The sequence below is a fragment of the Mobula hypostoma genome, chromosome 19 (assembly GCF_963921235.1).
Source record: "Mobula hypostoma chromosome 19, sMobHyp1.1, whole genome shotgun sequence".
Classification (NCBI taxonomy): Eukaryota; Metazoa; Chordata; class Chondrichthyes; order Myliobatiformes; family Myliobatidae; genus Mobula; species Mobula hypostoma.
Genome location: NC_086115.1, coordinates 7,164,963 through 7,309,141, shown reverse-complemented (window position 1 = coordinate 7,309,141; position 144,179 = coordinate 7,164,963). Strand labels below are relative to the sequence as shown.

Here is a 144,179-nt window from a genome sequence, read left to right as displayed (position 1 = left end):
AAGAGGCACAGCCTCAGGACAGAGGGGCACCCTTTCAAAACAGAGATGCAGAGGAATTTCTTTAGCAAAAGGGTGGTGGATTTGTGGAATTTGTTGCCACATGCAGCTGTGGAGGCCAGGTTGTTGGGTGTATTTAAGGCAGAGATTGATAGGTTCTTGATTGGACATGGCATCAAAAGTTACAGGGAGAAGGCTGGGAACTGGGGTTGAAGAGGAGAAGGAGAAAGGATTAGCCATGATTGAATGGTGGAGCAGAGTCGACGGGCCAGATGGCCTAATTCTGCTCCTACGTCTTATGGTCTTGTGGTCTTATGGAAACATGCATTGAAAGGAGTCATTTGCTTCGAGGATGTGCTGGGTAGCAGCCTGCAGAGTTCCCACACTTCCAATGCCAACATAGCACGCCCACAATGTACTAACCCTGACTCATACATCTTCAGATTGAGGGAGGAGACCAGAGGAGATCTATGTGGTCAAGGGAAGAACATACAAATTCCTTACAGACAACGGCAGGAACCTGACCTTATCGCTGGTAACCGCTACACCACCGTGCCACTCCCTACACTACCCTAGGCTACTTCTCAATGACGTGGCAGACAGTCAGGGTGACCGTTGCAGGGTAGTGACCACAGCTGAGCCACACACAGTAAAACAAAGAGCACCTTTGTCTTGCAACCGCAAAGGAGTGCTGGCAGTTGACTTTGCGGATGGAACACACTGTGGGCACTGCTGTTTGAGAGAATGAATGTTTAGAGCTGGCTGATGGATTTACGATCAAGCAGGCTTCTTTGTCAGAATCAAAGTTGAGTTTATCCTTATATGAGGCGTAAATGTAAGCAGGCTTTTCCCGCTGAGCTTGTGCGAGATTGAAATAGAGCTCGTGGGTTATGGATTAAAAGGTGAAATGTTTAAGGGGAACATGAGGGTGAATTTTATCACTCAAAGGGTGGTGAGAGTCTGGAACGAGCTGCCAGTGGAAATGATGGGTGTGGGTTTGATTTCAACATTTCAGAGAGGTTTGGATAGGTACATGGATGGGAGGGGTATGGTCCAGATGCAGGTTGATGAGACTAGGCAGAATAACAGTTCAGCATGAACTGGATGGGCTGAAGGGCCTTTTTCTATGACTCTATACCCATTAGTGAACGTACACACAGGTGCCATGAGAAACTTAACTGCCACAGCATCAGACGTGTGGTGTTGAGCTTCTTAAGGACAATTGGCATTTCACTCACCACATGGAGAGCATTCCACCACACTCCGGACTTCTACCCTGCAGATGGTGCAAAGGCCCTGAGCCCTCAGTCACCCACTGCTGGGAATGCTGCCTCTGGCCTGCATGGGTAGCCACACGATGTCTGTGAGTCTGACAGGCTGAGCCCGAGGACTGGCGGCCTCGCTGTGTACGTGAGGGGTTAAGTGGGCGTGCTTGTTTTGTTCTGTCGTTGCTGCTTCTTGTGTCGCTTGGCTGAACATTGTGGGCCTGCTAGGCCGGCGCCGGAATGTGTGACGGTACTAGCGGGCTGCCCCCGGCACATCTTTGGGTGTGTCGGTTGTTGCCGCAAACAACACATTTCACTGTGTGTTTCCGTGCTGGTGTGATGAATGGATCAGAATGGGAAACTGGTCCAGCTGAGCTGCCCCCAGGATGTTGAAGATGGATGACTCAGCCGAGGACAACACGGATCGGTGGATGTTGTGTGCTTGGATTTTCAGACGGCCTTTGATGGCCACACATGAGAGTGCTGAACAAGTTTAAGAGCCCAGGACATTACTGGAAATCCACCAGCATGGAGAGAGCATTGGCTGATTGGCAGGAGGCAAAGAGTGGGAATAAAGTGATCCTTTTCTGGTTGGCTGCTGGTGACTAGTGACTGGTGGTGTTGCACAGGGGTCTGTGTTAGGACCAACACACACAAAATGCCGGAGAAACTCAGCAAGCCAGGCAGGATCGATGGAAAAAGTACAGTCGATGTTTCGGGCTGAAGGGCTCTGCCAAGGGTTTCGGCCTGAAACATCGACTGTACTCTTTTCCATAGATGCTGCCTGGCCTGCTGAGTTCCTCCAGCGTTTTGTGTGTGTTTCTTGGATGTCTAGCATCTACAGATTTTCTCTTGTTTGTGTTGGGACCACTTCTTTTTACGTTGTATGTCACTGATATGGATGATGAAATTGATGGATTTGTGGTCAAGTTTGCGGACGGTACGAAGATAGTGTTGCCTGGTAGTGTTGAGGAAGCAGAGAGGCTGCAGAAGGACTGGGACAGATTAGGAGAAAGAGCAAAGAGGTGGCGGATGGAACACAGTGTTGGGAAGTGTACGGTCCATAAGCTTCAGTAGAAGGAATAAAAGCATAGTCTATTTTCCAAACAAGGAGAGAACAAATCCAAGTTTCAAAGGGTTTTGGGAGTCCTCATGCAGGATTTCCTAAAGGTTAATTGCAGGTTGAGTCAGTGATGAGGAAGACAAATGTGATGTTGGCATTCATTTCAAGAGGACTAGAATATAAAAGCAAGGATGTAATTTTGAGGCTTTATAAGGGACTAGTGAGGATTCACTTGGAGTATTGTGAGCAGTTTCAGTCCCCTTATTAAAGAAAGGATGTGCTGAGATTCACAAGAATGATTCCAGGAATGAAAGGGTTATCGTCTGTGCAGTGATTGAAGGCTCTGGGCCTGTACTCACTGGAATTTAGAAGAAAGAGGGGGAATCTCATTGAACCCAATCGAATGCTGAAAGGCCTAGATGTGAAGAGGATGTTTCCTTTGGTGGGGAGTCGAGCGCCAGAGGGCACATCCATTCATTTAGCACAAAGATGAGGAGGAATTACTTTAGCTGTTCGTTGATGGTGAATCTGTGGAATTCGTTGCCACAGGTGGCTGTGGAGATCAGGTCACTGGGTGCATTTAAGGCAGAGGCTGACAGGTTCTTGATTAGTCAGGGTGTGAAAGGTTATGGGGAGAAGATAGGAGAATGGGGTTAAGTGGGAACTGAGTCAGCCATGATGAAATGGAGGAGAAGACTCAATGGGCCGAATGGCCTAATTCTGTTTCTATGTTTTATGATCTTCTGGTCTAAATAGATTTAAAGAAATGGTCTTGAAAGCGGGAAGTCATAGAGTCACAGAGTTGTAAAGCACTACAGCAGAGAAACAGGACCTTCAGCCCATCTAGTGCATGCCAAACTGTTATTCTGCACAGTTCCATTGACATGCATCTGGACCATAGCCCTCCATACCTCTCCCATTCATGTACTTATCCAAATTTCTCTTAAATATCAAAATCAACCTGTATCCACTCATTCCAGGCTCCCACCACCGTCTGAGTGAAGACGATCCCCATGATCCTCTTAAACCTTTCACCTTTCACTCTTAACCCATGACCTCTGCTTTTAGTCTCACCCAACCTCAGTGGAAAAAACCTGCTTGCCTTTACCCTATCTATACCCCTCATAATTTTGTACACCTCTATCAAACCTCCTCTCATTCTCCTGCGATCCTGGAAAAAATTCGGAACTCAGTCCTTAGTACTTTGCTACTGAATTACTGCTACTTACTTACTACCATTGTGCCATTGGCATTTAGGAGGGCACTGAAGGTCCTCCATCTCTCGCAATGTTCAGGGCTTTCTTCACTGTGTCAGTAGCTTCCTCTTGGTTTTCACTACCGTCAGTCACACAAGTCCCAAGTGGAGACTCAGGAATACTGTCACACTCAGATGTAGAAGGATTCTTCATTGCTGTTTCCGTTACAGCTTTGTTTTACCAGTCACGGTTGTTAGCCCTGAGCTGAACCCCTGAACCTGGAGGACCAGTGGATCACTCTTGGCCTGGCCTCTACCCTTTGACCTGTCTGGGTGATCCTAACAAGAGCCAAAGCATAAAGCTCTGATTCCAGCCAAGATAGCTCCCTGGGTCAGTGAGACTCACAAGCTTCCAAACCACGACAAGGTTGTGGTCCTCTTGGAGGCTGCTATTGAATTGTGTGGGTAGAGATCTTGACTCCATCTTTTTGGAGATGGCTATTGGTAAATTAGTAAATTGCTACTGAGCTACAGTGAAAAATTTGCCTTGCATTCCATTTATACAAATCAATTAATTACAACAGTGCACTGTGGTAGTGCAGTATAAAACAATAAAAGAATGCAGAATAAAGCGTAGCAGCTACAGAGAAAGTGCAGTGCACGTAAACGATAAGGAGTAGGTCATAATGAGGTAGATTGTGAGGCCAAGAGTCTATCTTATCATACTAGGGAACCATTGAACGGTCTTATAACAGTGGGATAGAAGCTGACCTTCAGCCCAGTGGCTTTTGTATCTTCTGCCTGATGGGATGGGGTGGCAGGAGAAGGGGAGAGAATGTCTGGGCAGGGCGGTTGAAGTCTTTGATTATGCTGGCTGCTGCAATGAGGCACTGAGAAGTTCAGGCAGAGCCATTGGAGGGGGGCTGGTTTTCTGTGATGCGCTGAGCTGCATTCACAACTCTCCGTTGTTGCCACGCCAAACCATGATGCATCTGGATGGCAGACACAAAATGCTGGAGGAACTCAGCCAGTCAGGCCGTGTTTCTGGAGGGGAATAGACTGCCTGCTCCAGTGTTCTGTGCGTTGCTGAAGATATCCACCATCTGCAGAATCTCTTGGACAGGATGCATTAATGTGCGTTGATAAAAATTGGTGGGGGTCAAAGAGGTGTGCCAAAGTTCGTCAGCCTCCTGAGGAAGTAGTGCTGATGAGTTTTCTTGGCTATTGGTTGGACCAGGACAGGATGTTCACTCCTAGGAAGTTGAAGCTGTCAACTCTCTTGACCTCAGCATCACTGGAGCATTTGCACTGACCTCACCCCAGTCTATTACTAGCTCTTTTCATTTGCTGATTTTGAGAAAAGTTGTGGTCATGATGTCATATCACTAGGCTCTCTATCTCCTTGTTTTTAGAAAAGCCGAGAATATCATCACCATCTTCTTAAAGGCAATTACGTATGGCCAGTATGTGCTCACTGGTGAATGAAAAGCTTTGATTGATGTTTACTCTTGAGAGCGCAGAGTTTGTATGTTCCTGTCAGGATTAAAGGCAAAGTGAATAGGAAAAAGGAACCTTGGTTCTCAAGGGATATTGCAACTCTGATAAAGAAGAAGAGGGAGTTGTATGACATGTATAGGAAACAGGGAGTAAATAAGGTGCTTGAGGAGTATAAGAAGTGCAAGAAAATACTTAAGAAAGAAATCAGGAGGGCTAAAAGAAGACATGAGGTTGCCTGGGCAGTCAAAGTGAAGGATAATCCAAGGAGCTTTTACAGGTATATTAAGAGCAAAAGGATTATAAGGGATAAAATTGGTCCTCTTGAAGATCAGAGTGGTCGGCTATGTGCGGAACCAAAAGAAATGGGGGAGATCTTAAACAGGTTTTTTGCGAATGTATTTACTAAGGAAACTGGCATGAAGTCTATGGAATTAAGGGAAACAAGTAGTGAGATCATGGAAACTGTACAGATCGAAAAGGAGGAGGTGCTTGCTGTCTTGAGGAAAATTAAAGTGGATAAATCCCTGGGACCTGACAGGGTGTTCCCTCGCACCTTGAAGGAGACTACTGTTGAAATTGCAGGGGCCCTGGCAGGAATATTTAAAATGTCGCTGTCTACGGGTGAGGTGCCGGAGGATTAGAGAGTGGCTCATGTTGTTCCGTTGTTTGAAAAAGGATCAAAAAGTAATCCGGGAAATTATAGGCTGGTAAGTTTAATGTCGTTAGTAGGTAAGTTATTGGAGGGAGTACTAAGAGACAGAATCTACAAGCATTTGGATAGACAGGGACTTATTAGGGAGAGTCAACGTGGCTTTGTGCGTGGTAGGTCATGTTTGACCAATCTATTGGAGTTTTTCGAGGAGGTTACCAGGAAAGTGGATGAAGGGAAGGCAGTGGATATTGTCTACATGGACTTCAGTAAGGCCTTTGACAAGGTCCCACATGGGAGGTTAGTTAGGAAAATTCAGTCGCTAGGTATACATGGAGAGATGGTAAATTGGATTAGACATTGGCTCAATGGACGAAGCCAAAGAGTGGTAGTAGAGAATTGCTTCTCCGAGTGGAGGCCTGTGACTAGTGGTGTGCCACAGGGATCAGTGCTGGGTCCATAGTTATTTGTCATCTATATCAATGATCTGGATGATAATGTGGTAAATTGGATCAGTAAATTTGCTGATGATACAAAGATTGGAGGTGTAATAGACAGTGAGGAAGGTTTTCAGAGCCTGCAGAGGGACTTGGACCAGCTGGAAAAATGGGCTGAAAAATGGCAGATGGAGTCTAATACAGACAAGTGTGAGGTATTGCACGTTGGAAGGACAAACCAAGATAGAACATACAGGGTTAATGGTAAGGCACTGAGGAGTGCAGTGGAACAGAGGGATCTGGGAATACAGATACAAAATTCCCTAAAAAGTGGCGTCACAGGTAGATAGGGTGGTAAAGAGAGCTTTTGGTACATTGGCCTTTATTAATCAAAGTATTGAGTATAAGAGCTGGAATGTTATGATGAGGTTGTATAAGGCATTGGTGAGGCTGAATCTGGAGTATTGTGTTCAGTTTTGGTCACCAAATTACAGGAAGGATATAAATAAGGTTGAAAGAGTGCAGAGAAGGTTTACAAGGTTGTTGCCGGGACTTGAGAAACTGAGTTACAGAGAAAGGTTGAATAGGTTAGGACTTTATTCCCTGGAGCGTAGAAGAATGAGGGGAGATTTGATAGAGGTATATAAAATTATGATGGGTATAGATAGAGTGAATGCAAGCAAGCTTTTTCCACTGAGGCAAGGGGAGAGAAAAACCAGAGGACATGGGTTAAGGGTGAAGGGGGAAAAGTTTAAAGGGAACATTAGGGGGGGCTTCTTCACACAGAGAGTGGTGGGAGTGTGGAATGAGCTGCCAGATGAGGTGGTAAATGCGGGTTCTTTTTTAACATTTAAGAATAAATTGGATGGATACATGGATGGGAGGTGTATGGAGGGATATGGTCCGTGTGCAGGTCAGTGGGACTAGGCAGAAAATGGTTCGGCACAGTCAAGAAGGGCCAAAAGGCTTGTTTCTGTGCTGTAGTTTTTCTATGGTTTCTATATATAATTTATACAGTACATTCACTTTTACAGACCTGCACACTTTACCTGTGTATACACATGATGAAAGAAAGGGAGACATCTGGTATCTTCCATGAGATCTTTGCAACTAATGACTTTCAGCCTGTAGTCACTGTTGTAATGTGAAAAATGCAGGAGCCAATTTACTGCAAAAGATGTTCTTCGATCAGCAGAATGGTGATGAACAGTGCTTTCTGTTGGGTAATTGATACAGCAGGGATCCCTACACACCTCTCTCACCTGTCGGTGGCCACTTCATTAGGTATTTCCTATACACTGTACGCTCATGGTCTTTGCTGCAGTAGCTCAATCCACTTCAAGGTTCAACATGGTGTGTGCTCAGAGAAGCTCTTCTGCCCACCTCTGTTGTAACGTGAGGTTACTTCAGTTACTGTCTCCTTCCTGACAGCTTGACCCTCCCCCGCCGACCTCGCTCCATTAACAAGGAAATTTTCACCCTGTTTATTCACTTCCATGGATGCTGCCTGACCTACTGAGTTCCTCCAGCACTTTTTGGGTATAATTCATGCACTGACTAATCAAGAATCTATCATCCTCCGCCTTAAATATCTCAGTGACCTGAGATACCATGAGAAGTGTTATTTTGCATGCCATCCATCTGTTTCAAAACAATGTACAATAGAAGGAAAAGCAATAACAAAATACAGCAGGTAGTGTTACAGTTACGGAGAGATCACAGTGCCGCAGACAATGATGAGAGAGATTGAAAGGTTAGCAGTTCACCTTTAGTATACAAGAATTCCATTCGAGAGTCTTATAACAGTGGGTTAGAAGCTGAATTTGAGCCTGATGCTGTGCATTTTTAAGTTTTTGCATCTTCAGTCCAATGGTTGGGGTGGTGGGCAGGAGAAGAGAGAATGATGGGTGGGAAGGGTCTTTGACTACACTGCAGCTCTCTCAGGCAGCGGGAAGTGTAGACAATGGCGAGGAAGCCAGTTTAATTACGTCCTAAATCTGACATCTCATCCGTGGATTTGTCCTGCAGTGTGACAAATTATTACTGCACTGTGGTATTAAGCAAGATTTTTGTCTTCAAATAATTCCCGCAATCGGACTTAAACCCATGCCCATCTGACTCAGAAACAAGTTACATCTGTCAGCTGCCTCGTAAACTTAATGTGTGTAAACTAAATGTTGTTTCCTGGAACAGAGGGGGCAAGGGTTGTGGGCAGAAAGCTGAAAGAGAGCTCTGAATTCTGATGAAAAGCTGAGCAGCTGGAGGAACACAGCAGCAGCATCTGTAGACATACCGTCACTTTATCAATTCCCTCCTCTACCTAACAGAGTGGCCACTGGCTGGTCCTCGCCTTCTGCTGCTGTAGCCCATCCACTTCAATATTCGCTATGTCATACATTCAGAGATACTCTTCCGCACACCACTGCTGTAACATGTGGTTATCTGAGTTACTGTCAGCTTGAACCTGTCTGGCCTTTCTCCTCTGACCTCTCTCATTAACAAGACTTTTTCGCCCACAGAACTGCCACTCACTAGATGTCTTTTTTTTGCACCATTCTCTATAAACTTTGTGCATGAAAATACCAGGAGATCAGCAGTTTCTGACATACCCAAACCATCTTGTCTGGCACCAACAATCATTCCACAGTCAAAGTCACATCGATCACATTTCTTCCCGGAACCTCTTGACCATGTCCGCATGCTTTTATGCACTGAGTTGCTGCCATATGACTGGCTGATTAGATAGTTGTATTAAAGAGCAGGTGTACAGGTGTACCTAATAAAGTGGCCACTAAGTGTAAATAGTCGACGTTTCAGGTCAAGACTCTTCATGTGGGCTGAAGGAGGAGAGGGGGAGATACTATAAAGCAGTGACGGACAAGAGCCGGGGAGTGGTAGGTGGATCCAGCCGAGGAGGGGCTCCTTGGCAGAAGGAGTCAGGCTGGAGGTGATCAGAGGAGGTGGCAGAGGAATCTGATAGCAAATGAGGGAGGGGAGCATTTAATTAAAGGAGATGGGGGGGGCAGGCTGATGAGAATGAGGGATGGGGGAGGGGACTCAGTGGGAGTGTGTGTGTGTGGGTGTGTGGCTGGGTGATGGTGGGTGATGGGTAGATGGAATAGGTGGTAGAGGGGAAGGAGACTGAAGATGAGGAGGGTCAGGATTAGGAAAGAATGTGTGTGTGTGTGTGTGTGTGTGTCTGTGTGTGTGTGTGTGTCTGAGAGAAGGGAAGGCCTGGGTGGATCAGAAGGACAGAGGGAGAGTGGGGAATGGTCAGCCATGGTGATATTGAATGGTGGAGACAGCTGGACAAACTGAACGCTCCTCCTGCTCCTATTGTCTCTGGTTCTACGTTTTAAAGTGGTGAGGCAGAGATTCTCATAACCTTGATGTGGAAATAGAATTAAGAGCAATAATAAATCAGCCTTGATGGAATGCCAGAGAGAACTTGATGGGCTGAATGGCCTAATTCTGCTCCTATGTCTTGTGGCCTAGACGAACACTCTAATTGCTAAGGCTATAGACAACTTGCAGGTAAATGGGATTAACAGACACGACTATGCAATAAATAACGTGGAGGTGGTAGGCAGAAGGCTTTTCCTTTGCATTGTATCTCTGTCTGACAACAAACACACAGACTGCAGTGTTGTACACTAATTCAGTTTATACCCCTGGAGACACACACTTGACACATATCCACTTAAAAGGACATGTGCTATAAAAAACCTTTGATTTTTTTTTCACCTAAAGGGTTAAAATAAAAGAACACCCAATTTAAAAATGAAGTAGTGGGGAATAAAGAACAAAGTTATTTGCAGCGATTTTTGCAGACTGAATAATAGATTTGGGAATAGGTTACGAGCAGAGGTGACTGAATCAGACAGGATAATAGACTCAAGATCCAATTAGGTGCATTGCTGGAAAGAGGGGCATTGAGCATCGGAGAAGACAAAATGATTAAGTTAAGGCTTTGCTTAAATTGTCAGTCTCGGTTTTATTTTAACGATGGGTACATCTCAAACTGGCCAACTCTCCACAGGAAATAAATTCAGCTTCTTTGTGAAGGGATCTTGTTATTTGTGTGAACAATATACAGAGCAAATTTCACACCGCTCTACATTCCTGAGATGTGGTTATGGAGGATAAAGTATATTCGGAAGTACAATCATTTGTAGAAGTGATTGCAGGATTTAGACCATAAGACATAGGAACAGAATTAGGCCATTTGGCCCATCGATCTGCTGTGCCATTCCATCATGCAATAAATAACGTGGAGATGGCTGATTTATTATCCCTTTCAGCCCCATTCTCCTGCGTTCTCCCCATAAACTTTGATGCCCTTTCAAGATCCTATCGACCTCCACTTTAAATATACCCAATGATCTGGCCTCCAGAGCCAGCTGTGGTAATTTTTTAGATTGAGGACACTCAGTCCTCATTTATTGTCATTTAGTAATGCATGCATTAACAAATGATACAACGTTCCTCCAGTATGGTATCACAGAAACACAAGACAGACCAAGACTAAAACTGACAAAACCCACATAATTATAACATATAGTTACAACAGTGCAAAGCAATACCGTAATTTGATAAAGAATGGACCATGGGCATGGTAAAAAAAAAGTCTCTAAGTCCCAATAGCCCCATCATCTCACGCAGATGGTAGAAGGAAGAAAAACTCTCCCTGCCGTGAACCTCCAGCACCGCAAACTTGCCGATGCAGCACCCTGGAAGCACCTGACCACAGCCGACTCTGAGTCCGTCCGAAAACTTTGAGCCTCCGACCAGTCCTCCGACACCGAGCACCGAGCACCATCTCTGCCGAGCGCTTCGACCCCGGCCCCGGCCGCCAAGCAACAGGCAAAGCCAAGGATTCGGGGCCTACCCCTCCGGAGATTCTGGATTGCACAGTAGCAGCGGCAGCGAAACAGGCATTTCAGAAGTTTCTCCAGATGTTCCTCCATGCTTCTCACGTCCGTCTCCATCAAATCAGGATTGTGCATGGCACCCTCCTTGACAGGTTACAGATATTTATTCCGGAGTGGCCGCTGCGCGCTGCGTCATGCCGCCATCTTCCCTCCTGGTTAATTCCAATTAATTCCACAGATTTACCACCCTCTGGGAAAAGCAGTTCCTCTTCATCTCCACCCTACATCTACTCCCACGAGTCATGAGGCTATGTCCCCAAGTTCTAGTCTCACCTACCAGTGGAAACAACTTTCCTGCCTCTATCTTATCTATCCCTTTCATAATTTTATATGTTTCTACAAGATCTCCTCTCATTCAGCTGAATTCCAGAGGGTCTTCCTTCCATTTTGCAGCTGATCCCCCTGGTCCTAGCCTCCCTCACTATAGGAAACATTCTCTCCATGTCCACTCTATCTGTAGACCTTTTACAGCATGGACACAGCCCGTTCCACCATTGGATATCCTCCATAAGGATCTCCTTCCGTCCTATTCATCTTATCAATACTTTTCGCTCCAAGATCCCTTCTATACCTATCTTAGTCCCTTCAAGGCATCTGTTTTATTCCTCTCAGGCCATTCTCCATGGAGGGAGGTTGAGAAGTCTAAACATTCTCTAAGAAGACTGTTTATAGGCTTTGACAAATAGTATAGCTGCATTCAAATAACTTACTTACAAGGCAGCACTATTGAATTGACTTTATTTCTTACATTCCTCACATTCATGAGGAGTAAAAATCCTTATGTTATGTCTCCATCTAAATCATTGTAATTTATAATAATTTATAACAAATAGAACAGTAATGTAACATCGAAACACACTCAAATCAGCGTGAGTTAAACAGTCTGATGGCCTTATGATTTTGAGCTGGCAACTCATTACATGTACAACCGAGTGTTACAGAGCCACTGTATTCCTAGAAAGCTGCCTGCACCACAGTTTTGCATAATACAAACCCTTATTTCCCACTGCATCCCGTGTTATGTGTGCAGGTATGCTCTGACTGGAAGCTTCTCTTTCAACAGGAATATTCTGGAAGCAAAGGAATTCTGATTATAATGCAGGCAGAAGAGAACGGGTTGTTGGTTCAATAACTAGAAATGGATGTTCCGTGCCTATTCTGGTTGTGGAACAATCTACGTTCCGTGCCTATTCTGGTATCTGTCCCCCACTTTTCCTTCGCTACATCGACGACTGCATTGGCGCTGCTTCCTGCACGCATGCAGAACTCGTTGACTTTATTAACTTTGCCTCCAACTTTCACTCTGCCCTCAAGTTTACCTGGTCCATTTCCGACACCTCCCTCCCCTTTCTAGATCTTTCTGTCTCTGTCTCTGGAGACAGCTTATCCACTGATGTCTACTATAAGCCTACTGACTCTCACAGCTATCTGGACTATTCCTCTTCTCACCCTGTCTCTTGCAAAAACGCCATCCCCTTCTCGCAATTCCTCTGTCTCCGCCGCATCTGCTCTCAGGATTCATTCTAGGACAAGGGAGATGTCTTGTTTTTTTAAAGAAAGGGGCTTCCCTTCCTCCACTATCAACTCTGCCCTTAAACGCATCTCCCCCATTTCACGTACATCTGCTCTCACTCCATCCTCCCACCACCCCACTAGGAATAGGGTTCCCCTGGTCCTCACCTACCACCCCACCAGCCTCCGGGTCCAACATATTATTCTCCGTAACTTCCGCCACCTCCAACGGGATCCCACCGCTAAGCACATCTTTCCCTCCCCCCCTCTCTGCATTCCGCAGGGATTGCTCCCTACGCAACTCCCTTGTCCATTCGTCCCCCCCATCTGTGAGTTGACTGGGGTGATATACTGCGTCTGGTGCTCCCGATGTGGCCTTTTATATATTGGCGAGACCCGACGCAGACTGGGAGACTGCTTTGCTGAACATCTACGCTCTGTCCGCCAGAGAAAGCAGGATCTCCCAGTGGCCACACATTTTAATTCCATATCCCATTCCCATTCTGACATGTCTATCCACGGCCTCCTCTACTGTAAAGATGAAGCCACACTCAGGTTGGAGGAACAACACCTTATATTCCGTCTGGGTAGCCTCCAACCTGATGGCATGAACATCGACTTCTCTAACTTCCGCTAAGGCCCCACCTCCCCCTCGTACTCCATCTGTTACTTATTTTTATGCACACATTCTTTCTCTCACTCTCCTTTTTCTCCCTCTGTCCCTCTGAATATACCTCTTGCCCATCCTCTGGGTCCCCCCCCCCTTGTCTTTCTTCCTGGACCTCCTGTCCCATGATCCTCTCGTATCCCTTTTGCCAATCACCTGTCCAGATCTTGGCTCCATCCCTCCCCCTTCTGTCTTCTCCTATCATTTTGGATCTCCCCCTCCCCCTCCAACTTTCAAATCCCTTACTCACTCTTCCTTCAGTTAGTCCTGACGAAGGGTCTCGGCCTGAAACGTCGACTGTACCTCTTCCTACAGATGCTGCCCGGCCTGCTGCGTTCACCAGCAACTTTGATGTGTGTTGCATGGATGTTACATTGTTTTTTTAAGTAAGCACCATTGCAGTATCAAGAGAAGAGGTCGCCTTGTCAGTTTCCAAAGCAAATCTTTTAAGTGGTGCAATCCTCCTCCCCACTGTGAACTGGCAGCTTGCGTTTGTTCTTGGTAAATTAGATCAGTTTTCTGTACACATTTTGTGTTTATTTATATTTTTCACATAAATTCTATAATAGTGAACTCTTGTTCGGCATCTCAGTCTGTTGGCAGTGATTTGTTAGTTACCCAGATTAATTTCTTCTGTTTACTCACTGGCCTCGGCCTCTTCTGAAAATTCAGTACATTCTGTGAGAATGCTTCCCGTTTCCTGCTTTAACAATGCAGCCGTGGTGTTTGAGAGCTTGGTGTCTTAGCCTGGTCACAGAATATGAGACTGCAGTCCTTCCCCACAAAGGGTTTGCAGCATCTGTATTGAACTTCAGTGTGTCCCTCAGCTCGTACTCCTGCACCTATCAATGTGCCATCCAAAGTTCACAAAATTTATTTTTAAAGTACATATACACCATATACAACCCAAAGGCCCACTTTCTTGCAGGCATTCATAGTAAATACAGAGAAACACAAAAGATTCAATGAAAAACTACACACAACAGAGATAGGCAAACAACCAGTGTGCAAAAGACAACAAACTGTGCAAATACAAAGAAAGGGTAAGAATATTAAATAAGTAAGCGATGAATATAGAGAGTGTTGGTGCGTGGCCAAGTGGTTAAGGCGTTCGTCTAGTGATCTGAAGGTTGCCAGTTCGAGTCTTGGCTGGGACAGCGTGTTGTGTCCTTGAGCAAGGCACTTAACCACACATTGCTCTGCGATGACACTGGTGCCAAGCTGTATGGGTCCTGATGCCCTTCCCTTGGACAACATCGGAGTCGTGGAGAGGGGAGACTTGCAGCATGGGCAACTGCTGGTCTTCCATACGACCTTGCCCAGGCCTGTGCCCTGGAAACCTTCCAAGACCCAAATCCATGGTCTCACGAGACTAACGGATGCCTATAAAAAATAAAGAATGTAGAGAACATGAGTTTTGGAGTCCTTAAAGGTGACTTCATAGATTGTGGAATCGTTTCAGTGTTGGGATGAGTGAAGTTATCCAATCTGTTTCAAGAGCCTGGTGATCAAGGAGTAATAACTGTTCCTGAACCTGGTGGTGTGGGAATTGAGGCTCCTGTACCTCCTTCCTGATGGCAGCAGTGAGGAGAGAGCAGAGAACAGCGGGCACGTCCTGGATGGTGGGGGGGGGGGTGTCCCTTGCTGATAGATACTGCTTTCCTGTGACAGCAATCCATATAGATAGGGATGGCTTTACCCATGATGGACCGGGCCATATCCAAAACTGGTTTTAGGTCTTTTCTTTCAAGGGCATTGGTATTTCCTTAACAGGCCACTATACTCTCCACCCACATATAGAAGTCTATAGAAGTTTGTCAGAATTTCAGATGATGTGCCAAATCTGCATGGACTTCTAAGAAAGGAGAGGCTCTGTTATGCCTTATTTGTAATGGCAATTAACTGCCGGACCCAGGACAGATCCTCTGAAATTATATCACGGAGGAATTTAAGGTTGCTGACCCTCTCCACGTCTAATCCTCTGATGAGGACCGGCTCATGGACCTCCAGTTCCCTTCTCCTGTATTCAATAATTAGCTGTGGTTTTCCTGACATTGACAGCGAGGTTGCTGTTGTGGCACCACTCAACCAGCTCTTCAATCGTCCTTCCCACATGCTGATTCATCACCGCCTTTGATTTGTCCCACAACAGTGGTGTTAACTGTACTCAGCTTCACTGTAACAGGTATGGAGTGAGTAGAGCAGGGAGCTAAGCACACAGCCTTGTGGTGAACCTGCAATCTATTGAAGGACTCAGGGGATTGCAGAGCTGTGAACGCAGTCCGGTCCCCTCCCTCCCGTCCGCACCTCTCACTGCCTCAGGAAAGCAGGCAGTGTAGTTAAAGGTCCCACCCACCCTGCATAGTAGAGGCATGGAAGGTTACAGAGAGAAGACAGGAGAATGGGGATTGAGAGGGAAAATAAATCAGCCATGATCAAATGGTGGAGCAGTCAATGGGCCGAATGTTCTAGTTCTGCTGCTGGGTTTTATGGTCTCAACCGATGGACGCACTGAGGTAGAGGCAACAGACAAAATATACGTTATACAAGGCAGTGAAGAGAGAGAGAGAGAGGAAAGACTGTTGCTGAGGTAGGGTTAGGATTGTGCAGGTCGGTTCAAGAGCCTGAAGGTTGTAGGAAAGAAGCTGTTCCCGAGTTTGGTGGTGTGGGACTTCAGGCTTCTGTACCTCATGCCTGACTGCAGCGGTGAGAAGGTGGCCTGGAATGGTGTGAAACAGGGACACCTCTTTTTCCCTTATTAGGGAGAGAGAGAGAGCCCACGGTATGTCGAATTATCGGGTGAACGAGTAGTTTGTGGGGTACTGCACGTCTGTGTCTTTATTGATGCTTTGCTGCACACTTGAGTGCTTGGTGGGGGCGCTGATGCTTTTTTGCTGGTGGGGGAGGGGGGTCATTACTTTGTTGCTGCTTATATGTGGGAGGGGGAGCTGGGGGGGGCTTTGGGGTTCTAACATTTAACTGTCATTCATTCTTTAGGGCACTCCTCTGTTTTCATGGATTTTTGTGAAGAAGAAATTCAGGATGTATATTGTATACATTTCTCTAACATTAAATGTACCCATTGAAACCTTGTGGGTTCAATGTCCATTTAGAAATTGGGGAAGAAGCTATTTCTGAATTGTTGAGTGTATGCCTCCTTCCCGTTGGTAACAATGTGAACAGGGCATGACCCGGGTGAAGGGGGTCCTTAATGATCGACGCCACCTTTATGAGGGAGTGCTCCTTGAAGGTGCAGAGGCTAGTGCCCATGTTGGAGCCGATGATCAATACTAGGGTAAATTGGAAAGATATCAGTCCAGTTTTGCCAATTGAGACACACAGTTCAGTCGGACCATAACAAGAAACAAAATTCCATTTGCAGCCAGGCTCCAGTGGGATGAATCCTGCAGAAATAGTCATCGCCTGCTACACGCAAGACAGAACGGTGTTATAATTATGCAGCTGTGATGTGTTGGAGGTTCCCTTTTCACCTTTTACAGCAGCTTGTACCGGAACCAATGGCTCTGCCTCTGAGAATCGCAGCTGTTGTGTTGCTGGCTGCCAACTTAATTCTTAAAAAAATGCCTGCCGCATCCTAAAGTACTTCCTCTTGAGAAAACAGTCATGCGGCCTCAGATCTGACCACACCTTGTACTGTTCTAGAAAGGCAAATACAAGCAGGGGCTAACCTGCTGTTTGGAACGTTCAAAAGGTGTAGTTAGTCAAATTAACATTGTTACTGCGAGGCTTTGGATCAAATTCCACTCACCCAGGGCTGGCCACTCCCAAGGAAGGTGATTATTGTTTGAGATAGAGACTGATTAACGCAGAGGTCGGGCTGTTTGCTGAGTGACGAACTTTGCTCATGTTACAGACTCCGGGTTACCGCCCACCATGGTGAACTGTCTCATTGGTTGTTGCCTGCAGTGCTGGGCTCAGATTTCAGATTCATTTATTTATCACTGAAATGAGTGGCTGGCGTTAACAAACAGCACAACCTGTCGGGGCAGCTTGCAAGTGTCAGCATACATTCACCCTGTGCACCTTGGTGCGGGTGATGTGCCGAGCTGTGTTCACAGCCCCTGCGGTTCCCTGTGATCACGGGCAGAGCAGTTCCCACGTCAAACCGTGCTGCATCTGGACAGGACACTTTCTGTGGTGCATCAGTGAGGCACAGTACAACAAATACTGTACTACCTTGCAACAGCATCACAGACAGAGCTCAGAACATTAATTATACATCAAATTATACCAGACAGTGAAAAAAAACAACCGTGCAAACGTAAGATTTTACTGTGAAAAGTTAAGGCACAATTGAAGACACTGTATATTTTATATGAATAGATTTTATATTGGGCACGCACTTTGGTACTAGAAATAAATGTGCAGACTATTTTGGACGGGGCCAATGAACTTAACCTGTTCTTTAACAGATTTGACAGTGTGGCCCCTGCCCATCCCCCACATGAGTCATCTGTTGTCGGCCCCCAACCAACACATATTCCACTCTCCCCTCCTACCCTTCCTCACAGTCCCCCACCCTTCTCTCATGACTATACCCCTTCCCCACACGAAACCACCACGGTGGGCTTCACAGCTAAACAGGTGAGAAGACAGCTGAAACGTCTCAACCCAAGCAAGGCTGCAGGACCGGATGGTGTCAGTACCAGGGTGCTCAAAGCCTGTGCCCCTCAGCTATGTGGAGTACTTCGTCATGTCTTCAACCTGAGCCTGAGGCTCCGGAGGGTTCCTGTATTGTGGAAGACGTCCTTCCTCGTCCCTGTGCTGAAGACGCCGTGCCCCAGCGGCCTCAATGAATACAGACTGGTGGCATTGACCTCCCACATCATGAAGACCCTGGAGAGACTTGTTCTGGAGCTGCTCCGGCCTATGGTCAGGCCACACTTAGATCCCCTCCAGTTCGCCTCCCAGCCCCAACTAGGAGTTGAGGATGCCATCGTCTACCTGCTGAACCGTGTCTACGCCCACCTGGACAAGCCAGCGAGCACTGTGAGGGTAATGTTTTTTGACTTCTCCAGTGTGTTCAACACCATCCGCCCTGCTCTGCTGGGGGAGAAGCTGACAGCGATGCAGGTGGATGCTTTCCTGGTGTCATGGATTCTTGATTACCTGACTGGCAGACCACAGTACGTGTGCTTGCAACACTGTGTGTCCAACAGAGTGATCAGCAGCACTGGGGCTCCACAGGGGACTGTCTTGTCTCCTTTTCTCTTCACCATTTATACCTCGGACTTCAACTACTGCACAGAGTCTTGTCATCTTCAGAAGTTTTCTGATGACTCTGCCATAGTTGGATGCATCGGCAAGGGAGATGAGGCTGAGTACAGGGCTACGGTAGGAAACTTCGTCACATGGTGTGAGCAGAATTATCTGCAGCTTAATGTGAAAAAGACTAAGGAGCTGGTGGTAGACCTGAGGAGATCTAAGGTACTGGTGACCCCTGTTTCCATCCAGGGGGTCAGGGTGGACATGGTGGAGGATTACAAATACCTGGGGATACGAATTGACAATAAACTGGACTGGTCAAAGAACACTGAGGCTGTCTACAAGAAGGGTCAGAGCCGTCTCTATTTCCTGAGGAGACTGAGGTCCTTTAACATCTGCCGGACGATGCTGAGGATGTTCTATGAGTCTGTGGTGGCCAGTGCTATCATGTTTGCTGTTGTGTGCTGGGGCAGCAGGCTGAGGATAGCAGACACCAACAGAATCAACAAACTCACTCGTAAGGCCAGTGATGTTGTGGGGATGGAACTGGACTCTCTGACGGTGGTGTCTGAAAAGAGGATGCTGTCCAAGTTGCATGCCATCTTGGACAATGTCTCCCATCCACTACATAATGTACTGGTTGGGCACAGGAGTACATTCAGCCAGAGAATCATTCCACCAAGATGCAACACAGAGCGTCATAGGAAGTCATTCCTGCCTGTGACCATCAAAATTTACAACTCCTCCCTTGGAGGGTCAGACACCCTGAGCCAATAGGCTGGTCCTGGACTTATTTCCTGGCATAATTTACATATTACTATTTAACTATTTATGGTTTTATTACTATTTAATATTTATGGTGCAACTGTAACGAAAACCAGTTTCCCCCGGAATCAATAAAGTATGACTATGACTATGTTCTAAATGGGGAGAAAATCCAGGAATCTGAGATGCAGAGGGACTTGGGAGTCCTTGTGTAGAACACCCTGAAGGTTAACTTGCAGGTTGAGTCGGTGGTGAGGAAGGCAAATGCTATGTCAGAATCAGAATCAGAATCAGAATCAGGCATGTGACGTGAAATTTGTTAACTTAGCAGCAGCAGCTCAATGCAATACATAATCTAGCAGAGAGAGAGAAAAAAATAATAATAAATAAAATAAAAAATAATAATAAACAAGTAAATCAATTACAAGTATTGAATAGATTTTTTTAAATGTGCAAAAACAGAAATACTGTATATTAAAAAAAGTGAGGTAGTGTCCAAAGCTTCAATGTCCATTTAGAAATCGGATGGCAGAGGGGAAGAAGCTGTTCCTGAATCACTGAGTGTGTGCCTTCTGGCTTCTGTACCTCCTACCTGATGGTAACAGTGAGAAAAGGGCATGTCCTGGGTCCTTAATAATGGATGCTGCCTTTCTGAGACACCACTCCCCAAAGATGTCCTGGGTACTTTGTAGGGTAGTGCCCAAGATGGAGCTGACTAGATTTACAATCTTCTGCAGCTTCTTCTGGTCCTATGCAGTAGCCCCTCCATACCAGACAGTGATGCAGCCTGTCAGAATGCTCTCTACGGTACAACTGTAGAAGTTTTTGGGTGTATTTGTTGATATGCCAAATCTCTTCAAACTCCTAATAAAGTATAGCCGCTGTCTTATCGTCTTTATGACTGCATCAATATGTTGGGACCAGGTTAGATCCTCAGAGATCTTGACACCCAGGAACTTGAAGCTGCTCACTCTCTCCACTTCTGATCCCTCTATGAGGATTGGTATGTGTTCCTTCATCTTACCCTTCCTGAAGTCCACAATCAGCTCTTTCGTGTTACTGACGTTGAGTGCCAGGTTGTTGCTGTGGCACCACTCCACTAGTTGGCATATCTCACTCCTGAATGTCCTCTCATCACCACCTGAGATTCTACCAACAATGGTTGTATCGTCAGCAAATTTATAGATGGTATTTGAGCTATGCCTAGCCACACAGTCATGTGTATATAGAGAGTAGAGCAGTGCGATAAGCACACCTCATTTCAGCATTCGTTTCAAGAGGTCTAGAATACAAGAGCAAGGATGTGATGCTGAGGCTTTATAAGGCACTGGTGAGGCCTCACCTTGAGTATCGTGAACAGTTTTGGGCCCCTCATCTTAGAATAGATGTGCTGGCTTTGGAGAGGGTCCACAGGAGATTCATAAGAATGTTTCCCATGGTGGGAGAGTCTAGGACAAGAGGGCACAGCCTCAGGATAGAGGGATGCCCTTTCAAAACAGAAATGTGGAGAAAATTCTTTAGCCAAAGGGTGGTGAAACTGTGGAATTTGTTGCCACATGCAGCGTGGAGGCCAGGTCGTTGGGCATGTTTAAGGCAGAGATTGATAGGTTCTTGATTGGACATGGAATCAAAGGTTACAGGGAGAAGGCCGGGAACTGGGGTTGAGGAGGAGATTGAAAAAAAGGATCAGCCATGATTGAATGGTGGAGTGGAGTCGATGGGCCAAATGGCCTAATTCTGCCCCTATGTCTTATGGTCTTATGGTCTAATATATGAAATAAGAAATAAAAGAAAGATACACCACCATGCCTGGTCTAAGCTGTGTAAAAGTGCTCTTTCTGGCATGGTGGGACGGGGGAAACAACACTGCTCAGATGTAATTATGGTAAAGTTTTGTTTTTGACTGTCACTGACTATCAGAATCAGGATTATCATCGCTGACATGTGATGTGGAATTCGCTGTTTTGCGGCAGGGTTTGTAATTCTCTGTAGGGTTTTTAGGGTAGGTAATTCCAAATTCAAAGTCAAAGACAAGTTTACGCACAAGCACATGTGTGCACAGGTGAAGTGAAATCCTTACTTGCAGCAGCATTGCAGGGGAACTTCAAACACTTTAAAAAAATTATGATAAGTTACAGTAAGAAATACACATATAAATAATGCAAAACAGAGAGCAGAAATCTGATGGTGGAGGGGAAGAAGCTACGTATTCCTAAAACATTGAGGCTATTGAGCTCCCTCCTTGGTGGTGGTATTGAGAAGAGCACATGTTTTGGATGGTGGGGGTGTTTAATGATGAGGCACCGCCTTTTCAAGAGGCCCTCAGTGGTGGGGAGGCTGGAGGATGGTAGTGTATATGGCTGCATCTTCATTCGCCTGTGACACTATTCAGAATGAAAATGCCTTTCAGTTAGTGCAGTCTGACGCCCCAGAAGCCGAGGTGTGTTCACAATCACGATTCATCCCCTCAATCCTCAACTCAGATCCAGAGAAATGTGTAACAACAGGAATTTCACAATCACGATTCATCCCCTCAATCCTCAACTCAGATCCAGAGAAATGTGTAACAACAGGAATTTCACAATCACGATTCATCCCCTCAATCCTCAACTCAGATCCAGAGAAATGTGTAACAACAGGAATTTCACAATCACGATTCATCCCCTCAATCCTCAACTCAGATCCAGAGAAATGTGTAACAACAGGAATTTCACAATCACAGATTTGACCCAGGAGGGAACGAAACAGCCACACAAAAACCATTCTCAGTTTGGAGATTTATTTACCAATTCCACACTGTACGAGGAGAGAGCACCTAGCGGATGGAAATTTAATTTCTCTCAACAAGGATTTCTGATACTTAATATTGTCCAAATATTTTAAGAGTGATCCCATGAGAATGAATAAAATGCCCCCCTGTAACAACACCATGAGCTCATGCTATCCACTTGCTGTGGAGTGGTGAGAGGGCAGGAGATTATTTACAGACATGGAGTCATAGAGCACTACAGCATAGAACTAGGCCCTTTGGCTCATCTAACTCACATTAGTCCCATTGACCCACAACCAGACCACAGCCCTCTACAACCACAGATCCATGTACTATCCAAGCTTCTCTTAAATTTTACAACCAAACCAACGTCCCCCATTTCTACCGGCAGCTCATTCCAAACTCTGATTGGAGAAGACTCCCTCAGGTTCCCCTCAAATACTTCACCTTTCACCCTTAACCTGTGACCTCTAATCTCAACCACCTTGAGTGGGAAAAGCCTGCTTGCTTTAACTCCATCTATACCCCTTATAATTTTGTATACATCAATCAAATCTCCCCTCAATCTCCTACACCCCAAGCAAGACAGTCCTAACCGAGAACACAGAACCGTACAGCACAGGAACAGGTCCTGTGGGCCTTGGTTCTTCGTGCTGAATCAGCTAAAAAGTAAATTTAAACAAAACACAAAAACTAATCCCTCCTATCTACACAATGCCCACATTCCTCCATTTTCCTCATATTCATTGGCCTGTCTAACTGTCCCCTAAAAGCTTCCAATGTATTTGTTTCTACTCCCATACCAGACAATAGATTGCTGGCATCCATCACTCTCTGAGTAAAAAACTTAACCTATTCAACCTCTTTCTATGAATCAGGTCCTCAGGTCTTGGCAACAACCTTGCAAACTTTCTCTGTGCTCTTTCAACCTGTTTGATATATTTCCTGTAGGTAGGTGAGCAGAACTGCACACAGTAGTGTGAAGTAGCTTGGACTTCCCTTCTGCGATCTCCAGCTGGAAGTTTGTAATTCTCTGTAGTGCTTTTGGAGCAGGTAATTCCAAGTTCAAAGTCAAAGGCAAGTTTATTGTTGTATCCACAGGTGAAGTGAAAACCTTGCTTGCAGCAGGTTCGCAGGGGAAATAGCATTAGATAAGCAGCAATCGCAAGAAAAACTACATTAAATGTACATTAAATTTTATATGAAAACATAGAACAAAAAAAACTCCTACTTTAGTGCAAAGTGGCACATGTGGTTGTACTGTTGCTATACTGAGGAGTTTTGTGGGTTGGTTCCAGAACCAAATGGTTGCAGGGAAGTATGATTCCTGATGAGGGGTCTCAGCCTAAGACATCGACATTTTATTCCCCTCCATGGATGCTGTCTGACCTGCTGAGTTCCACCAGCTTTTTATGTGTTTCTCTGCTTGAAGGGAAGTAGCTGTTCTTGAGGTTGATGGTGTGAGATTTCAGGTTCCCTGCCTCCAGCTTGATGGTGGGAGACAGCGTGGCCTGGATGGCGGGAGACAGCATGGCCTGGATGGCGGGAGACAGCGTGGCCCGGATGGCCGGAGACAGCGTAGCCCGGATGGTGGGAGACAGCGTGGCCCGGATGGTGGGAGACAGCGTGGCCCGGATGGCGGGAGACAGCGTGGCCCGGATGGCCGGAGACAGCGTGGCCCGGATGGCGGGAGACAGCGTAGCCCGGATGGTGGGAGACAGCGTGGCTCGGATGGTGGGAGACAGTGTGGCCCGGATGGCCGGAGACAGCGTAGCCCGGATGGTGGGAGACAGCGTAGCCTGGATGGCGGGAGACAGCGTGGCCCGGATGGTGGGAGACAGTGTGGCCCGGATGGTGGGAGACAGTGTGGCCCGGATGGTGGGAGACAGCGTGGCCCGGATGGCGGGAGACAGCGTGGCCCGGATGGTGGGAGACAGCGTGGCCCGGATGGCGGGAGACAGCGTGGCCCGGATGGCCGGAGACAGCGTGGCCCGGATGGTGGGAGACAGCGTGGCCCGGATGGCGGGAGACAGCGTGGCCCGAATGGCCGGAGACAGTGTGGCCCGGATGGTGGGAGACAGCGTGGCCCGGATGGCGGGAGACAGCGTGGCCCGGATGGCCGGAGACAGCGTGGCCCGGATGGCGGGAGACAGCGTGGCCCGGATGGCGGGAGACAGCGTGGCCCGGATGGCGGGAGACAGCGTGGCTCGGATGGTGGGAGACAGCGTGGCCCGGATGGCGGGAGACAGCGTGGCCCGGATGGTGGGAGACAGCGTGGCCCGGATGGTGGGAGACAGCGTGGCTCGGATGGTGGGAGACAGCGTGGCCCGGATGGCGGGAGACAGCGTGGCCCGGATGGCGGGAGACAGCGTGGCCCGGATGGCGGGAGACAGCGTGGCCCGGATGGCGGGAGACAGCGTAGCCCGGATGGTGGGAGACAGCGTGGCCCGGATGGTGGGAGACAGCGTAGCCTGGATGGTGGGAGACAGTGTGGCCTGGATGGTGTGGGGGTCCTTGGTGATGGAAGCTGTCTTCTTGAAGCAGCACCTCCTGTAAGAATTACCAAGTCCACGTGAGTATCAGTGTGCTTGTGCGTGAGGGAATATGAGTGGGTGAGTCCGTCTGAGGTCACCTGTGTAAACTCCACACCTCTGAATACCATACAGGGGTAAAGTGCAATGTCTCTGGGGTGTGGGGTGCTCTGACTAGATCTAATGGATGTGCCTTATCTGGTGTTTCAAATGCTGTAGGCAGTTTTTTGATTCTTAGTCTCACCACAGACCTCGTCCTTGTTAAACAACGAGAGTATGAGAGTTTCAACACACCCACCCAGGATCCTTTGTAAAATGTCATGTTGTTCCCTTCAGGAACAATCCCTGAGGAATGTGTCACACACCCAAAGGGGGGGGGGTGTTTGTTCAAGCAATATTCACACCCAAAGGGGGTGTGTTTGTTCAACCAATATTCACACCCAAAGGGGTGGGGGTGTGTTTGTTCAAGCAATATTCACAGTGGTGCATTGATATGAATGGCCAGTGTGGATCACTGCAGTAAACTGTAGTCTCTTTTGTGAAAGGAGCAATTAAAGTTTACAGAGAGGTCGACTGTCCTCTCCCCAGAGAAACACTGTTTCGTTTGGCTGTATTCATGTGTGGTTGAATGACAATTAAACTTGAACTTGAAGCTAAAAGATCAGATATAAACCCAAGTTTGCTGACAAAATGATGGAGTTTCAGACAAATACCAGAGAGAGGAATTGATTGAGAACTGGCATTGGGAACAATGTACCCCGAAGTTATGGGTCTCTGAAATTGGACAGTTGACCTGATAATTTACCTCGTTATGATCTTGCACCTTGCACAGCACTTCCTCTGTAGTGTTTACATTTTTACTCTGCATTGATACTGTTTTACTGCTCTACCTCAGTGCACTGTGTAATGATACGATCTGTACGAGGAGTGTGCAAGATGTGCCTATCACTGTATCTCGTTACGTTAAATAATAAACCGATTCCAATGCCAATGACAAGAACAATGGAACTGATACTAAAAAACTAGTCATAGCAGCACTTAATTATTCCACAGCACACTCAGTGAGACATTCTCACATTATTCATACATTGTATTCCAGAATATAATTTTATTAAAGGAAATCTAACTAATTTGCATTTGAATGAATTGATATCAGCTACTTCCATCATCACCCCTCAGGGTCTGTCCTATAAATTAACCATAACTTGCTGAAATAATGTTTCTGCAGATTTATTTTAAAGTTATCCCACCATGAGCTGGATTATTCAGTTACAACATTGTTAGACTTGCAAAGAATCATTTTTAACTGGCTCCACTGTCCTGTCAGATGCATTTCCTTATGGGATGGCTGTCAGCAACTTGAGGCAGCAGCGAAGTATCTGAAGCATTGATTTAGGTTGATATGCGGTGCTGTGAAGTCCTTGTTATGCTGCTTTCAGCTTTGTTAGCCCCTCATTACCACACAGAACAAAGCTGTGCATGACTGACATCCCATCCACCATCCCAAACCTTCATTCCACTTTCCACCGTTGCCCCGAGGCTACCACCCTCAAAATCCTTACCTCAGCTGTTCTGACAAAGTTCACGGGGTCTGTCTGTCGCCAAGGACGGGTGAAGCAGGTGTACAAGAACACCAGCACCCAGCAGGTTCCCCTCCCCATGGTGAGCCGTTCTGATGTCACCGACGTGGCATCATCGATGGGTCCAAATGCGGGAGCTCCCTGTCCAGCTGCACTGTGGGCAGTCCTCCACCAGCCCTCCGCCACTGTCAAGGGCAATTCGGGATGAGTAATAAATGCTGGCCTTGTCAGTGATGCCCACATCCCGAAAAATCAATAAGCAAGAGCTTACGATACCAAAGTAGGGCAAATATATTTATTAAATGATTTATTTAGACTATCGATAGAGCATGGCAACAGACCCGCCCAGCGCAGTGAGTCCACGCCGCGCAATCACACCCATGTGACCAATTAACATGCTAACCTGGACACCTTTGGACTGTGGGAGGAAACTAGAGCACCTGGAGGAAACCCCATTGTCACGTACTCTGTGATGGGTTAAAGATCCAGCAGAAATGGAAAACACTTTGGAGTCCAGTATTGCTATTAACTAATGGAATTTATTAGTAACTATGCAATACTGTAATATAAATGCAGATAAATCAAACAGGTTAGCAATGATTATATATAAGTAAGTGTGGAAATATATGAAAACCAAGCTTCTTCAAGTCTAGGGGTAAATAGATAGTCTTACGATGATGAGTAAAGTTCAGTTCAGTTCATGGTATTGAGTTGAGTAGTGATGGAGAGAGACAGAGGGAGAGATTTGAGTCTTCAGGTGAGCTGACGCCATCAATCTTCCCGTTGTCCTCCAAAATCCTTTAGAAGTCACCGGCTGTGACCACAACAAAGGAGACCGTTCTTCTGTGGTGGAATTATCAACAGGCGAGGGTTTATCACACAAATAACTCCCCACCGGTCACTCCCTTTTCGCACTGTGAGAGCCACTGATTGATCTGCCCGATCAATCCTCCAAAACCCACTTTTTCTGTGGGCACAACAAAGCTCATTCAGTGTCCAAAACCATGTGTCTGTAGGTCTAACAGCTGATCTTCTATTTATCTTACCGTGCTGAATACCAGCTCCCTTCTCTCTCTGTAAGAACACAGAAGCTGCCAGTGTCCTTGTAGAAAGTGTTAACAAACTGTGAACAGTCTTTGCCTCTCTCTCTCTCTTTTCAGCAAGGTGTCTGTGTTCCACAACTTTCTCTCTCTCTCTTTTCAAAAGCACAGTTCATAGGGGTGACTCAGGACCCCGTCACACCATATACAAACTCCGTACAGGCAGTGCCAGGAATTGAACCCGGGTCACTGATACTGTAACAGCATTACGCTAACTGTGTCTGACCTGGTTGGTACCACTGCGCGGTTTCTCGGGCACTTTCTGACTACATACAGCCGGCTGGGGATACTCTAGGTCTTTTGCCTTGGTTGTCATAGCTTTCCCCGGTGTCTCAATAACGTGTGCACAAACTGAAAGCAATGAAATATTAAGTTAGCTGGTCATGAATGGAAACATGGAGAGATTGCTTGTGATGTTTGAAAAAAGACTTAAGGGAGACACAAGAGTTTGCAGATGCTAGAATCTGGAGCAAGAAATGCAGAGGAAGTCAGTTGATGAGGCAGCAGTTATAGAGGGGAATGGGCAGCTGAAGTTTCGGGTCAGGACTTTGCATGCAGTCCAGAGGAAGAGTCTTGACCCAAAACTTTGACTATTTACTTCCCAGTACAGATGCTGCTTGACTCACTGAACCCCTCCAGCAGACGAATTCCATCTATTAAATTTAACTCAGATTGACTGTGGTTTCTTACTTCTATGAAGCCTTAGGTAGCTGAGACTCCAAAAATTATTGATGGTCTAAAAATCAATAAAACATATGAAGAACAGGACAATAAACTCTAAAAACTGAGTGAATCTCTGAAGTTATTCCTTAGAAAGTTGTTAGACTTTGAATCGTTGAAAAGGTCGTGGAAAAAGATGCAGGACTCCTGAAGCGATTGAAGACAACCTTGGTAAAGAAGAATGTACAACGTTGCAATTGGGCCCTTCATGATCGTATTAAGTGGTAGCCCATTCTTGTTGGGATTCCTACTCCATTCTTAGATGTTCATATGTAAGAGGTTGGGTATCTCATTTTCAATAGGCCCAAACAAAATGGGGCTCCATAAACACAAGAGATTCTGCAGATGTTGGAAATCCAGAGCAACACACACAAAATGCTGGAGGACAGGCAGCATCTATGGAGAAGAATAGTTGATAGTTTTGGCCAAATCCTTTCATCAAGACTGGAAAGGAAGGGAGAAGAATCCAGAAAATGGAATCCCACTGTGTGATAAACTTTCTTTGATTTCAAGCAGTTATTTAATCTCCCTGTGTGGAATTACCAAGAGTATAGTATGTCTCTGCATGTTTTCTAGCAGGGGACCTGATCAGACTAACCCTGCTAGGCATTATTTCATCACTAGATATTTTTATTGCATTAACTCAAGTTTGTCTGGTTTAGGGAGAATTTTTTTTTGCTCAGCGTTTGAAGGTATTTCATGCACCAGGGAATAGACAAACAAGATGCTTCACATAGGCACCTACTGGTGAAAAGAAAAGCAATTCTCACACCTAAACTGAGCATTCTGCCACCTCAGGATGTCCTCCTGGAGCTATGGCAGAATATTTATAGTAAGGTCCACCATGCAGCACAAGGTCATCTGTTCACCCCATTCAACCAGAGAGGATAATTTCACTCACCCCACCCCTGAACTAATTCCATAACCTATAGACCAGTGTTAATGTCTCTATAACCTGTGTTCTTGATATTTATTGCTTATTTATTTATAATATATAATTTTTTCTTTTTGAATTGGCACAGTTAGTTGTCTTTTGCACATTTGTTGTTTGCCTGTCTCTGTTATGTGAGGTTCTTCACTGATTCTATTGTGTTTCTTTCTACTTATCACAAGACATCGAATCTCAGGGTTGTATATGGTGACATATATGGTGTGTACTTTGATAATAAATTCACTTTGAACTTTGAACAAGAAGGAAGGTGGAGGTTATGGAGAGGGTGCAGAAGAGCTGCCTGAATTAGAGGGCACACCTTGGCTGTTTTCTGTGGATTATCGGAGGTGGAGGGGAAACCTGACAAAAGTTTATAAGATTATGAGAGACACAAATAGAGTAAACAGCCAGTATCTTTTCCCAAGAATTGAAATGTCTAATCCTAGGGGGCATGCATTTAAGTTGAGAGAGGGGAAAGTTCAAAGGAGATATGTGGGGCAAATTTTTTTACACATAGATAGAGTGGTGTCAGAGAAGCAGTGACGGGTTGGCAGTGAAGGCAAATAGAGGCATTTCAAAATGTCATTTCCAGTACACAGTTGTAAAGGAGAATGAAATCATTGTTATTCCGATCCGATGCAGCACAAAAAAGAACAATAAGGTAAAGAACACAATAAATATAAACACATGCAATAGCTTATATACATAGATTAATTGTATGAACATAAAGTGACACTAGGCACAGGAGTGTCTGTACGTTAGGTAACTGACAGTAATGATAAAGTTGTGGTGGTTGGGGGTGTGTTGGGGTGGCTTAGTGATGGAGGTGTTGATTAGCCTTACTGCTTGGGGAAAGTCACTGTTTCTGAGTCTGGTATTCCTGGTGTGGATGCTATGTAGCCTCCTCCCCGATGGGAGTGGGACAAACAGTCCATGAGCAGGGTGGGTGGGATCCTTCATGATGTTACTGGCCTTTTTCTGGCCCCTTTCCGTACGTACGTCTTTGATGGTGGGTAGGCTGGTGATGTGATGGGCAGATTTGACTCCCCGGTGTTCAGTCTTCGTGTCCGCTCCAGTGCAGTGACGCAGCTTGTTAGGATGCTCGCTACTGCACGTCTGTAGAATGATGTGAGCATGGATGTGCAAAGTCCAGCTCTCTGCAGCCTCCTCAGAAAGTAAAGGTGTTGGTGAGATCTCCTGGTTGTGCAGAGTGTGTTCTGGGCCCATGTGAGATGTGTATTCCCAGGGGTTTGAAACTACTCACAGTTTCCACTGCTGTGCTGCCAATGTAAAGATAGTGGTCCGCGTTCTCACAAAATCAATAACTATCTCCTTTGTCTTGTTGACACTGAGGAAGAGATTGTTTTCCTGGCACCAGGCCTCGAGCTCTTCCACGTCCTCTCTGTGGACCATTTCATCATTGTTGGTGACGAGCCCCGCCACTGTTGTGTCATTGGCAAACTTGACAATGGGATTGCTCGGGGATTTGGCCGGGCAGTCATGTATGAGCAGTGTCCAGCGATGGGCTCAGCACACAGCCTGGGGGGTGTGGGCACCCCCCCAAGGGTGATGGAGAGGGAGGGGTAATTGTGCATCCTGACTACCTGAGGTCTGTTGGTTAGGAAGTCCAAGACCCAGTTGCACAGTGGTGTAGGTAGACCAAGGAGCAGGAGTTTGTTCACCAAGACCTGCTGGACAATAGTGTTGTTTGCTGAACTGAAATCCAGATAGAGCATCCTGACATAACTGTCCTTGTTTTCTAGATGTGTCAAGGCCAGGTGATGACAGATGCTATGGGATCTGTCAGAGACTGGTTCTGTTGGTAAGCATATTGGAGAGTGTCTAATACGGCATGAATGGAGTTTTTGATATGTCATTATCAGCTGTTCAAAGCCCTTCATGATGATTGGCATCAGTGCTGGGGTGATTTAGTTCTGAAGGTGCAGAGTTCTTCGGTACAGGGATGATGGTGGCTGATTTGAAGCCTGTGGGGACAGCAGCCTGGATGAGTGAAACATTGAAGATGTCCGAGCAGATGTCAGTGATCTGGGATGTGTACTCACTGTGTATTCAGCCTGGGGTGCTGTCTGGCCCGGCCACCTTGTCGGGGGGGGGCGGGGGTTTGAATCTCTGTGGAGTCCTCCTCACGTCTGTTGCTGTTACAGACAGTGGCTGCTCACCTGGGAGGGAGTGGGGGGACTTTTGTGGCTGGAGTTACCTCCAGTATGCATTTGAGAACTGTCTGACGCAAACCCAATAAATTCTGGTTGACATCCCTCTGTTTATTTTCAACTGCATAATTCCCTACCTATTTTAACTATCTGGCTAAAGGAATCAGTTATTGAGGGAAGGGGTGTCACCTGATCTCTGAAGCTGAACCCACTTTGCAAGGTGTTGCGATACAGACCCAACCACGCCAGCTTCCGGAATTCCGATGCTCTAACTCTCCGGAGTATGGATAGCTGGCACAGACCCTTTAAGGATTCAGGGCCGTCCCACTGTTTGACGCTGGGATTTCAGTATTTAAGGAACACCTGAACGGAGGTTCAGTGCTCAGTCATAACCTCAGCTTGGGTTATCGTTTAGTGTCTTGTTTGGTGTTCAGTTCTCGTTCCAGTCCCGTACCGGGTCTCGATCCTAGTCTCGGACACTCCAGCACTTGGGTCCTGACCATGCTCGTCAAGGTCCCTGGTCGCACAAGGATAATGATTTGCCCTGACCCATGCTTGGCTTCCAAAACGTCATTGCATCACGCAGTACAAACAATCAGAGTTATTATTGTCACCTGTACCAAGTGAAAAGCTTCTCTTGCATACTGTTCAGATCATTAGCCAGTGCACTGAGACAGAACAAGATAAAACAATAACAATCCAAAGTGTAATGGCTACAGAGAAAGTGCAGTGCCAGTAAACAAGGGTGGTCTAGAGGATCGTGAGGTCTACAGTCCATTTTATCACACTAGAGAACTATTTAATAGTCTTTTAACAGAGGGTAGAACCTGCCCCTGAGCCCGGTGGCACGTGCTTTCAGGTGCTCGTATCTTCTCCCAACGGTATCATGTGCAGATCTGTAGATGGAACTAGAGCAGAGTCAGCCACGCAGTCACGAGTGTGGAGGGAGCACTGAGAACGCAACACTGCTTAGAATCATTGTTGCTGCCTACCCGTACTGATAGTAGTGTGCTGCCCAAGAAGTCAACGATTCACTTGCGGTGGGAGGGATCGACCCTCAGGGTTCGGAGCTTGCTTGGAATCCATACAGATGCCTAGAGCTGGATTCTCGCCAACAGTTTCTGTTCTCAATATATTCAAGTCAAAATGTCCTTCCTCGTTTATCCGTTGGCAAGCAATTGAACAAGCAGCCTCTGATAATCTATTTGTTGTATCCTTGTAGCGGAGCTTCCAGAGAATTAGTTCTAACTCTGGAGGTGTGCAAGGTAAGGAGAATCAATAAGGGGGCTGGTATGAGCTGTAATGAATCATTAAAACTGTTGAATTTTTACATACTTATCTACATCATCTAGCATAATTACTGAGAAAAGCTTTGCTTTCTAGACAACATACAGACTAGCTATGATTAATGGCTGCACCCACCCAGTCGGAATTGGTAACAGAATCCCAGTTTTAGAGATTAATGCAAATACATGTCCTATCTTGAAGAAGGAAGATCAAAGAAATGGCTGAGGATTGTCCTGTACCAAGTACACATTACCGAGGAAACATTTCAGAGGATTAAAACCTAGAATGATTCAAAAAACAACAGTTTAACTTCTCAGTTTTGATGGGTGGTAGTTACGACATTCCACAAATCACAGTAGAAAATATTTTGTATTGCAGGGGGTGGTGAAGTGAAGTGAGGATGCTGTAGAAGGCCAAGACCACAAGAAATTGAAGAAAGTTGTGAACACAGCCCAGTCTGTCTTGAAAACCAGCCTCTCTTCTATCCTCTGCTGCCTTGGGAAAGCACACAAATTAATCAAAACCCCTCCCACCCCAGTTCATCACTCTTCTACCCCCCTTCCATTGGGCAGAAGCTACAAAAGCCTGAGATCACACCTCACCAGGCTGAAGGACAAGCTCAACACCGAACAAACCCCTTCTACGATAAAACTGAACTTGGTCTCTTAATCGACCTCATCGTGGCCATTGTACTGCATATGTCTGCCTGCACTGCACTTTTTGTGTAACTGTTACACTCTATTCTGCATTGTTTCTGTCTTTTCCATTGGTGTACCATTGTTTGGAATGATCTGTCGGAGGTAAACAAAAGCTTGCCCCCTGTATCCCAGTACATGTGACAATAATAAAACAATAATCTATCTCACTGCCAAAATGCTGCCACCATTGCTTTGGAGAATAAAACTGAATTCTTCGAGAAGCTGGGGAAGTTTTGTCAGCAACATTGAAGGGAGCTTTAGGATTTGAAGAGCTCCGTCCTCTCCATTTCTCTCCATAGAATCTGCCTGGCCTGCTGAGTTCCTCCACCATTTTGTGTGTGTTGCTCTGGTTTTCCAGCATCTGCTGAATCTCTTGTCTATAGGGGGAGGGAGGGAGCCTCAGCGGTGGCAGCGTGTTTGTGTCCTTGAGCAAGGCACTTAATCACACATTGCTCTAGTCTGTGCGAGGAGTGGCGCCCCACACAGACTTCCAATCTGCGCCTTGTAAGGCATGAAAATGCCCGACGCAGGCCTCTCATGGTCTGAGTTGACGTTCCCTCCCCTCTTGTCTATAAGTCTTTCATTATACTGCTTTAAATTAAGCAGCTGAGGCAAAAAACATAGACATCAGTGTGGGAACTATCAAAATTACAATCAGAATCAAGTTTTATTATTAAAGTTCAAAATGTATCTATTATCAAAGTACAGATGTATACTATACACCACCATGTGATTCATCTCCTTCGAGGCAGCCACAAAACAAATACACCCAATAGAACCATTAAAAAAAACAAACTGAATGCCGTCAAACACCCAATATGCAGATAAAAAATAAACCGTGTAAACAATTAAAGTAAGCAAATAGCATTCCGAACTGAATTTCACTGAAGGACATGAAGCCAGCGGCCGATCCAGGAGCCTGTTTTGCAGGCCACGAGTGCAGAGACGGATAACCCTCGCAGAGCAGTGAGCTGAGCCAGCCTGTCATCACCTTCGGCCCCGACACCCTGACCTTTCCAATCTGGCCCGGTGCCTGAATTGTTCAAACCGCAGGTTGTTCCTCTCTCTCAGACCCGAGCCCTGCTGGTTCAATATGCTCTCGGGCCCAGACCTGCCACTTCGATTCAGCCCCTACCCGGTCTTTCCAAATTGGCCCGATGTTTATATTGTTCAGACTTCGGGTCTTCCTCCGCTCTCGGGCCGGGTCTGGGACCTGGCGTCTCAGTTCTGTCCCATTGAGTAGCCTCCGAGCGCTCCAGCAATGGCCAGACGTTGGCTCTCATGCACAGGCCAAACCACCTCGATTCAGCCTGTAGCCGCCACACCGCGACCACCCAGCAGCTTCATGCTTCAGTTCACACCTCAAAACTGCCAGGTCGTACGGGTGGTTCAAAAGCTCAGCTCCAAAAGGAAGGCAGTGATCATTTTCCAGAAAAAGTGTGATTAGTGAAGCAATTAGTGTTTTGTTTGTTCAGTTTGCAACGGCAAATAGCCACTCAGCTTCACCAGAATCGTCTGAAACTCGATTTCCGTAAATGTGTTCTTTTGTGGTAGTAGTACAGTACAAGACATCAACATCACAATAAGTTATGATTAAAACATTTAAACAGTGCAGAAGTGGAATATTGAGGTAGCGTTTGTGGTTCATGGACCAGTCAGAATTTTGATGGATGGGAAGAAGTTGTTCCTACATTGAGTGTGGGTCTCCGGGCTCCCCCGTCCCTCCTTTCTAATGATAATAATGGGAAAAGGGCAGGTTCGGAAAGGTGATCCTCCTGACTAAGAGACTTTAGGTGGAAGAAACTTCACTAACCAGTCCTTCGTAGTATGGTTAAAGGTAATTGACCCAGCATGTTGTTCTGAACTTGAACTTGAGAGCTTGGAGCCCAGTTAATGGACATTTTGTGCACAGCATGTCTCCACGAGTGAAGCTAGAATGCCCATGCTTCTGTCCGATCACCTGAACTCATCATCTCAGTTGTGCCAACGGGAAGGAGGGGTGAAAATTGAGGTACATGACAAAGGTTAAGAATAGATCGTGTAATCCATTAAAAATTCATCCCTTCGTTGTCCTAACGTCCCTCCCCGCCAAACCATGCATTGTGGCATCCAACAGTACCATCTAATGCAGTCTTTGAAACAAACCCAGACCAATTCTGGAGACACACAGTAAGACAGGCAGTTCATAAGCAGAAGAAATTCTGGAACTGCTAGAGATCTAAAGTTACAAACCAAAATGCTGGAGGAACTCAGCATCTATAGAGAGGAACAGACAGTTGACGTTTTGGGCCGAAACTCTTCACCAGGACTTCATGATACCATCTGACCTGTTGAGTTCTTCCAGCATTTTGTACGCGTTGCTCAGGACAGGCAGTAGCTTTGCAAAGGAAAACAACTTAACATTTAAAACATAGAAAAACCCACAGCACAGTACAGGCCCTTCGGTCCACAAATTTAAGTTGATGACCTTTGGTATTCATAGCTAGATTCAACATGGTGATCTGTAGGGCCTGTTTCTGGGCTAACTATATGACTTCCATTGCCCCTTCTTAGCCTAACTGGGGATTACCTGTGACATCAGTCTCCCACACTTGTACAAGACAACAGTGGCACGGGTTGGTTGCCTGCCACTTTGGCCAAGGTTAGGGAGCCAAGGGAGATGTCTCTTCAGAATGGCATGTGGAAGAACAAAAACAAATATGGCACTTTTTGTCTTGAAGTTAGGATCTGACAGATCCACAGTCAGACAAATGAGCAATTTCTGTTTGATTTGTCACCTGACTTGAGGATGGTATATTTTCAAGTTTGATTTAAAGGTACCGTGATAAAAATTCAACAGTCTCAGCCATCAGCCAGAAATAAACCTGACCTTGAATTGACTGAAAACGCTGCGAGTTGAGCAGGATTATCATTATGAGATGGACTTGTTTGTACAGCAAAACATTGCTTTCTGAGAAGTATAACTAAGACATTGATTCAGTATGTCTGGATTAAGGTGTTGTGAGATCTGCGGGCGCTTTGGAGATTGTTGTTAGGTGAGCTATTAAAACAGTGTCCGTACCACGCTGTTAAAACAGTGTCCCTACCGCGCTGTTAATACAGTGTCCCTACCACACTGTTAAAACAGTGTCCCTACCACACTGTTAATATAGTGTCCCTACCACGCTGTTAAAACAGTGTCCCTACCACACTGTTAATACAGTGTCCCTACCACGCTGTTAAAACAGTGTCCCTACCACGCTCTTAATAATGTCCCTACCACGCTGTTAATACAGTGTCTGTACCACGCTGTTAATACAGTGTCCCTACCACGCTGTTAGAAAAGTCCCAGAGAAGCAGAAGGAGGCAATCTGTGAATTTTGCAAATATCCTGCCCAATATTTGCTCCTTAACAATGGCAGTAAACAATAAATAGAACATTGAGGGACATCACCCCAATTTCTAACGAGGCGTGTTATAGCCCTCAGAATTAACTAATGAATTCAATAATTTCAGGACGCAGGCCTTCCCAGTTTGCTAGCACAAGAAACGGGAGCAGGAGTAGGCCATTTGGCCCTCCAAGACTCTCAATGTCAAAGTCAAGTTTGTTGTCACATGCTGTACATGAGTATGCACAAGTTTATTGTCATATGCTCTATGTGAGCACCTGTATGCATAAATGCATTGAAATCCCTTTCATGGCAAACAGGACAGATCTACCACCTCAAACTCCAGTATCTTGCCCAACCAACATAGCCCTGATTCACCCACACCTCAGGGACTGCAGCGGTTCAAGAAGGCAGCTCATCACCACTTTCTCAAGGGCAACTAGAGATGGGCAATAAATGCTGGCTTAGCTGGCGATGCTCATATCCGGTCAATTATTTTTAAAAAATCTATCAATGTCTATTTTAAGTCACCCCTCTGCCTCCCGATTTCACCTATCACCTACTACCTTGTACTTCTTCCTCCCCTCCCCTGACCTTCTTACTCTAATTTCTCATCATTATTTTTTCCAGTTCCAATGAAGAGTTTCAGCCCGAAACATTGTTTGCTTTTTTTCCATAGATGCTGCCTGATCTGCTGAGTTCCTCCAGCATTTTGTGTGTGTTGCTTGGATTTCCAGCATCTGCAGACCTTTTCGTGTTTGTGATCAGCTTGACTTTTTTGTTGTTTTAATTCTTTCTTGTTGTGTAAAAAACAGTGTATGGTGTATAATTTTCTTGTGTATATACGATGCGAGGTGTCTGGGATGCTGTTGCTACTGAAGTTTTATTGCACTCAAGCAAACACTACAGTCCGTTGTGCTGCTGGCGTTTAGGGCAGCAGTGAAGGTCCTCCTTCTCTGCTGGTGTTCAGGGGTTTCTTCATCACGCCAGTAATTCAATTTCCACCACTGTCGGCCATGCAGTCCCGGGTGGAGGCTCAGGAATACCGTCACACTGAGATGTAGAAGGATTCTTCATTGCTGTTTCCGTTACAGTTTTGTTTGACTAGTCAGGGTTGTTAGCCATGAGCTAAACCCCCAAACCTGGAGGAGCGGTGGGCCACTCTTAGTCTGGCCTCTACCCTTTGACCTGTTTGACATGGGTGATATTACCAAGAGCCAAAGCACAAAACCCTGACTCCAGCCAGCAGAGCTCTCCTGATCATCGAGCTCACAAGCCTCCAAACCCTACGACAGGTCATGGTCCTCATGTATATGTACAAGGGGTGACTGATAAGTTCATGGCCTAAGGTAGAAGGAGTCAATTTTAGAAAACCTAGCACATTTATTTTTCAACGTAGTCCCCTCCTACATTTACTCACAGTCCAGCGGTTGTGGAGCATACGGATCTTGGACCTCCAGAAAGTGTCCACAGCAGGAGTAATTGATAAGTTCGTGGCCTAAGGTAGAAGGAGATGAGTTATACAGCTCTCGTTACATGCACATGCAGTTCAACGCTTTCAGTGATTATGCGGAAAGTTTGAAGTTAATAACTCATCTCCTTCAACCCTAGGCCACGAACTTATCAATCACCCCTGATGAGTTATTAACTTCTAACTTTCTGCATAATCACTCAAAGCGTTCAACTGCACGTGCATGTAACGAGAGCTGTGTAACTCATCTTCTTCTACCTTAGGCCATGAAGTTATCAATCACCCCTGCTGTGGACACTTTCTGGAGGTCCAAGATCTGTATGCTCCAAGATCCGTATGCTCCACAACCGCTGGACTAAGTGTGTAAATGTAGGAGGGGACTATGTTTAAAAATAAATGTGCTAGGTTTTTGAAAACTGACTCCTTCTACCCTTGGCCACAAACTTATCAATCACTTCTCGTATTTGTGTGTAACAATAAACTCCACCAACTTTCCATGAACGCTGACTGACTGGCTGAGTATTTCCAGCACTTGTGCCATTTTTGTTTAGTTTAATAACTTGTTTGTCTCATTCACTACCTGTGTGATTACACAATGTACACCTGATGTTTGGTTCACCTACACAGCAACAGTGGTGACAGATTGCAGGCAAACATTCACCTCTGGCAAACTCTGGGATAAATCATTGAGGTGATTCCTCTCAGGCTGATTTGTAGCTCAAAATAACCCACAGCTCATCCAAACCATCCAACCACACCTTTAGGCAACACACACAAAACCACAGAAAGGGTGCAGAGGAGATTTACAAGGATTTTGCCTGGATTGGGGAGCATGCCTTATGAGAATAGGTTGAGTGAACTCAGCCTTTTCTCCTTGGAGCGACAGAGGATGAGAGGTGACTTGATGGAGGTGTATGAGATAACGAGAGGCATTGATTGTGTGGATAATCAGAGGCTTTTTCCCAGGGCTGAAATGGCTAGCACGAGAGGGCACAGTTTTAAGGTGCTTGGAAGTAGGTACAGAGGAGATGTCAGGGGTAAGTTTTTTTTACACAGAGAGTGGTGAGTGCATGGAATGGGCTGCTGGCGACAGTGGATGAGGCAGATATGATATGGTCTTTTAAGAGACTCCTGGACAGGTATGTATGGAGATCAGAAAAACAGAGGGCTATGGCTAGGTAATTTCTCAGGTAAGGACATGTTCGGCACAGCTTTGTGGGCCGAAAGGCCTGTATTGTGTTGTAGGTTTTCTATGTTTCTAAAATGCTGGTGGACCTCAGCAGGTCAGGCAGCCTCTGTGGAGGGGAATAATCAGTCAAAAGTTTGGGACAAGACCCTTCATCAGGACTGAAAAGGAAGGGGAAAGAAGCGGGGTGGGGGGGGGGAGTACAGTTATAAATACGAAATTCTGCGGATGCTGGAAATCTAGAGTAACACACACAAAATGGAGGAGGAAATCAGCAGGTCAGGCAGCATCTATGGAAAGGAATAAATAGTCGATGTTTTGGGCCAAAACCCTTCATCAGGGAGCTGGCAGGTAATAGGTGAGACTAGGTGACTGGGGAGGTGATGGAGTTGGGGGAGAGGGAATTAAATAACAAACTGGGACTTGATAGGTGTAAGAGGAAAAGGGATGAAGAAGAAGGACTCTGATAGGAGAGGACAGTGGATCATCGATGAAAGGGAAGGAGGAAGGGAACCGGGGGAGGTGATGGGCAGGTGAGGAAAAGCAATCATAAAGAGGTGAGACGGTAATAAGAATGGGGAATGAAAGAAGGAGAAGGAGGGAAGGGGAGAATTTAGAAGTTTGAGAAATTGATGTTCATGCCATCATGTTGGAGTCTACCCGGACGGAACATGAGGTGTTGCTCCTCCAGCCTGAGTTTGGCCTCATTGTGGCAGTAGAGGAGGCCCTGGATCAACATGTCAGGATGGGAATGGAAATGGGTAGCCACCATGAGATGCTACATGTTGTGGCAGACAGAGCGAAGACCTTTGGGCTTTGTCTCGTGACACCTTTTACCCAGAGCATTTGGTCCCATTTATTTCACGACAATAGAAAAGAGGCAGGTTAAAAGCAATGAGAAAAGGTGCTTCCTGTTTAGAAGCGTGTACATGGAGCCTGGACGAAGTTAGCATGAGTGAGCAATACGAAAACTAAAATATTATAAAAAGCTCTAGGCTGTAACTTCAGCTTGGACTTTAAAACAGGTAGAACATACAGCACAGAACTAGGCCACTTGGCCTGTCAAATCCATGTTGTTATCTCTCCAAACAAGCCTCTTAACCTTCTTGATCTAACCTTATCACCACATCTCTGTGGTTGTTCTATTGACAATGATTTAGAGGAGTTTTGAAGAAATTCCTTCATTGTTTGGTGACTACGCTGCTACAAATGGTTGAGATCTTATCTGTATACGTTATTATTTTCTGCTCACTGCCTGTTTCTGGGGAATTGCCTTTGTTTTTTTGGAAGAAGTTGTTTTAGTTTTTGCTTCCTGTGCTCCAGATGAAGTGTCTCGATCTGAAACATCTGTTGTCCATTTCCCTCTCCAGATGCTGTCTGGCCTGCTGAGTTCCTCCAGCATCTTGCATTTTGCTTCAGATTCCAGCATCTGTAGTCTCTCGTGTATCTATAAGGTACTTATTTGCTTCATAATAGTGTTAAATACTTTGTGTTCTTCTTCTTCAGCCCTTTACCTCTTCACCCACCATCTTTCAGTTTCCTACTTCCCCCCTCCCCCTCACCTAGACTCATCATCTGCCATGTGGTTCTCCTTCCCCTCCCCCATCTTCTTATTTCTGGCTTTTCCCCTCTTCCTTTCCAGTCCTGATGAAAGGTTTCAGCCTGAAATATCAACCGTTTAGTCCAAAGTTCAAAGTAAGTTTTATTATCAAAGTATATAAATGTCACCATTTACAACCCTGAGATTCATTTCCATAGACCTGTTGAGTTCCTCCAGCATTTTGTGTGTGTTTCTCTGGATTTCCAGAGTCTGCAGAATCTCGTGTGTTTTTGATTTGTGACCTTTAGCCGAGGCAGTGTTGTGACAAATACTCTGACCCTTTCACCTTTTCACATTCCCATCTTCATCTTGCTTCCTCTTGAAGTTATCGGTGATTGGGTGCCACGACAGTGTAGCGGTTAACGTTTTTCAGCTCAGAGCGTTCTGGAGCCCAGAGCTGAAATCCGTGCCGTTCTATAAGTCGTTGTCGTGGTCTTCCTCTTCTTCGGCGGTTGGCACCCAGCTTAATGGTGCATTACCGCCACCTTCTGCTCCGGAGTGTGCAATAGACTTACATTCCAAATCCCTTCACCCAATCACACACACATACCCCAATCTTCACTTTATCCTCCCATCCTTGGCCATCCTAGTACCCTATTCCTGCTTATCCGTCATATCCTATAAAAAAAAGCCCTGTACCCCTTAAGAAAGCTAAAAATACCCTAACCTCTGCTCTCTCACCCATGCCCAGCAACCCTTTTAATGTGAATTCCTGCACCAATTCCCTTAGATTAATTCTCATCATCTCTCTCTGTAACCCATGCTTCCAGCAACTCAGAACTACAAGTTCTACTGACTCCTCTTTCTGACATTCCTCACACAATCCTGTCTGGTGTTTCCCTATCATTTTCAATGTTTTGTTTAATGCACAGTGCCCCAGCCTTAACCTAGTCCACACAGTTTCCTCTCTTCTGTTTCCATTACCTACCCTGGTACCTGCAACACTCTTTTGTATTTGATATAAATGCCTCCCAGTCCCATCTTTCTTGCCACATTTGGTTGATTTTTTTCCCAGATTACACACTTAACCTCTGCTTTACTGATATTGTACTAATGTGCATTTCTATATTTTCTTTCTTTAACGCTCTCTTTGCCAACTAATCCACCCTCTCATTCCCCTTTACCTTTACATGTGCTGGAACCCACAGGAATTTTACCTGACCTCCCTGATCTGCAATTCTTCTATAAGGAGTCTCTGTACTTCCTCCCGCGGAATGTGCAGGTTTTCCCCGGGTGCTCTGGTTTACTCCCACAGTCTAAAAACGTACCGGGTGGGTGAACTGGTCACTGTAAATTGTCCTGTGAGTAGGGTAGAGTTACATCAGTGTCCTGGGCTTCCTGGGGCAGTGTGGCTCGAAGAACCCTAAGGGCCCTATCACTAAATAAACACAGTATGGCACAAAAGTCTTAGGTATATATCTATGGCTGGGGTGCCCACGGCATTTACACAGTACTGTAATTTTATGTATTACACTGTACTACTGCCACAAAAATAAAATTCATGACACATGTGAATGATGACAACCTGATTCTGATATGTGTCTCTATTGTGGACTGAGAGCGGGAAGAGGGCAGGGAGAGGGGAATCATAGTTGGGAAAAGGGGAGGGAAGCAGGAAGCACCGGTGAGTCACTCTGTAATGATCAATAAACTAATTGTTTGGAATCAAGTGAAATTGCCTGGTGTCTCAGGGCTGGGTGTATCTGCACCCATGCCACCCCCTGCCCCTGGCACTCCACCCTCGCCTTTCCCAACATCCTTTGCTCCTGCCAGATTTGCTTTCTGTTCCATATTGACAAATCCAGTACTGTGCAAAAGTCTCAGGCACTCCAGCCGCTGTGTGTATCTACGTGCCTAAGACTTTTGCACAGTGCTGTAAATATTTACCTCAGCTATTTCTTGCCCTAATACAGCTACACATTCTAACTACTTTCAGTCAAGTACTCTAGAATAGTTGGCCCCTGAGTTAACTGCGCTTTAAAAGACAACTGAAGGGGATAGTTTCTGGTCCTGTTCACTCTCCAGTACCTGCTCCTTTAAAGAACTTGTGTGAGTGGAGGGAACGCAGCAGAGTGTGGAACGAACTGCCAATGGAAGTGGTGATTGCAGGTTCCATTGCAACATTTGAGAGAGGTTTGGAAAAGTACATGGATGGTAGGGGTGTGCAGGGCTATGGTCCATGTGCATGTTGATAGGACAAGAATTTGGCCTGAAGTGGACAGAAACATTCTGTAGTGCTCTGTGACTCTACGTTCCTTAATAGCACTGATGTACAGAAGGATCTTTGTGTCCCAGTCCGAAGGTGGCCACACATTTAGATGTAAAGAAGGCATCTGGCATATGGCATGTATGCCTTCCTTGGTTGGGGCATTGTATATTAGAGTAAGGAAATGATAAGGAGAAGCTGGACAAACTTTGGTTGTTTTCTTTGGATCAGCGGGTGCTGAGGGGAGACCTGAATGAAGTTTATGAAATGATGGTAAGTGTAGACAGGGTAGACGGTCAGAATTTCATTTTTCCCCCAAGATAGAAACATGAAATACCAGAGGACATGTATTTAATGTGAGAGGGGGCAAGCTGAAAGGATGTGAAGGGCAAGTCTTTCACACAAAGAGGGGTAGGTGCCTGGAATGGGCTACTGGGGGGAGTGGCGGAAACAGGTACAACAGTGGCATATGAGCAGCTTTTAGACAGAAACATTAAAATGCAGGGAATAGCAGGACAGGGATCATGTATGTACAGGTGAAAGGATTTACTTTAATTGTGTTTACAGAGATCATGGGCCAAAGTACAGTTCCTCTACCCAACTACTTTACACACTTCAGTTAACTCAGTTAACTCTCTGAAGCTTCTTCTACTTTGCAGTGAGCAACACCCCGAAAGGGCATTTGTAAATCAGTCGTTTCCCCAGTTTGCCCTCAAGACTAGGCCCGTGCTTTGAAGAAACAGGGAAATGTGGCTTATTGTCAGCATTAATTTTGACAGGACTAGAAGCAAGGATGCAATGCTGAGGCATTATAATCATTGTCAGACTGTACTTGAAGTATTGTGAGCAGTTTTGGGTCCCTTTCCAATGATGTTCTGGCATTGGAACATCTTCTGGGTCCAGAGAATGATACCAGCAATGAAAGGGTTAACATATAAGGAGCATGTGATGGCTCTGGGCCTGTACTCCTTTGAGTTTAGAAGAATGAGCGGGGGGGGGGGGACGTCTTATTGAAACCAATCAAATATTGAAAGGCTTAGTGGATGTGGAGGAGATATTTCCTACAGTGGGTGAGTCTAGGACCAGAGGGGTACGGTCTCCGAAGAGGGATATTCATGTACGGCAGAGATGAGGAGTAATTTCTTTAGCTAGAGGATAGTGAATCTGTGGAATTCATTGCTACAGATGGTTGGGGAAGCCCAGTTGTTGAGTACATTAAAGAGAATGTTGGTAAGTTCTTGATTCATAAGAGCATCAAAGATTACATGAAGAAGGCAGGAGTGTATTAGGGTATTTTGAGGTCAAGGAGGAGGAAGTGTTGGGTGGACAAGGGTGGATAAATCCCCAGGCCTGATGGGATTTACCCCGGGATTTTGAAGGAGGAAAGAGATGAAATTGCTGGGACCTTGACCAATATCTTCTTATCCTCTCTAGCCATAGGTGAGGTCCCGGAGGACTGGCGAGTGGCTAATGTTGTACCTCTATTTAAGAAGAAAACAAGAGAAAATCCTGGGAACTATAGAGAGTCTCACCAGTTGTGGGGAAATTGCAGGAAAACATTCTTAGGGATAGCATATATGAGCATTTGGAAACCCATGGCCTAATTATTTCCAGCATTTTCAGATTTTCCCTTGCCGAATTAGGGAGTGCAAGCATGGCTTTGTGTGGAGTATGGTGTGTCTCACCAACTTGATTTGAGTTTTTTCACAAGGAGACAAGCGAGATTGTTGAGAGTAGAACAGTGGGTGTTGTCTACAGGATCTTAGTAAGGCGTTTGACAAAGTCCCTCATGGGAGGCTAATCCAGAAGATCAATATGCATGGGGTCTGCAGGAATTGGCTGTTTGGATTCATTACTGGCTTGTGCATAGATGACAGAGGGTAATAGTTGAAGGGACTTATTCGAGCTGGGGGTCTGTAATCAGTGGGGTTCCATGGGGATCTGTGCTGGGACCTCTGCTGTTAGTGATGTATGCAAATGACCTGGATGAAAATGTAGATGGGTGGGTTAGTAAATTTATGGATGGTACCAAGACTAGCGGAGTTGTGGATAGTGTAGAAGACTGACAAAGAATACAGTGTGATATAGATCAGTTGCAGATATGGGCAGAGAAATGGCAAATGGAGTTTAACCCAAATAAATGTGAGGTGTTGCACCTCGGTAACGCAAATGCAAGGAGACAGTACACTGTTAAAGGCAAGATCCTTAACAGTGTTGCTGGACAGAGATCTTGGGATCCAAGTTCATAGCTCCTTGAAAGTAGCTACACAGATTGAGGAGGTTGTTAAGAAGGCTTGTGAATGCTTGCTTTTATTAGTCAAGGCATTAAGTTCAAAAGTCAGGAAGTTGTGTTGCAACTTTATATAACTCCAGTTAGGCCATTCTGGACTATTGCATATAGTTCTGGTCATCCCACAATAGGAAGGATGTTGAGGCTTTGGAGAGGGTCCAGAAGAGGTTCACCAGGATGCTGCACACCAGGTGTGCTATCATGAGAGGCTGGGTAAGCTTGGGTTGTTTTCTCTAGAGCACCGGAGGCCAAGGGGAGATTTGATAGAGGTTTATAAGATTACGAGAGGTGTAGATAGAGTGGGCCGAGAGTATCTGTTTCCCAGAGTAGAAATGTCTAATACCAGAGAGGATGTATTGAAGATGAGAGGGGGTAGGTTCAAGGATGATGTGAGGGGTATGTTTTTTACTCAGAGAGTGGTGGATGCCTGGAATGTGCTGCCTGGCACGGTGGTGGAGGCAAATACATTAGAGGCTTTTAAGAGATGTTTGGACTGTGCTATACTTTTCTGTGTGCTAATGAGGTTGAGAGGGATAATAAATCAGCCATGATGGAATGGCAGAGCAGACTTGATGGGCCAAATGGCCTGTAGCAATAAGATTGTCCATTTGCAGTAGAGCTGAAAGTGCAGCAGAAAAGGAGTCTTTCTCTTGAGGTACGTCAGAGCAACTTGAGATTAGTCATGAAGTTGCCTCTTGCTCCATAAAACACATGGATTAGGTCTAGCATTCTGGCCGGTTCCCTGAATTATTTCAAATGAGAACTAGACTGTATCTGGTTGGTGTGAGATCAAAGACCTCCAATATCTAGGCCATGCTCCCTTCTTGCTACTACCACCAGGTAGAAGGTACAGATCCCACATTACCAGAGTCAGAAGAAGTTATTACCCTACAACATCAGGCTCCTGAACCAGTGTGAATAACTTCACACACCTCAACACCGAACTGATTCCACAATCTACAGATCACTCTCAAGGACGCTACAACTCATGTTCTCTGTATATTTACTGTTGATTATTTGCACAATTTGTCTTCTTTTGCTCGTTGGTTATTTGTCAATCTTTGTTTGGTGTACAGTACAGTAATTTTTCATAAGTTTGATTGTATTTCATTACCGGCCTGTACATGAATCACAAGGTAGTATATGGTGACATATACAGAACTTGGATATTAAATTTACTTTGAACTTTGATCTGGCAACAGTGTTCACCCTGTGACCTCATGCCAGAGATATCCTTGACCCAATGAGGTTACAATAGAAATTTCTTCCACCCCTTCCAACCTCACCCACAAACTACATGTGATTTGTGATCTCCTCCAAAACATGAAATGGGGTTGACTGCCATAACAGGACAGGCTGGATGGACTGGTTGGTCTTCTCCTGTCAATCAGCAGATGTCAGTTTGACAGTAAACAAGTCAAAGGTAATGCATCAGTGGGGTGAGTGCTTGCCTATTGGAACACGATAACCAGAGCTGTACAAAGCAGCACCCACAAAATGCTGGCGGAATCAGCAGGTCAGGTAGGGAGAAGATGGCGGCGCGACGCAGCGTGTGCGGCCATTCCAAATGAATATCAATATGTGTAACTAGGGGCCGTGCATCAATCCGGATTTGATGGAGACAGCCGTGAAGTGTAGAGGAACATCTGGAGAAACTTCTGAAATGCCTGCTTCGCTGCCACTGTGCGATCCAGAATCTCCGGAGACGAAGGCCCCAAATCCTCAGCTTAGCGTATTGCCTGTTGCCGGGGCCAGGGTCGAAACGCTCAGCAGAGATGGTGCTCGGTGCATCGGTGTTGGAGAGCTGGTCGGAGGCTCGGAGTTTTTCGGATGGACTCGGAGTCGGACTGTGGTCGGATGCTTCCGGGATGCTGCACCAGCAAGTTGGTGGCACTGGAGGTTTACCGTCTGCGTGAGATGATGGGACTTTCGAGAGACTCTGAGATTTTTACTGTGCCATGGTCTGTTCCTATCAAATTACTGTATTGCTTTGTACTGTTGTAACTATATGTTATAATTATGTGGTTTTTGTTAGTATTTAAGTCAGTTTGTCATGTGTTTTCGTGATATCATCCTGGAAAAACACTTTTATAATTTCTTAATGCATGCATTACTAAATGACAATAAAAGGGGACTGCGTGTCCTCATAATCATAATCATTCATGGAAATGGAAAAAGCAGTCAATGATTCTGGCCACAGGACTGGAAAGGAAAGGGAAGACACCTGTATGTGAAGATGGTGTGAGGGGAAGGAGGATAGCTAGAAGATGACAGGTGAAGCCTGGCAGGTGAGAAAGGTAAAGGCTGGAAATGAAGGAATCTGATAGGAGAGGAGAGTGGACAACGAAAAAGGGAAGGAGGAAGATCCCTTTTGAGGAAGCTGCAGAGAATGATGTGTTGGATGCAGAGGCTCACAGGGTGGTATGTAAGGACAAGAGCAACTATGGCTGTTATGTCAGCAGGAAGTTGAGTGAAGATGTCTGGAAAATTAGAGAAGATGCGGGTGAGGGTATTTTAATGGTGGTGGAAGAGAAACCCCGTTCTTTGGACGAGGACATCTCTGATATCCTAGAAAGGAAAGCCCCACGCTGGGAACAAAAGGACAATGTGTGCAGACACCACGTCCTTTTAGCTCTCCCACTGAGGCATAGTAGTATAGCACTATTACAGCATCAGCGGCCCGGGCTCAAAACCGCTGCTGTCTGTAAGGAGTTTGTACCTTCTCCATGCGACCACGTGGATTTCCTCTGCGTTTTCCAATCTCCTCCCACATTCCAAGGACATACAGGTTAGGGTTATTAAGTTGTGGGCATGCTCTGTTGGTGCCTGAAGCTTGGTGACACTGTTGGTCGTTGACTAAGAGGCACATTTCACTGTGCCTTTCAATATCACAATGTACATGTGACAAATAAAGCTAATCTTTTCTTTTCTTACTCTATCATTCACTGACTGCCCAACCTGACCTTCCAATGTGAGTCCAATGGTCAGTACACTCTCGGCTCCAGCCAGCTGATCTCCGTGCCTGACACAGGCTCAGACTCAAACAAAAACAATGAACTGAGAGAGAATAAGAGCAGGAAATGTTATTAAAACTTTGAAGGCTGCTGCTGAAGCTAACTGGTCTTTAATGCATTAATTAATGACATCACTGTTGCCATGGGACCAGAGCAAGAATGCCATCTGTTTACCTTTGAAGCTGATTGTTGCTTTCTGCACCTTAGTATCTTCTAGAATTTAACTGTAAGCAGCTTTGTGAGGCAATACAGTTGGATAACATGTGGCAACTGGCAGCATTTACAGGGTATGGTGTTGTCGTGGCTGTGTGGCTCAACGATGCACTGGTAATCCAGAGGCCCAGAAGATTCTATTCATCCCTCCCTCAGGGCACTTCTCCCTGCAAGTGGAGGAAATGCTACATCTGCCAAAGTACGTCCTCCCTCACCTCCATTCAGGGCTCTAAACAGTCCTTCCAGGTGAGGTAAGACTTCACCTGTACATCTGTTGAGGTCATCTACTATATCTAGTGCTCCCGATGCAGCCTCCTCTACATTGGTGAGACCTGATGTAGATCGCGGGGCCGCTTTGTCGAGTATCTTTCCACCTGCAAAAAGCAGCATTTCCTAATGGCCAGTCATTTCAATTCCAATCCTCATTCCCATTCCGACATGCTGGTCCGTGGCCTCCCCTACTGCCACTCTCAGGTTGGAGGAGCAATACCTATTCCGAATGGGTAGCCTCCAACTTGAAGGGATGAACATCGATTTCTCTAACTTCCTGTAGTTTCTCCTCTCCGCACCCCCCCGCCCCGCCTTCCCTCTTCCTCAGTGTTGTACTCTGGCCCCTCCTTCTTCCCTTTCTCCCATACTCGACTCATCTATCCTATCAAATTCCTTTCTCTGCATCCCTTTATCTTTTCTACTTATCACCTCCCAGCTTCTGACTTTGACCCACTCCCCCACCCACCTTGCTTCACCTATCATCCTCTAGCTTGTACCCCCTCCCCCTTTTTGTATTCTGGCTTCTCCCCCTTCCTTTCCAGTCTTGACAAAGGGCCTCAACCAAAAACACTGACTGTTTATTCCTTTCCATAGTTCCTATCTGACCTGCTGAGTTTTAAGCAGAGAGTATAGTATGCAGTGGGATCCTTGTGCAAAGATTCATGAAGCACTAAGTTCATGCACAAACTCAGCAACGGCTTAGAGTCATCGAGACCCTTTCCACAGCACAGAAACAGACCCTTTCCACAGCACAGAAACAGACCCTTTCCCCAGCACAGAAACAGACCCTTTCCGCAGCACAGAAACAGACCCTTTCCGCAGCACAGAAACAGACCCTTTCCCCAGCACAGAAACAGACCCTTTCCCCAGCACAGAAACAGACCCTTTCCGCAGCACAGAAACAGACCCTTTCCCCAGCACAGAAACAGACCCTTTCCGCAGCACAGAAACAGACCCTTTCCGCAGCACAGAAACAGACCCTTTCCGCAGCACAGAAACAGACCCTTTCCGCAGCACAGAAACAGACCCTTTCCGCAGCACAGAAACAGACCCTTTCCCCAGCACAGAAACAGACCCTTTCCCCAGCACAGAAACAGACCCTTTCCCCAGCACAGAAACAGACCCTTTCCGCAGCACAGAAACAGACCCTTTCCGCAGCACAGAAACAGACCCTTTCCGCAGCACAGAAACAGACCCTTTCCGCAGCACAGAAACAGACCCTTTCCGCAGCACAGAAACAGACCCTTTCCGCAGCACAGAAACAGACCCTTTAAGATACATTATCTTAGTCTGACACATGTACATCAAAACATATAGTGAAATGTGTTTGCCAACAACCAACACAGTCCGAGGATGTGCTGGGGACCAAGCTTACGCCGCCAACATAGCATGCACACAACTTACTTCCCGTATACCTCTGTATTTAGGAGGCAACTGTCAAGAGAAGAATGTACAAAATCATAGATAGCAGCAGAAATTGAACCCCGACCATTTGTGCTGTAAGGGTTAAGCTAACTGTCAGACCTGCTGGGTGTCAGTATTATATCACAGAAACAGGCCCTTTTGCTCATCTAGTCTGTGCTGAACTATTATTCTACTTAGTCTCATCGACCTGTACCTGAACCACAGCTCTCAAATCCACCGCCCCCCCCATCTTGTACTTAACAACATTTTCCTTAAATACTGAAGCAAAACAACATTCGCCACTTTTGCTGGCAGCTCGTTCCACATTCTCCCCACCCTCTGGGTGAGGAAATGACATCCCCTGACTGTTATCATTACAACATTGGCCTGCACAGAATTAGACATATCTTCTGTGTTCCCCAGGTCCCTGCAAGTTAAAACAAGCTTGTTTCCCTGCTGTTTATAGTTTGGTGAAGGGTCCTTGACCTTTGCCATTGGAGAGCTCTTGTGGTCTGAAGCATTTCAGAAGTTCCTTTAGGGCCTCTCTCCTCACAAGAAGTGTGTTAACGGGATGAACACAAGCTGCTTTCTATGCTTGTTTTTATTTTACACTTGGAGAGGAGATTGCTAGCTATTTCAGGTAGACGCAGTGTATAGTATTCTTGCCTTGAGCATTGTGCATGCATCTTGAACTCACTTCAGGACAGTGCACTGGGAGTGTTCCACTGTTGGAGGCACTGCTTCTCACACAAGTCACTAAACTTGTGGACCCCCATTCCTTCTCTCAGGTAGACATAAAAGTGCCATTTTAGATTCTGCAGATACTGGAGGAACTCAACAGGTCAGGCAGCATCTATGGAGAGGAATAAACAGCTGATACTTCGGGTTGAGACATCTCATCAGGATTGGAAAAGGAAAGGGGAAGAAGGCAGATTAAGATGGTGGGGGAAGGGAAGGAATACAAGCTGACAGGTGATAGGTGGGTCCTGGTGAGAGGGAGGTTGGGTAGGTGAGTGATGGGGGGGGTTGGGTTTGAAGTGATAGGTGAAAGAGGTAAAGGGCTAAAGAAGGAATCTAATAGGAGAGTGGACCATGGGATAAAGGGAAGGAGGATGGATACCAGACAAAGGTGATGGGCTGGAGAGAATGGGTAAGAGGAGAATAAGAATGGGAAATGGGGAAAAACAGAGGGGGAGGGAGAGAAATTACCAGAAGTTAGAGAAAAAATTGCTTTCTTATATAACATTTCATGGATTTTAGATTCAGATTCATTATTTATCACATGTAATCGAAACATTCAGTGGCAGGAGTGATACCTTTCTCTCTCGTTAGTGAGAGAGCCTGTGGCATGTCTAACTGTTGGGAAGAACAATGGTTTTTTTGACGGACTCTCAATCACCATCTCTTTGGGGGTGCTATTGCTTGCATGAGTGGTGGGGGCAGGAGTGATGCTTTGCTGCTGCTAGGCGTGGGAGGGGAGAGGGGTCTTTGGGGTTCTAATGTTTTCCTGTCATTCCTTCTTTGGGGTTTCTCTTCTGTTTCGAGGGTGTCTGCAGAGAGTAAGAATTTCAGGCTGTATACCATATAAATTCTCCGATATTAAATGGAACCACTGAAATGCATTATTTGCATTAACAATCAACACACCCAAGGCTGGACTGGGGCCAGTGGCAAATGTCGCCACACTTTCTGGCACCAACATAACATGCACATAGTATTCAGCAAAACAACACAAGCGGCAACAACAGAACAAAGTAACAGCAAAACAAACCTCTTCACCACTCCCCTCACACAGAAAGATGTATATCATATTACATTACGTATTGGAAGAGATACCTGGTTCATTGTCCTACATCAATTTCAACAGAAGAGATTATCTGGTCACTGTCATATCGCAGCTACTTCCCTTCAACCATTTGGTTCTTGAGCTTAGCACTACAACCTTAATCACTAGCAACACTATGTCCACCTTGCACTAAGATTGACTTTGTTTTTTCTTTGTTCCAATTCTGTTCTTTCCTGTAAAAATGGTGTATTTTTTTTTATTGTGAAGCTGCTGCAGGTTTTCAATTGCTCCTGGGATTGATGTACTTTTGCATACGTCAAAAAAACCTCGACCTTGACCTTAGGCTCTGTGCGAACTGGCTGCTGTGTTTCCCACAATAACGACACCAAAGTAAGTTCTTCATTCACTGTAAAACGCCTTTTGGCATGAAGGTGGATTAGAATGGAGGCTTTTGAAAATAAAAACAACATATATTGACAACAATGAGTCAATGATGTGGAGTTTAGGCCTCTGAGGTTTAGACCAACCATCCCAAAAATAACGTGCAATTTACAGCTCCAGCAACTCAGGTTCAACTGTAACCTCTGATTCTCTCAGTGTATAGTTTGCATGTTCTCTGTGCAAGTGCATGGTCTTCACCCACATCCCAAAGATGCAGGGATTAGTATGTTAATTGACCACCATGAATTGCTCCTCAGCAATTAACAGTGGCCAATTAATGTTTTTATTTTATTTTTAGTTGGAGGTACAGTACAGTAGCAGAACCTGCTGACTCAATGAGTCCACATTGTCCAAGTGACAATCAACCTACTAACCCATACACTTTTGGAATGTGGGAGGGAACCAGGGCACCCGGAGGAAACCCACACGGTCACAAGTGGAACACACAAACTCCTTACAGACAGTGGTGGGAAATGAACCCTGGGTGCTAGCACTGTAAAGTGTTACACTAATTGCTATACCACCGTGCTGCCCCATTTTTACCCAGAAAGTGGTAGAATCTTGGTGGGGGAGGAGAAAGATCAGGGCATTGTCCATTATATTCAACACTCACTTCTGAGGCTGTGCAGGAAAGGAAAGATGGGGGAGTGAGTGTGGTAGAGATGAAAGGAAGGAATGGTCCCTTTGGAATACTGAAAGAAATTGGGTAGCGGACTTTGTGTCTAGTGGTAGCATCAGTTTGCTCGCTTGTTTGACTAGATTCAGCAAAGATAAAAACCCTTCCCTTCCCCAAATCAACAAATAAAAAATGCTAGAGGAACTCAGCAGGTTAGTCAGTATCAATGGAAAGTAATAAACAGTCATTGGGCTGAAAACCTACAAAACAATTAGGTATTCAATCTTAGTGTCTGGGCAATATCCTCCCACATCTCCTTTTCTTATTGGTTGTACATAGCCACAGAGATGCAACATAAAGATTTTTACTCTCTCATGCTGTGAGATGGATGCAAGAAATAAAATTCAATTCTAATTCTAATTCTTCGTCAGGACTGGAAGAAACCAGCATAAGAAGGGAAGGACTATGAGCTAGGTGAGTTGGACAGGGAGCATGAAGTGAGAAGTTAAGAGGTAAAGGGCTGAAGACGGAGGAATCTGATAGGTCAGGAGAGTGGACAGAGGAAGGAAACCAGAGAGATGTGATAGGCAGGGGAGAAGAAGAGGTGAAAGAAGATCAGAATGGGGAATGGAAGAAGGGGGAGGGATGTGAAATGACCAGAAACCGATGTTCATACTGTCAGGAAGCTAGCCAGACAGAATATGAGGTGTTGCTCCTCCCATTGAGAAGGATGGAGTTGGAACAGTACTTCCCTCAACAGGACCTCCATTTCAGAGGACTGTGTCTAATTCCGCCTGTAACACTGAAAGCTGGTCACATTTAACTGTCCAGAAATAGGATATTAAGCACTTCTGTATCTTTAATAACATTTACCAACTTGTCAACAGTTACAGAATCAAGGTTTGAAGCTCAGAGCAATGTCCCACCGCAGGGAGGGCTGAGGAAGATAGCTGGAGATTTTCTTGTCATGAGAACCCACTTGTAATCACACGTTCAGTCACTGGAGGAAGACTGATTTTAAAACGGGAAAAGCTATAAAGGGATTGACGACGTCAGATCCTCTGCTTCTGACAATGAGTCTGGCCTCTCAGTCTTTCTTGAAGTTTTGCACGTTCAAGGCACTGGGCTTGTTGATGAATGGGTTCCACTGACCCTGTATGCTTGGGCTGTCTGTGTGAAATGGTTTGCGGATACGGATTATGTCCAGCCCTGACTGAGTGGTCATTTTCTGTATGAGCTGGGCAACCTCCGGTGCAGTCTTGGTGTGTAACGATTCTTCTCTCACTGCTCCGTTCACTGCAACAAGATTGGGACAGGAAGTCAAATATTTGCATACATACCTCTAATATAATCATAATATCTGCTGTGCTTTCTGTTCAATTTTGCATGCATTATAGACCTTGTCCTACCAAGCTCAGCTGGACCTGGAGTGAGCACTAACATAGGCATGGTAACAGAGCAGTCAGTAGAATGTTTTTTACAGTGCCAGCAACACGGATTCATTTCTGCTGCTGTCTGTAAGGAGTTTGTACCTTCTCCCTGTGACCATGTAGATTTCCTCCAGCTGCTCTGGTTTCCTCCCACAGTCCAAAGATGTACAAGTTAATTGGTCACAGGGGTGTAATTGGGAAGCAGAGGCTTGTTGGGCCAGAAGGGCCTGTTCCTGTGCTGTATCTCTAAATAAAATAAATATGCACAGCACCAGGTCAGCTGCCAATCACTCCAGGTCTGATAATTGTAACAGGCAGCAGTGAAATCAACAGAAGTGACAAGTAATCGTCTAGAAACAATAAACATTGAAGACAGATTCCCTGTTCCCCTTCACTCTCAGTCTGCTTACCTCAAGCAGTATTCAGCCCCCAACATCACCAAACAAATCATGTGTATCACCTGTTCCCCTTCACTCTCAGTCTGCTTACCTCAGGCAGTATTCAGCCCCCAACATCAACAAACACGTCATGTGATCACTGTCAGATGCTGCGCCTGGCAGCATGTGTATAAATTTCTTAGCAGTAAAGCATTTCAGGAGTATTGGCTGAAACACACTGAGGCACTAAGTATAAATGTAAGGTAAAGAATGAAATGAAGAAGTCCCTCCTCACCCCCATTCACTTGGAACTAAAGACTGCACCTACGCTTGCATGTAAGATGCATACATACAAGTGCGAACTGCTCAAAGTGAACTAGCTCTTGAACAAATTGTGAGCATGCTTGTATGTGCAGATACTTGTGTGCCAGAATGCATGTGTGTGATTTTTTTTAATTTAAGCTGACTGTGACCAGCCTTTCATTTTTGGAGTGTGTTGATAAGGACGAAACACCTCATCTAGGGCTGGCAATTACTGGGTTGCTTCTTAAAATAAGAGCTTGCGTCCAAAATTAGCAGCTGGCAATGGCACTGTTCATCAAAGCACTTGTGTCTGACTCACACATAAAAGCTCAGGGGCTTATTCCACTGATGAGAACAAAGAGGTCAACGACCCCAAGTAATTGTGCCTGTGTCATGATCATCTCAAAAGTGACATCAAACTCTCAAAAAATATTCTGTTTATTTAACCCTTTCTTACCCAGCCATTTCAAGTATCCTTTTCCTCACACTGCAGCATTCTAATGCCTCCAATGGGTTGCTGTTTCCCAAATCTCACTTCCATGGTATCACGTTCCTGTTGATGGGCTTACTGTGCTGCCCTGTGGTTGAGATTGTAACACTGAGCCAGCAGGGCCTTGATGTGTTGAACAACCAGTGTTCAACAACATTGTTCCTACGGTTTTAGACAAAACTGCCTTTTGCTTCTAGTTTATCTACCACGAAAAGATCTATGAAGGTTGAGAACTATTAGAAGGTTAGTTAGGAAGGTTCAATCATTAGGTATTAATATCAAAGTAGTAAAATGGATTCAACAGTGGCTGGATGGGAGACACCAGAGAGTAGTGGTGGATAACTGTTTGTCAGGTTGGAGGCCGGTGACTAGTAGTGTGCCTCAGGGATCTGTACTGGGTCCAATGTTGTTTGTCATATACATTAATGATCTGGATGATGGGGTGGTAAATTAGATTAGTGAGTATGCAGATGATACTAAGGTAGGTGGCGTTGTGGATAATGAAGTAGGCTTTCAAAGCTTGCAGAGAGATTTAGGCCAGTTAGAAGAGTGGGCTGAAAGATGGCAGATGGAGTTTAATGCTGATAAATGTGAGGCGCTACATTTTGGTAGGACTAATCAAAATAGGACATACATGGTAAATGGTAGGGCACTAAAGAATGCAGTAGAACAGAGGGATCTAGGAATAATGGTGCATAGTTCCCTGAAGGTGGAATTTCATGTGGATAGGGTGGTGAAGAAAGCTTTTGGTATGCTGGCCTTTATAAATCAGAGCATTGAGTATAGGAGTTGGGATGCAATGTTAAAATTGTACAAGGCATTGGTAAGGCCAAATTTGGAGTACTGTGTACAGTTCTGGTCACCGAATTATAGGAAAGATGTCAAAAAAATAGAGAGAGTACAGAGAAGATTTACTAGAATGTTACCTGAGTTTCAGCACCTAAGTTACAGAGAAAGGTTAAACAAGTTGGGTCTTTATTCTTTGGAGTGTAGAAGGTTGAGGGGGAACTTGATAGAGGTATTTAAAATTATGAGGGGGATAGATAGAGTTGACGTGGATAGGCTTTTTCCATTGAGAGTAGGGGAGATTCAAACAAGAGGACATCAGTTGAGAGTTAAGGGGCAAAAGTTTAGGGTTAACATGAGGGGGAACTTCTTTACTCAGAGTGGTAGCTGTGTGGAATGAGCTTCCAGTAGAAATGGTAGAGGCAGGCTCGATATTGTCATTTAAAGTAAAATTGGATAGCTATATGGACAGGAAAGGAATGGAGGGTTGTGGGCAGCGTGCAGGTTGGTGGGACTAGGTGAGAGTAAGCATTCGGCATGGACTAGAAGGGCTGAGATGGCCTGTTTCCATGCTGTAATTGTTATATGATTATTATCTGGACCAAATACGTTCTTCTTTTCCTGACGTTTGTTTGAGAAGTATGTGTAACTGTATGTGAGTTTGTGTGTATATTTTGAATTTGTGCATATACGGTTGATTCCGATTAATTGGGATACAACGGGACCAGTTCATTTTGGCTCAGTTAAGCGTCTGTTCCAATTAACCAAAAGTTTCATGGAAATATTCAAAAAGGTATTAAAAAAAAAGGTTTAACAGTGTAACGAAATATGTATTCAATTGAAATACCGAACAAATTAGAACTCTATCAATACTACTACAATACTATAAAACTGTGAATTAGTTCCCAATAGCCATTGAAGGAAGAATTCATCCAGTGTACACATTCTTTTGATTGATTGTAAATGACCAAAATCAGCGCAGAGACCTGTGTAGATAATAGACTGCCTTCATACCATACTATTGATGATTACATCCTCCAAATCATCATTTTCATTATAACACTCAAAATGTTTGTTGATAACTTCAAATTATTTGTAGTTCCTAACTTGTTGAAGTTGTTAAGTCATTTTAATTTCTCTCCCGGCCATTTCTAGCATCTCTAGGCATGAATACTTGAAACTGCAGTGAGCAAAACAGTTCTGAATTTTCTTACTTCTTATTTCACACTAACATTCAGTGACACATCACTGATTTTTGAAGACAAGCATAGGTAACTGACACTATTTAAAAACTGTTCGCTCTAAGCATGGTTCAGTGTCTAATGGTCACATCTGACGCTAGTTAGAAACTGTTCAGTGCCAGACTCCTGCCCCAATTAAGTGGCATAGTGTCCCAAATAAACAAAGGGGATACCAACTACTTTTTTCTTTAAGAGTTGTCAAATAAACAGCTGACCCGATTAACTGATGGCCCAATTAACCAGAATCTATTGTGTTTATGTGTGTGTACCTGTATATTTATGAGAGTGCGCACACATATTTATGGGAATATGGGGATATATTTATGAGATTTTGCAGGTATATTTATGAGTACGTTATCAATTTGTTCAGTACATGTGCCTAATTTTAAATAGTCTTTATTTCTATTCGGCTCTCCACTCCCAAGGTGATGTTGCAGTGGCAAGCTGCAATGGCAGATCTACCCACTACTTGTCCCCAACTTTCCCAGTTATTCAATTTTGTGAATTTGTAAAAAGGGGACACAAGCGTGAACTGTGGGTCACTAGGCTGCTCTTCAGACCTGATGGCACCTTCTGAGTCTGAGGGCAATTTACATTCTTCCTCCGAGTACATCTGTGGCAGTTCCATGTTTACTTGTGACTGATCCTGAAGCTCAGAATATTGATAAGCAATGTTCTTTAGAGTGCGTGAGTATATTTATGAGAGTGTCTGAGTATATTTGAGAGTAAGAGGGTACATTTACAGAAGTGCGAGGGTATATTTATGGAGGAGCAAGGATATATTTATGAAAGTAGGTGGGTACATTTATGTTCATTTGTTTTCAGTGGGATTCAGCTCCTCTTTCACCTCAGCACTGATGTGCCAATCCTGTATCCTTTGATTTTTTTTTGCTCTTCAACAGACTCCAAGTTTTTATAAACTTGCCTTCTCTTCCTTCCTCTGCCAATCAGTTCCATCACAGGCACTAGCCTCCCCGCCATCGAGCACAACTTCAAAAGATGATGCCTCAAGAAGGCGACATCCATCATAGAACGTACAGCAGTACAGCACAGGAACAGGCCCTTCAGCCCACAATGTTGTGCTGAACCAGCTAAAAAGCAAATCAAAAACACCCAAACATTAACCCTTCCTCCTACACCATGTCCATATCCCTCCATCTTCTTAACATTCATGTGCTTATCCAAACATCTCTTAAAAGCCTCAAATATATTTGCCTCTATCACCATACCAGGCACCCACCCACCAGGAGCAAAAAAAACTCACCCCTCACATCCCCCTTCCCATTTTCAATGCATGCCCTCTGGTTTTAGACATTTCAACCATGGGAAACAGGGGTTCCCATCTACTCTATCTATGCCACTCATAATCCTCTAATAGATCTCCCCTCAGCCTCCACCGCTCCAGAGAAAACAACCCAAGTTTGTCCAGCTCTCATGATAGTCCATGCCCTCTAAATCAGGCAGCATCTTCGTAAACCTCTTTTGCACCCTCTCCAAAGCTTCGCCTCAACATTTTTCCTATAGTGCGGTGACCAGAACTGTATACATTACTCCAGATGTGGCCTAACCAGAGTTTTATAAAGTTGCAACATAACCTCTTGACTTTTGAATTCAGTGTTTTGACTATTAAAAGTAAGCACATCATAAGCCTTCTTCACCACCCTATCAACCTGTGTAGCCACTTTCAAGGAGCTGTGAACTTCAACCCCAAGATCTCTCTGCTCAGCAAGACTGCTGTGGACCTTGCAGCGTACTATCTCCCTGCATTTGCAAAGTGCAACACCTCACATTTATCTGAGTTAAACTCCATCTGACATCTCTCTGCTCATACCTGCAACTGATCTATATCAGACTGTATTCTTTGCCAGTCCTTAAGGACCCTCGCCATCTGGGGCATGCTCCTTCGCATTGTTACTATCGAGGAGGAGATACAGGAGCCTGAAGACATACACTCTATGTTTTAGGAACAACTTCTTCCCTTCAGATTTCTGAACAGTCCATGATCACATGACACTCCCTCAGTAGTTTGCTGTTTTTGCACTATTTATTTTCTATATTTCTTACTGTAATCTATAGTTTTTTAAAAATTTATTGCTTTTTCCTGCTGCCACAAAACACTGAATTTCACGACACATGTGAGTGATAATAAACCCAATTCTAATTCTGTTCCCCATTAAACTTCTTCAGTCCTCCCGCCTTCCTCTCATTAGATCTCTTTGGTCATCCCCAATTTTAGTTCAGCTTTTCCCCACGCTTCTATTAGTACAAGTTATGGCAGCATTATCTCACTAAAATATTTAAAGATGGTTTCAAAGGTTTTACCTTGTGCTCTTGGCTTCACTAGTATGCCAGGTTGAAGATTTACTGCTCCCTTGTGGAACCAGGAGAGCCCCAGACCTGATGTACATTCTGTGGGGTGCTGGGAATTAGATTTGATACCTTTTTCATTAAAACCAATGAAATTTACAAGGAAAGATTGCCAGGTCTGGGGGAGCTCAGTTATCAGGAAAATTGAATAGTTTAGGATTTTATTCCTTGGAACATAGAAGATTGAGGGGAAATTTGATAGAGGTATACAAAGGGGTATAGAAAAGGTAAATGCAAGCAGACTTTATCCACTGAGGCTGGGTGGGACTACCACTAGAGGTCATGGGTTAAGGGTGAAAGGTGAGAAGTTTAAGGGGAAAATGAGGGGAAGCTTCTTCATTCAGAGGGTTGTGAGAGTGTGGAATGAGCTGCCAATACAAGTGGTGCATGCAAGCTTGATTTCAACAGTTAAGAGAAGTTTGGATGATGGCAGGGTTATGTAAGGCTATGATGTGGACGTAGGCTGATGGGAGAAGGCAGTTTAAACGGTTTGGCACAGAAAAGGTGGACTAAAAGGCCTGTTTATGCGTACTTTTCCATGATTCTAATTAGATAATTGTTTCCTCTAACCCCCAAACCAACACCCATTACCAGTTTGCACTGGACAAGGTTAAATCAAACTTATATCAGGTCTTACTCACTGTCTAGGATCTCATCCAGAAGCACAGGGGTAAGCAAGATGACAATATAAGCATGTTTAAAGTTCAACGTACATTTATTATCAAAGTATGTGCATGTCACTATATTCTACCAAGATAAATTTTTTTGCAGTGACTGCAGGGGAAAATAGCTTGAGCTTTCTGAATACCGACCGCCCCCCCCCCCACCATGCTCCCTCTTTTTCTCCTTTTCCCTTCCCAATCTAATGCTTTCTTAGAATCTCATTGCTGCAGGTCTTTCAAGAAATGCCTATTTGCAAACTTGGCAGCAGTTGAAGTAGAAGTTCACTGGAAAGGGAGTAAATGAACAAGCAGCAGCCCAGTTCTCCTACTTTGCACGTTTGAACTGACAGCTCATTCCTTGATCATTGCCAGCACCCTCAGCCAATTTCTGATGAAGCAGAATGGCAAAGAAATTTGCAACTGAGCAAGCTGAAATCAAGTCTGCGGACAACCCGTCTGGCTTTACGCAAAATGCATCAAAGTAGTTTCAGGAAATGTTCCATTCGACGTGTCCCTACAGACCTTTACTGATTAATATTTATGATTTGTCTGGCATGTGGGAAGCAAACTCTGACAAGTTTCTGTGCCCTGTTAGTGTCAGATGACATCTTTAATACATCAGCCTCTGTACAGACAAACCATGCTGCACTAGTACACTGTGCATGTCAACTGCTACGAAAAGAGGCACAGACTTCCCATGGATAACACAAAATGCATTGCCACCAAGGCCATCAACCATGACTTGAAAGCTGCAATGATGTACAGTAGATCAAACAGGCTGCCTGGATTAGAGGGCATGTGCTAAAGGAAGCTTGGGTTGGTTGTCTTAGAGAGAACAAGAGAGGATCAGCTTACATTTTGGCAAATGTTATAAAGTATTACTGAGATGTTACAACAAATGCTACAATATTCAAAGTGTTCAGGCTACGTCATTGTGGTTCTGTGGAAAGGAAAACATATTTTACCAATTTATTGCTGTTCTAAGAAGTAACATTATGTGGATAAAGGGAAACTGGGTGAATGTACTAAGATTTGATTAGTTGTCACAAACCTTACTCCATAAAATAAAAACTCATGATGCCAGAGATAACATATTAATAGGCAGAAACTTGTCTGGCTAAAGGATGAGGCAAAATTGAGTGTGTCTAGTTTGCATGGTGTGCCCCATGTCTCTTTTTCCCCCCTTTTCTAGGTGGTGGTGGTCCTATCAAGGTCCTGATCTGCAATTGGCACACAAACTGCACTTTTTTAAAATGGTGGATGAGTTCCTGTTCTTGGAGCTCGTTGGCTGGCTCTGTTCCGACATTCCCCAGGTGCGCCTTGGAAAATGGCACCTTTGGGGTACAGCCCTGTGGATGACTGATTCCAGGCTGGTGTTGCCAAACTGAAGTGCCACAGGAGAAGGAACATCAAGATTTTGCTGCAGTGGATGGAGGTCTCTGTAGTCAAGCAATCACATTCTCTCTCTTTCTTTCGATATGGGGAGAGTTTGCTGCTGATTCTTAGGTTGGGAATCTCCGAGTAAAAGAGGGGTGCAGTAGACTGTAACATCAACCGTCAGACCCCCCCCACCACCCATTTGCTGTGATAAATGGGAGATATCTCAGAGTGAGTGAGTGAGAGTGAGAGTGAGAGTGAGAGAGAGAGAGAGAGAGAGAGAGAGAGAGGTGTGTGCATAGGGGGAGAGAGCTCTCTGAATGCTTTGCTGTTGCTGGGTGGGTGGTGGGTGCTGACTTTTTTTTTGTTGAAACGGGTGGTGGGCAGGGGATTTGTTGATGCTTGTGTGAGGACAGGGGAAGAGGGGTCTTTGGGGTTCTAACATTTTTCTGTCGTTCATTCTTTTGGGGTTCTTCTGTTTTTCATGGATGTCTGCCAAGTATTTCAAGTTGTATACTGCGTATATTCTTTGATAATAAACGGAACCAATTGAGCCAACATTTTACATTATGTTATTAACCTCAATGAAAGTACCAAAAGTAATGTGCGTAAATCTGCTCACAACATAAAAAATGGACAGGCAAGAAAGTTATTAAGAGCACATAACTAGGCCACAGAGTGATTTATGTAGTTAGGTCAAGTGATTGGACATACACTGGCAAATGGAGTGGCAAAACATGAACTTGTCCATTTTGACTAATTAATAGCCAGTCAACTCTCTGCCATCCTTGCCAAGCATTCTTTCAATATTATAATTGTCAGGGATTCTAACCATAAATTAGTTTGAAAGTTTTCCCTTTCTATCTTAATTCAACAACTGGGAGAATCTACAGCTACTCACAGAAAATGCTGGAGGAACCCAGCATCTATAGAAATAAATTAACAATTGGTGTTTTGGGCTGAGACCCTTCTTCAGGACAGATTCTATGATAGGAAAACTGGTATCAATAATGATGAGTGGTTTATATGTGAAAAAAATCCACTAGGTCTCACTTACAAATCACAACAATGTGGCTGATTTTTTAATTGTCCTCTGAAATAACCTGACAAGCCTTCACTTGTACAGTGATTCCAGGAAGTAGTTTCCTCCGTCCTTGCTAGTGACACCCATATTCCATGAAAGAAAGAGAACTGCTGGGGCCCCTTCCACTTTCACATAAGAATTGCATCACATTACACAATAGATACAAAAGACAGCTATTGTAACTGTACAGCATAAAACAGAATAATTCAATACTTGAATGTGAATGAAGCATAGTTAAATATCTAAATTTACCCAAATACTTCCAGGCAATAACTGAGTATTCCATCCAGCTCCTGACTTGAGCTTTGTGCACAGAAGGTGATATTCTCAGATTTGCCCTACATTGTCTTTAATTGGCTGCTTAGTGTTTGCCTTTTATTCATCGAGGCATTGAATTCAAGAGTTCTAAAACACAAGTGTATGTCTTCAGGCTCCTGTACCCCCTTCCTGACTAACAATGAGGAGGGGGCAAGGGGTGATGATGGTCCTTAGTAATGGATGCTGCCTTTTTGAGGTACGTCCTCTCAATGCTGGGGAGACTTGTGCACACGACTGTTTTTGGAACAGCCTTTTCTCCGTTGGATTAGACTTCTGCACGGACAATGAACCCATGAACAATAACTTTTTTTTTTGCTCTCATTTTGTACTATGTAATTTTTTTCTTATATCACATACTTTTTATGCAATTTATAGGCTTTTTTTTTGGTGTTGCACAGTATTGCTACCACAAATCACAACTGTCATGACATACACCAGTGCTATTAAACCCGATTCTGATTCTGGGTCAGGAAGTTATGTTTCAGGTTTATAGAAGTTGAGTTAGGCTACATCTGGAGTACTCTGGTTGTTTCTGAATGGGACAGATGTGGAGGGTATGGAAAGGGTACAGAAAGGTTTACTGCCTGGATTAGAGGGTACGTGCTAAAAGGAGAGGCTGGACAAACAATGGCTGTTTCCTCTGGAGTGGCAGAGGCTGAGGGGAGATCAGAAAAAGTAGCTGGAATCTTAGAACCTCTACCGCCCCCACCCCCGGTTCAAAATGGCTCATCCTAAAGAGCTTGCCTTCAATGAGAGAGGGGAAAAGTTTAAAGTAGATGTGCAGGACAACTTTATTTTTACGGCGTGGTGGATGGCTGGAATGCACTGCCAGGGTGGTGGTGGCAGCAACAGATATGAAAGATGCTTTGTAGAGGCTCTTAGGTAGGCAGATGAATATGTAGAGAATGGAGGGATAGGGACCATGTACAGTCAGAAGGGATTAAGGATGAAAGAAAATCTTTAAAGATAGTTAGCTTTATTTTTTTCAATGTACATGTATGTGTTCGTTCATTGTCAACGTCAATGAGGACCTTGACACCATCTGATGGTGTCGAGACGAGCGTGTGGTTTGGTTTTAAGTGAGGGAGAGTTGTGCAGCGTCAGCCTCTCTCTCTCTTCCCAATTCCCATCTGGATCCAGTGGCAAGACAGAGTCGAGACGGCTGGAGATGGGACTAGGCGCAGTGGATGACCAGGATGTCTTCTGTGTCTTGTCCTGCTCTACACGTTCCACGACGTTTGCAGAGACCACCTTTTTCACCTTCCATTGGTCTTGTCCGCTCAATCCGCCGAAGTCTGTCTTCACATGCTGGGATAGGCATCTCCCTATCTCACCGAGGGTTTGAGACCCGTCGGCTACCCTCACCTGGTTTAGCCGGCTTGTCGAAGCCATTGCCCGGGGTGTGGCCGCTGTCCTATGCAAACAGCTACGGAGAGCCACAGGTGAGAGCTGAGTACCAGGTGGGGACCAAAGGTGGACTAACCGCCTTGAAAAGGAGGTAACATGTTCCCCCACCAGAGGTGCTACCCCTCCCTGACACATGTAACATGCAGTGAAACACGCAATTTTGCATCAATGACCAACTTAGTCTATGGATGTGCTAGGGGCAGTATCACCCTGCTTCCAGCACCAAAACAGCATGCCCACGACTTACTAACCCTAACCTGTATGTCTTCTTTTGGGATCCGAAGAAACTGAAGCATCCGGAGGAAACCCGTGTGGTCATGGGGAGAACGTACAAACTCCTTATAGACAGTGGCACGAATTGACATCAATTTTATAGCTGGCACTATAAGGCATGACAAGGGAAATTAGGGATAGTATCAATTCCAAAGAAGAAGCATACAAATTAGCCAGAAAAAGTGGCTCACCTGAGGACTGGGAGAAATTCAGAGTTCAGCAGAGGAGGACAAAGGGCTTAATTAGGAAGGGGAAACAAGATTATGAGAGAAAACTGGCAGGGAACATAAAAACTGACTGTAAAAGCTTTTATAGATATGTAAAAAGGAAAAGACTGGTAAAGACAAATGTAGGTCCCCTACAGACAGAAACAGGTGAATTGATTATGGGGAGCAAGGACATGGCAGACCAATTGAATAATTAGTTTGGTTCTGTCTTCACTAAGGAGGACATAAATAATCTTCCAGAAATAGTAGGGGACAGAGGGTCCAGTGAGATGGAGGAACTGAGCGAAATACATGTTAGTAGGGAAGTGGTGTTAGGTAAATTGAAGGGATTAAAGGTAGATAAATCCCCAGGGCCAGATGGTCTGCATCCCAGAGTGCTTAACGAAGTAGCCCAAGAAATAGTGGATGCATTAGTGATAATTTTTCAAAACTCGTTAGATTCTGGACTAGTTCCTGAGGATTGGAGGGTGGCTAATGTAACCCCACTTTTTAAAAAAGGAGGGAGAGAGAAACCGGGGAATTATAGACCGGTTAGCCTAACGTCTGTGGTGGGGAAACTGCTGGAGTCAGTTATCAAAGATGTGATAACAGCACATTTGGAAAGTGGTGAAATCATCGGACAAAGTCAGCATGGATTTGTGAAAGGAAAATCATGTCTGACGAATCTCATATAATTTTTTGAGGATGTAACTAGTAGAGTGGATAGGGGAGAAACAGTGGATGTGGTATATTTGGATTTTCAAAAGGCTTTTGACAAGGTCCCACACAGGAGATTAGTATGCAAACTTAAAGCACATGGTATTGGGGGTAAGGTATTGATGTGGATAGAGAATTGGTTAGCAGACAGGAAGCAAAGAGTGGGAATAAACGGGACCTTTTCAGAATGGCAGGCAGTGACTAGTGGGGTACCGCAAGGCTCAATGCTGGGACCCCAGTTGTTTACAATAGATATTAATGACTTGGATGAGGGAATTAAATGCAGCATCTCCAAGTTTGTGGATGACACGAAGCTGGGTGGCAGTGTTAGCTGTGAGGAGGATGCTAAGAGGATGCAGAGTGACTTGGATAGGTTGGGTGAGTGGGCAAATTCATGGCAGATGCAATTTAATGTGGATAAATGTGAAGTTATCCACTTTGGTGGCAAAAATAGGAAAACAGATTATTATCTGAATGGTGGCCGATTAGGAAAAGGAGAAGTGCAATGAGACCTGGGTGTCATTATACACCAGTCATTGAAAGTGGGCATGCAGGTACAGCAGGCGGTGAAAAAGGCGAATGGTATGCTGGCATTTATAGCGAGAGGATTCGAGTACAGGAGCAGGGAGGTACTACTGCAGTTGTACAAGGCCTTGGTGAGACCACACCTGGAGTATTGTGTGCAGTTTTGGTCCCCTAATCTGAGGAAAGACATCCTTGCCATAGAGGGAGTACAAAGAAGGTTCACCAGATTGATTCCTGGGATGGCAGGACTTTCATATGAAGAAAGACTAGATGAACTGGGCTTGTACTTGTTGGAATTTAGAAGATTGAGGGGGGATCTGATTGAAACGTATAAAATCCGAAAGGGATTGGACAGGCTAGATGCAGGAAGATTGTTCCCGATGTTGGGGAAGTCCAGAACGAGGGGTCACAGTTTGAGGATAAAGGGGAAGCCTTTTAGGACCGAGATTAGGAAAAACTTCTTCACACAGAGAGTAGTGAATCTGTGGAATTCTCTGCCACAGGAAACAGTTGAGGCCAGTTCATTGGCTATATTTAAGAGGGAGTTAGATATGGCCCTTGTGGCTACGGGGATCGGGGGTATGGAGGGAAGGCTGGGACAGGGTTCTGAGTTGGATGATCAGCCATGATCATAATAAATGGCGGTGCAGGCTCGAAGGGCCAAATGGCCTAGTCCTGCACCTATTTTCTATGTTTCTATGTTGCAAACTGCTTTGCTATTGTGCTGCCCATTTCATTAGCTCAATAAGTTCAGCATAACATAGTGGGCCAAAAGGGCTGTTGCTGTGCTGTACAGTCCTGTGTTCATGGTACACTCAACTTGTCCCTGTGCCAAGATACAAGAAAAGGGACAGATGCAGATCAAAAGTTCTTCAGAATCCCAAGGTCTTCTGTAGGGTCAGACCTTGACTAGCGACCATCTGGACATTGGATGTTTGAGAGGAGGAGATTTTAATCAGGTCCATTGCCCGAGTAGAAAAAGGGAGCAGCCAGTCATGGCAACACAATAGAGCTTTGACCAGTGACCAACCTACCTTCGAGATTGATTAGCAAGAGCCAATTAAAGGAAGGCAGGGGCAAGTGCAGCAGCCATCATCTAAGTGGACAGAGTCAGAGTGGTGACTCTTGAGGCAAAGAAAAGCTCACGGTTAAGTTCTTTTCCTTTCCCTTCTTTATATCTGCCAGGCAGGATAGTGGAATGATCCTCTTGCGGGACGTGGGAAGGCAGGGAGACATCCAGTATCCCTGACGACTACAACTGTGAGAAGTGCATCCAGCTGCAGCTAACAAACTGTGTTAAGGAGTTGGAGCTGGAACTGGATGAGCTCTGGATCATTCAGGAGGCTGAAGAGGTGATAGACAGGACTACAGAGAGGTAGTTCCCACAAGGTGCAGGACACAGGAAACTTGGCAACCGTAAGGAAGGGGAAAGGGGTTAAACAACCAGAGCCGTGTGCCTCTGTGGTCATGCCCCAACAACAGGTATATCACTTTGGTCACTGTGGGAGGGGGTCGAATGAACAGTGGTCAGGTCTCCGGCACCAAGCCTGGCTCTGTGACTCAGAAGGGAATGGGAAGAGGAGGTATGCTATGGTAACAGGGGACTCATTAGTTAGGGGAATGGACAGCAGGTTCTGTGGATGAGAACATGATTCCAGAATGGTACATTGCCTCCCAGGCGCCAGGGTCCAGGACATCTCAGATCCAGTCCTCAGCATTCTTGTGGGAGGGCAAACAGTCTGAAGTTGTGGTCCACGTAGGTACCAATGACATGGGTAGGACGAGTGACGAGGTTCTGCAAAGGGAGTTAGGTGCTAAGTTAAAGGGCAAGACCTCCAAGGTTGTGATCTCAGGATTACTACCCAAGCTACGTGCTAGTGAGGCCAGAACTAGGAAGATTATACAGTTTAATATGTGGTTAAGGAGTTGGTGTAAGAGGGTGGGTATAAGATTGTTGGATCATTGGGCTCTTTCAGGGAAGATGGGACAGTTTGCACCTGAACTAATATCCTAGCAGGAAGGTTTGCTAATGCTGCAAGGTGGGGTTTACACTAGTTGTGGGGGATGTGGGGGCGGGGGAACCAGAGTGCCAGAACAGTTAGTAGAAAGGTTGTGGAAATAGATGTCGGCAAGAGCACAGACAAAGTCAGGAATCAAAAGGTTGAGCATGGCACGAATAGTGCCCTGAGCTGTGTATATTTCAATGCAACAAGTATCATAGGGAAGGTGGACGAGCTCAGGGCATGGATCAACACCTGGAGTTATGGTGTTGTAGCCATTAGTGAGACTTGGTTGCAGGAGGGGCAGGATTGGCAGCCCAATATTCCGGGGTTTCGTGTTTTAGACGTGACAGAGCAGGAGGAGGGGTGGTGTTATTAGTCAGTGAAAATGTTAAGGCATTGCTCCATCAGGACAGATTGGAGAACTTGATTAGTGAGGCTTTATGGGTGGAACTGAGAAATAAAAAAGGTAAGACCATGTTAATGGGGCTACATTACAGACCACCCAACAGTCCTGAGAATTTAGAGGAACGAATTTGTAAAGAGTTTGCAGACTGTTGCAAGAAACATAAGCTTGTTATAATAGGTGATTTTAACTTTCCACATATTGACTGGTAATCCCATACTGTAAAAGGACTGGATGAGAAAGCGTTTGTCAAATATGTTCAAGAAAGTTTCCTTAATCAGAACGTAGAGAGAGCGTGTGATACTGGATCTGCTATTAGGGAATGAGACAGGGCAGGTGACAGAAGTTTATGTAGGAGAACAGTTTGCATCCAGTGACCACAATGCCATCAGTTTCAGAGTAAATATGCAGAAAGATAGGTCTAGTCCACAGGTTGAGATTCTTAACTGGAGAAAGACCTATTTTGATGGTATCAGAAATGAACTGGCAAGTGTGGATTGGGACAGGCCATTTTCTGGTAAAGGTGTACTTGGTAAATGGGAGGCCTTCAAAAATAAAATTTCGAGAGTACAAAGCTTGCATGGGCCTGTCAGAATACAGGGTAGGAAGTGTAGGAAAACTTGTTTTTCAATATTGAGGCTCTGCTTAAGAGAAACAAAAAGAGGTACATAGCAGGTATAGGCAAGTAGAAACAAATGAGATGCTTATGGAGTATAAGAAATGCAAGACAGTACTTCAGAAAGAAATCAGGAAGGCTAAAAGAAGGTACGAAGCTGCTTTAGCAGACAAGATAAAGAAGAATCCTGAGGGATTCTATATGTTAAGAGCAAAAGATTGCCAGGGACAAAATAGGTCCTCTGGAAGACCAGAATGGTAATCCACGTGTGAAGCCAAAATAGATGGGGGAGATCTTAAATGCATTCTTTGCATCCGTATTTATTTGGGGGATGGATGGAAGTCTATGGAAGTGAGGCAAAGTGGCATCAACTTCATGGACCTTAAACAGATTACAGAGGAGGTAGTGTTTGCTACCCTGAGATAAATCCCCACGACCTAACAATGTGTTCCCTTGGATCCTGTGGGAGGCAAGTACAGAAATTGCTGGGGCCCTAGCAAAGGTACATAAAACATCTTTAGCGACAGGACAGGTACCAGAGGACTGGAGGATAGCCAATGTTTTCCAAAGCATGGATTGATACCTGGAAGTATGATGTGGTAGTTATTAGTGAAACATGGTTACAGGAGGGGTGTGATTGGCAACTAAATATTCCTGGATTTCATTGCTTCAGGTGTGATAGAATCGGTGGGACAAGAGGGGGAGGTGTTGCATTGCTTGTCAGAGGAAATATTACAGCAGTGCTCTGGCAGGATAGAATAGAGGGCTCGTCTAGGGAGGCTATTTGGGTGGAATTGAGGAATGGGAAAGGTGTAGTAACACTTATAGGGGCGCATTATAGACCACCAAATGGGGAGTGAGAATTGGAGGAGCAAATTTGTAAGAAGATAGCAGATATTTGTAGTTAAGCACAAGGTTGTGATTGTGGGGATTTTAATTTTCCACACATAGACTGGGAAGCCCCTACTGTAAAAGGGCTGGATGGTTTGGAGTTTGTAAAATGTGTGAAGGATAGTTTTCTGCAGCAATACCTAGAGGTACCAAGTAGAGAAGGGGCAGTGTTGGATCTCCTGTTAGGGAATGAGATAGGTCACGTGATGGAGGTTTGTGTTGGGGAGCATCAGGTCCAGTGTTCACAATACCATTAGTTTCAATATAATTATGGAGAAGGATAGGTCTGGACCCAGGGTTGAGATTTTTGATTGGAGAAAGGCTTACTTTGAGGAGATGCAAAAGGATTTAGAAGGAGTGGATTAGGACAACTTGTTTTATGGAAAGGAAGTAATAGAGAAATGGAGGTCATTTAAAGGTGAAATTTTGAGGGTACAGAATTTTTATGTTCCTGTTAGGTTGAAAGGAAAGGTTAAAAGTTTGAGAGAGCCATGGTTTTCGAGGGCTATTGGAAAAAGAGATATATCTACAATAAATATAGGCAGCATGGAGTACATGAGGTGCTCGAGGAATATAAAGAATGTAAAAAGAATCTTAAGAAAGAAATTAGAAAAGCTAAAAGAAGATATGAGGTTGCTTTGGCAAGTAAGGTGAAAATAAATCCAAAGGGTTTCTATAGTTATATTAATAGCAAAAGGATAGTGAGGGATAAAATTGGTCCCTTAGAGAATCAGAGTGGACAGCTATGTATGAAACCAAAAGAGATGGGGGAGATTTTGAACAATTTCTTTTCTTCGGTATTCACTGAAGAGAAAGATATTGAATTGTGTAAGGTACGGGAAACAAGAAGGGTAGTTATGGAAAGTATGATGATTAAAGAAGAGGAAGTACTGGCGCTTTTAAGGAATATAAAAGTGGGGTAAGTCTCTGGGTCCTGACAGGATATTCCCATGGACCTTGAGGGAAGTTGGTGTGGAAATAGCAGGGGCTCTGACAGAAATATTTCAAATGTCATTAGAAACGGGGATGGTGCTGGAGGATTGGCATATTGCTCATGTTGTTCCATTGTTTAAGAAGGGTTCTAAGAGTAAACCTAGCAATTATCGGCCTGTGAGTTTGATGTCAGTGATGGGTAAATTGATGGAAAGTATTCTTAGGAGATGGTATATATAATTATCTGGATAGACAGGGTCTGATTAGGAACAGTCAACATGGATTTGTGCGTGGAAGGTTATGTTTGACAAATCTTATTGAATGTTTTGAAGAGGTTACTAGGAAAGTTGACGAGGGTAAAGCGGTGGATGTTGTCTATATGGACTTCAGTCAGGCCTTTGACAAGGTTCCACATGGAAGCTTAGTTAGGAAGGTTCAATTGTTAGGTATTAATATTGAAATAGTAAAATGGATTCAGCAGTGGCTGGATGGGAGACACCAGAGAGTAGTGGTGGATAACTGTTTGTCAGATTGGAGGCCAGTGAGAAGTTTAAAGGGAACACAAGGGGAAACTTCTTCACCCAGAGGGTTGTGAGAGTGTGAAACGAGCTGCTGGCACAAGTGGAGCATGACAGCTTGATTTCAACGTTAAGAGCAGGTTGGATAGGTACATGGATAGTAGGGATATGGTCCTGGTGCAGGCTGTCGGGAGTAGGCAGTTTAAATGGTTTCAGCATCGATTAGATGGGCCAAAGGGCCTGTTTCTGTGCTGTAATTCTCTGTGAGTTTTGCTGAGTTGGAAGAAATTAAAATTGCATTTTCAATAGTCCTTTCACAATGCTCAAGTTGCCTTACAGCCACTGGAGTTTTTTTTTGTAGAACTGTCACTGCCATCTCCTGGTGAAAATGGCAGTTATGGCACACAGCAAGTTTCCCTAAACAACAAAAATAATAACCTTCAAATAACTAGAGGTTGAGGGAGAGGTAAATATTGACCAGGCAAGGTGCAATTTTCATCAAAGTTGCTGGTGAACGTAGCAGGCCAGGCAGCATCTATAGGAAGAGGTACAGTCGATGTTTCAGGCTGAGACCCTTCGTCAGGACTAACTGAAGGAAGAGTGAGTAAGGGATTTGAAAGTTGGAGGGGGAGGGGGAGATCCAAAATGATAGGAGAAGACAGGAGGGGGAGGGATAGAGCCGAGAGCTGGACAGGTGATAGGCAAAAGGGGATACGAGAGGATCATGGGACAGGAGGTCCGGGAAGAAAGACAAGGGGGGGGGGGTGACCCAGAGGATGGGCAAGAGGTATATTCAGAGGGACAGAGGGAGAAAAAGGAGAGTGAGAGAAAGAATGTGTGCATAAAAATGAGTAACAGATGGGGTACGAGGGGGAGGTGGGGCCTTAGCGGAAGTTAGAGAAGTCGATGTTCATGCCATCAGGTTGGAGGCTACCCAGACGGAATATAAGGTGTTGTTCCTCCAACCTGAGTGTGGCTTCATCTCCACAGTAGAGGAGGCCGTGGACAGACATGTCAGAATGGGAATGGGATGTGGAATTAAAATGTGTGGCCACTGGGAGATCCTGCTTTCTTTGGCAGACAGAGCGTAGATGTTCAGCAAAGCGGTCTCCCAGTCTGCGTCGGGTCTCACCAATATATAAAAGGCCACATCGGGAGCACCAGACGCAGTATATCACCCCAGTCGACTCACAGGTGAAGTGATGCCTCACCTGGAAGGACTGTTTGGGGCCCTGAATGGTGGTAAGGGAGGAAGTGTAAGGGCATGTGTAGCACTTGTTCCGCTTACACGGATAAGTGCCAGGAGGGAGATCAGTGGGGAGGGATGGGGGGGACGAATGGACAAGAGAGTTGTGTAGGGAGCGATCCCTGCGGAATGCGGGGGGGGGGGAGGGAAAGATGTGCTTAGTGGTGGGATCCCGTTGGAGGTGGCGGAAGTTACGGAGAATAATATGTTGGACCCGGAGGCTGGTGGGGTGGTAGGTGAGGACCAGGGGAACCCTATTCCTAGTGGGGTGGTGGGAGGATGGAGTGAGAGCAGATGTACGTGAAATGGGGGAGATACGTTTAAGAGCAGAGTTGATAGTGGAGGAAGGGAAGCCCCTTTCTTTAAAAAAGGAAGACATCTCCCTCGTCCTAGAATGAAAAGCCTCATCCTGAGAGCAGATGCGGCGGAGACGGAGGAATTGCGAGAAGGGGATGGCGTTTTTGCAAGATCTCCCAGTGGCCACACATTTTAATTCCACATCCCATTCCCATTCTGACATGTCTGTCCACGGCCTCCTCTACTGTGGAGATGAAGCCACACTCAGGTTGGAGGAACAACACCTTATATTCCATCTGGGTAGCCTCCAACCTGATGGCATGAACATCAACTTCTCTAACTTCCGCTAAGGCCCCACCTCCCCCTCGTACCCCATCTGTTACTCATTTTTATGCACACATTCTTTCTCTCACTCTCCTTTTTCTCCCTCTGTCCCTCTGAATATACCTCTTGCCCATCCTCTGGGTCACCCCCCCCGTCTTTCTTCCCGGACCTCCTGTCCCATGATCCTCTCGTATCCCTTTTGCCTATCACCTGCCCAGCTCTCAGCTCTATCCCTCCCCCTCCTGTCTTCTCCTATCATTTTGGATCTCCCCCTCCCCCTCCCCCTCCAACTTTCAAATCCCTTACTCACTCTTCCTTCAGTTAGTCCTGACGAAGGGTCTCGGCCTGAAACGTCGACTGCACCTCTTCCTATAGATGCTGCTTGGCCTGCTGCGTTCACCAGCAACTTTGATGTATGTTGCTTTAATTTCCAGCATCTGCAGAATTCCTGTTGTTTAAGGTGCAATTTTCATTCAGTGTCCACTATTGGGTACAGGAGTGGATTCCAATGTGGTCTTCTGCTGCTGTAGCCCATTCACTTCAAGGTTCGACGTGTTGTGTGTTCAGAGATGCTCTCCTGCGATGTGCGGTTATTAAGTTACTGTTACTTTCCTGGCAACTTGAACTAGTTTAGCCATTCTCCCCGACCTCTCTCATTAACAGGCATCTTCACCCACAGAACTACTGCTCACTGGACATTTGTTTTGCATTTCGCATCATTCTCTGTAAACTCTAGAAACTGTTGTGTGTAAAAGTCCCAGGTGGTCAGCAGTTTCTGAGACACTCAAACCACCCTGTCTGGCACCAACAATCATTTAACCGTGAAAGTCACTTAGATCACATTTCTTCCCCATTCTGATGTTTGGTCTGAACAACAACTGAACCTGTTGACCATGACTACCTGCTTTTATGCATTGAGTTGCTGCCACATGATTGGCTGATGAGATATTTGCATTAATGACGTCTACAGATGTACCAAATGAAGTGGCCACTGAGTGGAAATGCAATTTTTAAAAATATTTGACTAGGTCTTCAGAATTGTTACTGGCATTGAAACATGTTGTTTAGCAGCAGCAGTACAGTGCAAGACATAAAACCTCTTGTGATGTCCAGAGGGTATGAGGTACAATGTATGTGTACATCACTCTCCTAACGTTAATGATTTAGACTGCAATGTCTGGCCAGAGAAAACCAGTGGGTCCACGAAGGACCCAATTCCATGCAGGGTGGTGTTAAGTAAGAACACAGCTACACCCTGACATTCCTCATTCTGTCTGGCTGCATTGCTCTCTCTCACCTCCAGCTTACCTATGGAACAAATTAGAAACAATATATTACCTCCACTCCAGAACTCAGAAAACCCCACCTCTGCTATGCAGTTGCATTGCTCTGATGAGGTTTACCTGCTCAGACACCGAGTCTCAGAGTTATTACTGACTTGTTCAGTGGAGCATGAGGAAAGATGGACCTCGTACTCAATTTCCACATTAAGTACCTCCATCAACACACACACTGCTCTCTGCCTAAGACGATGACAAGACCCTGGGAAACATGGACCACTTCCCACACCTCAGGAACCATCCTTCATCAAAGGCAGACATTGATCATGAAATTCACCAGTGCCTTCAGTGCTAACCACACAGCCTTTGGCTGTCTGAGAAGAATGTTCAAATATCAGGACAAAAGCCTCAAAGCCCAAAACAGTGATTCCTGCTCTCCTTCATGCTGCTGGGATTTGGATAATCTACAGCAACCATCTACATCAATGCCAAATCAACAGAAATAGTCCAAGTCCACTGGCTGGATTGAGAACCAACATCAGCATCCTTTTCCAGAACTAGAACTACTGACATTGGCTTAAGGCACAGCTTGGGAGGCATTAAATAACAGCATGGACTGAACAGAACATCACAATTCCATGTAAAAGGAATGGGGTTTACCACTGAGTTTGAGCACCATCTTGTGGTCATTGGCTGCACCTGACAGTACAGGTGATCCCTGTGGTACAGGAATGAGCTTATATGCCAACAAAACATCTCACATCATGATTTTCCATGACACAAAGCCACTTTGCCAAAGCATCAGGAAATTCAAGTCGAAAAGATTTACTTTTTTCCCCCCCTCATGAAATCCAAGTTTTTAAATTGGTGACTTATGAATATAGTAAGGGGAAATTTGTTACTCAAATTGCTGTAAAATAGCAGGGAGGTGTTGGACAGTGGAAATTACACTGATGCTGAATGTTTAATAGGACTTGGGGTGATGAGAAGGAAAAAGAATTGGCTTTCTTTCACGTTACTCTTTGAGAAATAGGCCACCAAACAGTCTTAGACTGAGTCAGAATTAGGGGTTCTAACATCTTTCTGTCATTTATTCTTTGGGGGTTTTTCTTCTGTTTCGTGGATGTCTGAAGAGTAAGAATTTCAGAATGAATACTGTGTACTTTCTCTGGAACCATTACACTCTTTTATGACATGAAATTTATTGTTTGTAGTAGTACAATGCAAAGACATAAAAAGTTACTATAGATCACAAAATAAATTTTGACGAAGAGTCTCAACTTAAAATATTGATTATTTACTCTTCTTCATAGATGCTGTCTGACCTGCTGAGTTTCTCCAGTTTTGTGTGTGTGTGTGTGTGTGTGTTTGTGTGTTTGTGTGTTGCGTTGCTCTGCTCTGGATTTCCAACATCTGCAGGATCTCGAATTTACAAACTAAATTAACATGGAACGATCAAGGAATGTCCAGTTGGACCATTCAGAAATCTGATCTCTGAGGGGAATAAACTGTTCCTGGGTCATTGATAAGTTACATCAATGATCAAAGTCAAAGTAAATACAGAATTGAAGTACATGTCCTAACTTGCAATTCATTTTCCTGCAGGAATTTGTGTGAAAATAAAGAAATACAATAGACTTTATGAAAAACTATATATAAACAAAAGACTGACAAATAACCAATGTATGAAAGACAAATTTTGATGTTTAATTATTGACAGGTTATATCAATGATTGATGTGGTGCATTCACAGGAGTTGAATATGAAGTTCTACTAAGGGGTAGTCTATTGAAGGGTCCTCAGGTGACTGTAAAGGCCAATCCAGGATACACATACGGTAGATTCCAGTTAATTGAGCCATTGGTTAATCAGGAAAACTCTTGAACAAAAAATAATCAAGAAAATAACCCAGATTCCCTTTATTTATTTGGGACTGTATGCCACTTAATTGGGACAAGAGATGGCCACTGAACAATATCTAAACAGTGTCACTTGTGTGCACTTGCGTAGTCGTTAAGACACTACAATGTGCTTACAGCAAACAGTTTTTAAGTAGTGCCAGTTGTGTGTGCTTATGTTATGTTATCTATTTGGTCTGACAAACATCGATTCATAAAGAAGTAATTTTTGATAATTTTATTTTTTATTTTGACTTTAAAAAGTTTGCCAAGGTGTCACGGAAAGATTTGACAATAGCCAAAAACATCATCCTACTGGACCAAACGGCAGCATTCATTGGATGACTTCCTGTGTTGAGAACTATTTGGAACTAATACATAGTTTTATAGTACTGCAGAAGTATTGGTAGTGTTTTAACTTGTTCTCCATTTCATTTAAATATATAATGTTACACAAGCACATAATCTGTCTGATAAATGGTTATACTTTTTAATTATTTCAATTAAATTTCGGTTAATTGGGCAACCGCTTATTTGGGCCAAATTTTACTGATTTAACTGAAAACCACTATATTCTGGTATAGTGTGGGTAAGCGTAAGCGGTGGCTGTGGTCAGTATTTTGGGTTGTTTGCTTGTTCAATACCTCCTTTCACAGCTGCTACTTGTTTTCTGTGGGCGTTCTCATGTAGCACAGCTCCAGAGGTTGGATTATTGATGTAACCTATTGAGTTCAAGTTTATTGTTGCCCGACTATATTTTTACAGGCCCTCCATTGGTCGGGCTCGACCGTGCATGCTGTTACACGCGGGCCAGGGCAGTACGGGGAGTAGGCTGATGCCCTTGCAGCAGGCTCCCCCACTCCATGCAGCTGAGGAATCCAAAGGAATGGCAGAGACTGGTACAGCTTGGCACCAATGGCATTACAGGAGTTGCCAGTCTGCACTGAACTCAATGTACAACTGCCCCAGGGACTCCAGCTCTGGATTCTTCCCCGGGGTTTACTCAAAGCCTTCCTCATGAGTAGGTATAACTGCAAAGTAGCAGAGGTTTGAGATCAGAGATCTTAGAGATTTTCTCCCAGGTGAGCTAACAACCATGGTTGACCAGCCCCATCTGCCCAAAATGACTTGCTTTAAGGCACAAGTATCCTGCCTTTGACCCTTTTCCTGTCAGAAACAGTTTCACTGGGCTTCACAGCTAACCCATATGTGAAGGCCAGGGACTCAGCTTGGTTGTCAGGCTGTTTGAGATGCACACCATTGGGATAATTTAATAGGTAGTGGGAGCTTGTCCCCATTACCCACCCTCTCTCTTGGCTACAACAAATGGTTGCACATGTATACAACCAAATGAAATGGGGTGTGGGGAGTAGCTTTATTTGTCATATGTACATTGAAACACAGAGAACTTTGTCCTCTGTGTCAAATCAAATCAGCTAGGATTGTGCGGCCAGACCATAATTGTAGCCATGTTTCCGGCACCAACGTAGCATACCATCAACTCAGTAACCCTAACTGTATGTCTTTGAAATATGGGAGGAAACCCACGTGGTCACAGGGAGAACGTAGAAACTCCCCACGGACAGCGGTGGGAACTGAACTCTGATCCGTGATCGCTGGTGCTGTAAAGCAATGCACTAACCACCACGCTACCGTTCACCCTCTGCTTTGCCCTAAATCCCAGTTCTAGCAACACTCAAACCTAAAGGCATTGAAATATTGTTAAAAGCTGGGGTTACTAAATGAGGGCACAGGCAGAGGACAGATTGAGAACAATTATCTACAGAACCAGCGGCAAGAATTTTTTTTTATTTTGCAAGCTTCAAAGTAGTGCCCTGCTATGCACTCCTGAAAAAATGGAGAGGATTATAAGTAACAACCTGATAAGTCCATAAGACATTAAGATATAGGAGCAGAATTAGGCCATTTGGCCCATCGAGTCTGCTCTGCCATTCATCACGGCTAATTCATTTTCCCTCTCAGTCCCAATCTCCTAACTTCTCTTTTTTTTTTAAAAACTATACAAGTTTATTTACATCATCTATACATAAGATATACACAGTAAATATTTACATGAAAGTAAGTATCCCTTTATGCCCTGACAAGGCTGTGTACTCAGCCCCCTACTGTACTCACTGTACACCGATGATTGTGTAGCCAAGTTTCCATCAAACTCAATATATAAGTTTGCTGATGACACAACAATTGTAGGCTACATCTCGGGTAATGATGAGTTTGAGTACAGAGAGGAAATTAAGAACCTGGTGGCATGGTGCAAAGACAATAACCTATCCCTCAACGTCAGCAAGACGAAGGAATTGGTTGACTTCAGAAGGAGTAGCGGGCCGCACGACCCAATTTACATTGGTGGTGCGCAAGTGGAACAGGTCAAAAGCTTTAAGTTCCTTGGGGTCAATATCACATCCCTCCACATCCACTCTGTTGAGACCTTTTAACTTTTAATAGATTTCAATTAGGTTGCCCCCCCCCCACCATTTTTTCTGAATTCCAGCGAGTACAGGTCAAGAGCCATCAAATGTTCTTTGACGAACCTTTCGACCCTGGAATAATCTTCATGAACCACCTTTGAACCTTCTCCAGTGCCAACACATCCTTTCTTAGATACAGGGCCCAAAACTGCTCACAATACTCCAAGTGAAGCCTCACCAGTGCTTTATAAATTATCAACATTATATCCTTGCAGTTGTATTCTAGTCCTCTTGAAATGAATGCTAATATCTCATTTGCTTTTCTCACCACTGACTCAAACAGAAAATTAACTTTTTGGGGATCCTGCACAAGGACTCCAAAGTCCCTTTGCACCTCCGATTATTGGATTTTCTCTCCATTTAGAAAGCAGTCAATCCTTTCATTTCTTCTACCAAAGTGCATGACCCTATACTTCCTGACACTGTATTCCATCTGCCATTTCTTTGCCTACTCTCCTAATCTGTCTAAGTCCTCTGTAGCCTCTCTACTTCCTCAAAACTACCTGCCCCTCTACCTATCTTCAGATTGTCTGTAAACTTTGCTACAAAGCCATCAATTCCATCATTAACATATAATGTAAAAAGAAGTGGTCCTAATACAGACCCCTGTGGAACACCACTAGTCACCGGCAACTAACCAGAAAAGGTTCCCTTTATTCTTACTCTTTCCCTCCTGCGCGTCAGCACTGCTTTATCCATGTTAGAATCTTTCCATGGGCTTGTAACTTATTAAGCAGCCAAATTTGTGGCGTCTTTTAAAGGCTTTCTGAAAATTCAAGTGCACAACTTCAACCGATTTTCATTTGTCTATCCTGCTTGTTATTTCTTCAAAGAAAGAGATTCGTCAGGCAAGATTCACCCTAGAGGAAACCATACTGACTACTACCTATTTTATCATGTGCTTCCAAGTACCCTGAACCTCATCCTTAACAATTGACTCCAACATCTTCCCAACCATTGATATTTGACTAACTGGCCTATAATTTCAGGCAGAAAGGGAATGGGTGGCCACTAAACAGCGTAGCAGTAGGCAGGTAGTGCAGGAGTCCCCTGAGGTCATCTCCCTCCTAAACAGATATACTGTTTTGGATACTGTTGGGGGAGATGTCTCATCAGGGGAAGGCAGCAGCAGCTGAGTTCATGACACCATGGGTGACTCTGCAGCACAGGAGGGAAGGAAAAGGAGTGGGAGAGCTATAGTGATAGGGGATTCGATTGTAATGGGAACAGACAGGCATTTCTGCAGCCACAAACGAGACTCCAGGAGGGTGCCTGGTGCAAGGGTCAAGGATGTCTCTGAGCGGCTGCAGGATATTCTGGAGAGGGAGGGTGAACAGCCAGTGGTCGTGGTGCACATAGGTACCAACGATATAGGTAAAAAATGGGATGAGGTCCTACAAGGTGAATTTAGGGAGTTAGGAGATAAACTAAAAAGTAGGACCACAAAGGTAATCATCTCTGGATTACTACCAGTGCCACGTGCTAGTCAGAGTAGAAACAGGAGGATATTTCAGATGAATACATGGCTTGAAAAATGGTGCAAGGGGGAGGGATTTAAATTTCTGCGGCATTGGAACCAGTTCTGGAGGAGGTGGGACCGGTACAAGCAGGTCGGTCTGCACCTGGGCTGGACTGGAACCAATGTCCTATGGGGATCAATTGCTACTGTTGCTCAGGAGGATTTAAACTAATGTGGCAGGAGGATGGGAACAAGTGCAGAGAGACAGAGGGGTGTAAAATGAGGGTAGAAGCAAAAAGTAGTAAGGTGAAAAGTAAAAGTGGCAGGCCCGCAAATCCAGGGCAAAAATCAAAAAGGGCCACTTTTCAACATAATTGTATAAGGGCTAAGAGTGTTGTAAAAGCAAGCCTGAAGGCTTTGTGTGTCAATGTAAGGAGCATTTGTAACAAGGTGGATGAATTGAATGTGTAGATAGTTATTAATGAATATGATAGTTGGGATCACAGAGACATGGCTCCAGGGTAACCAACGATGGGAGCTCAACATTCAGGGATATTCAATATTCAGGAGGGATAGACATGAAAGAAAAGGAGGTGGGGTAGCATTGCCGGTTAGAGAGGAGATTAACGCAATAGAAAGGAAGGACATTAGCCGGGAGGACATGGAATCGATATGGGTAGAGCTGCATAACACGAAGGGGCAGCAAACACTGGTGGGAGTTGTGTACAGGCCACCAAACAGTAGTAGTGAGGTTGGGGATGACATTAAACAGGAAATTAGAAATGCGTGTAATAAAGGAATAGCAGTTATAATGGGTGACTTCAATCTACATATAGATTGGGTGAATCAAATTGGTAAGGGTGCTGCGGAAGAGGATTTCTTGGAATGTATGCGGGATAGTTTTCTGAACCAACATGTCGAGGAACCAACTAGAGAGCAGGCCATTCTAGACTGGATATTGAGCAATGATGAAGGGTTAGTTAGTAATCTTGTCGTGCGATAATATGATGACCATAATATGGTGGAATTCTTCATTAAGATGGAGAGTGATAGAGTTAATTCAGTAACAAAGGTTCTGAACTTAAAGAAGGGCAACTTTGAAGGTATGAGACGTGAATTAGCTAAGATAAACTGACAAATGATACTTGAAGGATTGACGGTGGATATGCAATGGCAAGCATTTAAAGATCGCATGGATGAACTATAACAATTGTTCATCCCAGTTTGGCAAAAGAATAAACCAGGGAAGGTAGTGTACCCGTGGCTGACAAGGGAAATTAGGGATAGTATCAATTCCAAAGAAGAAACATACAAATTAGCCAAAAAAAGCAGCACACCTGAGGACTGGGAGAAATTCAGAGTCCAGCAGAGGAGGACAAAGGGCTTAATTAGGAAAGGGAAAAAAGATTATGAGAGAAAACTGGCAGGGAACATAAAAAATGACTGTAAAAGATTTATAGATATGTGAAAAGAAAAAGATTGGTTAAGACAAATCTAGGTCCCTTACAGTCAGAAACAGGTGAATTGATCATGGGGAACAAGGACATGACAGACCAATTAAATAACTACTTTGGTTCTGTCTTCATTAAGGAGGACGTAAATAATCTTCCGGAAATAGTAGGGAACAGAGGGTCCAGTGAGATGGAGGAACTGAGGGAAATACATGTCAGTAGGGAAGTGGTGTTAGGTAAATTGAAGGGATTAAAGGCAGATAAATCCCCAGGGCCAGATGGTCTGCATCCCAGAGTGCTTAAGGAAGTAGCCCAAGATATACAGGATGCATTAGTGATAATTTTTCAAAACTCTTTAGATTCTGGACTAGTTCCTGAGGATTGGAGGGTGGCTAATGTAACCCCGCTTTTTAAAAAAGGAGGGAGAGAGAAACCGGGGAATTATAGACCGGTAAGCCTGATATCGGTGGTGGGGAAAATGCTAGAGTCAGTTATCAAAGATGTGATAACAGCACATTTGGAAAGCGGTGAAATCATCAGACAAAGTCAGCATGGATTTGTGAAAGGAAAATCATGTCTGACGAATCTCATATAATTTTTTGAGGATACAACTCGTAGAGTGGATGTGGTATATTTGGATTTTCAAAAGGCTTTTGACAAGGTCCCACACAGGAGATTAGTGTGCAAACTTAAAGCACACGGTATTGGGGGTATGGTATTGATGTGGATAGAGAATTGGTTGGCAGACAAGAAGCAAAGAGTAGGAGTAAACGGGACCTTTTCAGACTGGCAGGTAGTGACTAGTGGGGTACCGCAAGGCTCAGTGCTGGGACCCCAGTTGTTTATAACATATATTAATGACTTAGACGAGGGAATTAAATGCAGCATCTCCAAGTTTGTGGATGACACGAAACTGGGCGGCAGTGTTAGCTGTGAGGAGGATGCTAAGAGGATGCAGGGTGACTCGGATAGGTTAGGTGAGAGGACAAATTCATGGCAGATGCAATTTAATGTGGATAAATGTGAGGTTATCCACTTTGGTGGCAAGAACAGGAAAACAGATTATTATCTGAATGGTGGCCGATTAGGAAAAGGGGAGGTGCAATGAGACCTGGGTGTCATTGTACACCAGTCATTGAAAGTGGGCATGCAGGTACAGCAGGCCGGAAAAAGGCAAATGGTATGCTGGCATTCATAGCAAGAGGATTCGAGTACAGGAGCAGGGAAGTACTACTGCAGTTGTACAAGGCCTTGGTGAGACCACACCAGGAGTACTGTGTGCAGTTTTGGTCCCCTAATCCGAGGAAAGACATTCTTGCCATTGAGGGAGTAAAAAGAAGGTTCACCAGATTGATTCCTGGGATGGCAGGACTTTCATATGATGAAAGACTGGATCGACTAGGCTTATACTCTCTGGAATTTAGAAGATTGAGGGGGGATCTGATTGAAACGTGTAAAATTCTGAAGGGATTGGACAGGCTAGATTGTTCCCGATGTTGGGGAAGTCCAGAACGAGGGGTCACAGTTTGAGGATAAAGGGGAAGCCTTTTAGGACCGAAATGAGGAAAACTTCTTCACAGAGAGTGGTGAATGTGTGGAATTCTCTGCCACAGGAAACAGTTGAGGCCAGTTCATTGGCTATATTTAAGAGGGAGTTAGATATGGCCCTTGTGGCTAAAGGCATCGGGGGTATGGAGAGAAGGCAGGTACAGGGTTCTGAGTTGGATGATCAGCCATGATTGTACTGAATGGCGGTGCAGGCTCGAAGGGCTGAATGGCCTACTCCTGCACCTATTTTCTATGTTTCCTTTCTTCTGCTTTTCTCTCTTCTTGAAGAGGAGTAGCATTTGCAATTTTCCAGTCTTTCAAAAGCATTTGAAAACCTAGTGATTCTTGAAAGATCATTACGAATGCCTCCACAAGCTCTTCAGCCACCTCTTCAGAACCCTGGGGTGTACACAATCTGGTCCAGGTGACTTAGCTATCTTCAGACCTCCTTCCCAAGAACCTTCTCCTTATTAATGGTAATTCTCACACTTCTGACCCCTAATACACTCCAACTTCCAGCATAGTGCTGGTGTACTCCACAGTGAAGACCGATGCACAACACTTATTCAGTTTGTTTGCCATTTCCTTGTCCCCATTACTACCTCTCCAGTATGTTTTTCCAGCAGTCCAATACCCACTCACCTCTCGTTTTTACTTTATGTATATGAAGAAACTTTTGGTATCCTCTTTAATATTCTTGGCTAGCTTACTTTCATATTCTATCTTTTCCTTTTCAATGACTTTTTTCAGTTGCCTTCTGTTGGTTTTTTTTTAATACAAGCTTTCCAAACCTCTAACTTCCCACTAATCTTTGCTCTATTGCATGCCCTCTCTTTGGTTTTTATGTTAGCTTTGACTTTGCTTGTCCGCCACAGTTGTATCATTTTGTCTTTAGAATACTTCTTCCTCTTGCTTCCCGAAATTCCAACCATTGTTGCTCTGCCGTCATCCCTGCCAGCGTTCTTTCTGAATCAATTCTGGCCAGCTCCTCTCTCGTGCCTCTGTAATTCCCTTTACTCCACTGTAATACTGATACAGCTGGCTTTAGCTTCACCTTCTCCAATTTCAGGGTGAATTTAACCATATTAAGATTATTTCCCCCGTTGTTTAAAAAAGGATCGAAAAGTAATCCGGGAAATTATAGGCAAATTTAATGTCGGTAGTAGGTAAGTTATTGGAGGGAGTACTAAGAGACAGAATCTACAAGCATTTGGATAGACAGGGACTTATTAGGGAGAGTCAACGTGGCTTTGTGCGTGGTAGGTCATGTTTGACCAATCTATTGGAGTTTTTCGAGGAGGTTACCAGGAAAGTGGATGAAGGGAAGGCAGTGGATATTGTCTACATGGACTTCAGTAAGGCCTTTGACAAGGTCCCACATGGGAGGTTAGTTAGGAAAATTCAGTCGCTAGGTATACATGGAGAGATGGTAAATTGGATTAGACATTGGCTCAATGGACGAAGCCAAAGAGTGGTAGTAGAGAATTGCTTCTCCGAGTGGAGGCCTGTGACTAGTGGTGTGCCACAGGGATCAGTGCTGGGTCCATAGTTATTTGTCATCTATATCAATGATCTGGATGATAATGTGGTAAATTGGATCAGTAAATTTGCTGATGATACAAAGATTGGAGGTGTAATAGACAGTGAGGAAGGTTTTCAGAGCCTGCAGAGGGACTTGGACCAGCTGGAAAAATGGGCTGAAAAATGGCAGATGGAGTTTAATACGGACAAGTGTGAGGTATTGCACGTTGGAAGGACAAACCAAGGTAGAACATACAGGGTTAATGGTAAGGCACTGAGGAGTGCAGTGGAACAGAGGAATCTGGGAATACAGATACAAAGTTCTCTAAAAGTGGCGTCACAGGTAGATAGGGTCATAAAGAGAGCTTTTGGTACATTGGCCTTTATTAATCAAAGTATTGAGTATAAGAGCTGGAATGTTATGATGAGGTTGTATAAAGGATTGGTGAGGCCGAATCTGGAGTATTGTGTTCAGTTTTGGTCGCCAAATTACAGGAAGGATATAAATAAGGTTGAAAGAGTGCAGAGAAGGTTCACAAGGATGTTGCCGGGACTTGAGAAACTCAGTTACAGAGAAAGGTTGAATAGGTTAGACTTTATTCCCTGGAGCGTAGAAGAATGAGGGGAGATTTGATAGAGGTATATAAAATTATGATGGGTATAGACAGAGTGAATGCAAGCAGGCTTTTTCCACTGAGGCAAGGGGAGAAAAAAACCAGAGGACATGGGTTAAGGGTGAGGGGGGAAAAGTTTAAAGGGAACATTAGGGGGGGCTTCTTCACACAGAGAGTGGTGGGAGTGTGGAATGAGCTGCCAGATGAGGTGGTAAATGCGGGTTCTTTTTTTAACATTTAAGAATAAATTGGACAGATACATGGATGGGAGGTGTATGGAGGGATATGGTCCGTGTGCAGGTCAGTGGGTCTAGGCAGAAAATGGTTCAGCACAGCCAAGAAGGGCCAAAAGGCCTGTTTCTGTGCTGTAGTTTCTATGGTTCTAAAGTTTCTTTTACTTTAAGCTCTCTAACGGATTCTGGTTCATTGCACAACACCTGGTCCAAAGCAGCTGATCCTCTAGTGGGCTCAACCACTAGCTGCTCTAAAAAGCCAGCTCATAGGCATTTTAGTAATTTTCCCTCTTGGGATCCATCACCGACCTGATTTTTCCAATCTACCTGCATACTGAAATCCCCCATGACTATTGTAACATTGTCCTTTTGGCTTGCATAAAGGGGGAAATTGATGAACAGTCGGAAGGATAAATGGAAGTAGGGAATGTACAAGTCAGTTGAAGTGATTAATAGCTGCTTTCAAATAGTTGGTACAGTCACAAAGGGCCAAATGGCCTCCTTCTTTGTTCTGTGTTTATCTGAAAAACCCTACAGTTAATAGGAAGCAAAGGAAAGGGTGTGAGATAGTTTAATCTAGGGGCCAAGATCCAAGGTGGCAGACTGGTTAATCCAACGTTTACATGGGTTATTGAACACAAGCTGAACAGGGAAGTATCCTGTTTTTCTAATGTCCCTCCTTGGAAAATAAACCATATCCCACTTGCGATGTACTTGGGATTTGGAGCAATGCTCCAGCAACTCACAGTATTCTGCAACCAACTTAGGAACATGGCATTTCTTTGGAGTGACGTAGACGACAATCCCAGGATTCTGCCGTGCAAAATCTACCACTCCTTCTTCAATGTATTCTCTGCAGGAGACCAAAGAACATGGAGATACTTTAGAAGTGTTGAAGTAGAAACAAAGAGGGATACAAGAACAGAGCAACACGGTAGTGTAGCTTCAGCAATTCTGGTTCATCTCTCACCGCTGTCTGTATGAGTTTGTACAAGTTCACTGTGACCCTGTGGTTTTCATCTGACTGTTCCCGTTCTTTCTCATATTTTAAAGTTATACAAGTTAGCATTAGTAAGTTGGAAGCACGGCAACACTCGTGGGCTGCCTCTTGGGCTGGGTTGGTTTTTAACACAAATGACATTTCAAAGTATGCTTCGATATATGTGACAAATAAAGCTAATCTTTAAAAATTCTTTAGATACAGAGGCAATGCTGCAAGATCTCAGCCTGCATGAAGACAGCTCTTCACAGAAAATGCCTCACAACCTGATATCACTGAAACACTATAGACCTGCAGTGGCTGTGCTGAAATCCACCATAATCACCTGTACCAGAAAGCACCAGGATTAATTCTAAGCAAATGACCTGGAAATCCAACTTATTAATGCAAGGCATGCAGAGATTGGAAAGTCCTCAAGGGAAAGGAAACAATTCTACAAAACACCTGAGGGCCAAGGTTCAACAAGAAATCTGTGCAGAATCTTCAGAAGGTAACCATGACATGCATGGATTCTCTCGCACCGCCATGGCTCAAACACTCGAGGAAACACTTGCTGACAGCCAAGAATTAGAGGTGAATCGAGGTCAGGGAAGTAGTCAGCACCTGCTTGCAGAGAGTATTGACACTGAAATTCAAAAACCTGATGAGGGAGAACTTCATTCAATAATTCAAAATTATATCTCCAGCTTGTTAGAACCACAGGCCAAAGGATTATAAGACCAGAGGGCACAGGAGGAGAATTCGGCCATTCAGGCCTTTGAGTCTGTTCCACCATTCCATCATTGCTGATTATTATCCCTGTAAACCCCATTCTCCCACCTTCTCTCTGTAAATCTTAATGCCCTTATTTCTACATAATGACCTAAATCTGATCAGACTTTCACACGTCTTAAAACTAGATAAACAGAACTCAATTAAATAAATAATGATCCAATGTTATATTTATTTGTTGGACAAAGTATGTGAACCCTTTCTTTCAGTAACTGGTGTGACCGCTGTTGTGCCAAAAGTTAAGGACTGTTTGCAGATCCGAAATAAGCCTTGCACATGCGATACTGCACACAGCACACTGTATTGCTAAGAGCCCATTAGGTGCTGCTTTAAATTACCATGATGGCCTCCACAGCCATCTGTGGCAATGAACTCCACAGACTCACCACCCTCAAGAAATTCCTTGTATCCTGAGACTGTGCCCTCTAGACTCCCCCAGTATAGGAAATATCCTCTCCACATCCACTCTAGGCCTTTCAATATTCCATAGGTTACCTTCCCCTCACTTTCTCCTCCCTGTCTGGCTTCACCTGCCCATCGTCCTCCATCCGTCTTTGGTCCACCCGTCCATTTGACCAACCCTTGCCTCCCGTCGGCTCTTTATACTGACTACCTACTGCCTCAGTTCTGCTGCAGGGTTTTGATCTGTAATAGTGAAAATTTCTGCCCCATCCCACCACAGATGCAACTTGACCCACTGAGATCCTGCAACAGTTTGTGTTGTTTTTTTTGCGATAGAGCAGGGGCTCCCAATGTGGGGTCCACGGACCCCTTGGTTAATGGGAACCCCTGCTCTAGAGCCTCCCTTTTCTCGGCCACAGGGAGAAGCTACTCAGCTGCCTCCTCCCAGTGGTCAAGGGTCTGTTTCCTGAAGTGTACCATGGATTCTGTCTGTCTAGAACAAAGGACATGATTGTTACTCTGCCTCAACTCTAAAGGAAAAGCACGAAGAAGCATCAGCCACCACACATGGCCTCTTAACCTCAGAATACTTCAACTCCTTCATTTCAAATCCAACTGCCCAAGGAAATTTGTCTCCTCCCACACTCCCAAGTCTGCTATACACTGGTAAGCAAAGCATAATCTTAAACAATTAGTCCAATTGAACACACTAATTTCAGAACAAGGTCATGTCATCGTCCCAACACTTTTCTCAATCTTTTCCCCAGCAGCTTACTACAAAAAGGAGCTTCCTGTCGGAGTGATGCTAATCTACCCGACAAGGAGGAGACTGCTCACCCTACGCCACCTTCGCTCTGGACACAGATCTACAGTAAGTAGGTAACACTCGCGTATGCACGTGGCCGGAGCCCAAGCTCCAAGTGATCAACTTGTTCAGTGATATGGAGTTGGGTTTTACACTTAACACCTCAAAATGGAGATGCTCCACTAAGTTATCCCTTTGTACAGAATGATAGTCCAGAAGAGCCTAGAAAACACAGACTATTTACAATAATTCAGGTGCCATCGCCCAAAGACAAATATGACAATTCATTACCATACAAAATAACAGCACAGTCTTTATGACTCTGAATAAAATGCTGTTGATGGAGACCTAAAACCTGGCAAAATGCTCACTGTTTATCAGACCGCAGTGGTCCTTGTCCTTGCATACACATCCGAGTCAAGCTCTACCTGGAGCAGAAGTGAAAGTACTGCATAGATGTCATCTTGGCCGTCTCTGTGAAATCCTCAAATCCATCAACAAACCAATATCCACATCCTCTACATCAGGTTCGTTCCAATGGGTACCACCTCACTTTTTATACAGATTAGCTATGTTTGTTACATGTATTTCAAAACACAACGAAATGTGGTGTTGCCATGATTCTGGTGCTAACAGAGCATGCCCACAACTCACCAACCTAACAGTGCATCTTTAAAATGCAGGAGGAAACCAGAGCACCTGGAAGAAACCCACACAGTCACAGGGAGAACTTTCAAACTCCTTATAGACAGCAGTGGGAATTGACCCTGGATCAATGATTACTGTAAAGTGATGCACTAACTACTTGCATGGCTGGCACTGATTTTTAAAATGATCACTCTGTTCCAAACAACATGATGACAGATTACCAGAGGAAACATCTGCAGGAAGATCATAAACATCCTTGGAAAAACTGGAACATCAGGGATACCTGGTCAATCCTGATTAAAATGAGAAAGGAGTACTCAGCATAATATTAGCCAACTAATCATCAGCACATGGAAGCCCAGTGTTAATGGCACATCCTCCTATACTACCCATTACACAGCTGCATCACCTCTGGCAGAACCTGTTAGTCAAACAGCAGCCAGCATGGAGCCTGAAGAACTGAAGTAGAAAAGTCATCTCAGACTCTAAGGTGAAGCTTAAGAGGGAAGGAAAATGCTCAAACGCATAGTAAAGGACTCTGGGATGTTCTGAAACATGTGACACACTTCATAAGAAAGAGACTCGCATGTTGTTGCAATACATAAAATTACTATAGTACTGTAAAAATGTCTTTGGCACTCTATACAGTAGTTCTACAAAGTTTGAGGATCCTGTAGAATTTTCTCTATTTCTACGTAATGACCTAAATCTGATCAGATTTTCACACGTCTTAAAACTAGATAAACAGAACTCAATTAAATAAATAATGATCCACTGTTCTATGTATTTGTTGGACAAAGTATGTGAACCCTTTCTTTCAGTAACTGGTGTGACCCCTGTTGTGCCAAAACTTAAGGACTGTTTGCAGATCCGAAATAAGCCCTTGCACATGCAGTACTGCACACAGCACACTTTATTGCTAAGTTATCACGGAAGTGTGCCTGAGTTCATTTTACTGCAGAAATCTCTGGAACTTGCTGAAGTCTCTGTAGTGGACACATGAACAAGAATGGTGTTCATGGAAGGACATCACGGAGGAAACCAATGCTCGCCAAAAAACAAAAAATTGCTGCACTTCCCACGTTTGCAAAAGACCATCTGGATGTTCCACAATGCTTCTGGGACAATGTTCTGTAGAAAGCTGAGACGAAAGTTCAACTTTTTGGCAGAAACACACATTGCTATGTTTGGAGGAGAAAGGGCACTGCACACCTACACCAAAACCTCACTCCAACTGCGAAGCATGGTGGAAGAAGCATCATCGTTTAGGGCTGCTTTGCTACTTCAGGACCTGGGCAGCTTGCGGTCATGGAGGGAACAATGAATTCAAAATTATATAATGACATTTTACAGGAGAATGTCAGGGTAGCAGGCTGTCACCTGAAGCTTAATAGAAGTTGGATAATGCAACAAGACAATGATCTGAAAGACAAGGGTAATTCAACAACAGAATGGTTTAAAAAGAAAATCAGTGTTTTAGAATGGCTGAGTCAAAGCCCTGATCTTAATCCTATAGAAATGTTGTGGAAGGACCTGACTCAAGCAGTTCGTGCAGGAAAGCCCACAAACATCCAGGAGTTGAAGCAGTTTTATAAGGAGTAATGGCCTAAAATTCCACCAAACCAATGCGAAGGACTGATCAACAATTGCTGGAAATGTTTGAAGTTATTGCTGTACAAGGGGGTCACACCAGTTACCAAAAGAAAGGGTTCACATACTTTTTCCAACAAATAAATATATTTGTTGGAATATATATATATCTCAGATTTTTTCCCCTCAATAAATAAATGAACAAGTATAATTTTTGTGTTATTTAATAGAGTTCTCTATCTAGCTTTAGGACTTGCATGAAGATTTGATCACCTTTTAGGTCATATTTATGCAGAAATAGAGAAAATTCTACAGGGTTCACAAACTTTCTAGCGCCACTGTAAACATGTGCCTAAGACTTTTGCAAAGTACTGTATAAGGAGGGACTGGATAGAGTGGGACTGCTTTTAACTCCCGTGAAGGAAACTGAGGGGAGGCCTTATAAAATCATGTGTCGCTGGCCACTGTCCTTTCCTCTGGATAGGGGAGTCAAAAATTAGAGATTTAATTGAGTTAGTGTAAAGTTAAACATGACTACTTTCTGCCTCTGTAAGGCAGATGTGATTTTCCATATAGAAGGTGGTAGGCATATGGAACAAGCTGGCATAAGAGAAGGAGTTGGGTACAATTAAATTTAAAAGACATTTGAAAAGGATAAGAAAGGTGTAGAACATGGGCCAAACGTGGGTTAATATCATAGTAACACACATAAAATGCTGGAGGAACACAACAGGCCAGACAGCATCTATGAAAAAAAAGTAAACAGTCGATGTTTTGGGCCGAAACCCTTCATCACGACTCAAGTTAATATGATAGCCTTTTTCCTCAGGGTGAAAATGTCAAGTACTAGAGAGCATACTGAATTGGATTGAATTGAATTGACTTTATTACTTACATCCTTCATATACATGAGTAAAAATCTTTACGTTCCGTCTCCGTCTAAATGTGCAATTTATAGTAAACAATATGTGCAACAGGATAGTCAATGTAACATAGAAATACAGTTGTGTCAGCATGAATTAATCAGTTTGATGGCCTGGTGGAAGAAGCTGGTATCGTTTCCCAGATGGTAGCAACTGGTACAGTTTAAGGTTGGGGGTGACTCAGGTCCCCAATGATCCTTCGGACCTTTTTTTACACACCTTAAGCATATACTTAAGATGAAATGAGGAAAGCTTAAAGGAGACGTGCAAGACATATTTCTCCCCCTCCCCTTCCCAGTGTGTGATAGGAGCACATACAATAACAACAGTTAAGGGGCATTTATGCAGGTAAGCGAATAAGCAGGGAAGAGAAGGAGCGACACACAAAACGCTGCAGGTACCCAGAAGGCAGGAGTGTCCGTAGAGAAACAGACGGTTGACCTTCATTGCGTGGGAAGTGTCGGAGATCCTGAAGGGACGCGGCCTACTGACCTGACCCCTCTGCTGCCTGCAGCACTCGCGCTGAAGACGATGCTGAGCCTCTTCAGCTGGCAGATGTATCTGCCCACACCGTTCTGCAGAACACTCTGCAAGAAGCGGCTGGCCGTTCCCCGGGCCGTCATCTCGGCTCCTCCACCATGTCCGTCCCTGCTATTCCTCCCCACCCCCCGCCGACCGGCAGAGCACGTGTGCGCTGTGTGCGCCGTCCAAACCCCTCCGGCTTCCGCCCGCATGCGCCGTGTGCGCCGTCCTAACCCTTCCGCCCGTGCGCAAGGATACCAGCGGCGGGGAGGCAACCTACAACCCGGGGACGGCGGCAGTTGCCCCGGGTAACGGATAACTAACAGCCTCCTCCCTCCCCACGTTCGCCGATGGGCCGCGCCGGTTGTTGCTGGACTGGGTTGGCGCACGTGTCCGCCCCCCGAGAGGCCGGAGCATGCAGGCGGGTAGGTAGGTGCTCTCGGCTCACCCTCCCAACGCGGACCCTCGCTGGACCAGGGTTTCCAACACTGTTGTTTGCATTCCTTGCTAACAGGCTGCAGCGTGGCTTTGGAGACACGAGAGACCCCAGATGACGGAATCCGGAGCAGCGAAGGAGCTTCTGGAGGAACTCAACGGGTCGAGCAGCACCTGTGGGGCTGGTGCAGGTTTCCGATCCGAAACGCCAGCGGTTCATTTCCCCCGTGGCGTTCCTCCAGCAGATTGCCTGCTGGTGCGTGTATTTAACTCGTGTCGAGAGCGGCCAGACACTCCGGAAAATTACATCAAGTTAGCTGGGTCAGGGAGCTTCTAATCCAACTCCCGTCTCAATGCTCACAATGAACTCCCCACAGCAAAAATAAAAACATTTGTTATTTATCCCGAAACGAGTTCATAAATAAGCTATTGTGGGTGTACTCGAATCCAAAGCACAATAGAGACAAAGACTTGTTTTGTAATCCCACCCCACTTAACCCTTTTCTTGGTTTTGGCCTTTTGAATGTTGTGACGGTCGCAATTGTTACTTTTGCCCTTGCGTTCATTTGTGTTGAAGTAAACTGTTATACAAATCGCGCAACCCAGTATTTTCATCGGCTAGTCTCCCGCTCGTACAGGTTAGATAATACAATACTGTACGTATTATATAATTAGATACAGTATGTATTATCTAATCATTTACTCAAACTCCTCCTTCTCAGAGAAAATGAGTGCACTTGGATCTCCCCCTCCCACTTTCAAATCTCTTACTAACTCTTCTTTCAGTTAGTCCTGACGAAGGGTCTCTGCCCGAAACGTCCACTGTACCTCTTCCTAGAGATGCTGCCTGGCCTGCTGCGTTCACCAGCAACTTTGATAAAGTGTGTTGCTTGAAATTCCAGCATCTGCTGATTTCCTCGTGTTTGCAACGTGCTAAAAGCGGATTTTTTAAACTTTATCTGATACAGAAAACGCGCGGAGCTACACGTGACAGGCAGCTCTCCCCCCCGGTGTACACGGGCTCCATTCGCCGCCCTGCCCGCGGCTGCCTTGGCTGGGCAACGTTGTGTTGTAGAAAGTTCCAGTGCACGGGAAATCCGGTGAGTAAAGGTGGGCTGTGATTAGCGTTAATGATGTTGATCTTTAGCTAGCACCTTTCAGGCAACAGCCAATGACACCAGCAAACTGCACGGAGAAACTTTACTCACTTCAACCCTGAACTGACTCTACAAGGACTCTGCAATTTATGTTTTCTGTTATTTATTTCAGAATCAGAATTATTTACCACTTCATTATTTATACCATTGGTCATCTTATGCACATTGGTTAGGTAGTCTTTGTATGTGTATGTAGTTTTTCATAAGTGTTGCTGTATTCAGGAGGAGGGGGAATGCACAACCAGTGCAGAGTACACCTGTGGCAGTTCCCCTCAATAATAGATACTATTGAGGGGGGGCACGGACCATGTCTCTGGCACCGAGAATGGTGCTGTGGCTCAGAAGGGCAGAGAGGGGAAGACGGCTGCAGTGGTGATAGGAGATTCCATAGAGGAACAGAGACAAGGTCTGTGGGGACAATAGAGACACCGGGATGGTATGTTGCTTCCCTGGTGGCAGGATCAGAGATGTCCCAAGGTGAGGAGGTGCTGAAGAGAGATTTTAGGGAGCTAGGTAGAAAGTTGAGAAACAGGACCTTCAGGGTAGTAATCTCTGGATTGCTGCCTATGCCATGTGCCAGTTAGGGTAAGGATAGGATGATTTGGCAGGTGAACGCACAGCTGAGGAACTGGCACAGGGGGCAGGGGTTCAGATTTATGGATCATTGGGATCTCTTCTGGGATCCAGGGAAGTTTGGCCAGGTGGATTCAGAATTGGCTTGCCTGCAGAAGGCAGAGGGTCGTGGTGGAGGGAGTACATTCGGATTGGAGGATTGTGACTAGTGGTGTCCCACAGGGATCTGTTCTGGGACCTCTACTTTTCGTGATTTTTATTAACGACCTGGATGTGGGGTTAGAAGGGTGGGTTGGCAAGTTTGCAGACAACACAAAGGTTGGTGGTGTTGTAGATAGTGTAGAGGATTGTTGAAGATTGCAGAGAGACATTGATAGGATGCAAAAGTGGGCTGAGAAGTGGCAGATAGAGTTCAACCCAGAGAAGTGTGAGGTGGTACACTTTGGAAGGACAAACTCCAAGGCAGAGTGCAAAGTAAATGGCAGGATACTTGGTAGTGTGGAGGAGCAGAGGGATCTGGGGGCACATGTCCACAGATCCCTGAAAGTTGCCTCACAGGTGGATAGGGTAGTTAAGAAAGCTTATGGGGTGTTAGCTTTCATAAGTCGAGGGATAGAGTTTAAGAGTTGCGATGTAATGATGCAGCTCTATAAAACTCTGTTTAAGCCACACTTGGAGTACTGTGTCCAGTTCTGGTTGCCTCACTATAGGAAGGATGTGGAAGCATTGGAAAGGGTACAAAGGAGATTTACCAGGATGTTGCCTGGTTTAGAGTGTATGCATTATGATCAGAGATTAAGGGAGCTAGGGCTTTACTCTTTGGAGAGAAGGATGATGAGAGGAGACATGATAGAGGTGTACAAGATAATAAGAGGAATAGATAAAGTGGATAGCCAGCGCCTCTTCCCCAGGGCACCACTGCTCAATACAAGAGGACATGGCTTTAAGGTAAGGGGTGAGAAGTTCAAAGGGGATATTAGAGGAAGGTTTTTTTACTCAGAGAGTGGTTGGTGTGTGGAATGCACTGCCTGAGTCAGTGGTGGAGGCAGATACACTAGTGAAGTTTAAGAGACTACTAGACAGGTATATGGAGGAATTTAAGGTGAGGGCTTATCTGGAAGGCAGGGTTTGAGGGTCAGCACAACATTGTGGGCCGAAGGGCCTGTACTGTGCTGTACTATTTTATGTTCTATGAAGGTATGACCTATTCTAAAGAGACGGGTTACACCTGACCCAGGGCGGTCCAATATCGTTGTGGGCAGATTGGCTAGAGTTGTTTGGGTGGGTTTAAACTAGTTTGATGGGATGGGAACCAGAGTGAAAGTGCTGAAGATGAGGTAGTTGGTTTACAAACAGAGGTAGTGTGTAATGAGACCCCGGGCAAGGAGAGACTGACAATAGGGCAAATTTACAGTCAACAGGATAAGTTGCAACATAAAAGGCAGACAAAACTGAAAAGGGTGAATACAGGACTGAAAGTGTTGTATCTGAATGCACGCAGTATGCGGAATAAGGTAGATGAACTTATAGCACAGGTGCAGATCGGTGGGTATGATGTAGGCATCACTGAATCACGGCTGAAAGAAGATTATAGCTGGGATCTTAATGTCCAAGGATACACGCTGTATTGAAAGGACAGACAGGAAGGCAGAGGGAGCAGTGTTGCTCTGTTGGTGGTAATGAAATTAAATCAAATCATTAGAAAGAGATGTTGTGTCATTGTGGATAGAGCTAAGGAACTGCAAGGGTAAAAAGTCCCTGATGGGAGCTGTATACAGACATCCAAACAGTAATGAGGATGTGGCCTACATATTACAATGGGAGATAGAAAATGCATGCCAAAAGGGCAATGTTACAATAATTATGGGGGAATTTCAATATGCAGTTAGATTGGGAAAAGCAGATTGGTGAAGGATTCCAAGGGGGGGCAATTTATAGAATGCCTAAGAGGTGGGATTTGTAGAGCAGCTCATGATTGAACCCACCAGGGGATCAGCTATTCTGGATTGGGTGTCGTGCAGTGAACTGGAATTGAGTAGAGAGCTTAAGGTAAAGGAACCCTTGGGGGCAGGTGATCATAATATGATTAAGTTCACGCTGGAAGTTGAGAAGGAGAAGCTAAAGCCTGATATCAGGATCACAATGGAGTAAAGGGAATTACAGAGGCACGAGAGCGGAGTTGACCAAAATTGATTGGAAAAGAATACTAGCAATGATGATGGTAGCACAGCAATGGCTGGAATTTCTGGAAGCAATTCATAAGGTGTAGGATATATACATCCCTAAGAGGAAAGAGGAATCAGTATCAGGTTTAATATCACTGGCATATATTGTGAAATTTGTTAAGTTGACGCAGCAGTACAATGCAATACAGGATAATATAGAAGAGATCAATTACAGTAATATACAGTGCCTATAAAAAGTATTCACCCCCGCCCTCCCCCCCCCCCAGAAGTTTTCATGTTTTATCGGTTTACTATGTTGAATCACAGTGGATTTAATTTGGCTTTTTCAACACTGATCAACAGAAAAGACTCTTTTGTGTCAAAGTGAAAACAAGTTTCTACAAATTAGTTCAAATTTATTACAATTATTAAACACAAAATAATTGGTTGCCCCTTCAAGACAGTATTTAGTAGATGCACCTTTGGCAGCAATTAGTTATAGTCATACTTTATTAATCCCAGGGGAAACTGGTTTTCATTACAGTTGCTCCATAAATAATAAATAGTAATAGAACCATAAATAGTTAAATAGTAATATGTAAATTATGCCAGTAAATTATGAAATAAGTCCAGGACCAGCCCATTGGCTCAGGGTGTCTGACTTTCCAAGGGAGGAGTTGTAAAGTTTGATGGCCACAGGCAGGAATGACTTCCTATGACGCTCAGTGTTGCATCTCGGTGGAATGAGTCTCTGGCTGAATGTACTCCTGTGCCCACCCAATACATTATGTAGTGGATGGGAGACATTGACCAAGATGGCATGCAACTTGGACAGCATCCTCTTTTCAGACACCACCGTGAGAGAGTCCTGTTCCATCCCCATAACATCACTGGCCTTATGAATGAGTTTGTTGATTCTGTTGATGTCTGCCACCCTCAGCCTGCTGTCCCAGCACACAACAGCAAACATGATAGCACTGGCCACCACAGACTCATAGGACATCCTCAGCATCGTCCGGCAGATGTTAAAGGACCTCAGTCCCCTCAGAAACTGGAGACGGCTCTGACCCTTCTTGTAGACAGCCTCAGTGTTCTTTGACCAGTCCAGTTTATTGTCAATTCGTATTCCCAGGTATTTGTAATCCTCCACCATGTCCACACTGACCCCCTGGATGGAAACAGGGGTCACCAGTACCTTAGCTCTCCTCAGGTCTACCACCAGCTCCTTAGACTTTTTCACATTAAGCTGCAGATAATTCTGCTCACACCATGTGACAAAGTTTCCTACCGTAGCCCTGTACTCAGCCTCATCTCCCTTGCTGATGCATCCAACTATGGCAGAGTCATCCGAAAACTTCTGAAGATGACAAGACTCTGTACAGTAGTTGAAGTCCGAGGTGTAAATGGTGAAGAGAAAGGGAGACAAGACAGTCCCCCGTGGAGCCCCAGTGCTGCTGATCACTCTGTCGGACACACAGTGTTGCAAGCACACGTACTGTGGTCTGCCAGTCAGGTAATCAAGAATCCATGATACCAGGGAAGCATCCACCTGCATCGCTGTCAGCTTCTCCCCCAGCAGAGCAGGGCGGATGGTGTTGAACGCACTGGAGAAGTCAAAAAACATGACCCTCACAGTGCTTGCTGGCTTGTCCAGGTGCGTAGACACGGTTCAGCAGGAAGATGATGGCATCCTCAACTCCTAGTTGGGGCTGGTAGGTGAACTGGAGGGGATCTAAGTGTGGCCTGACCATAGGCCGGAGCAGCTCCAGAACAAGTCTCTCCAGGGTCTTCATGATGTGGGAGGTCAATGCCACCGGTCTGTAGTCATTGAGGCCGCTGGGTCGCGGCGTCTTTGGTACTGGGATGAGGCAGGACGTCTTCCACAATACAGGAACCCTCTGGAGCCTCAGGCTCATGTTGAATACATGGCAAAGTACTCCACATAGCTGAGGGGCACAGGCTTTGAGCACCCTGGTACTGACACCATCTGGTCCTGCAGCCTTGCTTGGGTTGAGACTTTTCAGCTGTCTTCTCACCTGTTCAGCTGTGAAGCCCATCGTGGTGGTTTCGTGTGGGAAAGGGGTATAGTCATGAGAGCAGGGTGGGGGACTGTGAGGAGGGGTAGGAGGGGAGAGTGGAATATGTGTTGGTTGGGGGCCGACAACAGATGGCTCATGTGTGGGATGGGCAGGGGCCACACTGTCAAATCTGTTAAAGAACAGGTTAAGTTCGTTGGCCCTGTCCACACTGCCTTCCGTTCCTCTGTTGCTAGTTTGCCGGAACCCAGTGATGGTCGTCATCCCCCTCCAGACCTCTCTCATGTTGTTCTGCTGGAGTTTCCACTCAAGCTTCCTCCTGTACCTGTCTTTAGCCTCCCTGATCCTGGCTTTCAGGTCCCTCTGTATTGCCCTCAGCTCCTCCCTATTTCCATCTCTAAACGCCCTCTTTTTAGTGTTCAGGATGTCCTTAATATCCTTTGTCACCCATGGCTTGTTATTTGAATAACAAACGACAGTTCTTGTCAGAACATTGCAGGCCACACAGAAATTGATGTAATCAGTGATGCACTCTGTGAGCCCATCAATATCCTCTCCATGTGGCTCACAGAGTGCCTGCCAGTCTGTCACCTCAAAACAACCCTGGAGCGCCTCATAAGCCTCCTCTGACCATTTTCTCACTGTCCTCGAGGTTGCAGGTTTACTCTTCACCAGAGGCACGTAGCAGGGTTTTAGATGCACCAGGTTGTAATCTGACCTTCCCAGTGGGGGGAGGGGAGAGGAGCTGTATGCATCCTTAACGTTAGCGTACATCAAGTCCAGAGTCCTTTCCCCTCTGGTTGTACAGCTCAATACTGCGTGAAGTTGGGCAGTGTTCTTGCCATGGTAACACGGTTGAAGTCACCCGAGATGGTTATGAGGGCACTCGGGTGCTGGGTTTGTAGTCTGGCTATGACGGTGTAAGTGATGTTACACGCCGATGTCGGGTTGGCAGAGGGAGGGATGTATACAACAACCACAATTGCATGTGAGATTTCCCTTGGCAAATAATATGGCTAGAGTCCAGCAGCAAAAAGTTCAATATCCGGGCTACAAACACGTTCCTTGATTGTAATATGCCCAGGATTGCACCATCTACTATTTACCAGAACCGCCAGCCCCTCTCCTTTACGCTTACCGCTCTCCGTGTAATTCCGGTCAGCTCGAACAGTCCGGAAGCCCTCTATGGAAACGCTTTGATTGGGTATGTCCTCGTGCAGCCACGTCTCAGTGAAGCACATGACACTGCTCTCCCGAAATGTTCTCTGACTCCTGACAAAGCGTCCATTTTATTCCCCAGCGATCTCATATTTCCCATGATAAGAGAGGGGAGACACGGCTTATAAATTCTCTTCTCCAAAATTAGAGCCTTGAGTCTGTTATCAGCTTTGCACAGCTGGACACTACAATTTTTCCCCATTCTTCTTTACAAAATTGCTCAAGCTCTGTCACATTGCATGGGGATTGTGAGTGAACAGCCGTTTTCAAGTCCAGCCACAAATTCTCAATTGGATTGAGGTCTGGACTCTGACTTGGCCATTCCGGGATATTAATGTTGCTTTTAAGCCATTTCTGTGTAGCTTTGGCTTTATGCTTGGGGTCGTTGTCTTGCTGGTAAATAAATCTTCTCCCAAGTCATGGTTCTCTTGCAGACTGCATCAGATTTTCCTGCAGGATTTCCCTGTATTTTGCTGCATTCATTTTATCCTTTACCTTCACAAGCCGTCCAGGGCCTGCTGCAGTGGAGCATCCCCACAATATGATGCAGCCACCACCACGCTTCACGGTAGGGATGATGTGTTTTTGATGATGTTGCAGTGTTGGGCTTACGTCAAACAGCGTTTGGTCTGATGGCCAAAAAGCTCAATCTTGGTTTCATCAAACCATGGAACCTTCTTCCAGCCGACTTCACTGTCTCCCAGATGCCTTTTGGCAAACTCTAGCTGAGATCTCAAGTGAGTTTTTTTCAACAGTGGCTTTGTCTTTGCTGCTGTCCCATAAGCTGAGACTAGGGAAGTACTCGGGCAATAGTTACTGTATGTGCAGTCTCTCCCATCTCAGACGCTGAAGCTTGTAACCCCTCTAGAGTTGTCATGGATCTCTTAGTGGTCTCCCTCACTAATCCCCTTCTTGCATGGTCACTCAGCTTTTGAGGATGGCCTGCTCTGGTCAGATTTACAGCTGTGCCATATTCATTCTTTCCATTCCTTGATGGATGACTTAACTGTTCTCCAAGGGATAGTCAGTGACTTGGAAATTTTCTTGTATCCATCTCCTGACTTGCATGCTTTCAATAACCTTTTTGTGGAGTTGTTTGGAGTGTTCTTTCGTCTTCATGGTGTAGTTTTTGCAGGGATACTGACTCACCAGCCATTGGACCTTCCAGATTCAGGTGTATTTTTACTACAAACAATAGAAACACCTTGACTGCACGCGGGTAATCTCCATTTAACTAATTCCATGACTTCTAAAACCAATTGGCTGCACCAGTGATGATTTGGAGTGTTACATTAAAGGGGGTGAAAACTTGTGCAATCGATTATTTTGTGTTTTAGATTTGTGATTAATTTAGATTAGATTATAAGGACACGCAGTCCTCTTTTATTGTCATTTAGTTATTTAGATCACCTTGTAGAGATCTGTTTTCACTTTAACATGAAAGTCTTTCTGTTGATCAGTGTCAAAAAAGCCAAATTAAATCCACTGTGATTCAATGATGTAAAACAATAAAACATAAAAACTTCCAAGGGGGTGAATACTTTTATAGGCACTGTTAATGTATATTAACTAGTTAAATTAAAAGCAATGCAAAAGCAGAAATAATATTTTTTTAAAAGTGAGGTAGTGTTCATTGTTCATTTAGGAATGGGATGATAGAGGGGAAGAAGCTGTTCCTGAACTGTTGAGTGTGTGCCTTTTGGCTTCTGTTCCTCCTACCTGATGGTAATAATGAGAAGAGGGTGTGTCCTGGGTGATGGGGGTCATTAATAACGGACGCCTCCTTTTTGTGGCACTGCTCCTTGAAGACATCTTGGATACTATGGAGGCTAGTACCCAAGATGGAGCTGACTAATTTTACAACTTTCTTTATTTTCTTACAGTCCTGTGCATTATCTCCCACCCCATACCAGACAGTAATGCAACATGTTTTAGGTGACAAACCAAATCTCCTCAAACTCCTAATGAAATATAGCTGCTGTCTTGCCTTCTTTATAGCTGCATCGATATGTTGGGACCGGGTTAGATCCTCAGAGATCTTGACACCCAGGAACTCACTCTCTCCACTTGTGATCCCTCGATGAGGACTGGTGTGTGTTCCTTCATCTCACCCTTCCTGAAGCCCACAATCAGCTCTTCGGTCTTACTGACATTGAGTGGTTGCTGTGACACAACTTAGCTAGCTGGTGTATCTCACTCCTGTACGCCCTCTTATCTCCATCTGAGATTCTGCCAACAATTGTCAGCAAATTTATAGATGACATTTGGGCTGTGCCTAGACACACAGTCATGGGTATAGAGAGAGTAAAACAGTAGGCTAAGCACACGCCCCTGAGTTGTGCCAGTATTGAGCGTCAGGAGATACTCTTACCGACTCGCACGGACTGTGGTCTTCTGGTTACAGAGTCGAGGATCCAGTTGCAGAGGGAGGTACAGAGGCCCAGGTTCTGTAGCTTATTAATCAGGACTGGAGGAATGATGGTATTAAATGCTGAGCTATAGACAATGTACAGCATCCTGACATAGGTGTTTGTATTGTCCAGGTGATTTCAAGCAGTGTGAAGAGCCATTAGGATTGCATCTGCTGTTGACCTATTGTGGCAATAGGCAAATTGCAGTGGGTCCAGGTCCTTGCTGAGGCAGGAGTTCAGTCGAGCCATGACCTACCTCTCAAGGCATTTCATCACTGTAGATGTGAGTGCTACTGGATGATAGTCATTAAGGCAGCCCACACTACTCTTCTTAGGCACTGGTATGATTGTTGCCCTTTTGAAGCAGGTGGAAATTCTGACCGTAGCACTGAGAGGTTGAAAATGTCTTTGAACACTTTCGCCAGTTGGTTGGCCTTACCAGGTACTCCACCGGGACCTGCTGCCTTGCGAGGGTTCACTCCTGAAAGACAGCCTAATATTGGTCTCTGAGACAGCGATCACGGGGTCATCAGGTGCAGCAGGGATCTTCACAGCTGTGGTTGTATTCTCGCTTTCAAAGCGGGCATAGAAGGCGTTGAGTTCATCTGGTAGTGAAGCATCGCTGCCATTCATTGCTATTTTGTTTTGCTTTGTAGGAAATAGTGCCCTGTGAACCCTGTCAGAGTTGACGTGCATCCGAACTTGCCTCCAACCTTGCTCGGAATTGTTTCTTTGCTCTTGAAATAGCCCTCTGCAAGTCACACCTGGCTTTCTTACACAGACCTGGGTCGCCAGACTTAAATGCCATAGATCTAGCCCTCCGCAGACGTCGAACCTCCTGGTTCATCCACAGCTTTTGGTTTGGGAATGTACAGCAAGTTTTCGTGGGCACACACTCATCCACACAGGTTTTAATGGAGTTGGTAACAACTACGGCATACTCATCCAGATTCGAAGATGAATCCCTGAATACAGCCCAGTTCCACCAATTCAAAGCAGTCCTGTGCTTCCCTTGTCCATACCTTCTTGGTCCTCACTACTGGTGCTGCAGTCTTCAGTCTCTGCCTATACTCAGGGAGTAAAAGTACAGCCAGGTGGGCACACTTTCCAAAGTGTGGGTGGGGAATAGCACGGTAAGTGCTCTTGATGGTGGTGTAACAGTGGTCCAGCGTGTTATTTCCTCTGGTACAACAGGTGATTTGTTGATGGTAATTATTTAGTGATTTTTTTTTCAGGCTGGCCTGGTTAAAATCCCCCAAAATGATAGTGAAGGTGTCAGGGCGTGCGGTTCTGTGTGTGTTGATCCCATTGCTCAGGTCATCCAGAGCCTGTTTGACATTGGCCTGAGGTGGAACGTACACTGCTACCAAAATGATCGCAGAAACCTCCTGTGGCTGGTAAAAGGGATGGCACTTAATTGCTAAATATTCCAAGTCTGGTGAGCTAAATTGGGAAATCACTGGTACTTTTGTGCGCAAATAGGGGTTGATAATGAGCCATACACCGTCACCTCTGCTTTTGAGGGACTTGACAGGTCCTATCCTGACTGTATAGTGAACCCATCGATCTGAGTCACTGTCCAGTACGGAGGGGTTAACCAGGATTCCGTGATGCAGAGGACGCATGCTAGCCTAACATGTCTCTGATACAGCACGCTAGCTTGGAGATCGTCAGTTTTATTTATTGGGAGTTGAAAACCTTGTTTCTTTTTAGAATATACTTGTAGTCCCGAGCAACAATCCCATTTCCTACAAGAAGTACAGCCACCATCGGCATTACTTCCATCAATTTTAACCAGCAATAGATTGTTCAATCATATTAAAACATCTTCACTAAACGTACAGACCTTGGATGCAGTTGTGGTTCAGCTGTAGCTGCCTGAAATGGGAATATTTAATCATATCCACTGACCTGCTCTGAAGACGCACTGGTCTTCAAAAGTATTCTAAAGGCAAAATGATAGCTGTGGCTGATGAGAAGTCCAAACCAACATAAAAGCCAAAGAGAGGGCATATAATAGAGCAAAAAATAGTGGGAAGTTAGAGGGTTGGGAAGCTTTTAAAAACCAACAAAAGGCATCTAAAAAGTTGTTTAAAAAAGGTGAAGGTGGAATATGAAAGTAGGCTAGCCAGTAATATTAAAGAGGATACCAAAAGTTTCTTCAGATACAGAGTGTGAAAGAGAGGCAAGAATGGATACTGGCCTGCCAGAAAACGATGCTGGAGAGGTACTAATGGGGGACAAGGAAATGGTGGGTGAATGAAGTAAGTATTTTGCATCAGTCTTCACTGTGGAAGACACTAGCAGTATGGTGGAAGTTCCGTGTCAAGGTCACGAAGTGTGTGAAGCTACCATCACTAGAGAAGAGGTTCTTGGGAAATTGAAAGGTCTGCAGGTGGATAAGTCACCCGGACCAGAAGGTGTATGCCCCAGGGTTTTGAAAGAGGCGGCTGAAAAGATTGTAGAGGCATTTGTAATGATCTTTCAAGAATCGCCAGATTCTGGAATGGTTCTAGAAGACGAGAAAGTTCCAAATATTACTCCACTCTTCAAGAAGGGAGAGAGGCAGAAGAAGGAAATTATAGGTCAGTTAGTCTGACCTCAGTGGTTGGGAAGGTGTTGGAGTCGATTGTTAAGGATGAGGTCTCAGGGTACTTGGAGGCTCATGATAAAATAGGCTGTAGTCAGCATGACTTCTTCAAGGGAAAATCTTCCTTGACAAATCTGTTGGAATTCTTTGAAGAAATAACAAGCAGGATAGACAAAGAAGAATCAGTTGATGTTGTTGTTGGATTTTCAGAAGGCCTTTGACAAGGTACCACATATGAGGCTGCTTAACAAACTATGAGCCCATGGTATTACAGGAGAGATTCTAGAATGGATGAAGTAGTTGCTGATTTACAGGAGACAGTGGGAAGAAAGGAATCCTTTTCTGGCTGGGTAACGGTGACTAGTGGTGTTCCACAGGGGTCTGTATTGGGACTGACTCTTTTACATTATAAGTTCATGATTTGGATGATGGAATTGATGGCTTTGTTGCAAAGTTTGCAGACGATATGAGGATAGGTGGAGGGGCAGGTAGTTTTGAGGAAATAGGCTACAGAAGGACTGACAGATTAGGAGAATAGGCAAAAAAGTGGCAGACAGAATACAGTGTGGGGAAGTGAATGGCCATGCATATTGGTAGAAAAAATGAAAGGCTAGACTATTTTCTAAAAGGAGAGAAAATACAAAAATCTGAGGCACAAAGGGACTTGGGAGTCCTTGTGCAGAATTCCCTAAAGGTTAATTTGCAGGTTGAGTCTGTGGTGAGGAAGGCAAATGCAATGTTAGCATTCATTTCAAGAGGACTGGAATATAAAAACAAGGGCGTAATGTTGATACTTTATAAAACACTGCTGAGGCCTCACTTAAAGTATTGTGAGCAGCTTTGGGCTCCTTATCTCCAAAAGGATGTGATGAAACTGGAGAGGGTTCAGAGGAGGTTCACGAAAATGATTCCAGGATTGAATGGCTCATCATATGAAGAGTGTTTGATGGCTCTGTGTCTGTATTCACTGGAATTCAGAAGAATGAGGGGTGGCCTCATTGAAACCTATCGAATGGTGAAAGGCCTGGATGGAGTGGATGTGGAGAGGATGTTTCCTGTGGAGGGAGAGTCTGAGACCAGAGGACACAGCCTCAGAATAGAGGGCTGTCCTTTTAGAATGGAGATGAGGAGGAATTTATTCAGCCAGAGGGTGTTGAATCTGGAATTCTTTGCCACAGTCAGCTGTGAAGGGCAAATCTTTATGTATATTTAAAGCAGAGGTTGATAAATTCTTGACTGGTCAGAGCACGAAGTGACATGGGAGTGGGCAGGAGATTTGGGCTGAGAGGAAACTTGGATCAGCCATGATGAAATGGCAGAGCAGACTCGATGGGCCAAATGGCCTAATTCTGCTGCTATATCTTGTGGTCTTAAGGTATTTCATTATTTTCTTGTAAATGTCTAAGAAAATAAATCTGAAGGTAGTATGTTGTGAAATATACACAACTTTACTTTGACTCTGATAACACCTCATTGTAAAACAATAATCTTAATTACTCCTTAATTAAGGATTCATGAAACAACACATTCACTGGTTATTTGGGAAAAAATCAAGAATTGTGCAACTCTTACATAATTGCAAATCATCTACAACTGGTGAGCGTGAAAGTTTTTGTTTACCTGGAATTTCATGTGGCATTGGGCAGCAGGGTAGCGTAGTGGGCAGCGCAGCGCTTTACAGTACCAGCGACCCAGGTTCAATTCCCGCCACTGCCTTTCAGGAGTTTGTATATTCTCCCCTTGACCACACGGTTTTCCTCTGGGTGCTGCTGGTTCCTCCCACAGTCTGAAGATGTTCCGGTTAGTAGGTTAATTGGTCATTGTAAGTTGTCCCGTGATTAGGCTAGGGTAAAATGGGGGGAGGGGGGGGAGATGCGGAATTGCTGGGTGGTGCGGCTCAAAGGGCCAGAAGATATTCCACACTGTATCTCAATAAATAATAAATGTGCTCGGTGTGGTTATGGAAATCGGAACGGTTATAAAATGAGTTAAATAAACAGTGTCCTATCTGCCCTAATGGTGAATTCTGCTCAGTGCTACACACCGTGTAACACTTTGATTCAGGATGAACTTGATTGGACAATCTGACTCGGGGAGCTTTGCCCAGCAACATAGGCGATTCTGTGAGCATATTTATAAGTTTGTTGTTCTCCGGTTACCCAAAAAATAAAGATCTAGCCCTGTCAACCACTGTCCACAATTCAGGACCTCTTGTCGTAAACAACAACCGTGTAAGATGTTTTTGCCCTCTTTCTAGATTAACTTCGTCTTCTGACAGACTGACCAAACAGTAGTACCTCAAATGCAGCCTCACCAATGACATATACAACTGCAACATGAAGTCCCAACATCTGTGCTCAATACCCTGACTGATGAAGATCAGCATCCTAAGAGCCTTTTTCACCAACCTATTTAACTGTGATGCTGCTTTCAATGAACTATGCAAGTATTCTGAACTCTCTGTCTCTGTTCCATTATATGCCCTAGTGTCCCACCACTCTTGTATAAGTCCTAGGGGATGCTTGCTTTTATTAGTCAAGGCATTGAGTTCAAAAGTCAAGGGGTTATGTTTGTAACTTTATAAAACTCTGGTAGGCCACATCTGGAGTATTGCATACAGTTCTGGTCATCCCACTACAGGAAGGATGTTGAAGCTTTGGAGAGGGTTCAGAAGAGGTTTACCAGGATGCTGCCTGGTTTGGAAGACATGCTATTGTGGGTTTTTGCAAATAAAATGGCAGGGGCGTTTTACGTTTAAGGGAAACCGTAACAACTCCTTTATTGTCAATCAAACAAAGAACATAAAGTGCAGTAAAATAACTTTGTCATCATGTCAGACCAGCCTCTTAAAGTGACCCCAACTGAATGTTGGTGGCTTTGAATTATGTACATTTCCACCCATTACTTTACCCTACTCAGCCTCCCCAGAATTCGCTAAAACCGGCATTGTGACCCTGTCCGGAGCTCAATGAGCTACCCCTCTCGGGTCCTGTGCTTCATGGGTGGAGGAACAGCAGAGGCCTCTGGCTCGTCCATTATGGTCAAGTGGTGACACGAGGGATGGCAGTGAAATACTCCAAATCTTGGTGGGCTGGTTTAAGGTGATCTATCAAAATACATCTGGTTTACCCCTCAAAACTATGACAAGACTCTTTTTTTTCTCTCCATTCCAAAGTGTGGAACGGGCTATTGTAAGGAGGCCTAAGGGGATGGTGGTGTGTGTCATGGCGGATGAAAACTAATGAGGTGGAATGTACGTCAACAGGAACCCAAGAGTGCTCTGCACCATGATGGGAGGTAGGAATAGGTGCAAAGGAATTGAACTTACTGAGGAGGGCAGAATGTGGTTAAGCAGCCGATGGGAAATCGTGCTGTCAGGAATAAAATCACCTGGCACTCGTAATGTCTCCCCATTTACCATTTCAGCCACAGACGACTGCAGGCCCTTTTTTGGAGCCGTTCTGAAGCCCTCGCAGACCCACAGGAGATGATTATGCCAACACTCATTCGTCAGGGATACCCTCAGAGCAGCCTTTAAGGAGCCCAGAGGTCTGATGTGAATTGGAGATTGTGGTCAGAGGAAATATCAGATAGGGTGCCAAACCGAGCAGCCCAGATGCTGCTGAATGCCTGAGGCCACATCTGCAGTTGTCACCATTCCTCTGGCCGCCTGGTGGTTCAGTCCACTGTGGTAAGGTGGAGTGTGAAACCGCGGGAGAAGGGAGGGGGACCAACAAGGTCTACATTGACAACGGTTAACTCGTTGCTCAGGGATCTCAATATGTGCCAAGCGGTGCCTGAACACGACAGTTAATTTCGCCTGCTGGCACTCAAACACAGGCTGCAGTCCGATCACGCAAGTCCTTTCTAAGGCTGTGCCACACAAACTTTAGTGGTCGAATGCATGAATGGAGTTAAAAACAGTCTGCCTCCAGTTTGCGGGCATTATGGGGCGATGGCGACTGATTGAGACATTACATGGGAGAGAAACCCCAGCTTCAACAAACTTAATGTCAGCCAACCACAGGCCTATGACTGCTGCTCCATGAGCCTGGACCTCTGGGTCAGCAGCTTGGTCGGCTGCCATGCAGGCATATTCAACCCCTGTGTGCATGGTCTCAATGGCTGGCCGTGAGAGGCAATCAGCCACAGCATTATTTTCCCCCTTGATATGTTGTATATCAGTCGTGAACTCTGACATGTAGGCCAGGTGGTGTTACTGCCATACAGACCAAGGGTCTGATATTTTGGCCATCGTGTGCACAAGGGTTTGTGGTCAACGAAACGGGTGGTAGAACTTCACCATACCTAAAAACTCTTGTAATTTTTTTTTGTAGTGCGGAATGATGGGAAATCCATAACGACGACTTTTGATGGGAAGGGCTTTGCACCTTCTGTGGGGATATGATGTCCAAAAATGCCAGTGGTTGACAACCCGAACTGGCATTTAGCAGGGTTAATAATCACCCTGTGTTGGCTTAAGTGCTTAAGGTGTACAGAGATGCGATACATGTTCAGATTAGAATGCACTGGTAACAAGTATGTCATCCAGGAAAACAAAAAGAAAATCCAAGTCTTTAATGCACAGTCCATCAGCCATTGGAAAATCTATGGTCCATTTTGCAACCCAAACTGAAACTCAGGCCAAACACAGTTATCACAGCTGTTTTGGGAAAGTCCTGCAACCACACAGGCATCTGACGTTCGCCCCTAACAAAGTCAACAAAGCAAAACTGCTGAACCGTGTCTACGCCCAGCTGGACAAGCCAGCAAGCACTGTGAGGGTCATGTTTTTTGACTTCTCCAGTGCATTCAACACCATCCGCCCTGCTCTGCTGGGGGAGAAGCTGACAGCGATGCAGGTGGATGCTCCCCTGGTATCATGGATTCTTGATTACCTGACTGGCAGACCACAGTACGTGTGCTTGCAACACTGTGTGTCCGACAGAGTGATCAGCAGCACTGGGGCTCCATGGGGGACTGTCTTGTCTCCCTTTCTCTTCACCATTTACACCTCGGACTTCAACTACTGCACAGAGTCTTGTCATCTTCAGAAGTTTTCGGATGACTCTGCCATAGTCGGATGCATCAGCAAGGGAGATGAGGCTGAGTACAGGGCTACGGTAGGAAACTTTATCACATGGTGTGAGCAGAATTATCTGCAGCTTAATGTGAAAAAGTCTAAGGAGCTGGTGGTAGACCTGAGGAGAGCTAAGGTACTGGTGACCCCTGTTTCCATCCAGGGGGTCAGTATGGACATGGTGGGTGTTTAGAAATACCTGGGGATACGAATTGACAATAAACTGGACTGGTCAAAGAACACTGAGGCTGTCTACAAGAAGGGTCAGAGCCGTCTCTATTTCCTGAAGAGACTGAGGTCCTTTAACATCTGCCGGACGATGCTGAGGATGTTCTACAAGTCTGTGATGGCCAGTGCTATCATGTTTGCTGTTGTGTGCTGAGGCAGCAGGCTGAGGGTAGCAGACACCAACAGAATCAACAAACTCATTCGTAAGGCCAGTGATGTTGTGGGGATGGAACTGGACTCTCTCACGGTGGTGTTTGAAAAGAGGATGCTGTCCAAGTTGCATGCCATCTTGGTCAATGTCTCCCATCCACTACATAATGTACTGGGTGGGCACAGGAGTACATTCAGCCAGAGACTCATTCCACCGAGATGCAACACAGAGCGTCATAGGAAGTCATTCCTGCCTGTGGTCATCAAACTTTACAACTCCTCCCTTGGAGGGTCAGACACCCTGAGCCAATAGGCTGGTCCTGGACTTATTTCATAATTTCCCCTGGGATTTACTGACATAATTTACATATTACTATTTAACTATTTATAGTTCTATTACTGCTTATTATTTATGGAGCAACTGTAACGAAAACCAATTTCCCCCAGGATTAATAAAGTATGACTATGACTAACTTTAGAAAAAATTAACTTTCTGGAGAAATGTGCTGATAAGTCTTGGACGTGTGGGACTGGGTAATGATTGGGGGTGGTGACCTTGTAAAGGTGTCTGTAATTGCCACATGGGCGGCAACTGGCATCAGACTTGGGGACCATGTGGAGGGGCGAAGGCCAGGGACTATTCAACTTGTGTACAATGCCAAGTCTTTTCTTGTTGGCAAACGCAGCCATCCTGATTACCAGCTTTTCTGGGTCCGGTCTAAGTTCATGGGCGCGGACTGGTGGGCCAGTTGTGGAAATGGGCTGGACCGCGTGTTTTGTAACTGCAGTTGAGAATGTGAGCTTGGTGAGATTTGAGATTTCGCCCAGTGGTTGAGTAAAACGCAACTACACGTGCTTAACAGAGTCGTGGGGAACTTACTGGGGGAGCAGGATATCGACCCAAAGTTGTTTACATCCATAAGCCGGCATTCTTAAGATCGACTAATAGGCCTTGGGCACACAGGCAATCTGCAATGAGCAGAGGTCGAGCTACATTGGCCAGGTGTGTATCGTCAGCCACTGAAGCAGAGCGTCACCATCATCCCGCTGTTCCGTTGGCGGCCTCCAGCGGTTCCACCACTATTTGTCTTCTGTTCAATAGGCGGCGCTGGCGGCGCTGGCAGCACACTCACTTGAGCTCCCGTGTCACACAGGAAGCATCGCCCTGAAAGGGTGTCCGTGATGAGCGGTAGATGACACTCACAGCTGGAGCTCACTGTGTAGGCCTCTAATGTATTGAGGTGCTGGCACTGTCAAAGCTTCAGGGTGATCAGCACTTCAAAATGATTGTGGTGAAAGTGCAGACCCAGTGTCGTCTGCAACCGGGGGCGTGCTTGTGTTCGAGGCCCTGCTGACTGGGTTACTGAGGCAGGGAAAGGAGGGAGAATTGTGCACCACTATCTGAGTGTTATTCTAAATCAGCCATTTTAGCAAGCTCCCTATAGTCCTTCACAGGTGCGTTAGCGAAGGCTATGTCAACTTGATCAGGCATTTTTTGCAAGAAGAGCTCTTTAAACTAAGACGGGGATGGTGATTTGCCAAGGGAGATCATGTGGTTCATTCGCTCCAAAGGCCGAGCTTTGCCAAGACCAGCTGTTTGGTGTGCTCAGACTCCAATAGTCTAAAGTCTGTAAAAGGTGAGTTTTCAGCGATTGATGTTCTTTGCGTTCGGGGATGGTGTTCGAGCCGACTGTGGAACTACTGAGCGATGCAGTAATAGCTGGTGTTGTACGCAGAGATTTCTCGCAGCGCAAGCTTGGCCTCGGCTTGTACAAACCAAGAGTCAGCATTTTGCTCCCGACACTGGCAGTTTCAGAGCGATTGCACTGGCCGACATACTCAGTAACTCTGGAATCATCTTAGAGCGTCGGGGTCACCAATGTAGGTTTTCACAAATAAAATGGTAGAGGAGTTTTAAGTTTACTGCGAACTGTAACAACTCCTTTATTTTCCTCCAAACATGGAACATAAAGCACGGTATCATGTCACTATGTCATCAGGTCAGACTAGCCTCTTAAAGTGAACCCCAACTCAATATCAGTAGTTGTGATGTACCAGAGGGGGTGTAGCCAGTTAGAATGCTCTCCAGGGTACACTTGAAGAATTTTGAGTGTTTTGGGTGACATATCGAATCTCTTAACCACTAATGAAATATAGCTGCTGTCGTGCCTTCTTTGTAGCTGCATCGATATGTTGGTCCAGGTTAGATCCTCAGAGATATTGTAACCAAGGAACTTGAAATTGCTCCTGATCCATCTACAAAGACTGGTGTGTGTTCCCTCGTCTTACCCTTTTCTGAAGTCCACAGTCAGTTCTTTGTTCTTACTGACGTGTGCAAGGTTGTTGCTACGACACCACTCAACTGGCTGATATATCTTGTGTTCTTGTCACCTTCTGAAATTCTGCCAACAATGATGGGGGAAGAGACAGAAAGAGCCTCTTGTTGGATTTAGAGTAGGTGAGAGGAGGGAAGCTGGAAGCCAGGAGTAGATGGGCAGTGATTTGGCCACCACTGCCGGCCCACCAACTGGAGAGGGTCGAAACACTAGGTGAAGGTTGGGAACCACCTGATGACATCTGCTCCTGGCTGAAGGCTACGGTTATCTTATAAAGTAATTGGAGAATGCACCCTAACAGGTGTATGTAACAAAGCAAGTATTGTCAGCTAATTTATAGATGGCATTTGAGCTGTGCCTAGCCACACAGTCATTAAGCGTAGAGAGAGTAGAGCAGTGGGCTAAGCACACACCCCTGAGGTGTGCCAGTGTTGATTGTCAGCGAGGAGGAGATGTTATTTCTGATCTGCACAGATTGTGGTCTCTGGTTAGGAAGTCGAGGATCCAGTTGCAGCGGGAGGTACAGAGGCCCAGGTTCTGGAGTTTTTCAATCAGGACTGTGGGAGTGATGGTGTTAAACGCTGAGCTGTAGTCAGTAAACAGCATCCTGACATAGGCATTTGTATTGTCCAGGTAATCCAAGACTGCTTGAAGAGCATCCGCTGTAGACCTATTGTGGCGATAGGCAAGCTGCAGTGGGTCCAGGTCCTTGTTGAGGCAGGAGTTGTTTCTAGCCATGACCAACCTCTCAAGGCATTTCATCACTGTAGATGTGAGTGCTACTGGACAGTAGTCGTGATGGCAGCTCACATTGCTCTTGGGCACTGGTATAATTGTTGCCCTTTTGAAGCAGGTGGGATCACCTGACTGTAACAATGAGAGATTGAAAATGTCTTTGAACTCCTCTGCCGATTGGTTGGCACAGGTTTTCAGAGCCCTCCCAGGTACACCATTGGGGCCTGTTGCCTTGCGAGGGTTTACCCTCTTGAAACGTCGGCCTCTGAGACAGAGATCATGGGGTCACCAGGTGCTCCAGGGATTCGCGGGGCTGTAGTGTTATTCTCTTTCAAAGCGTGAATAAGAGGCGTTGAGCTTGTCTGTTTGTGAAGCATCACTGCCATTCATGATATATTTATGCCCATTACATTATGCTACAGTATCATAGAGGCTGGACAAACATGGGCTGCATTCTCTGGAGAGGCGGAGGCTGAGGGGAGACCTGATCGAGGTTTCTAAGATTATGAGCGGCATCGATAGGGTGGACAGGGAGTATCTTTTACCCAGGGTTGAAATGTCTAATGCCAGAGGGCATGCACTGAAGGTGAGAGGGGGTAGGTTCAAAGGGGATGTGAGGGGTAAGTTTTTTACTCAAGGGTCATCGATGTCCGGTATGGTGGTAGAGGCAAAAATACATCAGAGGATTTTAAGAGAGGTTTCAATAGGCACATCAGTATGAGGAAGACAGAGGAATATGGACATTGTTTAGGTAGGAGGGATTAGTTTTTGGGGTTTTTTAGACTTGCTGCCTAACTAGTTCGGCACACCACTTAGGGCCAAAGGGCCTGTTCCTGTACTATTCTATGTTCAATGCTGGTTTGACTTTCCAAAATGCATTACCTCATTTTGGAAAAGGTTCTTCGCCACTTTGAGTGGCCGTTATTTCCATATTTACTGATCTACATATCTTGGGATAGAACAGTCGTTTCAGGCCGTAACCCTTCATCAGGCTGGAAAGGAAGGGGGCAGAAGCCAAAAGTTTAAAGTAAACTTATCACGAAGTACATATGTTGCCATATGCTGCTTTGAGATGCATTTTCTTGCAGACATTTACAACAAAAAAAACAGAATTTTTGAAAAGCTCTACTTTAACACAATGTACAAAAGGACAACATATTGCACAAATAAACTAATAATCTGAAAACAACTTGTAGAGTCCTTGAAAATGAGTCCAGAGTAAGAAGTTGGGGGAGTGGGGAGATGGGGGGGGGGGGTGAAGCAGGAAGCTGAGGGGTGAATTGTGGAAGAGGTACAGTCAGGGCTGAAGAAAGAGTGAACCATGGAAGAAAGGGAAGGAGGAGGAGGGGTTGTTTGGTTCTTTGTTGATGCTTTCTCAACTGATAATTACCCTCCTTTCTTAAACAGGCACCATGCTCTGCTTGCATCGCTGCACCCACAGAGTTCTTCCCAGCCTCTCAAGAGGGCTGTCTCCCTGGCAACGAGGTTGCACTGCAGTGGCGGTTGCGTGCCAGCGACCGGCTGGGCAGCCGAAGTGGCGGGGCGTCCGGTGGGGGCGTCCGGGATCCGCGGCCCCCCTGAGCACCGCGACTCCCTTCGGTTTCTGTAACAGCAGCCACCCCGGCAGCAGGAGTTCCAGAGCAGAGGCTGACCCTTCCCCCCCAGTAGTGACCGTGACCAAGATCCGGCAGTACCTCCGGGCCAAGGGCATCCCCTTCCACAACGGCTACTGCTGCCTCCACGTCCCCAGCCTGTTCGTGGGAAAGGTACTGGGCTCGGCTGGGGAGGAGAAGGAGACTTTCTCCCTGTTCATCGACAAGACCACGGGGCAGTTCCTGTGCAAGAGCACTCTGCTGGAGGGCAGCTGGGAGGACTTCCAGGACTGCCTGGAGGTAATGCAGAAGGAGGGGTTGGACAGCCTGGGCCCAGATGTCCTGCTGAAGGTGCCCAAGAGCGATTGGGAGCTCAGTGCCCAGGAGATGGACCAGAGGGAGGTGCAGCAGATCTGGACCAACACCACGGCCTTCCCCGACATGGAGGAGGAGGAAGTCCGGTTGGTCAAAGCCATGTTTGGCATCTCCAAGGTCACCAACCGGACACTGAAGGAACTGGATGTGAAGTACTTCAGGCCCACCAGGAGCTTGGTGTTTCCCTGGTTCAGCTGGAGGGACTTGAAACTGAGGGGGGTGAAGCTGCTCTCGGCCGAGCAGAACAGCGAGACGGTGCACTACATCACCACCACCCTGCCTAAGCCAAGTGATTACAACAACCTCTTCGGGCTCCGCCTGCTGACCGGGAAGGACACTACCCTTGTCCTGACGGGAAGTGAGACTGACTGCCTGGCCATGGTGTCTGCCACGGGAATGCCCTGCGTCTCCTTGCCCCGGGGCGTCAGCTGCCTGCCCCCGGCCCTCCTCCCCTACCTGGAGCAGTTCCGGAAGGTGGTGCTGTGGCTGGGAGACGACGTCCTGTCCTGGGAGGCCTCCAAGATCTTCGCGCGCAAGCTGGGCGTGAAACGCTGCTGGCTGGTACGGCCCGGCGAGGGCCAACCCTGCCCCTTCAAGGCCCTGGCCGCCGACATCAACCTGCAGAAGATCGTGAAGGGGGCCGTCTCCGCCAGCCACAAATCCATTGTCTCCTTCCGGCAGTTGCGGGACGACGTATTCGGGGAGTTGGCCAACGCCGACCAGATCTCTGGCGTCAAGTGGCAGCGGTTCCCCGAGCTCAACAAGATCCTCAAGGGCCATCGCAAAGGGGAGCTGACGGTGTTCACAGGTAGCCAACCTCCCAGTCTACTCCCTCTGCCGTGCACTTCACCTGGGGATTTCACAGGGGGTTCTGCAAATGGTGCAAATCGTGAGCTATGTGCACTAAATACAGGAGGCATCCAACAGGTCAGGCAGCATCTATGGAGGGGAATAAACAGTCATAGTTCTGATGAAGAGTCTCCCCTGAATTAAGCGCCAGCTATTTCATCACCTAACTACGGGAAAGGTATCAGCAAGGTTGAAAGAGTACAGATGTTGCCAGGATCTGAGTGACGGGGAAAGGTCAAATAGGTTAGGACTTCATCCTCTTGAGCATTGAAGAATGAATAGAGTTTTGATAGAGGAATACAAAGTTACGAAGGTGTAGCTGGGGTAAAAATGCCAGACTATTTCCACTGAGGTTGGGTGAGACTAGAACAAGAAGTCATACGTGAAAGGTGAAACGTTCAAGAGGAATCTGAGGGGGAGCTTCACACAGAAGGTGGTCCAAGTTTGGAACGAGCTGCCAGTTTTGATTGTGTTTAAGAGAAGTTTGGCGGCAGAGATATGTGTGGCATGGACTAGATGGGCTGAAGGTCCTGTCTGCTACAGCACTCTGACTCTATGCTGCTTGACTGGAGTTCCTCCAGCATTTTGTTGTGTTGCCCAGGATTTGTGGTATCTGCAGAATCTCTTGTGTCTAAAGATTTTTACTGCACCTCCGTACACGTGGCACTGATAAACCAATATTAATCCCAATTTATTCAGTTTCCTTTGGTTTATTATTGTTGCAAGTACTGGGATACAATGATATCAGTCATGCGTACAGATCAGTGTACAAACTGTAAGCACTTAGAGGGAGTACAAAGGGAAGAATTCGGAATACCACACACAGAATGCTGGAGGAACTCAGCCAAGCCAAATCTATGGGGTCCAATAAACAGCTGACGTTCCAGGCTTCATCAGGACTCAATGCTGCCTGACCTCCTGAATTCCTCCGCCATTTTTTGTGCGTTATTCTGGATTTCCATGATTTTCAGAATCTCTTGTTCAGAATATAATGTGAGCACAGAAGTTCTGCAGATGCTGGAACAGCACAAACAAAATGGTGGAGGAACTCAGCAAGTCAGATAACATCCCTGGAGACCAGCTTTACTTCCTCTTTTCTCCTCCCCCCCCCCCCGGGGGGGGGCAAATTTTTATTCTGGCTTCTAGATGCTGCCTGTCTGCTGAGTTCCTCCAGCATTTGGTGTGTGGTAGGACCCCCTGGCTATCTATCTCGTTCGTTTGTGGGCGCTTGCTGTGCTGAAATTGGCTCTTGCCCTTCCTGCATTAGAGAAGCAACCAGACTGAATGTGTGTTCAAGTTTATTGTTATGGACATGTATACTCTGGATAAAAATGGCATGAGAATTAGCTTTTTGCAGCAGCAGCACCACAGTTCATTACAAATGTAACATAATCTGTAAATTGCCCACAACCTACATGACAAAGTATACAAAAATAACATAACGATACTGCAAATTGAGGGAAATATAGTCTGAGGTAGAATTTTCAGCTCTATTCCAGAACCTGATGGCAGTGGAGAAGAAATTGTTGTTGAATCTTGAGTTGGGGGTCTTCACAGTCCTATATTTCCTGCCTGATGGCAGCAGTGAGAGGGGGGCACTGTGGGGGTCTTCAGTGATGGATGTTGTCTTCCTGAGACACATCCTTGAGCGTGGAAGAAAGCTGGAACCATGATGGAACTGGCTGAGTCCTCCCCTGGAGTCCATACATTTTACTGCTTACAGGGAGTTTAGTACATGGAATCACGTAACAGTACAGCACAGAAACGCTCCCCTTGGCCCGTCTAGTCCATTCTGAACTGTTACTCTGCCAAGTCCCATTGACCTGCACCTGGACCTGCCCTCTCTACCCCTCCCATCCGTTTATCTATCCCAGCTTCTCTTAAATGTTGGAACTGAACCCGCATCCACCACTTCCACACACTCACCACCTTCTGAGTGAAGACATTTCCCCCCATGTTCCCCTTAAACATTTCACCTTTTATCTTTAACCCTTGCAGTAGACATAGAACAGTACAGCACAAGAATGGACTCTTTACTCCACGTTGTCTGTGTTGACCATGGGCTAATTTAGCCTGCCGATCTTCCTGTTAATGTGCCTATCTGAATATTTTTTTGAAGAATGCTACTGTCTCTGTTTCCACCTCTTCACTTGGCAGTGTGCTCCAGGCATCTGCCATTCTCCTTGTGAACCAAAACCTTACCAAGTAAATTTCCTCCCTGGTTTCACCTTAAAGAAATACTCTCTTTTATCTAATGTTCCCAACCCGGGGGAGAAGAGACTCTGACTTGTAGTCTATTGATGTCTCACTTAATTTTATGTTCTTTAATCAGGTCCCCCTCAGATGTAGCCTCTGACGTTCTAGAGAAAGCAATCCAATTTTGTCCGACCCCTCTCTACAGTTAAATTAGCTAATACTGAAAGTATCCCGAGGCAGCTGAAGACAATGCTGAGGCTCCTTCACCATGTCAATTGTACATTCACCAAGGCAATTAATGCTGGTCCTTGTGAGAAATGCCACACCCCATGAAGGAACTCAAGAAGGTTGTAGTTTATTGCTGTCATAGGTACTGCAATACAGTGAAAAGCTCGCCCTGCATACGGTTCACACAGATCAGATCACTGCACAGTGCATTGTGGTTGAAAAGGGTAAAGCAATACCAAAGCAGAGTGAAGTGTCGCAGCTACAGAGAAAGTGCAGTTCAGGTAAACAGTAAAGTGCTGGATCATAATGAGGTAGATTGTGAGGCCAAGAGTCTATCTTATCATACAGGAGGTCCATTCAAAGTCTGTTTTTGAACCTGGTGGTAGGTGCTTTCAGCCATTTGGAGAGGGGCAAGGAGAAAATATCTGGGGTAGGTGGGGTCTTTGATTATATTGGCTGCTTTACTGAGGCTTGCAATTCTCTAAAGCCGTTTTTGCTTTCCATTTCAATCTTCACAGCCGATGTGAGCAGGAAATGGAGCTGTTGATTGCACACAGTGAGCACGGCTTTGACTTTGTACACCCTTGCTACCACACTGGGATGAGGTGGGAGCATGGCTTCATGAAACACAGCCAACTCTGCTGTTCATGTCTCCAGCCATTACATTGTTGGGGTTCTCTGTAGTTTACCATGGCAGAGGTCAGGTAACCAATGACGCACCCTAAACACCCGCCTTCTTCCTGCAAACAGGTCCAACAGGCAGCGGGAAGACCACCTTGATCAGCGAGTGTGCCCTGGACCTCTGCATCCAAGGGGTGAACACCCTGTGGGGAAGCTTCGAGATCAGCAATGTCCGGCTGGCCAAGATCATGCTGACACAGTTTGCGATGCAGCGCCTGGGCGATCAGCTGGACAGCTACGACAAGTGGGCTGACAAGTTCGAGAACCTGCCTCTGTTCTTCATGACGTTCCATGGGCAGCAGAGCATTAAGTGAAGTACCTGACGGAGGCAGTAACAACTTGTACCTGTGTGGCAATGTTTAGAGAGAGAGACTGTCCCTGGGGCCTTGTCAAACAAAAGAGACAGACATAAAGGGAAAGTACACAGCTAATGACAGGACTCTTAGACAGGATGGCACAGTAATACAGTGGTTAGCATAATGCTCTCCATTGCCAGTGATAGGAGGATTGATGCTCAATTCCTGCCACTGTCTGTATGGAGTTTTGTGTGTTCTCCCTGTGACCATGAGAATTTCCTCCCACATTTCAAAGATGTACTAGTTAGGGTCTGTAATTTGTGGGCTTGCTAGGTTGGGCTGGAAGAATAGCCAGCACTTAAGGGCTGCCCCCAGTGCATCACAAGCGACGCATATCACTCTGTTTCAATGTATATATGACAAATAAAACTAATCTGTCTTTTAAAGCACAGAGGGATCTTGAGATCCAAGCCTGTAGCTCCCTGAAAGTGGACTTACAAGTTCACGGAGGGTAATGAAGACATACTTGCCTTTATTAGCTAAGGCATCGACTTCCAGAGTTGGGAAGTTCTGTTGTGTTTGTATAAAGCTCAGGTTGGGCTGCATCAGTTCAAATCGTCCCATTGCGTGTAGGGTGTGGAGGCTTCGGAGGAAGTGCTGAAGAGGTTTACTAGGATGCTGCCCAGGTTAGAGGCTTGTGCTCTCAGGAAAGGTTGGACAAACTTACTTTGAAGTGGCAGAGACTGATGAAAGACCTACTAGAACTTGAGACAATTATGCGAGGCATAGATAGAGTAGACAGCCAGTGTCTTTTTTCCACATAGTCAAAATGTCTTCACACTGGAAGTTGTGAGAGAAGTAAAGTTCAAAGGAGGTGTGCTTGTCTGTTTATTCTTACACAGGAGAGTGGTGGGTTCTGGACTGCTTCATTTGGGGAAGGGGGCTGGAGGTAAATCCACTTAAGGTGAGGCACTTAATGTTTTTAGGTACATAAGTGTGCAGATGAATGGAAGGATTTGGACCCTGTGCAGGCAAAAGGGATTAGGTGTCATTCCCTTAATTAGTTCAGCACATCATGGGCCAAACTGTGTTCTGAGGTATTAGGACAGGAATTCAGTGGTATCAGGTTATAACTGAGAAATAAATGGATTCCATTTCTACAGGAAATGCACAAAAACAACCCAATATTGGTTACAATATCCCCACAGTACTGTAATGAATGGCATCTAAAGCACGTAACACTGATATGAAAGAACAGATACTGGAAGTGGAAAGAGAGAGGACACTAGTTCTGTAGTTTGAAGGAGCATACGTCATACGTGTGTGTGTGTGTGTGTGTGTATATATATGGCAGTCCTCTGAATTTACTGATGTTGCAGAGCCTTTAGGGTCTTTTAAGAGACTCTTAGATGGGTACGTGGAGCTTAGAAAAATAGAGAGCTATGTGGTAGGGAAATTCTAGACAGTTTCTAGAACAGGTTACATGGTCAGCACAACATTGTGGGCCGAAGGGCCTGTAATGTGCTGTAGATTTCTATGTTCTATGTAAGCAGGGGTGTTTAAAAGAACAGGATGATTTGGCAGATGAATGCTTGTCAGGAAACAGGGTTTCAGATCTCTGGATCATTGAGATCTTTCCTGGGGGAGGTATGACCTGCACAAAAAGGGTGGGTTACACCTAAACCCGAGGAGGACCAATATCTTCATGAGCAGGAGCTTTTGGGAGCAATGGGGACAAAGAAATAGTGGATAAACAACAGGAATTTTGCATCAATCGTCACTGTGGAAGGTACTAGCAGTATACCAGAAATTGGAGAGTGTCTGGGGGCAGAAGTGAGTGTAGTTGCTATTGCCAGGGAGAAGGTGTTTGGGAAGCTCACAGGTCTGAAGGTAGACAAGTTACCTGGACCAGATGGGTCCTAAAGAGGTAGCTGAAGAGATTGTGGAGGCATTAGTAGTGATCTTTCAAGAATCAATTCATTCTGGCATGGTTTCAGAGAACTGGAAAATTGCAAATATCTCACCACTCTTCAAGAAGGAGGCAGAAGAAATGAACTTGTAGGTCAGTTACCCTGACTTCAGTGGTTGGGTAGATGTTGGAGTCCACAATAAGGATGAGGTTTTAGAGTACTTGGAGGCACATGATAAAATAGGCCAAAGTCAGCATGGTTTCCTTAAGGGGATATCTTGCTTAACAAATCCATTGAAATAACAGGCAGGACAGACAAAGGAGAGTCAGTAGATGTTGTTTATTTGGATTTTCAGAAGGGCTTTGACAAGGTGCAGCACCCATAGGTTTCTTAACAAGATAAGAGCCCATGGTATTTCAGGAAGGATACTAGCATGAGTAGAAGATTGGCTGACTGGCAAGAGGCAAAGAATGGGAATAAAGGGAGCCTTTTCTGGTTAGCTGCCGGTGACTAGAGATGTTCCTCTGGGGTCCATGATGGGACCACTACTTTTCACGTTACATGTTAATGATTTGGATGACAGACTGAATTGATGGCTTTGTGGCCAAGTTTACAGACGATATGAAGATAGGTGGAGGGGCAGGTAATATTGAGGATCTAGGGAGTCTGCAGAAGGACTGGGATAGATTGGGAGAATGGACAAAGAAGTGGAAGATGGAATATAGTGTAGATAAGTGTATAGTCATGTATTTTGGTTGAAGGAATAAAAGGATAGACTATTTCTGAAATGGGGAGAAAATTCAAAAATAGATGGGAGTCCTCATGCAGGGTTTCTTAAAGGTAAACTGGTAGTTTGAGTCAGTGCCAAGGAAGGCGGATGCAACGTTAGCATTCATTTTGAACAGACCTAGAATAAAAGGAGGCGTGTAATACTGAGGCTTTATAAGACACTAGTGAGGCCTCATTTGCAGTATTGTGAGCAGTTTTGGGCCGTTATCTAAGAAAAGACGTGTTGGCATTGGAGAGTGTCTAGAGCTGGGTTTCCCAACCTTTTTTATGCTATGGACCCTTTCCATTTGTGGACCCCAGCCTGTGAAGCCCTCGTCTACAGGCGGTTCACGAGCATGATTCAGGCAACAAAAGGGTTAACACGTGAGAAGCTCTGGGCCTGTACTCATTGGAGTTTAGAAGAACGAGAGGGGATCTCATTGAAACTATTGAATATTGAATGACCTCCATAGAGTGGATGTAAGGAGGATGTTTCCTATACTGGGAGAGTCTAGGACCAGAGGGCACAGCCTCAGGATAGAAAGACTCACTTAGAACAGAGATGAGGAGCAATTTCTTTAGCCAGAGGATAGTGAATCTGTGGAATTCATTACCACAGACGGTATGGAAGTCAAGTCATTGGGTATATTTAAAGCGGAGTTTGATGGGTTTTTGATTAGCCAGGGCCTCAAAAGTTACAGGGAGAAGACAGGAGAATAGGGTTGTGAGGGATAGGTCATGATGGAATGTCGGGGTAGATTTAGAGAATCAAAAGGAATCAAAATTGCCTAATTTTGCTCCTAGGTCTTATGTGTCATAAATTTATTAGTGGTACAGGAGTGGAACCCAGTCTGGGCTTCTGCTGTAATCCACTTCAAGATTTAACGTGTTGTGCATTCGAAGATGCTCTTCTATACACTACTGTTGTAACACATTGTTATTTGAGTTACTGTCACCTTCCTGTCAGCTTGAATCAGTCTGACGGTCTCTTCTGACCTCTCTCATTAACGAGGTGTTTTTGCCCACGAAATTGCCACTCACTTAATGTTTTTTTTTTGTTTTCTTATCATTCTCTGTAAACTGTAGACTGTTGTGCATGAAAATCTCAGGAAATCAGCAGTTTCTGAGATAGTCAAACATTCATTCTATGGTCAAAGTCACTTCATCACATTTCTTCCCCATTCTAATGTTTGGTGTGAACAACAACTGAACCTGTTGACCGTGTCTGCAAGCATTTATGGATTGAATTGCTGTCACGTGATTGGCTGATTAGATATTTGCATTAATGAGCAGATGTATCAAATAAAGTGGCCACTGAATCTAACGTGTAGGCACACTGAGTTTAAATCCCAGTTTTTGGTTTGCAGTGAGGATGAGAAATCGCTGCTACGTTGCAAAAGGTGTGCAGTGAAATTAGGAGCAGTTCAAAGGGTCACTGAGCCTCTTTGGGCTTTCAATTGCATTGCAGTTTCTGTTCTGGGTCTCATCTGTGTTTCTGAGAAGTACTGACTGGACCGGTGACTAACAAAATATGTCTCTCTGCTGCCCAGGTCAGTCATCGACACTATGCAGCATGCGGTCTACATGTATGACATCACCCATGTCGTTATAGATAATCTACAGTTCATGATGGGGCAGGAATACCATTCTGTTGACAAGTAAGTTCTCTTTTTAATTAAAATGTAACCCATTTTGTGAGTATGATAACAAAGACTTAATATGGGCTGTATACTTTACTGGGCAGCTGTTCACCTCAAGTGCTGGTCTTACTCACGATCCCCATGTCCTGGAAATGAATATTAAAAAAACTTTTAATAGTCCATTCTTCCACTGGGCTTCACCACTTTCTTGCCCCTGTCCGTGTAATAAACCCAAAAGCTTTACACAGTAATGGGGCGGTAACAGCACAGGAGGCACTTACTTTAAAATTATGAACATGAGATGTTCTGCCGATGCTGGAGATCTTGAGCAACACAGCAGAGGTGCTGCAGGAATCCAGCAAGTCAGGCACCACCTAGAGAGAGGAATAAGCGGTCGATGTTTTGGGCTGGGACCTTTCATCAGGACTGGAAAAGAAGGGGGAGGAAGCCAGAATAAGGTGGTGGTGGTGGGAATGGAAGGAGTACAACCTGCCAGCTTCCTCATTATCTCCTCTCCCCCCCCACCTTCCACATCACCTGGGTTCACCTATTGTCAGGCCAGTCCAATACATAAAAGGAATCATAAGTTGCAATAAGAAATTTTTTTAATAAATTAGTGCAAAAAGAGAGCAAAATAGTCTGGTAGTGTTCATGGATCAGTCAGAAATCTGGTGGCAGGAGAGAAGCAGCTGTTCCTAAGACCGTAAGGTAGAAGCTGAACTGGCCCATCGAGTCTGCTCCACCACGTCATGCCTGGTCCAACTTTCCTCTCAGCTCCCCATATCCCTTCATGTCCTGACCAATCAAGAATCTTATCAACTTCTGCCTTAAAAATACATAAAGACTTGGCCTCCGCAACAGCCTGTGGCAAAGAATTCCACAGATTCGCCACTCTGTGAAGACGATGAGTGTGAGTCTTGGGGATCTGTGCCCCCTCCCTGATGGGAGTTATGAGAAGAGGGCGGTGCTCCCGAATGATGGATGCTGCCTTCCTCAGGCATCACTCCTTTGAAGTTGTCCTCGATGGCGCTGGCTGAGCTTACACCCTCTGCAGCCTCTTGATCTGTCTGGAGATACAACCAGTCAAGAGTAGTGAGATAGTACGGCTCAGAAATCTGATAGCGGGGGAGAAGAAGCTGTGTCTGAATTGTTCAGGCTCCTGTACCTCCACCGTTTCCTTGGTACTCAGAAGTTTCCTGATCACGGCTTGATGCTGCTCACTGACAGAGCTCCTCAGGGCTGGCATCCGCGTCGGTGGCTGTGGCACTGTTTTTCCTGCCCAGCGGGAAGTCCAGGATGTCTGGTCTGACTGCGGTCAGAAGCAGAATGCTGGTGAGCATGCTCATTTGCCCTGTTCCTTGCCCATCGTCTCAACAGCTAACCACAGTCGCGCAGCACAGAAACAAGTCCTCTTAGCCCAATCCCATGGCTGTAGACATATCCTTAAGTTTATTCATGTGCCTCCTCTGTCCCCAGTCTTAGTTCTCACACTCACTCCTATCCAACCTCCTCACACCCGTCCGTTTGCTATATGAGCTTGCAAAGGAATTCAAGATCTTTTTGCCTCTCTAATCTGCTGAAGTGAATTTTATCAGTTGTCCTCCTGGTCTGGGCAGTGTTTTGGGAAGGGTGGGTAACGCTTCGACTGAGTGGGGATAGCAGGGTGGGCTGGGTAGGGAAGGAGGTGAGCGGATGTCTGGAACTGGAAAATCTGTCTAATTAGGTCAGTGGAGGACTTGGGTCCTTTTCAGCTGAGCGAGAGTGAAGCTGAAAGCTTCCAGAGGACAGAGAATGTTCAGCAGGAAGCTGCCTGGGATAGACAGCATGGCTTATGAGGAAACCTTGAGCGAGCCTGGGGATTTTCTCTTTGGAGTGAAGGAGGATGAAAGGCAACCTTATAGAGGTGTAAGAGATGTTAAGAGGCTTAGATAGAGTGGAACGGTGGTGCCTTTTTCTCACTGCTCAGCTCCATCATGGGCACCGGCCTCCCCAGCATCCAGGACATCTTTAAGGAACGATGCCTCAAAAAGGTGGCATCCATCATTAAGGACTCCCATGAGTGGCTGTCCCCCTCAACAGTAAGTATTCCTGCTTGAGTCCTGTTGCAGGGGACGGCCTACCTGGGGGAAGCAACAGTGGTCGCGCCTCTGGCACAGAGTCTGGCCCTGTGGCTCAGAAGGGTAGGGAAAGGAAGAGGATGGTAGCAGTGATAGGGAACTCTATAGTTAGGGGGTCAGATAGGCGATTCTGTGGATGCAGGAAAGAAATGCGGATGGTAGTTTGCCTCCCAGGTGCCAGGGTCTGGAATGTTTCTGATCACATCCACGACATCTTGAAGTGCGAAGGAGAACAGCCAGAGGTCGTGGTACATATTGGTACCAACGACATAGGTAGGAAAAGGGAGGAGGTCCTGAAAACAGACTACAGGGAGTTAGGAAAGAAGTTGAGAAGCAGAACCACAAAGGTAGTAATCTCAGGATAACCGACTGTGCCATGTGACAGTGAGTATAGGAATAGAGTGAGGTGGAGGATAAATGAGTGACTGAGGGATTGGAGCAGGGGGAGAGATTCAGATTTCTGGATCATTGGGACCTCTTCTGGGGCAGGTGTAACCTGTACAAAAAGGACGGGTTGCACTTGAGTTCCAGGGGGACCAATATACTGGCGGGAAGGTTTGCTAAGGCTATTGTGGAGAGTTTAAACTAGGATTGCTGGGGGGTGGAAACTGAACTGAAGTGACAGAGAAAAGGGAGGTTGGCTCACAAATAGAGAAAGCTTAGAGACAGTGCGAGAGGGAGGATAGGCAGGTGATAGAGGAGGGATGCGCTCAGACTGATGGTTTGAGGTGTGTCTGTTTTAATGCGAGAAGTATCGTGAATAATGGCTCAGGTGCAGGAATTAGGGAGGTTTTAGACATTTCAGAAAGGATAGAGAGGGAGGCAAAAGAGGTGGGGGCACGGCACTGTTGATCATAGATAGTATCACAGATGCAGAAAAGGAGGAAGTCATGGAGGGGTTGTCTCTGGGTGGAAGTTACAAATAGGAAGGGGTCAATAACTCTACTGGGTGTTTTTTATAGACCACCCAGGGACATCGAGGAGCAGATAGGGAGACAGATTCTGGAAAGGAGTACAGGTTTCCCCCGCCATCGGAAGGTAGAGCGTTCCTATGAAACGGTTTGTAAGCCGGAATGTCGTAAAGCGAAGAAGCAATTATCATTTATTTATATGGTAAAATTTTGTGAGCGTTCGCAGACCCAAAAATAACCTACCAAATCATGCCAAATAACACATAAAACCTAAAATAACAGTAACATATAGTAAAAGCAGGAATTATATAATAAATACACAACCTGTATAAAGTAGAAATAGTTCTCTACAACCATTGCCTGCACTGTTCGCCATAGCGAAGATCTCACTCAAGCACTCTCGGCAGAAAAACGACGCAAGTGCTCTCGGCAAAAACACTCTCTCCAGTCACCTTTAAGCTATGAAGCTGCCAAATCATACCAAATAACGCATAAAAATACACAGCCTATATAAAGTAGAAATAATGTATGTACAGCGTAGTTTCACTTACTGGAATTGGGAAGTCAGCGTTGAGCACACTGATGATGGTGTGTTAGGCTGAGTTGTCAGAGGTTGGGGTGGTGCAGTGGCCCCTATCCACCGGGCCGCCGACCGATACCGATTCACGAAGAATACAGTGGTAGCCGGGACGCATCCAGCACATCATTAAGAAAACAGCCTGGGGGCGTCACGTGATGACGTGGGATTGAGACGTGCAAGTCCAGCTGTCCCGTAAAAAATCAGCAAATTACCGTTTAAACAAAGTAAAGTTAATAAATACTTTCCGAAAACTACTTATAAACTTCGTAAGACTACTCTACGATATGCCTCATAAACCGCAACAGAAGAAGTCTGTTGTTGTGAAGTCGCCGCGAGATGGGAAGAAAAAAGGGCCTACTGCAGTGATGGAGCCTCGGATTCAGGTTGGATCTCCTTCGGAGGAGACGCATTTTATATCTGGCGTAGAAGAACAGGGAGCAATGGCGGCGGTAGCGGCCTCTCAGAGGAAGATGCCGGAAATGCGCATGCGCAAATCGACACAACTTAAACTACAAGAACCGAAGGCCACTGCAACTGAAAGCGACTCAAGTCAGAATTGGATTCTGCAGAGAATACAGATGAAGAAGAGGAGGAAGAACTGGAAGAGACTGGAAGTAAAGGAGACGACGGAGACATAAGAGAGGCCTTATTGCAATTAACGGCTGAACTAAGAAAATTAAGAACAGAGCTTAGAGACATGAAGATGTGCTATGATAAAGCTATGAAAAGATGGGATAAAATGGATAAGAAACTTAAGATGGAAAGAACAATGGAGCATATTAACGATAGACTGGAAAAAACAGAAAGTGATGTGATTGGAACATGGAAAGAAATCGACTCTTGGAGAAAGTGGACATGTTGGAAAATTTTAGTAGACGTAATAATATTAAAATTGTTGGTCTTAAAGAAGGTATAGAGGGAGATAATCCAATAGAATTTTTTCAAAAATGGACCCAGAAAACCTTGCAAATGAAAGAGGAAGACCGATCAATTGAAATTGAGCGGGTACATAGAGCTCTAAGACCAAAACCACAAGATGACCAATATCCACGATCAATTTTCATAAAATTCTTAAGACTTCAAGACAAAGAAAGGATTCTACAGGCGGCTGCCCAAGCTGCCAAGAAGAGAAAAGGGCCACGGATGATAGAAGGGAAGAAAATTTTTTTCTACCCTGATATAAGTTATGAACTTTTGAAGAGAAGGAAGAAATTTAATCCAGTGAAAAAAGCCCTATGGGATCACGGTTATCAATTTATATTGCATTATCCTGCAACCTTGAAGATTTTTTTGGCTGGTGGAGAAAAAAGATTTTTTAACGATTACCGGAAAGCGGAGGAGTTTGTGCGAGATTCTTTGAATATTCACCAGATACAAGAACAAACCCAGGGGAGCGAGATGGATTGAAGATGAATACTGGATCAAGGATTAGGCCTGTTGGATTTTTAGGCCGATGAATATATAAATATATTATTAATTATATGAGGGAGGGGAAGAAAGGTTAAAATTTGAGGAATATTAGCTGGGAATAATGATATTAATTTTATTTTTTTATATATATATATACAATTTTTTGTTACGGGGAGCTGGAAGAAATACTGACCAATCGCTATGTTATTCAGGTGTGCAAGTGTGGCAATAGCCACGACCCGCACAATGGAGGGGGGTAGTGTTGTGTACCTTTTCTTTCACAACATTAGTGTTTTTTCTTTTTTTGTATCTTATCTATATTTTCTTTTTGCCTGGATGATTGGGAGGGAAACACTTAGCAACATGGTGAAGTTCAAAGAGATTCCCCAGGGAACTATGAGAGTTGAGAAGCTAAGTAATGTTTTAGATTTTAAGAGATAAATATGAAACATTTTTGAATACTTGGAGCCCTTATTTACAGCTCCGATGATAAAGATCTTGGTTCCTTGGGGAAAGTAACAAATATATCTTAAATTTATTTTTAATCCCATAGAGCATGTGCAAACCTTCCAATATTCAGTCGTTCTTTTTTCCTCCTCCTTTTCTCTTTTGGTAGGAGTATATATCAGGGGGTGAGGGTTAAGGGGAGGGGGGAGGGTAGATATTATGTTTTTCATGTATTTACTTTGAAAATTCAATAAAAATTATTTATTAAAAAAAAAAGAAAAAAGCCAAAATAAACAAGCTAATTAATTAGGTGCCGCCCGGCAAGTAAATGTCAGCCCAGATCAGAGGCAATCACCTCTGATCTGGTCCGACATTCACGTGCCAGGCGGCACCTAATTAATTAGCTTGTTTATTTCGGCTTCTTTCTTAAAGATGTGCTGGGAGTGTCCCGGCTACCGCTGCATTCTCCGTGAATCGGTACCTGTCTATGGCCCGGGGGTTGGGGTGGTGGGACACTGGGGTGTCATCTCATCGTCGATCAGGGCAGGCAGGTCATTTTCTTCTATGTCTGCCTGCCTCGATATCAAAGGTCGAGGCTGATGTGGAAAGCTTGAAAAACATCAGTATGCTTGACTGCTAGCCTCAAGCATTTTTCTATCATACAGTTCTTTGTAAGTACTCAAACCATCTTGCAAATATGCCCTAAACCGATGTACCCTTTCAAAATTAAAGTCGTACTTTTCTGCAATAATTGCAGCGAAAATCTCACGCAGTTGCTTCACGTTCAGTTCCTGGATGACTTCACTTTCGGTCCGTTCGCTACTGCATTCGGTTTCGATTGTTATCCTTTCCTCTTCCAACTGCATCAGCTCTTCATCTGTCAGTTCTTGGTCATGGGATGCGAAAACCTCTTCAACATCATCTTCGTCAACTTCCACAAGCCAATCTCACTTTGTCCTTACTTTGTTCACCACGATCGAAATGCTTAATTATGTCTAGTTTTACGCTAAGTGTAACAGCCTTACGAGCTCTTTTAGGCTTTTCCGATACCTTAGAACTCATCTTGCAAACGGCTGCTCACAGGCACGTGTTTAGGCAATGCCGGCTAGAGTGCAGTTCCAGGGGAGGAGCGGCTGCTCGGGGCGCGCACTGCTTTTTATTGCACGCTGCCTTTTTTCGTAACAGTGAAAACACCTTCTGTTAGCGAAAACAGGGAACTAATGTTGGTCTTTTGTAACAGTGAGGTTTCGTAAAGCGAACGTTCGAAAAGCGGGGGACACCTGTAATAATAACGGGGTTGTGGTGTGAGATTTTAATTTCCCAAATATTGATTGGCATCTCCCAAGAGTGAGAGGTTTAGATGGGGTGGAGTTTGTTAGGTGTGTTCAGGAAGATTTCTTGACACAATATGTAGATAAGCCTACAAGAGGAGAGGCTGTACTTGATCTGGTATTGGGAAATGAACCTGGTCAGGTGTCAGGTCTCTCAGTGGGAGAGCATTTTGGAGATAGTGATCACAATTCTATCTCCTTTACCATAGCATTGGAGAGGGGTAGGAACAGAGAAGATAGGGAAATGTTTAATTGGAGTAAGGGGAAATATGAGGCTATCAGGCAGGAACTTGGAGGCATAAATTGGAAACAGATGTTCTTAGGGAAACGTACGGAAGAAATGTGGCAAATGTTCAGGGGATATTTGCGTGGGGTTCTGAGTAGGTAAGTTCCAATGAGACATGGAAAGGATGGTAGGGTACAAGATCCATGGTGTACAAAGGCTGTTGTAAATCTAGTCAGGAAGAAAAGAGCTTATGCAAGGTTCAAAAAACTAGGTAATGATAGGAGTCTAGAAGATTATAAGCTAGCAGCAAGGAGTTTAAGAATGAAATTAGGAGAGCCAGAAGGGGCCATGAGAAGACAAACTCCAAGACATTCTACAAGTATGTGAAGAGCAAGAGGATAAGACGTGAGAGGATAGGACCAATCAAGTGTAACAGTGGAAAAGTGTGCATGGAACCGGAGGAAATAGCAGAGGTGGTACTTAATGAATACTTTGCTTCAATATTCACAACGGAAAAGGATCTTGGTGATTGTAGGGATGACTTGCAGTGGACTGAAAAGCTTGAGAATGTAGATACTAAGGAAGAGGATATGTTGGAGCTTTTGGAAAGCATCAAGTTGGATAAGTCACCAGGACAGGACAGGATGTACCCCAGACTACTGTGGGAAGCGAAGGAGGAGATTGCTGAACCTCTGGCAATGATCTTTGCATCGTCAATGAGGATGGGAGAGGTTCCAGAGGATTGGAGAGTTCCAGATGTTGTTCCCTTATTCAAGAAAGTGAGTAGGGATAGCCCAGGGAATTATAGGCCAGTGACTCTTACTTCAGTGGTTGGTAAGTTGATGGAGAAGACCCTGAGAGGCAGGGTTTATGAACATTTGGAGAGGCATAATATGATTAGGAATAGTCAGCATGGCTTTGTCAAAGGCAGGCCGTACCTTATGAGCCTGATTGAATTTTTTGAGGATGTGACTAAACACATTGATGAAGGTAGAGCATATGTATATGTAGTGTATATGGATTTTAGCAAGGTGTTTGATAAGGCAGCGGTCCCCAACCACCGGGCCACGGACCAGTACCGGGCCACGAGGAAACGATATGAGTCAGCTGCACCTTTCCTCATTCCCTGTCATGTACTGTTGAACTTGAACATAGGGTTGCCAACTGTCCCGTATTTGCTGGGACATCCCGTATATTGGGCTAAATTGCTTTGTCCCATATTTCCCCCGCTAAGGTAGACCACCCGTGTCCCGTATTTCCCCCGCTAAGGTAGAACGTTCCTGTGAAACCTTTCGTGCTGAAATGGCATAAAGCGAAGAAGCAATTACTATTAATTTATATGGAAAAAATTTTTGAGTGTTCCCAGACCCAAAAAATAACCTACCATATCATACCAAATAACACATAAAACCTAAAATAATTCTAACATACAGTAAAAGTATTAATGATATGATAAATACACAGCCTATATAAAGTAGAAATAATGTATGTACAGTGTAGTCGGGAAGATTAAGCCTAAACCGATTTGTGGGGAAAAAAAAATCGGCACATACGCGCACGTCACATATGCGAACGTCACACATGCGCACACAGGAGCCTACGCAAGGCTTCATGGTCATGGTAGTCTTTCTTGGGGTAAACACAAGTGTCCCGTCAACGCACACAAAAAATGCTGGTGAACGCAGCAAGCCACGCAGCATCTATAGGAAGAGTTACAGTCAACATTTCGGGCTGGGTCCCTTCGTCAGGATTTGACTGCTACTTTTGTCCCTTATTTGGGAGTGAGAAAATTGGCAACCCTAACTGTAAAAGACACGTTGAGGTGAGCTCAACCCTACTTGAACACCCCCCCCCCCACCCAGTTGGCAAGAATATTGTCAATATTAAACCAGTCCACGGTCCAAAAAAGGTTGGGGACCCCTGTGATAAGGTACCCCATGCAAGGCTTATTGAGAAAGTAAGGAGGCATGGGATCCAAGGGGACATTGCTTTGTGGATCCAGAGCTGGCTTGCCCACAGAAGGCAAAGAGTGGTTATAGACAGGTCATATTCTGTATGGAGGCCAGTGACCAGTGGTGTGTCTCGGGGATCTGTTCTGGGACCCCTACTCTTTGTGAATTTTATAAATGACCTAGATGAGGAAGTGGAGGGATGGATTAGTAAATTTGCTAATGATACAAAGGTTGGGGTGTTGTGGATAGTGTGGAGGGCTGTCAGACATTGATAGGATGCAAAACTGGGCTGAGAAGTGGCAGATGGAGTTCAACACAGATATGTGTGAGGTGGTTCATTTTGGTACGTCAAATATGATGGCAGAATATGGGTGACTTCAATCTACATGTAGACTGGGTGAACCAAATTGGTAAAGGTGCTGAGGAAGAGGATTTCTTGGAATGTATGCGGGATGGTTTTTTGAACCAACATGTCGAGGAACCAACTAGAGAGCAGGCTATTCTAGACTGGGTTTTGAGCAATGAGGAAGGGTTAATTGGTGATCTTGTCATGAGAGGCCCCTTGGGTAAGAGTGACCATAATATGGTGGAATTCTTCATTAACATGGAGAGTGACATAGTTAATTCAGAAACAAAGGTTCTGAACTTAAAGAGGGGTAACTTTGAAGGTATGAGACGTGAATTAGCTAAGATAGACTGGCAAATGACACTTAAAGGATTGACGGTGGATATGCAATGGCAAGCATTTAAAGGTTACATGGATGAACTACAACAATTGTTCATCCCAGTTTGGCAAAAGAATAAATCAAGGAAGGTAGTGCACCCGTGGCTGACAAGAGAAATTAGGGATAGTATCAATTCCAAAGAAGTAGCATACAAATTAGCCAGAGAAAGTGGCTCACCTGAGGACTGGGAGAAATTCAGAGTTCAGCAGAGGAGGACAAAGGGCTTAATTAGGAAGGGGAAAAAAGATTTTGAGAGAAAACTGGCAGAGAACATAAAAACGGACTGTAAAAGCTTTTATAGATATGTAAAAAGGAAAAGACTGGTAAAGACAAATGTAGGTCCCCTGCAGACAGAAACAGGTGAATTGATTATGGGGAGCAAGGACATGGCAGACCAATTGAATAATTACTTTGGTTCTGTCTTCACTAAGGAGGACATAAATAATCTTCCAGAAATAGTAAGGGACAGAGGGTCCAGTGAGATGGAGGAACTGAGTGAAATACATGTTAGTAGGGAAGTGGTGTTAGGTAAATTGAAGGGATTGAAGGCAGATAAATCCCCAGGGCCAGATGGTCTGCATCCTAGAGTGCTTAAGGAAGTAGCCCAAGAAATAGTGGATGCATTAGTGATAATTTTTCAAAACTCGTTAGATTCTGGACTAGTTCCTGAGGATTGGAGGGTGGCTAATGTAACCCCACTTTTTAAAAAAGGAGGGAGAGAGAAACCGGGGAATTATAGGCCAGTTAGCCTAACGTCGGTGGTGGGGAAACTGCTGGAGTCAGTTATCAAGGATGTGATAACAGCACATTTGGAAAGCGGTGAAATGATCGGACAAAGTCAGCATGGATTTGTGAAAGGAAAATCATGTCTGACGAATCTCATAGAATTTTTTGAGGATGTAACTAGTAGAGTGGATAGGGGAGAACCAGTGGATGTGGTATATTTGGATTTTCAAAAGGCTTTTGACAAGGTCCCACACAGGAGATTAGTGTGCAAACTTAAAGCACACAGTATTGGGGGTAAGGTATTGGTGTGGGTGGAGAATTGGTTAGCAGGCAGGAAGCAAAGAGTGGGAATAAACGGGACCTTTTCAGAATGGCAGGCGGTGACTAGTGGGGTACCGCAAGGCTCAGTGCTGGGACCCCAGTTGTTTACAATATATATTAATGACTTGGATGAGGGAATTAAATGCAGCATCTCCAAGTTTGCGGATGACACGAAGCTGGGTGGCAGTGTTAGCAGTGAGGAGGATGCTAAGAGGATGCAGGGTGACTTGGATAGGTTGGGTGAGTGGGCAAACTCATGGCAGATGCAATTTAATGTGGATAAATGTGAAGTTATCCACTTTGGTGGCAAAAATAGGAAAACAGATTATTATCTGAATGGTGGCCGATTAGGAAAAGGGGAGGTGCAACGTGACCTAGGTGTCATTATACACCAGTCATTGAAAGTGGGCATGCAGGTACAGCAGGCGGTGAAAAAGGCGAACGGTATGCTGGCATTTATAGCGAGAGGATTCGAGTACAGGAGCAGGGAGGTACTTCTGCAGTTGTACAAGGCCTTGGTGAAACGTATAAGATCCTAAAGGGATTGGACAGGCTAGATGCGGGAAGATTGTTCCCGATGTTGGGGAAGTCCAGAACGAGGGGTCACAGTTTGAGGATAGAGGGGAAGCCTTTTAGGACCGAGATTAGGAAAAACTTCTTCACACAGAGAGTGGTGAATCTGTGGAATTCTCTGCCACAGCAAACTGTTGAGGCCAGTTCATTGGCTATGTTTAAGAGGGAGTTAGATATGGCCCTTGTGGCTACAGGGGTCAGGGGGTATGAAGGGAAGGCTGGGTTCTGAGTTGGATGATCAGCCATGATCATAATAAATGGCGGTGCAGGCTCGAAGGGCCGAATGGCCTACTCCTGCACCTATTTTCTATGTTTCTATGTTTCTAATATAGCATTAATGGTAAGACTCTTGGCAGTGTGGAGGATCAGAGGGATCTTGGGGTCCAGGTCGATAGAATACTCAAAGCTGCTGTGCAGGTTGACTCTGTGGTTAAGAAGGCATACGGTGCATTGGCCTTCATCAATCGTGGGATTGAGTTTAAGAGCCGAGAGGCAATGTTACAGCTATATAGGTCTCTGGTCAGACCCTACTTGGAGTACTGTGCTCAGTTCTGGTCATCTCACTACAGGAAGGATGTGGAAGCCATAGAAAAGGTGCAGAGGAGATTTACAAGAAAGTTGCCTGGATTGGGGAGCATACCTTATGAGAATAGGTTGAGTGAACTCGGCCTTTTCTCCTTGGAGCGATGGAGGATGAGAGGTGACCTGATAAAGGTGTACGAGATAATGAGAGGCATTGATCGTGGGGATAGTCAGAGGCTTTTCCCCAGGGCTGAAGTGGCTAGCATGAGAGGGCATAGTTTTAAGGTGCTTGGAATTAGGTACAGAGGAGATGTCAGGGGTAAGTTTTTTATGCAAAGAGTGGTGAGTGCGTGGAATGGGCTGCTGGCGACGGTGGTGGAGGCGGAAACGATAGGGTCTTTTAAGAGACTCCTGGATGGCTATATGGAGCTTAGAAGAATAGAGGGCTACGGGTAAAGCCTAGGTAGTTCTAAGGTAAGGACATGTTCGGCACAGCTTTGTGGGCTGAAGGGCCTGTATTGTGCTGTAGGTTTTCTGTCTTTCTCTCAGTGCCATTGGGAAGGAGGTTCAGGAGCCTGAATGTGCACACACAACAATTCGAGAGCAGTTTCTTCCCGTCTGCCATCAGATTTCTGAATGGACATTGAACTCATGAACACTTCCTCACTACTTTTTTGGTTTTTCTCTTTTTGTACTTAATTCATTTAATCTTAAAATATATTTACAGTTTTCATTATGTATTGCAATGAGCTGCTGCTGCCGCCGAACAACTAACTTCAAGACATACCAGTGATATTAAATCTGATTCTGGTTCTGGACAGCACTGTCTAATACCAGAGGATTGACTTTGAAGGTGATTGGAGGAAAGTATGAGGGGATGTCAGAGAGGTTTTATTTATACAGAGTGTGGTCAGTGCCAGGAGCGCACTGCTGAGGGTGGTGGTAGAGGGAGACACATTATGGACATTTAAGATAGGCACATAGACGAAAGAAAGATGCAGGGCTTTGTGGGAGGGAAGGGTTAGATTGATCTTCGAGCAGCTCTGCACTGTATTGTGTTATGCAGGGCCCTGCACTGTGCTGTACTGTTCCATGTTTTTCCTGCCAACTTTAGGTTTTCTGCACAGGATTACAGTATTGGAATGTTCCGGAAGTTTGCCACGGAGAACAACTGCCACGTGACTCTGGTCATCCACCCAAGGAAGCAAGAAGATGATAAGGAGCTGCAGACAGCTTCCATCTTTGGATCAGCCAAGGCAAGTCTGGTGGCAGGAGCTGGGCAGGTGAAGGTCCCACGTGGCTGTGCTTGTCCTGCCCTGATGCCTTTCAACTTGCGCCGATTCTGGTTTGCCCTCGAGTCGTCAATCATTGACGCACTCATTCCTGCTCCTGTGTTGCCTCATTTACAGCACAGTGAAGGCTCTTCGGCCCACAATGTTGTGCTGACCTTTTAACCTACTCCAAGATCAACCTATCCCTTCCCTCAGACACGGGCATCCATTTCTATCTCAACCATGTACTAAGCGTTTTATAAATGTCCCTAATATATCAGCCTCTAATACCACTCCCAACAGTGTGTTCCTCACACTTACTCCTGTACTTCATAGAACAGTACAGCACAGGAACAGGCCCTGTCGTGTTAGCCATTTCCATCCTGAGAAAAAGCGCTGGCTGTACACTCTATTTATGTGTATTATCATCTTACACCCCTCTATCAAATCACCTCTCACTCTCCTTCGCTCTAAAGAGAAAATCAATCCTGCAGATCTTGTTCATGATCCTCCAGCCTTTGGAGAAAGACTGTGCGCATTCACCCTCTTTATGCCCCTTATGATTTTATATGACCCTCTAAAATGACCCCTTATTCTCCTGTCTGATCGGAGTGAGCCTGTTTTCATGGTCTTGCTGTGGTGGAGGGAGGTTGGGATGAGGAGATGGAAGATGCTGATCACTTCTCCCTTTGTTTTCCCCTCCAACTTACAGGCCAGCCAGGAGGCCGACAATGTGCTCATCCTTCAGGACAAGAAGCTGGTAACAGGCCAAGGGAAGCGTCACTTGCAAGTAGTGAAGAACCGCTTCGATGGAGACCTGGGTGTCTTCCCGCTGGAGTTTAAGAAGGCCTCGATGACTTTCTCTGTTGTCAAGAGCAAGTCCAAGATGAAGAAGATGAAAGAAGAGGAGGAGGAGGAGGAGGAAGAGGAGGAGGAGGAGGAGGAGGGTGGCACCACAGCGGTGAAGAAGCCTGGCAAATCCACCAAGTCCCGAGAGAAGAAGCCTGGCAAATCCACCAAGCCCTTGGAAGAGCCTTTGCCTCCCCAGGAGTAGTGAGCAGGCTTGTGGGCTTGGACTGCGCCCTGTGCACCATCTCGTCAGCTGCAGTGACGAAAATCACCTCTGCCTTCGTGCTGGGACTAGCGGGAAGCTTAACAGGTTTTCAGCGTGAAGCAGGATCTCAGACCCAAGAACAGCAAAGACTGGTTGTCCAGCAGCTTACTGTTGGTGATGTTGGAAATGAAGGGACTTTCAAAATAAACTGAAGCACTGTGAATTGTTTAACAGGCAGCGGTCACTCGCCTGGTCATGTGTGGTGTGGACTTTAAAATAATCTAGGCACCCCTCCTGAACATCTCACTTGACGGGCGGCATTTCTCAGTGATAGGATTTGCACAGCTCAGCCTCCGGACCTCCCAAGCTGTTCTATCCTGGTGAATTACCAGTGATTTATTGTCACTCTTGTTCTTGTGCCCAGTTTTGTGTTGGTTGCTCCATAAGCATTAACAGAGGGTAGTGGTCAATGACTAGTCTGTGACTAGTGGTGTTCCACATGGGTCCTCTGCTATTTGTGATCTATGTAAGGACTACAATGAAAATGAGGACAGGTGTGTTAGTAAGTCTGCAGATTATTGATGTTGTGGATAGCATAGGAAAATGGCAAAGAAGCCATAGCAAACCTGGGCCAAGAGATGGCAGATGGAGTTTAACCCAGCCAAATGCTAGGTATTGCACTGTGGGAGATCAGATATAAGGAGAGTGTACACGGTTAATGGCAAGAGCCTTAACGGTCTTGATGTGTAGAGATCTTGGGGTCCATGTTCAAAGCTTTGTGAAAGTGGCTACAGAGGTTGATAGAGTGCTTAGTTTTATTAGCCAAGGAATTGATTTCAAGTTGGGAAGTCGCAGCTTTATAAAATTCTGATTGGGCCACATCTGGAGCATGGTGTTTATTTCTGGTGCCCCATCACAGGTAGGATGTGGAGGCTTTGGAGAGGGTGCAGAAGAGGTTTACCTGGATGCCGTCTGGGCTAGTGGGCTTGGAAAGGTTGGATTTGTTTTCACTGGAGTGCTGGTGGCTGAGGGAAGATCTAATAGAGGTTTATGAGATTATAGAGTAGATGGACTATCTTTTTCCCAGCGTTGAAGTGTCTAATACCAGCGGCATGCATTTTGGGTCAGTGGAGTACTTTCAAAGGTATTTGGGACAAGTGTTTTACACAGAGGGTGATGGTTGTGCTACCTGGGGTGGTGGTGGAGACAGGTACAATAGGGATGTTTTAGATTGGCAGATGAATGTGCAGGAAATGGACACTGTGTAGACAGAAGGCACTAGTAGTTTGATGCAACACCACTGGGTCTGTTCCGGTGCTCTACTGGTCTGTTCTCTGTTTGCTCTACCTGAAGTGAAGTTGACTGAGGGCTGATTATCGGGCCAAGATCGAGGGGCAAGCTCCCCTGAATAATCTTCTGGGGAGACTTGCTTTTCTCTGAGCTCTGTAAGAAGCAGATATCTTTTCTGGGGTCGCCAGTGTTGGTTGTCCTGGAGGTGTTCGATGTAATTGCCCACCTTCGGCCTGAAGCCGTGCTTTGTCTAGACTGACAGAAGAGTGCAACACGGAGTAGGCCTTTCAGCCCATCATGTCCATGCTGACCATGACGCCAATTGAGTGCCACGTGGTCTATATCCTTCCTCACCCTGCATGTTCACGTGTCTGTCTAAATGCATCTTAAACACTTGTTGTTTCTGTTTCCACTGCTCTCCCGGCTAGTTTGTGTCAGGCACCTCCCACTCTGTGTGAAACAAAAACTAGCCTAGTAAATCTCCTTTAAACTTTCCTCATTTCACCTTAAAAATACCCCCCCCCCCTTAGTGTTTTACATTTTTATCCTGCGGGGTAAGGACTGCCCTATCTTGGCCTCTCATAATTTCATAAACTTTCAGGTTGCCTCTCAGCCTCCGATGCTCCAACAACAATCCTGTTTTGTTCAACTCTTCTTTACAGCTGATGCTCTCTAATCCAGGCAGCCTCCCAGTGAACCTCCTCTGCGATCTCTCCAAAGCCTCCGCATCCCTCCTGTTAAATGGCAACCAGAACTGCACACAGTACCGTAAAGTCCCACCAACTGGGACAGTAGTTCCCTCTGAGCCACATTCGTGAAGCAGTCTAGCTCACGTTGCTTCTGATCTCTGCAGTTAGCGGTCTAATGTATCAGCTTCAGTCTAGCAACCAGCTTGTGGTGTTTGCCTTGCTGGCACTGAGACCTGATCAGTGCAGTCTTGAGGGATTTATTTTGTTCATGACAACTCTTTTTAAAAAAGGTCTCAGCCCCAAACGTCGACAGTTCTCTCTTTTCCCAGTCTGCTGAGTTCCCCTGGTATTTTGTGTGTATTGCTTTGGATTTCCAGCATCTGCAGATTTGCTTGTGTTTGATCTTTTGAAATGCATTAGATACAAGGGACTGCAGATGCCGGAATCCGGAGTAACAAACAATCTGGTGGAGGAGCAGCCGGGGGTAGAAAGAAATTGTGGAGTTTCAAGTTGAACCAAGCACCAGGACTGAGAGGAGAGGGGAGATGGTCTGTCTAAAGAAGCAGTGGGGCGAGCGGGGTGAATGAGAAGGGCCAAAGGTGACTTGTGGATTGAAGGGTTGAAAAGGATGACAGTCAGATGGAGACAGGTTGGGAGTGGAGTTGGATTAAAGATGGAGACAAAGAAGAGAGGCAGGTGGGGAGAGGGGAGACTGAAGGTGGAGATTTCTACTGGAGGATGATGGGCAGGAATACAAAGAGCTATTGGTGCTGGAATCTGACAAGACCATAAGCCATAGGAACAGAATTAGGCTATTCGGCCCATTGAGTGTGCTCTATCATTTCATCGTGGCTGATTCATTTTCCCTGTCAATCCCATTCTCCCGCCTTCTCCCTGTAACCTTTGACTCCCTAGAACCTATCAACCTCTGCTTTATATATACCCAATGATTTGGCCTCCACAGAATCTGTGGCAATAAATTTCTTTATGCTCTGGCTAAAGGAATTCCTTTCACATCTCTGTTCTAAAGAGACATTAATGTATTCTGAGGCTGTGACCTCTGATCCTAGACTCTCCCATTATAGGAAACGTCCTCTCCACATCCACTCTATCTTGGCCTTTCTGGTCTAACTAGTTAAGTAAGGAAGGTGATAATAGAAATTATCGGGGGAAGAGGTGAAAGGCCGATAGAATCAGAATCCGATGGTGGTTGGCATTTTGGGGGTGTGGGGTGTGGAGTAAGGCTGTGGGTAGCAGGTTGATAGAATGAGAAGGGAGACAAAACTCGCTGAAGGGGGGAATGTTGAAGAGGACTGGGGGAGGATTGGAAAGAGGGGGTGGGGTTACCTCCCATTGGAAAATTCACTGTTTATACCGTTGGGCTGCAGATTACTCAGATAGAAATAGGAGATGATGTGCCTCCTGTTTGCATTGGCAGTGGAGAAGATGAGGAAGGACAGGTCAGTGCAGAGGGTAGCTATGTCACTGCAATATGAATTCTGATATTATTTAATACTGTATATAACTTTTTAAAGTGTCAGAGTATAAAATGTGCTGCTATTTTATAGTTAAAGTACAACTCCTTATTAGATTATTTTACCTGGAGTTGTAAAAACAAGTACTTTTAATAATTGGATATTTGGAGTCCATGCATTTCTGATGTTATATTTTATTATAAAGTAGAACAAAATCCACTGATTCACTTGTAAGATTTGTTGTATCTTGAAGCTTTTATGATTCAAAGGTTCCTCAGGAGTTAAGAATGAGGGGTAAAACTGGTTTGTCCAAGCAGACTCAGTGAGCTGAACGGCCTAATTCTCCCTCAATGTCTTGTGGTTTTATTAAGTGTTACAAAAACAAAGATGATGGAAGGGAAAAGCATGCTGAGAGACAGAGGGAAAGAGAAACAAAGGTGGTTCTGGATTTCTCGTGTCAAACCACTGATTCCTTTGAAATTAAATCAAATTTGAAATCGAACCAGTTAAGTAGCCAGATTCAAGGAATGCGACACCCACCACTGAAACCAGGAGGTCTGCAGGAAAGCAGAGGCATCTGTAACCACTGTAAAACACACTGAACAATTTGTGTAGAGAGGTGATTATATAAAAATACAAACAAGCAGAAGAAAATTAATTTTACAGCCCAATCCCACAGGCTGTAGAACTGAAGGTGCTCACCTTAACTAGAAGCTGGGAAATATGAAATGTAAACCACAAGACATATGAGCAGAACTAGGCCTTTCGTCCCATCAAATCTGCTCCGCCATTCCATCATGACTGATTTATTATCCCTCTCAATCTCATTCTCCCCTGCCTTCTCCCCATAACTTCGATACCATTACTAATTAAGAACCTATCAAACTCTGCTTTAAACATAGCCAATGACTTGGCCTCCACAGCCATCTGTGGTAATAAATTCCACAGGTTCATCATCCTCTGGCTAAAGAAATTCCTTCTCATCTCTTTTCTAAAGGGATGGCCCTCTATTCTGAGGCTGTGCCCTCTGGTCCTGGACTTCTCCCCTACAGGAGACGTCCTCTCAGCTTCCAGTCTCTCTAGGCTTTACAATATTCATTTCGGTAGGAAGAAGCTTAGGGAAAACCTCTGCTGTGGACCTGACAGTAATATAGAACTGGTGTCATTTTTGTTATTCACGTCCTCTGTGGCCCTTGGACAGCTGTTGTACAACTAAATTACTGGAATGTAAGATTAGGAGCTGCCAGATTGAACATAGAAAGCTCCAACAAGCAGTCTACTGGGGTATTCAGGTCAAGCTTTCATCCTTTTCGTCCCAGGAGTGGGACTCGACGTATTGTTTTGACCTTTTGGTTCATAGGCGAGACTGTGGGCAGAGCAGCTCACAGACTAACTAGATCGGTTACCCCATTAACACAGGAGATTCTGCAGATGCTAAAATTCAAGATTATTTATTGTCACTCTTCAGTACACAATTGTAAAGGAGAACGAATGATGATTGCTCCAGATCTGATACAGCACAAGAAACACAGCCAGCATGAAGAACACAACAAAAAGCAATGAATATAAAAGCAGTCCTATAAAACACAACGTACAAATAACTAAGTGTGACCATATATACACAAGATTAGCCTGGATGCATAGAATCAGGAAAGGACATGTCCTGGGTGCTGGAGGTCCTTTATTAAGGATGCTGCCTTTCTGAAACACTGCTCCTTGAAGATGTTCTGGATACTTTGTAGGGTAGTACCCAAGATGGAGCTGACTAAGTTTACAACACTGTGGCTTCTTTCAGTCCTGTGCAGTAGCCGCCATCCCCCCTCCCCACCATACCAGACAGTGATGCAGTCTGTCAGAATGCTCTCCATGGTACATCTGTAGGAGTTTTCGAGTGTTTTAGGTGAGAAGCCTAGCCCGGTCATTAAACGTGTGAAACCCACAATGAAGACTATTAAGATCTGGCTGGAGGGTGCTGACTCTGCTCTTCAGCACCAATTCCAGCACAAAGACTGGAGCGCGTTTGCTGTCCATGCCATCACAGACTCTCAGATTAACATTGATTTGTATACCAACTCTGTCCTTGAGCACAACAACAAGTGTGTAGA

General features: G+C 45.1%; 2 protein-coding genes across 3 annotated transcripts; one reads left to right on the top strand and one right to left on the bottom strand.

Moving 5' to 3' along the window:
* Nucleotides 1-53,698: 53,698 nt before the first annotated feature.
* On the bottom strand, nucleotides 53,699-92,997 carry mrpl43 (mitochondrial ribosomal protein L43). 2 transcript variants are annotated; one of them, XM_063071266.1, is made up of 4 exons: nucleotides 92,776-92,997; nucleotides 86,891-86,997; nucleotides 64,957-65,081; nucleotides 54,018-54,153 (listed from the first exon to the last, which is right to left on the bottom strand). In XM_063071266.1, the coding sequence occupies exons 1-4, from the start codon at nucleotides 92,904-92,906 to the stop codon at nucleotides 54,151-54,153; spliced, it is 366 nt and encodes a 121-aa protein (XP_062927336.1). In that variant the 5' UTR covers nucleotides 92,907-92,997; the 3' UTR covers nucleotides 54,018-54,150. The 2 variants fall into 2 exon arrangements, with proteins under 2 accessions (XP_062927335.1, XP_062927336.1); XM_063071265.1 differs by lacking the exon at nucleotides 64,957-65,081 and having other exon boundaries at nucleotides 53,699-54,153; nucleotides 92,776-92,985.
* Nucleotides 92,998-93,118: 121 nt separating this feature from the next.
* Nucleotides 93,119-142,284, top strand: twnk (twinkle mtDNA helicase). Its single transcript, XM_063071264.1, has 7 exons — nucleotides 93,119-93,234; nucleotides 94,209-94,340; nucleotides 115,327-116,694; nucleotides 119,910-120,150; nucleotides 124,365-124,472; nucleotides 137,410-137,551; nucleotides 138,279-142,284. Exons 3-7 carry the CDS (start codon nucleotides 115,332-115,334, stop codon nucleotides 138,618-138,620), a joined length of 2,196 nt encoding a protein of 731 aa, XP_062927334.1. The 5' UTR covers nucleotides 93,119-93,234; nucleotides 94,209-94,340; nucleotides 115,327-115,331; the 3' UTR covers nucleotides 138,621-142,284.
* The last annotated feature ends 1,895 nt before the right edge of the window (nucleotides 142,285-144,179 follow it).

Excerpts from the sequence above, each read along its gene's own strand:
- mrpl43 (XM_063071265.1), bottom strand. The coding sequence starts at position 92,906 with ATGACGGCCCGGGGAACGGCCAGCCGCTTCTTGCAGAGTGTTCTGCAG. Across the intron at positions 86,998-92,775 it reads GCAGGCAGCAGAGGGGTCAG|AGAATACATTGAAGAAGGAG; the intron begins GTCAGTAGGCCG and ends GGTCTCCTGCAG. Across the intron at positions 54,154-86,890 it reads TAAGTTGGTTGCAGAATACT|TGAACGGAGCAGTGAGAGAA; the intron begins GTGAGTTGCTGG and ends ATCTTGTTGCAG.
- twnk (XM_063071264.1), top strand. The coding sequence starts at position 115,332 with ATGCTCTGCTTGCATCGCTGCACCCACAGAGTTCTTCCCAGCCTCTCA. Across the intron at positions 120,151-124,364 it reads CATGGGCAGCAGAGCATTAA|GTCAGTCATCGACACTATGC; the intron begins GTGAAGTACCTG and ends TCTGCTGCCCAG. Across the intron at positions 124,473-137,409 it reads GAATACCATTCTGTTGACAA|GTTTTCTGCACAGGATTACA; the intron begins GTAAGTTCTCTT and ends TGCCAACTTTAG.